Source organism: Miniopterus natalensis, chromosome 16, assembly GCF_054644295.1.
Source record: "Miniopterus natalensis isolate mMinNat1 chromosome 16, mMinNat1.hap1, whole genome shotgun sequence".
NCBI lineage: Eukaryota > Metazoa > Chordata > Mammalia > Chiroptera > Miniopteridae > Miniopterus > Miniopterus natalensis.
The window spans coordinates 13613690-13757868 of NC_142096.1; the positions used below are offsets into that span (position 1 = coordinate 13613690).

General features: G+C 39.7%; 2 protein-coding genes and 2 pseudogenes across 3 annotated transcripts; 2 read left to right on the forward strand and 2 right to left on the reverse strand.

The window, feature by feature from the left end:
• Positions 1-14688: 14688 nt before the first annotated feature.
• On the reverse strand, positions 14689-82877 carry EIF3H (eukaryotic translation initiation factor 3 subunit H). The gene is made up of 8 exons (XM_016207782.2): positions 82721-82877; positions 70897-71053; positions 29356-29523; positions 27777-27876; positions 26423-26572; positions 20774-20894; positions 18689-18821; positions 14689-17314 (listed from the first exon to the last, which is right to left on the reverse strand). The coding sequence occupies exons 1-8, from the start codon at positions 82850-82852 to the stop codon at positions 17217-17219; spliced, it is 1059 nt and encodes a 352-aa protein (XP_016063268.2). The 5' UTR covers positions 82853-82877; the 3' UTR covers positions 14689-17216.
• On the forward strand, positions 77949-78113 carry LOC107533110 (thymosin beta-4-like; annotated as a pseudogene).
• Positions 82878-89351: 6474 nt separating the features above from the next.
• On the reverse strand, positions 89352-93641 carry LOC107533190 (E3 ubiquitin-protein ligase RLIM pseudogene; annotated as a pseudogene).
• A 13200-nt stretch (positions 93642-106841) lies between these two features.
• Positions 106842-113719, forward strand: UTP23 (UTP23 small subunit processome component). 2 transcript variants are annotated; one of them, XM_016207779.2, is made up of 3 exons: positions 106842-107029; positions 110211-110385; positions 111990-113719. In XM_016207779.2, exons 1-3 carry the CDS (start codon positions 106842-106844, stop codon positions 112371-112373), a joined length of 747 nt encoding a protein of 248 aa, XP_016063265.1. In that variant the 3' UTR covers positions 112374-113719. The 2 variants fall into 2 exon arrangements, with proteins under 2 accessions (XP_016063265.1, XP_016063266.2); XM_016207780.2 differs by lacking the exon at positions 106842-107029 and adding an exon at positions 107169-107540.
• The last annotated feature ends 30460 nt before the right edge of the window (positions 113720-144179 follow it).

The window sequence follows — 144179 nt, forward strand, 5'->3', positions numbered from 1 at the left end:
ACTCTACGGGTGTTTAGAGCTGACAGAATAAACCACAGAGAGGCTTGATGTATGCTTTCCAAACCCTAAGAATAAGTAACAGTGAGAGAAAGAAGGTGGGAGGGAGGAAGGAAAGGAGAACAGGAGGAGGGGAAATGAGAAAAAGGAGAAGAGGAAGAGCAAGCAGAGGTAGGTAGGATGGGGGGAAATAGGGAGGGGGAGGGGGAGGGGAAGGGGAGTGGGAGGGAAGGAGGATGGGAAGAGAGGGAGGGGGAGGGGAGGGGAGGGGGGAGGGGAGGGGAGGGGAGGGGAGGGGAGGGGAGGGGAGGGGAGGGGAGGGGAGGGGAGGGGAGGGGAGGGGAGGGGAAAGCAGTTATTGCAGGTTTATTCACTGTGCGCCAGGCACTGCTGAGAACTTGGAGATGACCTAAGATGATAACTACTAGAGTGGGCCAAGCGACCAGTCATGTGAGTTGGGTTTGAATCCTGCCTTTACCACTTACGGCCTTGCCATGTGTCATCTTGGGAAGCTGCTTAACCCTTCTGAGTCTTCATCTCATCAATAAAAATGAGCACAGCAGCGCCTACACGTACACATTGAGATAGCAAAGGCAGAGCCCCCATTCTGTTTCTAGAACTCCATAAACATCCATCCAAGCTCCCCCCATCTCTATGCGCAACCCCAGCACACAAACACGTGTACACACACCTCTCACCTCTCCTCCCTTTCCCCACTCCCGGTGGGCCCGGTCTCCGTCTTGTCCTGACCACCAGCGTTGACTCTGTCCCCTGCCCTTCCCTGCACATCCGCACTTTCCCGTTGTCCTCTCTCACCAGCACCAGCTGTCCCCTGTGCGCACACCCAGACGTTCATCTTCCTTCCGACACCTTCCCTTCCTCCCTCCTCCAGCAACGGCTGTCTTCCCTGAGAGCTTCAACCTCCTTGCCTGCATCTGTAATCATCAGTGAAATGCTGAGCGCAGCTGGATTTTCAAAGCCAGTGGTTAATTGCAGGGAGCTGAGGGTGACCCAATGGCAGTTTCAAGTATTTGGAGTGTGAAATAATGAAGATGCTGGTGAGCAGACAGCCTAAAAATCAGTGTACAGCCCCCCTGAACAGCTTCCAAGGGCTCTGATGAAAGCGCCTCTCCCCAGCTGGTGAGGCTTGTGTTTGAGCTGGGAGGCAGACAAGAGCCAGAGACCACCCCAGGGAGATGCGGGTGGGGAGAGTACATCCTCAGACCTGCAGAAGGATTTTGATAACTTTCCAGTTACCATGGCAGCTGGGCTCAGAGAGGATTACACAGGAACTAAGCAGCAAAATCTTTAATGAGGTGGTGACCTTGAGGGCGTAGGTCTCCGCTCACCAGCAACAGTGGTACCTGAGTCCCATCACCGTTAATGAGTGACCCCACTAACAACCCCTCTCCCAACAAAGAAAAGGCCTTACTGCCCCATGGATGAGAAGGGAACCTGATCAAATATGTCAGAACCTCGGCTCAGTGCTCTGAAAACCATGAGGACAGTCAGTCGATGCCCCTGTACCTTTCTATGCCCAATCCACAATCCAGGCAATAGTGGCTACATAAATACCCAAGGAGACCACTCTACAGGCCTTCATGTGGCCCCATGGGTTGGAAGTTTCTCAAAGAGTCTTCAACTTCTAAATTGAAGCATTTTTTTAATGTGCTTATTTTGTGCCAGCCCTGGGGAGAAAGCAATGAAAAACCTAGGCCCTGCTCTCAAGGAGTTTATAGTCCAAGGGGGAGAAACACACAAAAAACAAGCACTTTTAACAGCAAGTAAACCTAGCATGTGGGGGTAGAGGTAAAAAGTGTTTATCATATGACAAGTGCTTCATAAAATATTTACTGTAAATAACTTTGTTAATGGTGGAAATAATAAATGGAATCGACACACCAGGCACCTTTCTACTACCGTCCACTTGTACCTGCTGTTCCTCTGTCTGGAACACTCTTCCAGTTACATGTGTATGAGTTTCTTGTTGCTTCTGTAACAAATTACCATTGAGCAGCATAAAAAAACAAAAAATATATTCTCTTACCATTCTGGAGGTGAGAGATCTAAACTCAAGGAATCCACAGAGCTGTGTTCCTCCTGGAAGCTTCAGAGGAGAATCTGCCTCCTTCCCTTTACCAGCTCCTAGAGGCCACCTGTCTTCCTTGATGCCTGGCTCTTCCTCATATCACTGTGACTTTGGTCACCATTTCTCCTCCTACTGACTCTGACCTTCTGACCTTATAAGGTTCCTTGTGATGAGACTGGATCCACTAGGAAAATCCAAGATGACTGCCCCATCTCAAACCTTTAATCACATCTGCAAAGTCCCTTTACCATGTGGAATGATACAGTCCCAGGTTCCGGGAATGAGTATGCAAACATATTTGGGGGGCCCCCCTAGCATCTCACAGCCCTTAAATTCAGTTTCCTGTCCTTAAATTACTGGCTCAGACACTAAAGTTGGCCCTTGAACAACATGGGTTTGAAACACGGATTTATTTTTCAATAAACACTGTAAATGTATTTTCTCTTCCTTATGATTTTCTTAATATTTTTTTCTCTAGCTTACTGTATTGTAAGAATACAGTATTTAATAAATAGAACATACAAAATATATGTTAGTGGACTGTTTATGTTATCAGTAAGGCATCTGGTCAACAGGCGGCTATTAATAGCTAAGTTTGGGGGAGTGAAAAGTTACACACAAAGACTTTCAACTGTGTGTGTGTGGGGGGGGGGGGTTGGTATCCCTAACCCCACATTGTTCAAGGGTCCACTGTACTTATTTCTGAGGTCTTCTTGGCCAATCTAGCATAACATAGACACACTGCCTGTACCTCTGACACTCCTTGCCTTCCTTACCCTGATTTATTTTTCTCCACTTTTTATACCACCATCTGAAACACTATTATTTGCTCATTTATTTATTTATTCTCCCACCCCCACCCACAACTAGAATGAAGCTCCATGAAGACAGGTATTTGGTTGACTCTTATATCACCAGAGCCTAAAACAGTGCATGGCACTTAACATGAAAGAATCCAACCTATAGATGAGATGGAACTGATGATGAGAACTCAGCCAAGTAAGGGGGTAGTAAAGGGTTGGGGGGGGGGGGGGCTTCAGACAAAGAGAAAACATGAACAAGGCAAGAGACATGGTTAGTTCTAGAGCAGAGGCTCAGTATCACTCTGAGGCATACACTTTGGCTGCCCACCAGCACCCATTCCCCTGCAACAGAACCCCAATTTTGAGCATATACCCACCACTCACAGACACACACACCCAACATAACTCAGCACACAGTGACACTCAAGCTTGGTTCTTTATCACACAGGCCCTGAGCCCTGTAAGCTCTTTCCTAGGTTCCCATGTTGGCCATTGGTTTGACCCACAAGGGGCCCTGGTAGGAGACAGGAAGTTCTATGAACTGAGATGTGTCCCCTTAAAATTCATATTTGGAGATAAGGCCTTTAAGAAAGTAATGAAGGTTAAATGAGGTCAAAAGGGTAGGTCCCTACCTCTGATAGGACTGGTGTCCTTATAAGAGGAAGAGATACCAGATGTCTCTCTCTCTCCAGACATGCAAACACACACAGAGGAAAGACCATGTGAAAAAGACACAGCAAGAAGGCGGCCGTCTGAAAGCCAGGAAGAGAGGCCTCACCAGGAACCAACCCTGACTGCACCTTGATCTTGGACTTTCAGCCTCCAGAACTGTGAGAAATAAGGGTCTGTTGTTTAAGCCCTCCAGTCTGTGGTATCTGTTATGACAGTCGGAGCAGAGTAAGACAGGAAGGAAGGGGAAACGCAGAATACCCTTCTCCCTCCTTCCCCAACTCAGAAAGCTCATCAGTGGCTCTGGCTGGACAGGCCCATATGGTCCCTGCTTCTGCCAGGTAACAGAGGCCCCACCTGTGACCTTTGTCCCTACACCTATGCCTTCCTGCTTGCTAACCTCTGGGTGGCCGAGCATCCCGTTGGCTTTTCAGCTCTTCTTTAACCTGTCTGACCAAGTCCCTGCATATAATCCCCTGTGTTATAAGAACTTACATGGGTTCTTGTTTTCCTGGTTGGACCCTGCCTGCTACCTCCTATGGCACATAAGGTGCGTGTGAGGGAAGCATCACTGAAAGGACATTAAAGGTACGGCAGGAGTCAGGCCACCAAACTCCTTGCCCATCAAATTGCAGGGGGCAGTGGGGGAGCCACCCAGAAGAATTTTCAGCAGGGGGGTGCATTTTCAAGCTCCATTTTAGGAAGATCGAGTCACAAAAGGCACTTGCCTGCAGCACCTGGAAAATATTCTGTGGAGCTCACTATTCCCACACAGTTTCTCTACTGCTGTGGAGGCAACGCCTAAGACCTCTCTTCCCAAAGGAAGGAGAAGAGACACCCAAGTGAATAGAAGGTGAGAGCTGGCCCACCCAGCCTGTCTGGGTCTAGGCATTCTGGCTCCTAAGTTGTGTCTGAACCACAATTTACACCGTGGGGTGTGCTACGGAAACTATGGTGTCCCCTAATCCATCCACACTTTTCCCTTTGTAACACCCTGGATTCTCATTGCTTAAAAGGCAAAAACGCAAGGGCTGAAAAATGGGAACCAGAAACACCCAGTCAGCACTTTGAATACAGGATTTATCAGTTCCAAATAAGGGAGTCCTATGGGTGATACAGCGAATGCCAGCTGGTAGCTGTGACTTGAAGGGCCAGCACCTTGGTCTCTAGTCACAACAAAGGCAGAGGTCTACTTGCTCTGTCATTCTTCAGCAAAATTTCTGGGATTTTTTAAATTGGTTTGCTTTTCCCCCTGTCTTTACTCTTCCCTTTCTTTCTCTTTTTTAAAAAAAAAAATGTTCTTGGAAACACTTGCCTGCCAATCACTGTCAGCGGCTACTCAGGCCTGGGTAGAGCAGCAGCAGATGCACAGTAAGATGTGGAGACTTGGAAATGAGCTGCGGAGGGCACGTGGGAGGGAGGCTTCTCCCTCCAGAAAGAGCAGATAAAACACACTCGCTGCTAATACAGCTGAAGACAAATTCTAATCTAATAAGAATCATTCCTCAGGCGCACAGACGGGCAGAAAACGGAATCGAACGCTTCATCACGCAGAACTGATTTCTTTCAGTAATATTAGAAATGCTACTCTCCTCCAAGAGACGGCCGCTGAGATTTATACATATTGCAAATATATTTAAGGCAGGAGAGGAAAGGGCAACAGTGTCCATCCAATAGGGACACAGGAACTAAATAGAAACAGACAATGTCAGAGTTAAAGGTGGGGCCTCCTGTCCCGCGAGGCCAGGAATCATTTGAAGCCTCTCTTATGACAGGTGTCCTTGCTTTTCCAGGTTAGAGGGGCCGGCTGGGGTGATGAGGTGAGAGGAAACAGGTTTTAAGGGCACTGGCCTATTTTGGAAATCAGTGAAGTCGTCTAGTATTTTTTAAAAGCCACAGATTCCAGAAAAGGGCTCATAGGAAATCCAGAAGATCTGTACTTCTCCTGGGCCCTCCCACTCAACACTGGCCTGCAGGAATCTATTGGTGCACAGGAGCCACCCTCTGCCATCCCCACAGTGACTGGCACAGAGCGGCACTCACGCCAAGGACTCAGCAGGGCCCCTGGCTGGGAGACAGCGGAGGTTGGGTGGGCGGGACACCATCAGCCTCATGCTTAGATTCTTACTGTCAGTCTCCAAACATTAAAGTGACATATGGTGTCCTTGAGGTACACTCACAGGACTAATTTTATAACCTGTTTCGGCATTTCATCATTTTTTAATACAGTGGAGATGGCTGGGACCTCTCCTCGACACTGAGAGGCCCTGGGTACCAAAGACTGATAAAGTCTTCATCAATAAGGCCGGCATGTCCCAATGTCCCTCAAGGAGCAGATAAATCCTGACTTCCTTGATATTTTATGTACGAGGGCTCAACTGGATCTTCTTAGAGTGTACACTTGAGGGGGTTAGGGGAGGGGTGCTTGTTCCTGGAAAAAAAATGCAACCATGGAATCTCCAAGGAAAGAACATCAGGAAAGAACACTGCCATAGACTGGGGAGAAGGGAGAAGACACTTAGCTCCAACTCCGCAGGTGCTCAATAAAACTGACATTGAGAAATGAGATCACAGCCATCTAGACAGAAATCCATTTTGGTTCTAAGATATTTCTGCAGAGAGACCACCTCAATACGGGCCACTCAAGGGGCAGAAGAAACCCGCTCATGAAAGGAAGAAGAGAGACCCTGTTTCCACACTGTCCGCTCCTCTCTGACACACGCAGCCTCCAGCTTGCAGCAGATGCTGCCAAAGTTCTTGCCCTGACCCAGCATCTGGTTTCCTGCTTCAAGCCTCTCCTTTGTCAAACGGGTTCTCCCCCAGCAGGCTCTCAAGTCCCTCTAATGCTTCTTAAGCCTAATTGGAGTCGGGGTTCTGAGAAGTCTCAGGCACTCTGGAGAGTCAGAGAGTCCCAGGGAGGGAGACCTTGGTCCCATTCCTAGGACCTGCCAGTTGTGCTGGCCGGAGTCCTACATCCAGCGAGCCATGATCTGAGCCAATCCCATAACCAATTTCAGTACCTCAGTTTCCCCACCCATAAAACTTCCCTCTGGGACTGGGGAGTCTTAGTGAGCACTGGCCTTTCCTGGATAAATTAACCAGGTGCCGGAAACATCTGTGGCTGGAAGCAGAGTCGGCTGTATAAACAGAATTTATTATTCGTGCAAGACTGTAGCAAAAGCTCAAGCACCAACCGCGCCTGATTTCGTCAGCCCTGTTCAGTAAGTGTCTAGGGAAAAGCCCTCTCTTCTCCTCTGGACGGGGCTATAGTTGAAGAACCACTTTCTCATTTACCTTGCTCTATTCTACTCAGGCCAAAGGGTTTTCTGTAAAAATTGAAGGGGTCAATCACCTTAGAACACCACTTTCCATTTAAATCATATAACAATGCGCCCTAGCCGGCTTGGCTCAGTGGTTAGAGCATGAGTTCAGGCCAAGAGCACGTACCTCGGTTAAGGCCCAATCTCCAGCCCCCAGTCCGGGTGGGTGCAGGGGGCAACCAGCTGATGTCTCTCTCACACCAATGTTTCTCTCCCTCTCCCTCTCCCTCTCCCTCTCTCTCTCCCCTCCACTCTCTCTGAAAAGCAATGGAAAAAAATCCTCAGGTGAGGATAAATAATAATAATAATAATAAATCATATAACAGTACTCCCAAAATAAATACCCCTAAGAGAATGTATGTGCCATATGGACAAGGGCAATATGTGTCTTACTCCCACATCCCCAAAGCACTGATTCATAGGGACGCTAAGAATTTGTTGAACAGATGAAGAAATGCACAGAGACCAGCCCTAGGAAAAGACGACTCCACGCTCGCACAGGCTTTAGACTGCCCTACAGCCTCCTCTCCCATGCTGTCTTCACGCTACAAGTTTACTAGGGCAGAAAATGCCAAGGTGCTTGAAAAGCCAGAGAAGGCTCAAAGTCAACTTAGCAAAGACCTGGAAAGAAAACCTAGGTCTCCAAACACCCAGTTCAGTCTTCTCACCTTTACAACCCACTCCTTTCTTTGGCTAAAGTTAAGGGTCAGAAAACTATAGCCAGAGGGCCAAATCCAGACCTCCGCCTGCTTTTTGTAAATAAAGTTTTATTGGAACACAGCCGTACCCATTCCTTTACATACTGTCTACAGCTGCTTTCCTACTACAGGGGCAGTGCTGAGTAGCTGCCATAGAGGCCATATGGCACACAAGGCCTAAAATAGTTGCTATCTAGCTCTTTCGTGAGGAGAATCTTGTTGACCCCTGCTCTCCAGCAAAACCCCCCTGGAATCCATCAGTCCTAGATTGACTGCTTGTGGTCACATTGTTTTGGTCACACAGCCTACACAACCAGCCCACCACGTCATGAATGCTTGCTCTTGTGAGTGCAAAGATTTCTACCCGCATCATTCTTAAGAGGCGCAAATTATTACACACACCCATAGTGTGCTGATAGAACTGGGCAGAACCATATGAAATTGCTATTTTTTTCTGTAGGTCAAATACTGGCAGCTCCACATAGGTCAAGCTAATCCTATTATCTCCTGTCTAAAAATGAGGCCACAGGAGCAACAGGCCCCTGGGCACTCGGTGAAGCAAAAGTGCTCATTTACTAACCAGCTCCTGGCAAGGGCAGCCACTAACTTGACTGCTTCTTAGCGCTTTACAAGTCACGACCCATATTCAAGGTTGTGAGACTCTTGAAGCAAAGACCCCAGCCTAATGCTGTTGCAGTAAGCCTTTCTCTTAGTTTGACCAGAAAAGTTCTGTGTTTTCCCCCCACGTAGCACCTATGAATCTCACACAAAACTAGTCTTACTTGGAAAACATTTGGGGAAACCCCTCCACCCTCTCCGTCCCCATCAAGAGCCTGCCCTCTCCACGTCTGGCTGCAGCCACCCGCTGCCTCCCCAGAACTCAACAGTAGTATCCAAAATCTGAGGCTGCCTTTCAGTCCAGGTCTACTGAGCGATGTGGTATATGCTTAGACGCCCCCACCCCACCCCTCTTGACTTTTTTAAAAAGAGAATAGTTCCTACTCTGTGTAAAGTTTACAGCCAGGGCCTCATTTGTTGCAAATTTTCTTCAGGAATAATCTAAGTCCATAACTTGTCCTAAGCGTCCTCCCCTGCCCCCTCCTAAAATATTAACTTGGTAGGGAGGTTAGAAATCTATCAAATCCAATGACAGACACCCGTGCACAGAAATAGCGAGCCTCAAATTTGATATTTTATTGCCATATTTTGAAACAACTGGTTAGGCAGCTGCCACTGCTATCTTCCAATTACTTCTCATTTTTCCAGTTTTCAATGCAAGCTGTAACAAATTAAATCTAAATTTCTATATGCCTTTTAAAAAAAAAAAAAAAGACAATTTCAGAAAACTGGGGCGGGGGGGGGAGTTGAAGTAGAAAGGAAGAAAGAGTATTGGCAGCAAGAGCGAGGAGCGCGCCGTTCGGCCTGCCTCCGGGCTCCCCGGCTCCCAGGACGCAGGCCGGCCTCCCCCAGCAGCCGGGCGGGCCGTTCTGAACAGGCTCTACCTGCGAAACTCTGCACTTTGCTGGAAATGCACGTCTCCTTGCCAATTTGATAAAGGTGCTCAAGAAGAAATCTGTTCACCAAATGCTGAATATCTTTCGTGCTCTGGTGTAGCACTCTATCAGTGGTGCTCAGACACACAAGAAATCTCTCAAAAGATGTCATGGGTCATCTTTTAGAGCTATCCTTTAGACAGAATTGCACAGAATTCTGATTGAATTCGAAGACAGAGAAGCACAGGGTGGCGATTTTTTTTCCAACATCAACATGTTTTCGTCCTAAATGATGGGGCTTGTGTTTAGCAATTACTTTTTTTGCTAGAAAAATAATACATATTTGAATCTTCTGTTTTCTCTTCTGCTTTTTAAAAATATGATCCCTTGACTTTAACTAGGGGGCGTAGAGAGTGAAGGTAGGAGGCAGATTGTCTTCATTTCACTCCCTCCCGCTGCCAGGATCCAACACAGATTTCAGCACAGCACAGGTCACTGAGGCTGGGCTCAGGGCACGGCTGTGAAGTGGCACAGGCTTGCTGTCCTTACCGCTGCAGTACCTGGTCCCTCTGCCTCCAGGTGGCCCCTGCAATCAGCAGCCAGGTAAACAAGGCCCCGCTGTTGTCTCGGGCCCCTGGTTTGAAACGCAGGGCTTTTTCCTGGCACCTGCATAAAAGGCTCTCTGGACCTGTAGGGCTTGTTGTCTGCTCCCTTCCTCTTCCTTTACTCCCCACACCCTCACCCCCACCCCAAACCCCTCTTCCTCCAGCCCTTTTTGCTCTGTCTGGAATCCTGTTCCTTCTCCATGACCTGACCTATTACCCTTAACCTCTAATAGAGGTGGCTGCTCTAAAATAACATTGCATTGTATCTCCCAAAATCACCTCTGGCAACCGATTAAAATAAATAAGTAAAAATTTTCAGGCTTTATTTCAGACCTGACTCTAAAAATCCCCAGGCAATAACGACTCGCAGCCAGACTCAGGAACCACTGTTCCAGAGCAAACTTGAGCAAACATGGAATCACAGGGAGCATACGTTAAAGCACAGGTGGTTAGGCCGTACCCTCAAGGCTCCTGATTCCCAAAGTCTAGGCTAAGGCCCAAAAATCTGCATTTCTGATATGCTCACAGGGATGCTCCTCCAGGGGTCACTTAGAGAACCACACCCTCAGGGAAGCCCCTGGAGGGTCAGGACTTACTGCCCTCTCATTCCCAGTGTTTGTCTGCTGAGTAACCACCAGGAGGTGCTCTAATGTTAACAGAGCACAGGAAAACCCACGAGGATCACCATTTTGAAAGGGTCTGTGATTCCACTTTAATTCCACCGTGATGTTCCATGTGCAGCTAAAGCCCACTCACCAAGTTCGACACAGAGAGATTCAGAAATGCTGAAAGGACAGAGTAAGCAACACTCAATTCTTTTTAAGGAGAAATGCCCCTCTTCTTGGATGGCTGGTTGACTTTTCTTCCTAGAGACAATCTAGTTAGTACATAAGAGCATCACAAGGTGCTTTAAATCGAGAGCCATGGTTTACTGCTAACATGTATCCAGAGTCCCTGGAGGATTTCCTAGCAGCCTGTAACCACCTTCCACAGAGCACTCAACAATTGCTGCAGTTCGATGATACAAGACGGGAGATTGTCATCTGAGATTCGTCAAAATGCAAAATCAACAACTTCCTGTTCTCCCTCTCCTACCCCAGATGATTTCTGCACTCCTGTGCATTTGTGAATTCACAGAGCATGAACAGAATGGCATAAACATCGCAAATGCAATGGCTTTGTTCCTAACAAATGGCTACAGCTCCCCGTCTTCTGTAAGCCGGCGAGAGGGAGGGGATGGACTCCACACACTGTCTCACTGCAAGTTCAGGAGGCAGAGGCAGATGAGTTTTCCAAAGTGTTTTGTCAGGAGGAGCTCTGACACACACACACCTCCTCAAGTATTCTTTTTCCAATGCTGATTTGTACTTTCATAAAACTGGCATCTGCATCTCTAAAGAAATAACGTCACTGTCAAAAGAATCGTTTAATTTTGTTTGCTTGAAATGTTTTCATCTCAGACCAAATTTAGAACAACCTGCCACCTGTTTGCACCACCAACCTCCAGCAGAGCAGCAAAGGCTCACCTCTTACATCCACTGCCCAGCTGGAGCAGTCGGGGTGACGGGGAGACGCGAGGGGTTTTTCATTGGCCTCTAGCTCCTTGTTCCTTGTTGAGAGTGTGAAACCTCTTGCTCCAAATGCCATAGGGAACACGCCTTCCCTCCACAGCGCATCCGTGAGCAGTGGGCACCTCACAAACAGAAAGGCTCAGCAGGTAAGGGGCAACCTTCCAACTCTTTAAGACTTAAACACTGACTATACACCTGAAACTAATGCAAAATAATATTGAATGTAAACTGTAATTGAAAAATAAAATTTAAAAATATAAAAGAAATTCTGAGACAAAGTAATACAAAAGAAGACAATCTAGGCTATTTTGGAAACAGTATTTGAAGCTCTCAGTGCCTGTTTCTATACCTGTGAATGGGCATACTGACGGTGGCCAGAGGATCAGGATAGGAGGCCCCCTTCTACTTGAAAATTCCATTAACACAATTGCAATGTAACTTTTATTCTCACATCGCCTCCTAAGGCTGCACCTTCTCAAATCTACTGAGGCCTCATAGCAAATAAACCTTAGCATATACGTCAGTTGGACTCTATTTTTTAGGGTGAAAGCAACACAAACCAACTCAAAGTTGTTTTTGTGAGACCCAAAGGCAGGAATACAAACATGCCTCAGAAAGGGACTGGAGACAGAATACACAAGTGTTAGGAACCCGGGAGCATTCTCTCACATTGTCTCTCTCTGCCCCTTCCTCTGTGTCCTTCTGGGCTTCTCAGCCCTGTGTTACAAAGGGGTTAACATGAGGGTAGATATTCTCAGGAGATGAGCCCATACGGACACTAGAATCCCTTAATCTCAATTCTTGTTCATCAGAAAAGGGCTGTTTGGGTGAGATGTCCACCATGGTCCAACGATAAACGTGGACATTGGGAACTCACCACTGGGATCCTATGCATTTAGGGGACAGGGTGAATTAGGGGTGAAACAGTTCCCAGAAATAGGTGAGGGGAGGGAAGAGAGTGGCTCATCACATATCACACAAATAGGAAGATATCTTGAAACAAACACATACTGTCCTAGACTTGTGTTGAGAAGGGAGGTTGTGCCACATCCTGGTCAGAGAACCCAAGACCTGAGCTCGTCCTGGTCCTGCCTCCTAGGAGTATTAGCTTTAGTCAATCACATTTTTGAAGTTTGATTTCACCACCCTGAGCATAAGTTCCCTTCCTTTAGCATTCTCAGCACCAAGCTCGTTGGCTTCACAACATGTGTGCCCCCTTCCCCATTCCAAATGAGAAAGCACACAAGCAAGTGCTTCATGAACTGTAAGATAACATATTAATGTGTTAAAAGCTGTTTCAAACACAATATAATTAGTCTATTCCCTTTCTACTCCAAGTATCAGGGTCTTTCACCTCCATAATAGGGGTCCCCCTCAGTAGATATAGAACATAAGAAACTACAAGCCAAAACAATAGCACCCATCCATTAAGACCAGACGGGATATTTTACGTAAGCAGCACATGCATTTTGTACTTCTTTGGTCCACTGTCTCCTGAGCGTGCGTTTCTGTTATAGTACAGTGGGCTTGAAGAGGAAATCACCAGCTGCAATTCCTCTCTGTATCTCATTAGAGGTCTAGTTTCCCCTTAATGCACATGAAGACCTTTCATTAGCAATAAAGGGAGCTGCACGCATCGAAGAGAAAAGGAGACCCTCACCATTGTGATCTGGGAGATGAGGTTATTGGGACACTTGCCTGCCTGATTGAAGAATTATGACATTCAGAGAGGCACGATTAGATCAGGGAAAAAAAAATTAAAATCTTTGCAACTACTTTAAAAAACGAAATGCAATTTTAAAACCTCAAAATGGAGAAAGCAAGAATCAAAGCTAAGGCATCACAGGCAGACTGATTCTAGGAACGAGTTAAGCACCGAAAAGCCAGATGACAAGATAAACAAAGGTGGAGAAAGATGACCCAGGGGCTTTAGCAAAATAAGAACCATTTCCAATACATACAAAGCAAAACGTTGGCAAGAGAGGCTACCGTCCAAGAAGAAAAGGCGAGGGCCATTTGCCGTCAGAAGCATTAGTAAACACGGCTGAAAGTTAAACAAGTCCTCTGCCTCCATGTCCACAAAGGGAGATGGGAGATGCCAGAAATGGCTGTGTCCTGGAGAGGGGTCAATGAAAGAAAATATTACTGAAGGAAGCTGAAGTGACGCCCGAGTTTGTCTTCAGGTCGACACAAATGCCAGAAGTGAAAAGATTTCCCTACTGCAATCAACTCAATTTTAAATAAGGACTCTTAGAAATGGGCTGCCCTGCTTTGTTTCGGGTCTCACGAAGAAATGGTAGTCCCTCACTTCTGTCCAAATGCAAAACCAGTAATTTCTGGATTAAGAGAGAAAGTCATCTGTACCTTTCTTTATAGCACAGGATCAGTGCATCAGAATTTCCTTATATCTTTCCTCCAGGGATTGAAGATGCACATGGAAGCTAAGTATGTATCTGCAACCTACTGACAAGGATCCCAGCAAGTCCCAGAGGAAGCATGGGTTCAGCACCCCAACTACTAACCCTGCAGCTCATGAATGTTCCAGGGAATACTTGTTAGTAAGACCTGAGGCTGCCTCCAATCTTTGGCAGACAGCTTGCCATTGATTCAATGAAAGGGTTGAAAATGGATGCCTAACTCACAGTTGTAAGAAAATTCCAACACTAATCCATGGAACCAAACTGTGACTCTGTTTGGTATAGGCTAAACCCCTACAAGGTAGTCCACTCTCTCCAATGTGTGTGTGTGTGGGGGGGGGGGGGGGGGCTGTAAACCATTTCTGCATCCATAGATGGCATCCCTAAAATCAGTACTGAGGCTTCAGCACAGCCATAATGGGTTCTGCCAGTAGCTGTGGAGCAGAGCAGGCTGAAGGTGCATTATAGGGAGTGTCATGTAAAAAGAGGCTTGAGGCAATGGGTATGAGGCCACAGACATTTGCCCCATAAACTGTAACTTCCCAGTAGCTCTGGATCTCCGTCTATCTACTCACGCCCAGTCTCGAGTAACTTGGAGTCAGATCAACTCTGTTCCAATCCATCCCGAGGCTCAGACTCAAGCAGGTTCTAATGACTCCTGTGCAGCCTTTGGCCATGGGATGCCAAAATCATCCATTGCTTTGCCTCATCTTCTCCAGGATTAACTTGGTAGGCACACACCTGCACCCTGCCCTCCCTTACTTATCCACTGACCACTGTCGCCCCTCCCATAAACACCAAATAAGGGAGGATGCTCTGTTGAGATGGACCAAAGCACTCTCCAAGACACTAAAGACTTGATCATGCCTTCCACAGGTGGACACCTTGAGTCGTTTGCTTAAAACAAGCCCTATAGCTATTTGGGTTGACCCCGGTTTAGTATTGTCCCTTTAAGCACCTTTGCTCCATTTGTACAACAGAACCATGATAGCAAAAGATGCCCAGCGAGGACAGAAAGGAAAAAAATTGATAAAAGGTATATATTTTATTTGAATGAGGACTGTTTACTATAAAAATGGAGTTTACAACACAAATAAAACATTATTTCATAACATCCTGATATCTACACCAGAGTTCAAAGCCAGCACGATTTAATAGTAAAGCCAATGTAGGCTTTCTAAAGAATGTTATAAAAGGAGTGTGATCAACGCAGTAACATTGTCGAAGACACTACATATGAAATATTTAGATGCTGTAAATGAAAAATCACAACCTCCATAAATCATGAGAACATTAGATAACTACATTTCAGTTTCCAAGCTTCCAAAAATGGGGAAAAAAGTTTTTACTTCACCTCAATATTAAAAGAATAAGGTATTTTGGGTGGTCTAAAGATTCATTCCCTCAGGTATTTTAATTAAGAGTAATGCTGTTTCTAGAACCTTATAAGGCATTATCAATAATTATGGGGTTAATGGCAAGTGTTTTCACTTTCTTGGTTCATAATTTTCATTTAGATTAACATACTAGACTTCTCTGTCTTTTCTGCTCTTGGGTAAGTGAATGATTTATTAGACGTGGTACTCAGTTTATGAGCTTTTCTCATTTCAACTTAAAGAAACTGCAAATATTTATAGAAGATGAACCACATGTATTTGTTCCTGAAAAATGTCAGAACATAGCACTCAAATCAAGTGCAGAACAGAAGCTATTCCCTGACACTACATACTGTGTAGATTTAATTCCCATTGACATATTTTCCTAAACAGTTCTACCCACCACAGTAAGTCCTAACTCAGAAACTACTGCAATCTTTCATTAAGCATGTACTCACATATTACTGAGCTATGGGTATCTAAAGTCATATGGAATTTACACCAAAAAAATAAAAAAAATTTTAAAAATCATACCTTTAAAAAATATAATTGAATTTTGTTAAATTCATCTTACACAATGATGAAAACAGTAATTAAGCTTATGTTTAAACTGATTTTTCTTCATTTTGCTCTGTTACTTCAAGGGTGCTTTGTTCAACTCTGCAATAATACTCCAATTCCAGGCCATTAGAATGCAGGGAAATGAATCAATAGAGTACACAGTCCTCAAGGGCAGGGACCATGGCCAATACCCCTCTGCCTAGCAGTAATACTCAAATGTGTGTTGATTCGGGTAAGAAATCACCATGGGTGAGAGTGCAGATCAGTATAACCTTTCTTGAAGATATTTGGCAGTACAGGTTAAAAGCCTTAGAATTTTAAATACCCTTTGACCAGTAAGTCCATCTCTAGGAATTTATCCTAGAAAATTACACACGTGAGCAATGTTTGAACTCTAGAGTGACCAAGGAGCTGAGCTTTTTAAAAGCAAAATCCTGCTAATAACCCAACAGCCTGAATAGATAGAGTGTCCACCTTATCACAATACTTACCGAGTGCCTGCTACTCACCCACCACTGTGCTGTGTGCTTTACCCCAATCCCCAATGACCTTCTTTAACACTCAGTCCACCATATAGGGTTAATATGCTCGTCTGCTTTTCTCTTCTCATCTGGACAAGGAAAGTGAGGTTAAGCAACTGGTCCAAGGACGCAGTAAAGGAGAAGAGCCAGGCATGGATCCGGCTGTCTGACCCAGAGCCACAATGGCGCTTCCAAAGGAATGTTGAAAAAGAGTTCTCAACCCTTCTCACCCTTTATTCATTCCTTCTGATTAGCCTCCTAGGTGTCTTCAGGGTGCAAGTCACCGGAGTATCACAGGCACACCTCAAGCAGCAGGTGAATCTGGATGTGGCACTACACCAATAGCGGGATCTTTGATGAGCCTCCAAATACAAATCACTGAAACAGTTTTTCTCCAAGGTACTACTGTCCTCCCAGATCTTCTTCCTGCACTCAAAAAAACCTGCTCTTAGCAGGGTTTTATATCATAGTACGGAAAAGGTAAACATGAAGTTCTAAATTTAAAAATATACACAGAATGAATTTCATTTCCATACAAAATATAATCCTTTGGTAAAGTGATTTTGTTTAATCCCTGTGCCAGTGGCCTACGGGCATGAGGACTGGTCAATAATCACCAAAAGAAATGAAAAGGTGGACCCCTGGGAAACATTCCAAGCAATTCCAGGCCTGCGGAGTGGGGGTGCTGGGGCAAGAGGATGAAGCCTGGGCTTCCGGAGCGCCTGAGCGATGAAGTAGTAGGATTCACAGTGGGAGTCAGGGCCTCTGGGTCAGGAGTCGGGACAAGCAGTACTAAGTGTGTGGATGAGATGTGGCAGCTCAGAGATAGCGAAGGTGATGGACCTTGGAAGATGGAGCCTGGTGAAGCTTCTGGTGAAGACTGTTTCATCTTTTGGAAATTAATAGGTAGAAAGAAAACAAAAACAAGCAGCTAGACATAAGTCTCAACCCAAATGAGCAAGCACTTGAGACTATTTTATTAATATTTTATTATTGGCTAGAAAGACTTTTCAATATGCAAATTATTTCTTCCAAGAGTTTCCCCAATGTGATCTCAAGAGTCCGCGTCAACTCCTTTTCCGGAAACTTCCTTTTCTTAGCTGTTGTGTTCTTGGAGAGCCTGGGCCATGAAGAGTTTGCCTAAGTTCTGGGCAGTGAATTCCTTGATGTTCTGGCAGTAAGTATTGATCTGGCCTATGCATTTGGGAAAGTGAGAGAGAGTCATAATGATCCTCAGATTATAAAATGACCTGGAACTCAAACAAGAAGATCAACACAACACAGAACCACCAGTATTTTGTCTTGTTCTGAGTAAGAGGCAGTAAGAATCAATTCTACTTTCCATTAAGGGATGATAGGGTTAGTTCTTGAGCTACCTTCCGATCTTGGTCACCCAGAGAAGTAAAACTACAACTTTCAAAAAGGTAACCAGCAGTTAAGGACCTATTAGCTGTCAACCAAAATGAACTAACTACACAGCTCAGACCAACCACTGCACAAGGCAGAAAACAGCACTGGTCTCCTTAGCAGGTAGAAGAACTGTAAACTCACCCGACCCACAGAAGAGCAAGCATAGTGGTTTTCAGTCTGTGCTCTCCTCCCACCCCCAAAGCCATGACAGAGCAGGAGCACAGAGCCCACTGAAGAAGGACTTCATCACTCCTCTTAAGTCTGATTATCTGATCTGCTACAGCAGTTACATATTTTTTGAAAGTATGAGAAATACAATTCTGCATGCACTGGACCTTAAGTAAGGAACATGTCTCAGTTTCCCAAATTTAATTTATGTGTGTACTAGAAAGTTTGTGGAATTTAGATTTTTTTCCCCCATCCTAAAAATAGATCAATAGGAATATATCAATAGAAATTATAGAAGATCAGCTTTCCTTTGAGTAGGATTTTCACTCTAATAAATGCATCACAGACAACTGGCTAATTGAATCAAACAGTATTTAACAACATTTATATAGAAATAAGGTATTTATAGCTAATAAGCTCATGAATGTAATATATTCAAAATCAAGTCCTAGTGTAGGAAATAAAATCTCTACCACTTAAAGGAGGTGTTAAATGTTAATTATCCCCAGAGAAAGTCCATCAAGAATTGCATTCATGTTGCTACAATTTAAGTCAAAGTAAGGGAAACACTGTTGAGTCAGAAAACTGAACTCAGTTTAAACACCCACACACAGACGTGGGCTCAGTGCAGTGCTAGAACGCAAGCAGCAAAGGGCCGGGCTCAGTGATCTTCTGCATCATGAGACTGTAAAAATATTTTCTTACTTTCCATGAAAGATAACACAAATAAAACCTTCCCATTTTAGAAAGTTTATAATACCATCTCAAAAATGTTCAGATAAACACACAGTGAAGCACTGAACGGACTGGAAAATAACAGACTAGCAAATTCTTAAATTTCAGAAATTATAGGTACTAGACTCATATTTGTCATTCAACCATTTTAAGCACACTAGCTTTTATGAAGTATACTTTGTTTTTTCAAATATCTCACTGCCACTTGCTTTCTAACGAACAGAGAAACCGGCCACGTGCACTGGCTAACAGTACCTGCAATGAGCAGCGAATCCATCCTGGCTGGGGGCTGCAGAGGCTTGAAGAGTTTGGACAGGTCCTCCTCGGGGAGGGGAGGTTCTCCACGACTCTGGCGCTGCATGTTCTCCTGCTGGCGTCGCTGCTGATACTACACGTCAAAGGCAAAGGATCTGGTAAAGACTCCCTCACTTATGCAATTCGCAAAACCCCACTGCTCTGAATTCTGATCTGTTTTATAAGGATAACCCTTGGTTCTAAGAGGCTAAATATTGCAACAGTAGAAGAAAATTCCTTTGCTGTAAACTTCAGTGTCACTCTGAGTTCTAAAAGTCTGTAACAATTTGGAAAAACAAGACTGGTTATGTGAGAAACAGGAGGCTTACAAGGCAAAGCAGCGCAGGATTAACTCCAAGGAGAAGGGAGGACCATGACCATTTATGACAATGGGATAAATGTAGCATTACAAGTGCAAGTCATCTTTCAGAACTAAGTAATGGAACTACCACATTGGGGAATTCTTTCAGCTTTATCCCTACTGACCAACATAAAAACAATACTGATGATGTTATTATTATGTTATTCTAACGCCATCATCACTATTATTATAATAGTAACTGCTATTACTATTAACAACAGATAAACCTGTGCTTTAGGTCTAGAGCTAAGAATGAATATTAGCTTAGATAATGCTTCCAAAACTTTCAAACTCTGGATTCCTATGATCCTCTGGAGAGAAGGTGGGGATCTATAAAGGTATAGATCACCTACAAACTTATGAGTCAAATTACAATCAAGAGCTAATAGTTGTGGACTGCTTACAAAAGCAGGGGAAAATAGCATCCCACACATAGCCTTAAAAGGTCAGGTAATGAGAAACCAAACAAGGCTAGCACAAATTTTAAGTTCTTGGAGTCCTGCAAACCAAGGGAAATGGCAGTTCTTCCTAAACTAGAAGAGTCACTTGCAAAGGTTCCTATACTTACTACGGGCTACGAATGGTAAGTAAGGATAAATATCGAATGCAAATTTAAGACATTAGAATTCTGAAAAGTATCTGTAAGACTGGTTTCCAGAATCAACTATCTCCTCAGCAACAGGTTTTCAACTGGATGTCCCAGGTTGAGTCCTTTAACGAAAGGAAGAACCAGCAGAACAAACAATAAAGTGGGGTTTTGTTTTGGGGTTTTTTCCCCCAGCTTATCAGATCTGCACCATCACCATCTTCACCACCATTTTTTCAGTTAAAATACTTTATAGATTTATATGTGTGTTTACAATTCTAAGTAAAGAATTTTAAATTTCACTAAATAAATGAACACTGATATAAAAAATTTTTTTACTACAACATTCTCAGAATCACTTGGTTGTGCTTAGAATTCTACTGTTAACATCTAGTTTGAAGTACATTTTAATGAACACAAAGTAGGCATACACAAACACTTTCCCATATAAACATTCTGGAATCCACTTATCTATGAATCAAATGTTAAGAACATTTCAGAGCAACATAGCCCAGAAACAATATTCCAGGAACTGAGAAAATCATGTGGCCTTCAGGCAACGCTAATAAAGAAAAAGTTAAATGGCCATAGCAGTATATGTGCATATGAGAATCTTCAGGTAATTCTAGGGTTTTTATCTGTATTATACCATCTATTTCACAGCAGTTGGTCTATTATTTCCTATCAAAATTGCTTGCTCTTAATCACAATTGCTCAGTTTTTTAAATGAACTGAAGATTGCTAACTATGCTGCAATGAGCCACTACCAAACCAATTATAGTTAGTAAAGAAATGAGCTGTGACACTCTAGAATCTCTCTGCCTCTGATTTTCTCAATAAATGTAACTCTTATTTGCATAACCTTGGCCTTACAACCTGAGCTTATATACTAGCTCTCTTTAGGGCAGGTTATTTTTAAGTATAACTTGTAAATAATGTTAGGAACATACTACATATGGAATACTTTTTTTAAACATGATACAGAGCTACTAGCTAACAGTCAGTGCTTTATCAGAGGTCATTTAGGTCACTTTGAAGATGACTCTTGAGCACCGTACATGGAAACGAATTGTCTGTTGAATTTTTCCAAGATACCAACCTGGTGTTTCTGCTGCTGCTGCTTACTTGTATTTCTCATGTACGTATTATATTTAACTATATCCTGGCTCATCTCATCCACTCTGTCCATCAGCAACTGGAGAGTCTTCCCCAAATGATTGCTGAAACGTAAAGTAAATATAATGACGTGTCGCGCTTTAAAGTTCTAGCTCTGACGCTGCTCTGAAGAGTTCCAAGATACTACACTGATCCACCATTTGCTAAAAGAATGAGAGCACAGTACACATGAAAGCAAGGGCAGAGGAAAGACTCAGTCAGCTTGTCATTCAGCCTTCCATGTCTGAAACAGCTCCATTCCTCACTGTCAGAGCACACACACATCAGGGTAGGAACTGGCAGGATATCTACAATGTATACTCTCTTCACAACCAAAGTTCAGTACTCCTAAGCTCTTTCCATTAGCATCCCCTCCCCCAAACTGTGCCCCAGAACATTTAAATCGGTGGCCATAGAAAGAAAGAATCATGCAAACAGACTAGGACTTCTGGCACATATCTAGCAGGTTCTAAAAGAGCAATAGCGGCATTTATTCTGTAAAGCAGAGTGAAGCAAGAAAGCGGGCTCCTTTCCTCTTGCCCTTCCTAGAATCTGTAGTACATTCAATCATACTTTTTTTTCCTCTCCAGAAATTTCCACTGCAGCTCATTTACCAAAATCTTCTTATAACATGATGCTAATGCATATCACTGATGCCCCAGCTAGGACAGCGGCCACCATACTGACTTCTGCCTGTGACTATCTCTTGCCAGGGTAAGGCCTGCTACTACATGTGTGTACTATGACATTAACTAGCCAAAAACAGTACTCATTCATTCATTAAAAGCCCTAGTACGTTCCAACTTCAGTGTTAGCAAACAGGGAGGCAACTGTGAATGAGGCATTCGTGGTCTCTATCTTCACAGAGCTTACAATTGATTGGGGGTGGGAAGAAAGAAAGGGCAACACTTTAAGCAGACACTTTAAGTAGTACAGCCGGAATATCTCTTTAGGAGAGGACAGGCCGAAAGCAAAAGATTAGAAGGAATCAGCCATGCAAGAAGCAACATAGGTGGAAGAAAGCACCATGCCGCAGGCCTGAGATAGGCGGGAACTAGACATAGAGAGGAGGTGGGCATGGCTGAAGCACAGCAACACGGTAGGGAGCTCAGGGAAGCACATAAGGGAAGTCAGCCGCTGTGCCACACAGCACCCAGCACAGTGTGGACGGTGCCTTGGAGTTCTACATGTCTGTGACACATGCTGCCTTAAATTCTAACATGACCACTCTGGCCCTGGCCACTGTGGCTGAGCTGGTTGGAGTGTCGTCCTATACAACAAAAGGTGGCAGGTTCAATTCCAGACTGGGCACATACCCAGGTTGTGGGAGGCAAGCAATCGATGTTTCTCACCTCTCCCTCTCTCCCTCCCTCTTTCCACCTCCCTCCCTCCCTCTCTTTCCCCCTCCCTCCCTCCCTGCCTCTCTCTAAAAATCAATTTTTAAAAAAAAGAAAAATGACCACTCTGGCTATGCAGAGAACAAACTGGAGAGCAGAAACCAGGAAATCAGTTAAGAGTCTACTGCGGACTGCTGGCAAGGATGTACAGAAACTGGAATCCTCACACACTGTGGTAGGAATAAAAAGAATGCTGCAGCTGCTGTGGAAAACAGTTTGATGGTTCCTCAAAAAGTTAAACATCGAGTTAATAGATGACCCAGCAGTTCTGCACCTCGGTATATACTCCATGAAAACATGATCACACCAAAGCTTATACATGTATGTTAATAGCTGCATTATCCATAACAGCCAAAAAGTGGAAAAACCCCAAATGTTTATCAAAGGGTGAAGGGATAAATTGTGCTTTATTTGTACAACAGAATACTACTGAGTCATAAGAATGCAGCACTGATATGAGAGTGAAACTTAGAAGAATACCCCAAGAGAAAGCAAACACATATAGAAGGCCACTTACTGTTTGATTCTGTTTATAATAAGCGCCCAGAACAGGAGTGCTGAGGCTAAGGGATGAACAGAAGAGGGCTCATTGTTGGGGGTGAGGAGTATCCCGGGAGAGCTGAGATTTCACACTCCAAAGAAAGTATTTCGGGAAGAAAGATTTTCAACACATTAAATGTTTAAGAACCTAAAAGACTCTGTATTACATCTGGTAATCTAATGAATGGGATAAAGGTGTCTTCTGTGACTTTAGTGAGAGCTCTAACAACACAGAATGGACAGAGCACTACACCTAGTGAGTGGAAAGTGAGGAAACATACAACATGTAGAAAATTCTATTAAAAATTTTTCCTATAAAAAAAAGAAATGAAGCAAAAGGTTAAAGAAAATGGATAATACTGGCATGGGGTCAAAAGATATTCTTTCTGTAACTTTGCTTTTTAAGATGAGACAGACTTAAACAAGTTTAAATGTCCTTATTCCTAAGAGATGCACATTCAAGTCTTTAGGGGTTAAGAGTCAATGCGTGCAATGTTCTTTCAAACGATTCAGGGGGAAAAGTACATGGTTTTTATGTATATAGATAGGGAGCCAGTGCAAATGTGGCAAGATACACAACTGGTGACTCTAGGTGAAGGGTTGCGGGTGTTCACTGTATCATTTATTCTTTCAATTTTTCTGTATAGCTGAACATTTTCAACATTTTCTACAATTGGGAAAAATAAGTCAATAAACAGTAGAAAAGAACCAGCACAGAGAGGAACTGAAGCTATCTGAGGAAGGAGGGCGGAGAAACAATTCAGATCATGAGAAGGCAGGAGGGGCAAGGATTGACTGGCCTAATGGAAGGCCCCGACCCTTTCATTTTCACCAAGGGAAGAAGTGAGGCCCCCAAAATGATATTAAATGCAAGAAATGCTGTAATTAACTATAGGATTAGAGTTGTTAAATAGTCATTTATGTCCTTAAGTGTAACAGGAATTCAGAAAAGAGAAAGATCACCATCAATCCTATGACCAGGCAACTGGGGAGGTGAGAAGAGGGGTGCCCAGTGACAGTGGAGAAAACCACAAAGGCAGATTACTGTCTCTGCAGAGAAAGATCTAGTATTTGTTCCCAGAGCTTAAATCTTGGAGGCTGACTATACTGATTGCAGCAATGAGAAAGGTATTACTAGAAGAGACCCTTCCTCTCCACCAAAAATGTCTTTAAAGTACTATTATTATGTATTATAGGTATACAGAATTATAGTGAAAGAACACAAATAAACAAAAGACTCAAAAATCTGCACAATATTCCTTGTAATGCAAAAGAAATTAAGTGTAATACATAACTACTTCACAGATATCAGGAAATCACAGGCCCATTACCAAGGGCAATTTTATGGGGATCTTTTCAGTACCAGTTCAACTAGAATACTGAAACAGGGAGTTATTGTTAGGAGTTTCAATAAAATGGCCTTTTCTTTTATTGCCAAGGAAACAAAGAACTGAACACAGATAACTTAAACAGATGTCAGCCAAGACATGCAGTGATAAGTGGGCTCTGGCTAGGGCACTAATTTATCCTTATTATCCTTAACGTATGATACCTACCCTTCGTTTACTTTTTAAAAAAGGAAATAAAATATTTTTTTTTCATGTGTGCAAAGCTAAAGGCTTATGTAACACATTTTTAAAAAATTAATAAAAGCTGTTATAAAATAGCCATTACTAGAACTTTCATCTAATAAAATTAAAAGTTAGAATTTTTTTAATGAAAGGGACTGTAGTATGTTTTATTCATAGCACAGACAAATTTGTCAGGTAAATCAAAGAACTGGCATCCACATGTGGGTTGTGAAAAGCAAGACCAAGTAAAATGTTTAAGGAGCTACTTAAGAATGATTTCTGACGCAGATTTTCTTAGAAAAAAGTTTATGGCAACTGGCCTAATGTTATAAATTAAAATTTGAGATGAACAAAGTTTTTAAAGTAGTATTATCAGTTTGGGTCAATGTAACAGTCCATTGGTGTAAGCTCTGCTTCAAGGTTGTTTCATGTTTTTCTCCCAACAGGAACACCAATTTTCCCCTAAAATAACACGGAGAGCAAAGGGCCTCTCTTCCTATTTCCCGTAAAATACAGAAGACAAATATTATAATAAAGTATCTGTCTAGATCTTAGCAGCTATGGCAAATTGGGAATGTTTTCTTGGCCATTATAACTGATGTTTTAGACAAACAGATATCACAGGCCAGCTCACTGGTAATGTTAAAGCACAGCAGGGCTATATGTGTTTTGTATGCTCAATAAAGGAAGCTTGGGAAAAGGTGAAGACATAAATTATATAAGCAAAAGCTTTCACGTAGTAAATTTAAAATTTTTATATAACTATATACTTAATTCATCAAATTGTAACCCTGCATTGCTGAAAAAGGTTCTTAGCCCCAAGCTTTAAATACAGGTGTGCCGAGTGGGTCTGTAAAAGCAGTAAAGAAAAATACAACCTTCTTAAAGAGACGAATTAAAGAACTACTATGAATATGTTTGCAGTTACACAGTACATTCTTTAGTGCCAAATTAGCCTTGCAACCTGGCTGCCTCACTTAGCACTCCGTTTACTATCCCATTTCCTTCTCCTTCCCCTGAAAAGACTTTCTTGGCCTCTGTGGTGCATTCATGCCATGAAAGGTGGCACTTCAACCACAGTTCTCCCCATCCAGAGCCTGGAGAAGACACTGGGCTCTCTGGTCTTCTGGGTTCATCCCGCTTGTCTTACGGTGAATCTGACATTGTTCTGTTGTACACAATTCTATCTGGGATAACTGGGAATCTGATCAATAATCAAGCTTCTGTTTCAAACTGGTTGCTTAAGAAAACACACTTTGTTTCTTTCAGCATTTCAACAAATGCATATTGACTGACAACCAACTCTGTCCATTTAATTTCATTCTATGGGTCTGCTGTTAGCCTTCACCCACCACAAAACCATCACTAACATCAAGCCTGAAGGGCTTTGACCAGAAGTTATATATAGGAATCTATTCATTCTTCTGTTAAGAGAATAAATGGGGGTGGGGGGGGAACGACACAGTAATTCCATAAAGGAAACAATCTGTTTTGGGACACTTCAGTCAGCATTTTACCAATATCATAAATAATCTTAGCAACCAGATAGCCAAAGCAGCCACAGGAAATTATGTCACCACTGCAGAAGATAGCAAGAGTGCCAGGTCCAGAAAATTCTAAGTTCAGTTGGAAATTCAAACGGGAAGTTTTCTGCTAATAAAGTCTGCATCTGAAGAGGGGAAAGTACCACCAGTAAAACAAAAAAGTACTTTTGTTTTTCTCCCGAGCATTATTAAATATCCAGACGTAATACCATAAGCCTCTGAGGGCAGTGTACAATAAATAATGCTGAGCCAAATACAAAATCCTCCCCTGTGGGCATTTATCTTATCAGAGCAAAAAGGATCCAGCAAAGGCAGCAGAGGGTTCCGAGAAGAGGAGCTATTAGTATTCAAATACTGTCTCACTTTATCAGTTCAGCGTTTTTTTTCCTGGGATCTTAGAAAGGCAGGACAAGTACTACATGTTGTTACTTGTCTTAGTAACCTCAAAATGTGCTTAAGTAATTTTTTTCTTGTTTTGTAGGTTAGAGTCTTTTTGCAGAAAGTGATAAAAAGGGACTTTTCATGAGGCAGGGCCTCTTACCTGCTAGCAAGACTGAGCAATTCATGTTTATCTGCTACAGCAGACTTCTTCTCAAGCTCCCACATTAGGACGTTGATCAGATGTGAATTTTTAATTACAATCGGCACCTCTTCAAACATGTGCTCGAAGGTGATACTTCCCTTTTTCAATCTGTGAAGCGTGTTAAAAATACTTTAGTCTGGCGGTCAGAAGTAAATGTTAAATTGACTATTTCATACATTTTCCCCTAATTACAAGCCCTCTCCAGGATCTTTGTTTCATTAGTACTCTCTAGAATGGAAGAAAATGTTTTACAGTCGAGCATAACTCGAGAGATTTGAATAACTGAAAATGATCTGAGTTTGAGCTACAAGCCCAGAAAATAAGATTCTTGGCAAAAGAAACAATTCTTTCTTTATAATCAGGTATCTTCAAAATGCCATTGATAATAAAATGTAAATGTCACAGGAAGTTATGCTATATAATCTCTAAAACATTTAAAATAAATAGCTAGAAAAAAGAAATACTCAAGTTCTTGGCAACTTGATTTTAAAAGTCTACTGAATTGAAGAGATTAACAACTAGCAGAATGCTACTCACAGAACACTGCACATTCAATGCTTCAGAACTCAGCAAGAATGCAACTTCTCATAGTTCAGTTACAGTTACCATATCTAGAGACTCTTCATGAGTTAGCTTTTCTTTTTAAATTCCTTTCCCTTAATTTCAAAAGGGAAACTAGCAATGAACCATCTGTCTGTCCTACATGAAGTTAAAGCCACTAACTTTAATAAGAAATAAGAATTCCTATAATAAACAGAAAATGAAAGAATTTGGAGTATTTCTCTAAAAATTTAACATAAATATTCCAATGCCATTGTGTAGGATCACAAAAGAGCTTTATTGATTAATTCTATGCATACTTGTCACCTATAACATTTCCAATAAGCCACATTCCTTACTGAATCCTTAAAATGTTATCTCCCCTGCCCCCCCACCATGAAATAGCTCAGAAAATAAGACATACAGCTCACAACCGGACTGACACAGAGTTTACAATCTGATAGCTGCTGATTGTTCAGTCCATCTCCCTTTATTTTAATCCCTTATTTCTTCAAACCCAGTAGCTAATTAATGCCCATTCCAACTGAATTCGCCCTTGGTGAGGAACAACATATGAGACATTCCATAAAGAACAGTTTAAACATGGAAAGGGAGAAATCAAGTAGCACTCGGCCATGCAGAAAACTTCTACCATCCACATAGCAAAAGTATTACCACACCACGGAGGATTCAATAAATGTCACAAACTAAAGTCTTAAAAGAAACACACCCAGTCCTCTACTGTATGCCTTATAGGCCCCCGAACACTTACGCTTCAGGAGAAAAGTCTTTCTCTTTACAAACTTCCATCAGTTTAGGAGTCAGTCTGTATGCCTTCAGTGAGAGAGACCCCTGGGCAGTTTTTATGGGATCTCAAATGAGAAAAAGAGAAAAAAATGTACTAAGGATTTTGTCACTACCAGCGATTGATTGACACGGGTTCTAGGTACATTCTGTTACTTAGCACATAATCTTTTCAAAACGAAGATCAAAATAAATAATCAGAGCACAATGTGAAACAGATTCAAACCAGCAGAGCAAACAGGAAGTGGAAACGGAGGGGCCTATCACCCCACTTGTAATAGGCAGAGTAACTTCCACAGCTGGAACCAGTCATCATGATGACAATTAATGTATGATATGTCCTATATATCTTATATCCATCTGTTGTAACTAGAAGGAAAATACTGATGAATATTAAATATTAAAATTCACTGCATGCATTTGTGTGGTTCCTCAGTCAACTAATTTAAATGAACAGCCCTACAAACAAAACTTACCCATGCTAATATCCACTATTAAAATTTCTTGGTTAAAGCAGATTTTTTTTTAAATCACTAAAGTCAAAGTGCTATGACAAAAGTGTCCTTTTAGTTTTAGAGAAACTCATTTTGTCAAAACTAAGTGCTTCAACAGTCCACGAGTAAGGGAGCTTAGCACTTGCTGCATGATAACGGCTCCGGCATGCCAATATTCGCCTAAAACCTGTGTTAACATTCATGTTGTCTGAAACTTAACACAGTGAAACTTTTAGCAATAGGTGATAAAATGAAAACCAAAATAGATTGAAACAAGTGGAAAATTCATCAAGGTCTGATGATGCAATGTTTCCAGCCAATATAAGTACACTTTAACAACTTGTTCTTTACTGTAATCCAATTGTTAACATACTGAAACAATTTTGGGGCAGCTCATAAGATTGATCGTATTCATTAGTATTTTTTCTGACAGATACTCAGGACGTTACATTTACTTCTCAGCTGGAAACTATATGCAAGTCTGCCAGATATGGCAAACTGTGAGTGTTTGGGGAGGGGGAAGGCTATAAAGCTGTTAAATTGCCTACAGTTCTGATACAGCACAGAACATCTGGTCTGGAGAGCTTGAGGAAACACCATTAAATAGGCCGAAAAGAAAAAAATCTTTGTGCTAAGAAACAGTCCAGGTTTTGTACGCTGCTGTCAGAGGTATAAAAAAAACTTGGCACGCTGTGTTATGATTGGTCAGTCACGTACAGAGCCAGACACTCCAGCAATCGGGGTTTGTTAGACATCTGGTCTAGTTCCACCAGCCCCTTCAAATGAGGGAGGGGAGATGGAGGAATAAAAATGAAGCAGCTACTCCAGCATTCCAAAATGTACACATCAGGGCTCTGATAGCAAGAAAAATAAACAGAAAGAAGGAAACCCTGTCTAGACTTAGCTGCTGCTGAGGCTGCTGCAGAAACAGGGTTGGTATTTACTTGAGAAGGCCTGCCAGGCTGCTCTTAGAGGCAAAAAGACAGAGAGCAAAAATAGTAGTAGTAATAATATTAAGGGAAGAAAAGAATAATAAAGGAAACTCCTACAAACCGTAAATGAGAACAACAGACTCTTCAATGGCATGCTGGTAGCTGAACTGAGAATCCAGGAGCGCCCGGGTGACGAATGAGCCATAGTATGTGGACTGGTACCAGCCCACGTGGAGATGGTCAATGTTGACATGGCGAAGGCTCCGCATCATTTCCATTTGATATTGGACTAGACAATGGGGAGGAGGGCGATAAAAGAGAAACTACTGAATGATGCCACCAGTATTAAACACAAGCTGTTTCGGAAATAATTTCTACACAACTATTTATTAGCTAAAGGGAACAGGTTTCCAGATTTAAAATTCATTCAGCTCACATACAAAGAAAATAAAATTAAGCTTTTAAATCATTTTTTTATTAGTGAAAAAACATTTTGTAGAAAAGGTATTAAAAACACAATAATAATGCCTGTGCTAAATAAGGAATTATTTATTAAATGTAGTTTCCACTCCCCTTTTTAAAATCCTAAAAATAGTATATGTTTAAGAAAAAAATTGTGTAATTACTAAACTGGCTGTAAGAAGTTTCATTTGAATTAGTAAGTGAGAATTGTTATCAATGTCTTCTTCAGCATAGCTTTTAGAACTGAAGTTAAAACCATTAAGAAAACTAATGAGGAAACAATTAACTACCACGTTATTTAAATATGAACAGGATACAAGCTGTAGCTGGTTTAAAATATAAGAATTCATTTTAGCCTTCATCTGGTGCCCCCTGCTGCATATGCTAGATTTAAAAAAGAATTCTTTCTTGTTTCTGTGTTGCTTTGTGTTAAGTAACAGATAATATTTTTTATTAATATAGAGTTTTAATCTCCACGTATGGAATAAAAAGGTTGGATGACTTTCGCTTTTGTCAAATTAATGACTACAATGTATATGATAAACTTCAAGCAGCATTACTAGAAAAATAGGTGCAAACTGACAATAAATTAAACATTAAAAGAGCAATATAGCCCAATAATGAATAGCAAATATGTGATACAGGAGAAAATTTTATAGTCAAAGTAATATCCAAGCTATTTCTATTACAATGAAAGCATAACTATGTTGAGTAAATATATTTGCTTAACTCAAAATCTAACCACTTCATTTTTAAAGCACAATCAGGTTTTAACAAAAGTAAGGTTACATGTCTGTCATTTCCTTGGTTATAGCACTCTAGTTGCACAAAGCAAACAAAATTCAGGATCATAAAGTATAAAAGAACCTTCTTTGGATGAATACGGTCTTATTTTTCAACACTTGTTACTAGGTAAAGAAATTATAAATCTGCTTATTCTATTTCTCATGATAAAACATGGCAGCCAATCCATCAACTACTCAAGAATTATGTGGGGGTTTTTAAAGTTTTTCCTTTTATACACAATATGATGGTCAATAATCTTACATCAATTATCTTTTATCTTAAATTTTTGTCTCTCTAGCATGAGACCCCTTTCCTAGCTAGTTTAACAGATTCGTATCAGCCACATAAATTTAAAATTCTATAACTCTTTGAAAGTAAAGTAAAAGCAGATTTGGCCAATAAAAAAATTTATTCAAATTTAACTTACAAGCGAAAAGTTTCAATATCACAAGTAAAGGGAGAACCAGACAAATTACCATTTATTTTAAAGGGATGGGGAAGGTGAAATGGGGAGAGATTATCAAGCAACTGACAATTACAAACATGATTTTATAGAACAATTTTTAAACAACCAATAATTCCAAAATACGTGTTAAAGTACCCTTTAGCTATAACACAAGCAGAGGTTAGAATCTACAAACTGGCAATAGTAGAAAAGAAGAAAGGCTTGGAATCTAGAGATCAAGGTTGTCATGCCAGCTCTGAATTTCCCCTGTGGGGAATCTTGCTGTCCAGTTAGTGATCATTCTCTGATGCTTAGTTTTCCCATTAACATTTAAAAAAAAACACACAAAACACAATGCATTTTTCTGAAAGATATTCTGTAATCTTATAAGTCTCCCCTCAAATAGCCTAAATACAATAGATTTTATAATAGCATTTTCAGGATGCAGGCGGTAAAAAAACTCTCTAACCAGTAGCAAACCTCCAAATTCCTTCTTCATCTAGGTCTTGCCTGCCTGACAGCCCCCTGGATAAGGGATAAAAAATGAAGTGTTTCTCTCAGCTAGGGAGGTGGCTAAGGATGAGCCTGCCATCCTGTGGAGTTACCTGCACTGTCCCACTGTCTATCTCGGGAATGGGGGTACAGAAGCAGAGAGTGAGCTTCTGTACTGTTGGGGGTGGGGCTGGGGCACTTCCATTTTCCTCTTCTACAGATTTTACAAGACCTGAATAAAAACTCATTTTTAAGGTGATAAGAGCTTTCATACGGCCTAAATATTGTAGATTAATATAAAAATATAAAGGTTGAGATCAATGAGAGGTGAGTTGACAAAACTGCTTTTGAAAATCTAAAATGCACTGGAATTTCACTATTACACACACAAAAACGTGTGCTGGGCCTATTCTATGTGAATTTTCCAGACATTCTCCAACTTGGTTTGAAATTACCACCCCAATTTAAAGAAAGAAAAAAAAAAGATAAAATAATGTCTCCTTGGACACATCACATAGGGAAACAGGACTGCAAGTGACCCATGAAAAGATAAGGGTGGGTGCTTGAGCTCCAAAGTCAAGCTGGGAGCACTGAGGGGGCCAGTCTTCTTCGTGACTCTTCACAGGGTGCTCCGATACCTGCATGCCTCGAAGAGTTTACTTTCATTCAATAAAATTCTTAAAAAGTGAATTTTTTTTTCTATTGTATACATGCCAGAGAACAAGAAACAACTCACAAACAGCCAAGTGCACTTGCTTTCTCTCTGCCAGCTTTGAGGTCTGTGTCCTTGCGACGAGTAGCCTTGTCTCCCTTCACCCACAGCTTTCTCTCCTCCTCCAGCCCAAGTTTTCAAAGAATGCAAAACCAAACCCTGCAAAAGCATCCCCGTAAACCTAAGCAGAGATAAGAAATGTTGAGCAGACTGCCCACTAAACTATTTCAAAACCATGCTTCCAGGCAGCCACCATCAATCAACAGATCTGACTGCCACACCTACTTACCCTCTGGCCTACAGAAAAGACAAGAAAAAATCATGAAATGGTGACATGTCAGTAAATTTTACACAGTAAGGATGGTCATTCCAGACTCCAATCTCCAGGGCAAATGCCACTGCTTGTGTGGCTATGCTGGTCTCTCTCAGGAGTTATATTAGGGGTGGGTAGCCGAAGCATGAACAAGAGACCCAATTTAGCTACAACACTAATGTAACGGGGGCGGGGGAGAGGCTCACGCTATCTGGAAGTGACTGTGACAATGCTGTGTCCCAGCCCACAGGCTCTGGCAAGTGGGAGCTAGAGCTATGTGCCTTCTCATGCCAGGCCAGTCTCACTTTCCTGGGCTGGAGTTAACAGGAGTGTGTAAAAGATGAGGCAAGACAGAGATAAGGTTCACTCCTATCCAGGAAGTGCCTCACACCTCAGAACAGAGAATGTCTTCAAAGAAACAAAAGGAAAAGAAAAAATGAGGCCCCTTGACATCAAGTGCCTGCACTCCACATGGCTGAGTTAATGCAGATCAATGAAGTAAGAGCCAAGCGCTTTTAGGCAACTTTGTAGAGCTGGTCCAGGTTAGACGTGCTTTCATTTTTGTTCTAAAGTTCTCTCATTTAACAGAAACGCAAGCAGCAATTTCCTAATGATATTCACTTCTGAGTTAATGGCTAAATAATCCTGGGGAATTTCCCAAAGATTAATAGCAAAGGGGAAAAAATTTTGGAGGGAGGAGTATTTTAAAGTTTATGATAATATTCAAACAGAAGGGCTCAGAACTGTGTGGTGAAAAGCTTAGGGGAGAACCTTTTAACATGTGCAGCTTAAAAAGGTAACTCCTTACCAAAGATGGGGAGAGACAGTGCATAGCAAATTAATTTCAAAGACAAATTGGTAGTTACTACTAAGCCAACTCAAATTTCTAATACAAGAGCTACACTTAGATGTAACTGAGGTGGGTGGTGCTACAAAGTTTGGAAGGATTATAGAAATGAGCTGAAATTTTGTAAATCTCTTTGACCTCTACAATCCTCTTAACTGGCTAAGCCTCTCCCAAGCAAAGAAGAGCCCGATTTACAACACTGAGTAACTATTCCAAGTCTGGCACGAGTATATTCATACTCACTTTTTCCAGATACGCTCTTTGCAAAACAGGCGATTTTAAATTGCAGAGGGTTAAAATGTCTTAACTGAGGCAGGCTACCCAATAACTATTCCTTTCAAAAATCCACCACATTCGTTGGGCTTTCTCTTGTTTTATCTTCAAATATGAAAACACTGAAAATAATATGTTGTCTTATATTTAAATGCTGTATGTGGAGTTACACTGTCAAACAACCACACAGAAGTTTGAGATCTGAGTGCTCCTGAGGAGGATAATGGATTAGAAGCTTTTCGGTACAAGTAGAATAATTAGCTAGCATTCTTTTCACCTTCAATTCCTCACCCTCATTTTAAAAACTATCTTTTTTATTTCAATATTTTAAGTGAGCTTTCAAGAAACAATTTCTCACTGAAAAACAGGAACAAAGAAACTGCCATAGTCGGCCAGGCTGGGGATGAGCAGAAAGGAGAAATTTCGAGCTGTAGCACATCTTCAAACTCCAGCTCTGTCAGATCAAGGGGAAGAAAGTGTTTTACAGATGTCTCATTAGGAAACTCTCAAAGGACCAGGTAATCTAATTTAAATTTTAAAATCTTAATGGATCTATTGTCTTAGTTAATGACTTAATATTGTATGAAATCCAAATTATTTTTAAATGTTATAAAATTATATTTCAAATATGTACAGATAGTATAGCCTAAAGGGAAAGAGTAGAGCTAAGCACTAAGAAAGAAACTAGCACTTAGTGAGCACTTACTAAGTCAGACTTCTGCTGCATGGTATACATATGTTATATGACTTTATTCCTCACAATAACTCTAATGAGCTAATCACGATTACTGAAATCCTTTTAGGAAAGCTGTTTCCCACAGCTTGCAAAGTGGCAGGACTCAATTTGACTGCCCAGGCAACCACCCACTTACAAAACTTCATCTCTTCTTATTGGTAAAGCGTAAATTATTTCTGGATCAATAAAGCATAACACAGATACAGCAGAAACCCCCAATTTCTAAAGGTTTTCAGAAACCATGCCACGTACCTGTTTGATCATTAAGTTAACCAATAATTTAACACTCCAGTAAGATTTTAAGTGAAAAACTACCTTCAAAGATTTTTAAATGTCAAAGTCGATAATTATCTCAAATATGTAATCAAACTCCTAAAATGTTTCATTCTATGTTACTATTTGAAACATATGCCAAGACTACTTTGTAATGAAGAACTGGCTCAGATCAAAAATAACCTGTACAAACACATCAAGTAAGGGAGCAGAGAGAGACCAGATCTAGGACATAATCTTTGTAGCAAAGAAACAAACTAAGCCCAATCAAGAGACGGCTTTAAAAGCAAACAAACAAACAAAACAAATCAATGATTTCAACAAACAAGACAAGGAAATGAAATACATCAAAATCTCCTATCTGTTCTAGCACGAGGGCTAACCTGTGCAGGACTGTTAAGAAAATGATCACAAGCCTCTTTCCCAGCAGCATCATGGGACACCAGTGAGCACAGGAAGGCTAGCAACTGTGAAAGCTGTGCTCCATTATTTAACAAGACAAACTACCCCGTGCTTTCGTCTTCATATCCGATTTTCTGCCAAGCTGCACATACGTTTCAGGCACTGTTCAAAGCTAGTAGCAGATGTAGATTTAGGCAAACAGAATGTGCATTTGGAAAAAGACTTAAGTCCTCTTTGGGCGGCGAGAACAATACAGTACCCTCATTTCTGAAAACTCCCATGTTATCCTACCCAGTCTGTATTGCATATTCTTTCTTTTTTTCAATTAGTACATCTGTTATGAAGGCTACCCGTGTGACTGCTTAAGAAGTGTGGTAACAGTTCGATTTTTCACAATAAAGTGTCCAATATCATTTCTACTCTACCTAGCAACTAACCTGTTTCATTTAAATAGGAGTAACAAAAATACTGCCTTTCTTAATAATCTTACAGAAAAATTTTTAAATAGTTCATTTGTCCTAGGTGGTTTAATTTCTTCTTTAAAGTGTTGATGAATTCTGAGAATGAATCTCTTCTGGATAGCAAATTAGGAATTAGGAAATTGGGGGGGGGGTGTCACTCCAACTTTCAAACCTTGTAAGTTTTGAAAATTATTGGAAATCAGGTTTTTTGAGGTTTTAATGTGTCTTAAGAAGTCTCCTACAAAATAAACTGGATTCTTCACAGAAAATAACAAAATAATATGTACAAACTGTAACAAATTCATATTGTTTTCTTATCTAAATCATGAAACACATCCAGGAGATCCCATTTCTTTGAGGTTATAAGAATTTAAAATATATATGCACGTATGTCCTTGGTCACGAAAACACATGCACATAAGTAGATGATAGAGAAGAGCTACTAAGTTAACTGTACTATGCCATTTGAGATCTTTTTATACAAAGTGAATTCACCTTCACAGTACCAAGAGTTTTAGACCCCTTTCAGCTCACCATGAAGAATTCTCACTTAAGGAAGAACTTACTGACTACTGCTACCTCTTGCAACAATTAAGAGCATGGCATATTAGACCAAGTGAGAATTTCTAGATTTAGAAAATATCTATTTTTCATGCAATAAACCAACGCTTTCAAGAGGACAGATAACAAGAATGTTTCAAAACCATGATTATTGTTAAGGCCCTAAAGAAAAGTCAAACTAGGACATTAGGTATCTCCCGTCTTACCTTACAATACTCAAAAAAGACATGAAGTAGCTTGCATGAAAACACAATCCGTAAAATCAGGACTAGAGAAAATGAAATATGGAAAGTGGAACTAAAGGTGAAGCAGAGACTTACACAAAGTGAAGAAAGCCACAGATATTTTGATTAAAATATACAAATCTAGCTCTGAGCACTCTGGCAATCAAAGCAAAAAGAGAAAGATGGTCGTTTACATTGTGAAAGGGGAGAAAAACCTCAGGTATCAAAGAAGCTAAGACTCTCTCTGGTTCTCAACCCTGAAGTAAAACTCTCATGTGAGGTCTCAAAAGAAAACTATTATGCATTGTATTGAGAAGCAGAAGACATCTCTAAAATAGAATAATCAATCACATTTACCTTTCCTATAAACCTAGGTTTTTTTAATGTAAAACAAGAGAATAGCCACATTAGAACTTTTCGTAACACAGAAAACAGTTTGTACAAGTTACCCCCACCCTCCAAAAAAATAAGGGGCTACCAAAACGAACTGATTTCATCCTGTAAGAAAGTGCCTATCAATCCAAACTCTAGTTGTTCAAAAAGCAGAATGGGATGTATCAGTAGTGAGCACTAAATATTCAAAATAGAGAATAAATAATGACCTTTGGAAGTACTGTTTGCAGTGAACAAACTGTCAGGGGAGGGGGATGGTCTGAAACCAGTTACTAAGTACCACCTGAACTGGGAATCAGTCACTATGATAAAATTGTAGTGACATCATCTTTTAAAAGGTGCTCCCTCTTCAATATGGCTGCCTAATGAGACGGTGGTAATTAATGCACTTATCTTTCTGAACCTTAATTTCCTCACCTAGAAATTTGTGGTTTCAACTTCCAGCCATATGATGATGACAATTTTTTAAAAGATTTTTTTTTTTTATTGATTTTGAAAGAGGAAGGGAGAGGGAGAGAGAGAAACATCGATGTGAGAGGGAAACATCAATCAGCTGCCTCCTACACACCCCCGACGGGGATGGAGCCCACAACCCAGGCAGGCACGTGCCCTGACCAGAGTCAAACCAGCAACCTTTCAGTGCAAAGGATGACACCCAACCCATTGAGCTACAACAACCAGGGCTGATGATGACAATTTTAAAAAAACCAACCTCCAGTCCAGATGGCTCTTTGCTTAATGAGCATTTTCAGGGGGAAGTCCCATAGGTACTACATTCTGTAAAAGTATACACTGAATTTATCAACCCCATCCTACATGCCTGCTACTTCTTATGTTTTTTCCCTCAGTGAGGGGCTCTCTGAGTCATCGATCTTGACAACTTCTCCCACACTAAGCTCACACAGTCATCTACCTTCTTGGAAGCTCTCAAATTTTTCTTCAAGGCAAAAATAATTTAGAATGGTTTTAAAAAAATTAACTGGTATGGAATGATGAGACGCTAAGAAAAAAAGCAGAATCTAAAACTATGAATCATATAAGGCCAATATGTAAACAGCCTGGGTTACTCCTTTCTCCAACAGAGGAAGACTGGAAAGAAATATGCTAAAATAGTGATGGCAATACTTCTCTAGGGAGTGAGGTCACAGATGATTTTTGTTTTCTTACTTAAATTCTTACTCTTATTTTGCATGTGTTCTCTTTTTCTTATTTTTTGGCAAAAGAATTTTGTAATACATATATTAAAGAAGTGCATACGCACACATTGATAGAATTTCCTACTGCTGGCCAGCTTGCCTACTGGGTAAGTACCAAGCACTCCTAAATCACAGATGTGTACCAGGGAAGAGGCTAGTGAACCAGACTACTTAGGATCTGAAGTGCCCAACATTGTCTGAACACCATCTATTATAGATCTAATTGTGACCCACCCCAAATTCCTACGTTAAAGGCCTAACCTCCAATATAATGGTATTTAGAAATGGGGCCTTTGGAAATAATTAGGTTTAGCTGAGGTCATGAGGATGGAGCCCTCACAATGGGATTAGTGCCCTTATAAGAAGAGATACCACAGAGCTTGCTTCCCCCCCCTCTTCTTTTTTTTTTTCCTCTCTCTCTCCCCCTCCCTCCATCCACAGGCAATACTGAGCACTGATGTGAAGATACACTGAGGAAGTGGCCGTCAGCAACCCAAGGAGACAACCCTCACCAGACACCAACCCTGCTGGCACCTTCATCTTGGATTTCCAGTCTCCAGAACTGTGAGAAATAAATTCCTGTTGTTTAAACCACACAGTCTATGGTATTTTGTTATGGCAGTCCAAGCTAACTCAGATACCATCTTTATCACATATTAGTTGTATAACCTAAACTACAAATTATCTCAACCTAGGTCTACTCTGTTGTAAAATGGGAGAGAAAACAGTACCTACTTCATAAAGCAGTTAAGAGGCTTAAATAAAATCATTCATAAGAGCTCAGTACACTGAATAAACTCAAGAAGAGCTCAACAGGTTTGCAATATCAGCTATTATTCAAAATATGCTATTTATAATCCAGATTATGGTAGTTATTAGGGACAAAGGAAAAGTGTTTGGAGAATTGGGTTTGACTACACTGGTCCTTAAGTGTTGTAAAAACATATCTCCTTTTCTATCTCCATACTGGGAGCAGGGGAAAATCATGAAAATAGGGGAGGAGATTAGAGGATGCAGATGTGACTTAAACAAAAAGGTCTATGAATCTGTAACATCCACTTTATGAAAGAGAATTCACATGTACAAACATAAGTGTGGTCAAAAAACAATCTACCATGAAAAGGAATTACAAAAGGAAAAAATACTTCTTAGGGGGAAAAAAACACTGTAAGCTAATTATATTCAGTATAATAAAGAAAAGATTCAATAAGAAAGAGACAAGGTAAAGAAATTAGATTTCAAGAAAAAGTAATTTTGGGCGTTCTATTATTACTGTGCTTATAACAATATAACTGTTTGTGCCATGTAAGTTTCTATCTCCTGATTCTATTTATAACTCTTCCAAATAAAGGAAACAAGCTCCCTGCCCTTCCCTAGCAGGTGACTTTAAAAACAACACTGAGAATGGGGGTGGAGATGGAAAGGAGGTCTGAGCAGCAGCACCAGGTTACCCAGGGGACTGGTTAAGGGTGAGTCAGAATCAATTCAGTTCAGTGGCAGCCCAACAGCAGCACAGAGAGCACTGAGATCACCAAAGATATACCATTGAGAAGAGCAAGAATGACAGCCCAAAGGTGCTCTGAAAGGCTCTCAGCAGGAGACCCAACAGAATGTCATCTTGCCCTTGTTTTGCCCAGACCAGGAAGTCAATCACGGGGAAGCTGGATGGAGGCTTCACCTAAATTACTCTGATCAAAACTAGTAATTCCCAAGGTGGACAAGAGAAAATACATGCCAGACTTTTAGGTGCTGTCCAGCACAGGGCGATGAATACAGAAAGGCTCCTGCAGCTGACATTCCTGAGTCTACTCAAATGCTTAATGTTCCCTAAAGAAATATCTGGATTATCTCATATAGTTCTCTGGGCCTTTACAATGAACAAACTATCTCTGTTAATAACTACCATGAAATCAAGCTTGGAAGTCAAAGGCCTGGCTTCTTACCTTGCAAAATAATAGTGCAAAAGAATAGCTGCAAGCTGAGAAAACAGGAGACCTGAACTATTAATTTTTTTATAATGCAAAAATCATTTAAAAAAGAAAAACTTAACATGGGTTAAAAGTTCAAATAGAGTACATTCTGTTCTCTGACTCGTAACAAAATTCACATGCTCACAAAAGTGATAGTTAAGTTTAAAGATATAGATAAGATAGGGAGAGAAAAAGCAAAAGAGAGATGCAAGAATTTGAGTTCAGTAACAGAAGCATTTCAAGAGGTAAACCAGATGTTCCTAAGGAACTGCACAGAGGGTCCAGGAGACAGAAATTCATGTCAAAGGCTATGTTCTGATCAAAGAGCATAAAAGTCAGGTCTATTTGCTGCAGAATTGTCCATTACACTGAAGGGATCAAGCCACACTAAGCTCTCAGCAAAACTCAAAATTAAAATCAGTTGAGGGCTATTAAGAAAGTACAGGAAAGATGAAAAGACTGCTTCCTCAAGCATTCCACTGTGAAAAGGAAGCTTGGCAATCAGGTCAAACACAGAGGTCAAAAGCCTAATTTAAGTGAACAGTGTCTCATTTGAGGCCATAAAAAGTTACTAAGACTAATTAGCAAATATGCATTTTATTTTATTTCACTGCCACCATGTCATTCTCTCCTAGAACCTCTCTCCTGTTTTACTTCTACACAGATTAGACAATGTTGTAGACGCTTTCTCCAAGGACTTCTCAAAACCAGAAAGTAAACTCTTTGAAAAGATATTCCTGTCTCCAGAGGCAGCATGGTTCAAATGCACTCAAAATACTTTATAGGTCACATTTCAAGACGGTAGGAGATGCATGCGCTGACTGATATATTCATAATATGTAAAAAAATTTCTAAGTGCTTGGTCTATACCTAATAAATTTACCTTCCCTACAAAATTAAAATGAAATTTTATTAAGGATATGCAGCACAGTATGAAGCCCCGTGTGCAGGAAATGTTTGATATGGGGGAGGGGGAGTCTTACCTTCCAATTGTCTGTTACGTCTCTTCAACAACCTCACCAAGAGGATATATAAAAATGAAATGTTGCGATATGTTGTTTGCTGTGGTTGTAATGCATGAACTTTTCCAAAGAGACCTCTGCCTAGATGATAATCATCTGACACTGAATTATGACTAGTACATTAAGTGCCTATCTAGAAAAAATCAACTAAACTTGCATAAACGTTTAAGGTCAAAATATCTCAAAGTACCTACCATCTATTAAACAATAACATTTTACAGATGGCGTCATAAAACAAAAATTTCAATAGACATCTGCTCTCTGATCAGGAATAAAAGCAGCCAGAGACATACCCCACACATTAAGCACAACACCTTTTCCTTATTGCAATGCCCTTACATAATGCATTTATCTCCCTAATATGTCCAATGTCGAGCTTCACTTGTTTATTAGTCAGCTTGGGCTGCTGTAACATAATACCATAGATTGGGTGGCTTAAATACCAGAAATTTATTTTCTCAGTTCTGGAAGCTGGGACACCCAAGATCAAAGTGCTGGATCATTTGGTTCCTGGTGAGAGTTCTCTTCCTGGCTTACCTGCCTTCTTCCTTGTGTCTTCACATGGAAAAAAGAGAAAATACAAGCTCTCTGGTATCACTTCTAATAAGGGCACAGATCCTATAGGACCAGGGCCTCACCCTCACGATTTCATCTAACTCTAGTTACCTCCCAAAGACCCCAAGTACCATCACACTGGGGTTAGGTCCTCAACATATGGACTTTGGAGGGACACAAACATTCAGTCCATACCAACTTCTACTAAACTTTCTCAATTTGGCAATGGTGTGCGTGCACAGGGATAGATGACATAAGCTAAAAAAATTTTATATAAATTACAAAAAATTTTTAATTAAAAAAATTGTTGATGTCAATATTTACAGAAAGGACTATAAGAAAATAATACCAAAGTTGGACAAATGCAAAAAAACGTAATCTCTGGTTATCGTGAAGATGCTCATTTTGTAACTGCTAAGGTCATATCAGCACTGAGTGATGTATATAACCCATGCAGGTTACATATGTTGAGTCCTTTTTCATTTGAGCCATCTTTATTTTTTCCTTTTTAGCCACAAGATGACTAATAATAGCCTACATTTATCATTAGCTTACACACTTTACATGTATTTACAATAATCCTCCCAACAGTTCTATGATGTGGGTATTGTTAGTATCTCCATTTAACAGACAAAGGAAGTGTAAGAATTGTCCACTACAGTAGTATAATTTTAAAATGCAGAGTTTAAAAAGAGACTATAAGACCTGTCTCTAACCATTCCCTATCTGGAAAAAGAACTAATCACAAATCTGTAGTACTTCCTTTGATTATTAATAAAAGAGACTGTCTCTGTTCTGTTTTAATCTCAAAGAGAAGCATTTATCCTATAACCACTAAAAGAGCCGCAATGAAACTGGAAGGAAAGGATCAAGTTCTCACCAGTGGAAGTCCTGCGACATAAGGGCTTTTTCCAAAATATCTGATTCAAAACAGGAAGAACAGAGAGTGTATCTTCCGAAACACACCCACTATAAAACTGTTCTTGCTTCACACCCTAAAGTGAAGATGTACAACAAACACAAATAAAGTTCCCAAAAGAAAAGACACTGTGATTCTTCCATTATTACACTTTTTTTAATTACCCAGCAGCTACTCTATTCCTATTATTCCAAAGAAATAAGATGATGCATTTCTCCTTAGATACTGCTGCTGTTTTTGCTAAGCAACCCTCCTTAACGTTACATAAAACTTCTGAACCATTATTGATGGGAAGGAAAAACACAGAAATTTGGAATATCGTGAAATCTCTTCCAGACTCAGAATTATGACTAGTGCTAAAAATCAAAGACTGAAGGAAATAGATAAGAAAATAATTCTTTTGAACTATAAGCATACACTACAGGAAGTATGCATAGCATGAAAACAACACAGCATTTTACAGTGTTTATAAATCAACATCCTGCAGATGTTATGATTAAGAATATCCACAATTTGTTCAATTATGAAATGTTTTAAATCGTCAAATTAGCAAGAAACTCATAGCTGCTTCAAATGCCTTTTTGGAAGGAGCATGTAAATCATAAATATTTGCTACACAATCAACAAAGAATACGACTAGTGTTTATTTCATAAAAGGTACTTCTTAAAATATATATTTCCTAAGCTTTTTCATACAGAATGTAGACACAATATTAACTAGGAAAAGATTTATAAAATGTAGCTGCGACAAACTCATTTACTATTATGCAAATCACCCAGTCTTTTAGGTTATAAAAGACTGTGCCGTTTCTCTCTTATTTATAAACAACCACAGTATGTCTAAAATAAACATCAAATTCTGATTTCTTATAGTGTTTGATACAAGAAACTAACCAGAAGTTTGCCCTAAGGAGAAATGGAACATCTGGTGAAATGTGTAACATGCTTCGGGATCACATCTGCTGCAGAGTTAGCATTCCAGTGTGATAGCTGTAATCTCCATGCTAAGTGGTAAAAGCATAGCAGAGAATAAAGAGGTACTAAGAACTTCAGCCACAGAGCGCTTTCTTTCTCTCGGCAATGTGCGAACAACAGCCTCACCGAGTACTTGGAGAAATGTTTCTGTAATACGGACACACTTCAGCTCAAAACACACACCTATTCAATAGACTGCTTCTACCATGTGATGGCTGATTACGTCCCTCCCCCAGGTATATTAATCAAGACAGGATGTATGCTATTTCTAGTCTGTGATTCATCAACCTCCTCTGCTTTTATTTTCAAGTCACCAATAAGACAATTTGGAGTAGAAGAGAAAAGGAAAACAGAGAAAGTGCAGATGACCAGAAGAGATGGCATTATTAACTCAAAATAGGCTACTTTCACCAGCACTCCATGCTCAGCAGCCTTTCTCCTCCATTTACTTTTAACTTTCAATTTTCTGCTATAAACAGCAACAACAAAATTCCATGCTCACTGCAGTATAAATTGCCTTACATTTGTGACACTTTTAAAAGCCCCTACTGTGCCATGAAAGGTTCCCAAACAAGGAAAGATCTGCACAGCAGGAGAGGAACCCACTTACATTTGCTAACAGCTGTGAAGGATCAGTTCCCTAGAGTAACAGAAATCAACTGCAAACTGAAAAGTGTTTAGAAATAAAATGTTTCCATCACCTCACACTATCAGCTACTTCCATTAGTACCCATGAAAGAGACACTGGATTTTACCCAGCATTTTAATACAATAAACTTTACTGACAGTAAAAAAGAGAATACAATTACAGACTAGTCCTACTATTAAACACAGGAAGTCATCAATGAAAAGAACGAATACTTGATTTCCCGTTTCTGCCTCTTCACCACTGGATGAAACAACTAATCACAAAAGCCTTAGGGAATAGTTTACAAAAGTTATTTATGAAGCTTATTTTGGGTCCCATATTCTGAATTAAAACCATATTACTTAAATATAAAACATTTATCATCACATCAGGAATTGATTTTATTCCAAGTTCAAAGTCAATGATAAGCTCTATGGAGCTAATTTTGTATGTTTGTGGTGGTTCTGTGGATATCTTGACTACCTACTAATCAGAAAGGATAACAGTCTACATATCCTGGAAATTAAAGATGAGTGACCAAATGGGATCAAATCATCCATATTACATGAAAAATAGAAGGATGTGGAAAGATATTCCAAGTCATTACAGAGTGAGCCGCAACTCCAATTCCAGATGGTCTCTGCCAGTATTTCCTGAGCACCTATCTCTACTTTTAGGCACTGAGGTGGGAGCTGACACCCATCCTTGATTTAAGACCAAGTCCTTGCCTTCAAGCAGTTCACAAGTAGGTAAGAAAGCCACATGGTAGGTAACAATACCATGGAATAAATTCAACAGAGTATAGGGTGCAGAATTAAGGGAAAGGGGACAATGGGAACTGGGCATTAGAAAAGGCTTAACAGAGGTTCGAAAAACCCGTGCTAGGTTTTGAAGGATGGGTAAGAATTTGCCAGACAGAAAAAGTGAGAGCAGTATTTTGGCAGGAGGAAAACACTGTGCAAAGGCATACAAATGTGAAAGAGAATTTTCAGGGAGCTCTATAAGAGATCTCTTACTATATAATGTGCATAGGAGAAAGAACAAGGAAAAGGGCAGAAACACAGGCCTGAGCCAAATCTCAAAGGGCTCCGGGCCAGGGAGACTTGAGGTGCTAGAAGGGGTTTTAGGTAGAGGAGTGACGCTCTCAGACCTCGGTTTTAAGGCATCTCTTTGGAGTGTAGGATGGACTAAAAAGGAAAGACTTGGGGAAGAAAACCCATTAAGAGACTATCACAGTAATTCTGGCAAGAGATGATAATGAAAACCTGAAGCTAGTTCATGTGAACAGACGGAGCAGTTAACATGAAACATGAAATACGCTCAACAACTTTACATGTTCCCTTTAAAGGGACCTATGCAAAGATTAAGCATCCAATCAAGAATGTATCAAGAGTCCAAAAGGCACTTTAGGTTGCAGACTGTATTAAGAAAGGAACACAGCATAGCAATTTCAGTAAAATTCAACAAGTTCACACATTCATGAAAAGGACCAGAAATCAACGACCTGCCTGACCCAAAAAAAGACACAAGTCACAAATATAGTAAAATTATACAGTAAAATTCACAAATCAATGGTGCAACCTGCAAGTTTTTAAGTAAACAACTGCTACAACTTATGATTACATTATTTTGTTACTATATCATCTAAAGACAAATAAATGTAGGAATTCAAGAGAAACTAATTCAGCCATTTGATAGAATTTATAAGTGTTTTCTACTTGGGTCTGATATTTTTTTTTTTTTAGAAGGGCCAGGAGACATTTGTTTAATTGAGGCATTTTTACAGGGTTTTAAAACTGCATTGTTTCCAAAGTACTTACCATGGTTGCCTTCATTTCTGAATAATTTTCAAATCTATTGAAAACCACCTAAATTTAAAACACTTCTAGCCATGAGGGTTGCTAAGTTATTTATGTACTTCATGATTCCTTCTGAAGATGCTTATAATAGAAACTCAGTAACAAAAGCAATCGTTCATTCAAATAAGAAACCTAAAATGCCCAAGACACTAATCTAGGATGAATCAGGTCTGACTAGTGCCTACTTACACTTATAATACAAGCTAAGGATAGTTAAAAATAAGTATTTCAGAAGGTCAGGAGACACATTCTGACCACAGCTTAAATGAAACATAACAAAATCTTTCTGGTCAATGCAAAGCAATAAAATATAAAGATAAATACCATATTAAGTTGGCTCAATTTAACACACAATTTCCCTCACTTTTATCTATATGATATTCACATTACTGGGAAAAACTAAAGAAACACTTGAATACCAAGGGAAAAGTTCCAAAAACTTTGCAACAAGCAACTACTGTCAAACTCACCACAAACATATTAGACAGTAGTGAAATGTCTTCTCTTCACAGAACAGCATCTAATCTCTGGTATTCAAACCTTAAATAAGGGTTGTAAATGGCCATTAGCATACAAAATGTTTCGACATGTGCAGTGCTCTTAAAAATCTAGAAATTTCACATCAAAATGAAATTCTATCCACTGAAGATAGAATGAACAAATACCATGAGATATTCACACAACAGAATGCAGCCAGGAAAAATGAATGAGCTGCAGAGGATGAGCTTCACAAACACAATGCTGCGCAAAAGAAGCAAGACTTGAAGCAAGCACATACTGCCCTTATATTCATAAAGCTCGGAAACAAACTAAATTCATAGTGCATACAAACAGAGCTATCAAAGATTAAGCCTCAGAAGTCAGAATACTAGTTAGTTACTTCCAGTGGGAACGCAGGGAGATGAGGTGAGATCAGGCAGAACACTCAGGGAGATCCTCTGGTGCTACCCACATTCTATTTCTTGACCAAAGTAGTGGTTATGTGGATGCTTGCTTTTTAATTATTCATCAAACTGCATTTGTTTAATGTACTTTTGTGGATATATTTTGCAACAAAAATGTTTTTAAATGGGATATGGGAAGTAATACTTTTTAAAATGAGGCAAAAAGCTCAGAATAAATGAGTATCTAAATTTTTTAAAAAATAAAGTGTAAGTAGTTCAGTCGCTTTGCAAAAGTCAGGCAGTTCCTCATATGATTAGACACAAAGTTCCCATCTGACCCAGCAATTCCCTCCTAAGTATATACCAAAGAGAAATGAAAACATAATGTCCACACAGATACTTGTATACAAAGGCTTATAGCAGCATTATTCATAATAGCCATTTATCATCAACTGATAAATGGAAAAACAAAATGTGGATTATTACTCAGCCATAACAAGGGATAACGTTCTAATAGATGAACCCTGAAAACATGCTAAAGTAACTAAGCTAGACACAAATGGTCAAATATTGCAAGGTTCTACTTATAGGAGGTACCCAGAAAAAAAATCCAATTCATAGAGACAGAAAACAGATTAAAGATTACCAGGGGCTGGGGGGTAGAAGGAATGAGAAGTTACTGCTCAATAGGCACAGAGTTTCTGTCTGGAGTGATGAGAAACTTCTGGAAATAGATAGTGGTAATGGGTGTAAAACATTATGGTTATAATTAATGCCACTTAATTATACACTTAAAATTGTTAAAATGACAAATTTCGTTTTTGTATTTTACCATATGTATACAAAAAAACATGAATAAAGTACTGATACACGCTACAATATAGATGGAATCTTGAAAACATTATGCTAAGTGAAAGAAATCAATCACAAAAGACCATATGATGATTCCATTCATATGTAATGTACAAAACAGAAAAATCTATGCAAACAGAAAGTAGATTAGTGGTGGCTTAAGGCTAGAGGTGGAGGCTGGGAGACAGGGAGGTGACAGCTAAAGGGCACAGGGTTTATGAGGTGATGAAAAAGTTCTCAAAGTGACTGTAGGGATGGCTGTACATATCTCTGAATTGTACACTCTAAATGGGTAAATTACATAGCAGAGAAACTATATTTCAATAAAGTTATTAAAAAATAGTAATGTGTAAAATTCATCAGTACAGGTGAGAACAATTTTTCTAGCCTCATCTGTTTAGGAGTAAAAATATAGATGGTGGAACAATCCAAATTATATTTGTAAATGAATATAAATTTCTGAATTAAATAAACATGCCCATCAGCAGAACACAGGAACAAGTTACAATCTTTCATACAACAGTTAAATAACAGTGAGTATTTTTTAGAACAAACAACTGGGGCCAAAGAAAATAAGCATAATATAAAAGAGCTGAGTACTGTAGATTGTATATGAGCTCCTCAATGACACACAGTACTAAAACCAATGTATTCCTATTACAGAAATCAAGAACTCTGGAAACTATGTATATATTTATTAAAAACTCAAATATAGTCAAAGGTCCTATCACACTAAAAAGTCAGATTTCCTCTATTTTAATTAAACTATTATGGGTAAAATGAAAGGCACCAATAGGAACGCATATATGAAATGAACATATCCCAGAAGATCCAAGGGGTCTGACATCTGGTGATAATGCCATATCCACTCCTCCCATACACGGTAATATATTCCTATTCATAATAATCACTATCACTTTAATATCTGTTTAAAATAATTTCCACTTTCACAATTATGCAAAGTCAGTTGTTCTTAGAAGATACCTGGTTCTTAGAAGATACCAAGCCCCAGATCCTTCTCCGCACTGGCCCGCCACTTATTCCTTTGCTTCCTAACACTTGGACTTAAGCAAAAGCAAAGAGCTGGGAGGGACCACTAACTACTAAAGTCACTTACTCTATTACTGAAAATACAGCAATCTAAAACAGCCAGATCGGGAACTAATACAATTAAAAAGCGAAACAGCTCCTCACAAGAAGTTTGAAAAGAAGTTCTAACTGAGCTGAGGCAACTTATTTAAAGATTGCTATAACATTACTTTGATCCTAACTACCATTTCTAAACTGACTTACATTGGGATCTAATTATAACCTACTTTTCTTATAATTCTCAATGTCTAATATAATTAGATACAGCAAATACTCAAGATTGGTTCTGCTCTCTGCATTCATTTTATTTTTTCTTATTATTTTTTACTGATTTTCGAGAGGGGAAGGGGAAACGGAGGGGGGGAAGAAGGGAAGAGGGAGAGAGCTACCCAGGGAGGGCCTGCATGCACTTTAAATAAAGAGAAAAGTAAAAACAAGCAAGTGAATAAGAAATCATTATTGTCAACACATTACAGGCTCTGATAAGCACATAAAGTGTGAAAACAATATGAACACATATCATGGCTTAGTAAATTTCACCAAAGTTAGTGATAGTGTTGTGTCTCTGAGAATACACTGGACCTCAATGCTTATTATTCAGGTGAACTTTGTCATTCAACTTTGTTATCCAGTATTCTTAGATCAAAGAACAATGTGGCCTGAGCACAAATACAGTTCGCCATGTTGCTAAGTTTGACAGCAACTCTTATCAGAGCAGGTCTTCATAGTTTTTACAATCCACCGTATCTTCTTAATATATCCCAAGTTCTTCTACCTGCTTAAAGGTAAGTTAATTTTATCTTTATGTCAACACCATTTTTGCTTACCTCTGTCTATGTGGGAATAGAGTGAAATTAATTCATACACCAAAGTAACTAAATTTGTACAAAAGATTTCTTGAGGCCCAAATCTCTAAAACCTCAAAGTTCATGCCCAGAAAAGCATACAATTAAACAAAAATGTTATGTCTCCTGAATATCAGGTAAGCTTTTGGACTTCAATAACAATGGTACAAGAACATATTAGGATGTCAAAATACTAAATATGGTCATGTTTAACTAAACAGTGCTAAAGTATATCCAAAAACATAATGTTTAATTTGTGGGAAACAACATTTTTAATCTTGTAACTACATTAGCATCATTTACATCAGTAACTGCTTGTTCATGACTATAAGTAAGAGCTTAATAGAACAGCCTCTCTAAGAGTAAGGGGTGGCTATTTTCAGAGCCACTTTTCCAGAAATAAACAAAGTTTCAATCACTCCTCAAATGGTATTACCCACAAGATAATAATAAATACAGAATCACATTGCTACACTGATAACTGACCTGTTCACTAAATGATTATACATTTCAAACTCAAGTTGGAATAAGGACATATCTGTGAATGTCAAGAGTCCACTGTAGTGCAGTTTAAATGATAAAAAAAAAATTTTTTTACGTAATTTCTTTTATTTATTGAACCCCTCCTCCCAAGTCAAAGGGTCAAAATAAAGAGGTTCAACCAACAACTGGAAAGTAATTTACACTGATGATAGACACTAAGCAGTAACTTACCAAGGAAACAGCCTGCAAGCATTAACATCTGAGTAGGTCAATGTAAAATCATTTGCCAACATATATAAATTTTATAACTTTTTCCCTAAGTAACACATACCTATGTTTCAAAAAATCAGTAAATGTAAAGTGAAAAGTAAGTCTCCCTCTCACTCCTATGCCCCTCATACAGATGTCACCACTCTTTCCAGTTTATGTGTGTAGCCTTTAAAAGGTGAACTATGCATATACAACAAGCCTATTACACGTAAAGATACATAAAGTCACATATTTTCAACACAAATGGTAGCATATTCAAAAAAACCCAAAATTATTTCCTTAAAAATATGTCTGGGAGATTTTCCAGGTCTGTTCACACGGAGTTTTTCATAGTTCTACACAGACTGATGGCATCCCGCTGAATAGATGTACAATATTTTAATCATTTTCCAGCCGGTAAGCATCAACTTTTTTTCAATCTTTTTGTAGTACCTATTCCTGTAATAAATACTCTTGTATGTACGAAGATGTATAAGTCAAATACCTTTAAGTGAAATTTCAAGGTAAAAAATTGTGAACAAACATTTCCATTTTTGATATTGCTAAGCTTCTCTTCATTCAGTCTGTACCAATTTAAACTGCCATCAGCAATGTGTGAGTGTGCCTGTTTCCTTACATAGTGTCTGTCAAATTCAGGGTGCTATAAAACTTTTTAATCTTTGCAAATCTGAAGTGTGAAAACTGGTATTTTGTTATAATTTTAAATTCCATTTCTTTCTTTATGAATAATGTTGAGCATCTTTTTGAACACTTAACCGCTATTTATATATTTTCCTGTGAACTATCTGACCACGTCTGGCCCAATGTTTGGCCCATGGACTATTTGTTTTCTTTTTTCCCCCCATTTGATTTGTAAAAATGATTTATACAATTTTTAAAAATATTTGCTGAATTGCAAATATTTTCCTTCACTCTGCCATAAAGACATTTTTATTTTTTGAATTATCAACTATTTATTTTATGTCTCTTGGTTCTGCGTCATACACACTAAGTCTTACCTAATCTGAGACTGCATATTAACTAATTCATCACTTATGTTTTATTTTAGCTCTTTCAAGATTTTTGTTGGTTTTGTTTTTATTACATTGAAATATTTGACCTATGTGTAAATTATTCTTGAGAAGTAGTTCTGTAACTTCTCCCTAAAAGAGTTTTCCTAAAATCAAATTATGTTCAGAAAAGATAGAGATACTATGTGACGCAGATAGTTAGCTTAATCCTTTAAAGAAGGAAGTGTGAGCTAAAACTCACTCATGGAGGTTACTAGCATACTAACAAGGAGTGAGAAAATAAACGTTTCTCTCCACGCTTCCTCTATTTATACCATGATCATATCCAGAATGCCTTTTAACAGCAGTAAGAAAGTTCTATCTAATGTAAAGGTCTTAAAAATGAGTCAATCTCCTTAAGGTTTGTGCATAGGCACTTTTTTTTTTTTTTCCTGAAGAAAAAGTCCACACCTTGGAGGGAAAGGGGTTTGTAATGGCCCAGGGCAGTGTCCAAGCCTAAACAGGATAAGAAAGGTGGTCAATGGAAGGTGGCTGGCAAGGGGAGTCAGAGGCTCAGTAAAGTGAAAAAGGTGGAGTGAGGAGCACAACATGGACAGTCAGCATCTGAGCTGGGTAAGGAAAGCAGGGCAATCCATGGGTGGGTGGTCTGGCCAACTGGGGTGAGGAAGGCGGCATGGGAGATGGGGATGGTATGTGGAGTCAGAGCCTGGGGAGGGGAGGAAGGCATCTGCACAGGATAAGGGGGAACGGCAGAGAAAGATTAGTCACATAAAGGAGAAATTAACCATATAAATTAATGTAGTATACTGTGGGCCATATTTTCAAAGAAGGGACTTACAAATATGGCAAGGGAGAAAACTAGAATAAACTCTGTTGCAGTGTGCTAGAGCTGAACATTTCAGTGTGAACTCAGGTAAATACAGAAGCACAGATGTAAACGTGTTTATCTGTATGTTACTGGTGTACTTGAATCCATACATTTCATAGCTCTGTCAGCATAAAGGTCCAGAAGCAGTGCTACTTCAACAGCCATGAGCACAGTCAGTGCCCAGTTCTTATCTTTTAAGTACCATTCTTCTCTGGGAGGACAGAGGGCTCCTTTGAAAAATTATTGTGACACGGAAAGTGTAACATGAGCCTGGAAGACAATGTTACACCACAGAGCTTACACCACAGAGCAAGGAAATGCTCGAAAAATTGATGGAGACATTGCAAAAGAACACAGCCATCCTCAATGTAATCCTCCTGATCAAACTAGGGATAAAATGAACATCAAAATAAATAATAATAACTATAATAACTCATGGAATAAAAGGAATTCATGAGGATATAAAGATCTAGATAGATGTAAATTAAATTGATAATTTTTAAAACAGGATGCTTATGAAGTTTCAAAATATCCCTCCACTAAATACTAGGAAATGGTTCTTGCCTGACATTCTTCAAAGCTTTCTAGCTCTAATATATTAATAAATAGGAACAAGATTAAGACTTGATAGAAGATAAGCATCAAGGATCAGACCCCGCAGCACAGTACAAATTATTTCTGCCTAAAATACAGAGTTCCATGACTAGGTTATCAGAATACTTACAATACAGTTGTTTTTTGTTAGCATGATATTGAATTTCTATTATATATTCATATATTTCATTACTATATCATGCTTACCCTTCTTGAGAGAAAAAAATCAAAATAATCCATGAGGGTAAAATTGATGAAGTGTAAATATGACTACGAAATATATGAGGCAGAACAGCCTTGTTCCAAAAACAGAATGAAAAGCACAGAAACCAAAAACGTTTTAAAGAAACAAACCAAATAAAACAAAAACAGTATTGCAGCCAAACACAAAAGGCTAACACACCAAGCCTCCCCGTCACATGTTCGACAGTAAGGGCACAGAAGTAGCAGTCTCACTGTGGCTTTTCCAAGGGCTTGCAGGTTTTCCTAAAGAAAATACTGGGCCTGGATAAAAAATTTTAAAAAGAAAACAACAAATAAAGAAGACATTTTTAGGTTTTTAGAAAAGTATATATTTTTTAAATTGCCTATTGGCACACATAAGGGATACTGAAGATCTATTGTTGCCTTTACTAATCCAAATGCTGGCAGTTGCTGGCTTTCCACCTCTGTTCTACCACCAATACATGAATACCTTCCTACAGACTGGAAACAAAGTGAAGCTCACTCCACCAGTGAGCTTACGAATTAAACTGAATTGTCAGTATGACTACAACCTTCTCCATCTGTACTCAAGCCACTGTCCCTATTTCTTAAAGTCACTACAAGGAGGTGAGGCTCCCCTTGCACTACATTATAAACTTTTTTTTTTTACCCCCTTTACCAGAAATCTCTAGTTGAGCCTGTCCTCCTCACACTGAATTAGTAATGGTTTGTTTCTTCCCTCAGGGCCTACCTAAACCTTTATTTGTTCCTATTAAATATCACGCTGTTTAAAAGTCTTCTAAATTTTGACTTGCCCTGATTACTTTGAATTATACAATGCAAATTAGTCCACTCAATAAGGCTTGATTTTGAAATCTGATAAGCATAATCTCACTTGATTAAGTTAAATTATGCTGTGATATAAGATAAGACCCTATACATTTCATTTGCCTCCAGGCATACAATAAACCTAAAATTGATCCGAAAATGTACCCCAAATTATGCTTTTGTAAAAATAACAATTTCTACTACTCATTAAGTGTTTACTATGAGTCAGGAACTGCCTTTATGTTTTACATACATTTTCACTTAATCCCCAGAACTACCTTACAGGGTAAATGTATTAGCACAGTGAATATCAGATCAGATTCAACTACAGCAAGTCTAATTCCAGAGCCGATGCCTCCACTACTACGCCTGAGGGCCACTATCATGGCTACTACATAGCTATGATTTGACATATAAAATAATTATAGTAGTAGTTATTTTTACCATAGCTTTAACAAGTTGATCAATCTGATATAAAATAAATTTTACACGGCTGAAGTAAACCATACACATTTTATTTAAAATGAGTTTAAGCCAAAATTTTCCAGATCATAACAAGCCAAGTCTCTAAGTCAGGTTAGCTGTCATTCACTGATGCAAATTACCCCTTTACTCAGAAGGCATCCAATTTCTCATATCTACCCCTTCTCTTCATTCCCGTCACCAATGCTGTCTTCCTACAGTGTAATATTTTTTCTTAAAATAGATCCGAACATTGTCATAATGCAAAAAGCCTGCATAGTTGCCCACTGTCAATGGTATAAAGGCCGAACTCTTGAACAAAATGGTCACAATTATCTCCATTTTACAAATGAGGAAACTGAAGCTAAAAGACTAACTTTTAACATACCCTGTATCTTTCAGCACCTTTGGTCATGCAGTAGCCCTTATTTCAAAACCTCTCCCTACCACCAATCTCTTTTCCCATTTTGAGAAATCCTAATCTCTCATGTCAGCTCCTACTTCTTTAATGCTGCCAATCCCTAAATTTCATTGTTTTAAGTTTTTTTATATTGAGATATTAAAAGACATTGTAAATAACAGTAGTTCATCTTAGGAAGGGACAGAAGTGAGTCACCGAACCATAACATTTTACGAATTACAAAAAAATATGGCTTTGATGATGTTCATTTCCATTTCCATCTATTTCATAGTTCAATTTCCCAACATTTCTTGTCATCAATCAAATGTTGAGTGTTTTACTGATTACTCTTAGCTCAAAAACCTTTTCCTTAAATATCACCAAAACAGCTCAATGAAAATACAAGTGCTCTGATTATACTCTTCTAAGGGCAGGGCCCTTAAGATCAATGGCAAATGACAATGTAGATTTTTTTTAAATGGAAATAATGAAATAAAAGACAGATTATTGTAACAGTCTTAAGAAGCCATTGATAATCTGGCTCTAGAGCAAGAACCTCTAAACTACCTGAGGAAAATAGCAGGTGATAAAATTCATCCTTCGGGTAATGGCAGCTGAAACAAGATTAAAACCCAATTAATTATCAATCTCCTAATGTCTTCAAGTTCTCTTAAAATTCCTTGTCACTTTTTAGCTACTACTTAGCAAAAAGTCAGTGGTCAAATGCAAGAATGGTTTACTACTGTTCTTGTTTCTAGTGGATCCACCAACAAGGGAGGAAGGGAGGAAGGAAGGGAAGAAGAGGAAGAGGAAGGGGAGGGGGGAGGGGGAGGGGGAGGGGGAGGGGGAGGGGAGGGCCTGACCAGGCGTGGCTTAGCGGCTGAGCGTCAACCTGGGATCCAAGCGACTGGGGTTCAATTCCCGGTCAGGGCACATGTCTGGGTTGCGGGCTCGATCAATGATTCTCTCATCATTGATGTTTCTCTCTCTCTCCCCCTCTCCTTTCCTCTCTCTGAAATCAATAAAGATATATTTAATAAATAAATAAAAAGGGAAGGGAAGGGAGGAGGGGAGCAAAAGAATAGAAAGAAGAGAAAGAAACAAAGAAGAGATTTATACAATTAGAAGGGAAGCCAGAAAGGCATCCATAAATAAAACGGACATCCAACATGGAAGTTAAATTTAGCACACAGGGTTCAGAGTTCCATTTTTAATGCAATAGCTAGGTTAAACATAACACTGGCACTTTTAAACACCTTTTTTGAGGAATGGGACGGGATTTTCTATCACTGCTAATTTTCTGAGAAATTATATGCTTTCCCAAGTCCACCCTTCTAAATATAAAGTACGGGCAAAACATTTAACCAGCTATCTTTAATCACAAAATAAGACTACTGGTCTAAATTTATTTTGTTACATTCCTTTCTTCTAATCAGTTCTACTTCAAAGCTAAAAGAAAACTTTTTTCTAAATATTGTGTTAAAATCAGGAAAGAATATATTCCCTAATCACAAACAAAATTAAAACAAAGGAAACTGCAACAGTGAAATTTTTTGTCATGTTAGTCAAACACTGTTAATACTGTTTCACTTCCTACAGGATCAAGTTTAACTACTTTAGCTTTGTATTCAATTCACAACTCTTTTTTTCAGTTCTAGCCATTCAACAAATATTTTATTGAACTTTTACCATATACCACTGTTCTATATACAGGGAAATAACAAATCAGTCTTAGCCCTGAACTCAGTAAGCATCCAGTCTAGTAAAAGTGAATAAAAATTGAAAAGATAATTAAAATATAGTCTGATGGTACTCAAAATATTTATTAATTACTGGGGTGTTTTTCACGTATCTCTAGAAATTCTTAGATACTCCTCCCAACGGAAGATGCAACTTAGCTCCCCTCCTCTTGAGTATGGTCTGGACTTAGGAACTCACTTCCAGGGAAAAACAGTAACTCTTCAATGGAGAAACCCAGGAGTTACTCCCTAAACCAGGTGAACAAGATTAATATCACCAGTACTAAGACATGTTGAGAGCACTTCACTTGTATCCTTCTCCCATATCCATAACCTCAATCTAGTCGTAAGAAAACATCAGACGAGCCCAAATTAACAATGGACAAAATAGCTAAGAGTACTTTTCAAAAGTGTCCAACTCAGGAAAAACAAAGAAACGACACAGATTGGAAGAGACCAAAGAGACCATGACAACTGAATGTAACATGGTGTCCTGAATTAGACCTTGGGACAGAAAGAAGAATATGAGCAAGCAAACTGGAGAAATCTAAATAAAACCTGTAGTTTAGTTATGGTGTTATACCAATTCTAAGTTTTGACAAATGTACCATGGGACAGAAAGAAGAACATGAGCAAGCAAACTGGAGAAATCTAAATAAAACCTTTAGTTTAGTTATGGTGTTATACCAATTCTAAGTTTTGACAAATGTACCATGGTCATGTAAGAGGTCAATATTAAAGGAGCTGGGTGAAGGGTATACAAGAACTCTTTGCAACTTCTGTATATCAAAATTTTTTTCAAATTAAGAGATTTAAATATATATAGTATAATAAGTACTATCAGGAATAAGCATATAGAGCAAGCAGCCAGGGCTGGTCTCAAGGATATTGGGGGTGGGGAGGTGGGGAAGCTGTCTGAGGATAACTTCTGAGTCCTGAAATACAAGGAGTTGATCAGCAGGGGTGAAGAGGAAGATAGAGCAGGATAATCAACCATCCAGGAACAAGACAGATTTTGATTTGGATGGGAAACAACTTGTGGTTTAGTGTAACTGCCACTTTTTTTTAGCAGTATCAAGAGAGAAGCTCAGAGAGAGAAGCAGGAACCACCTATCTTCAAGATGCAGCTCAAATCCCACTAGCTTAGCCCAGTGCTGAAGTGACTTCCCTTCTGAAATCATTTCCTATACCAGCCATTTGGCTATAATATGTACAGACTGAAACAAAAGTACTGTACTGTACTGTACTTCATGAAGTAGCCACAAGGATTAAATGAATGCATATGAAGTGCTCAGCACAATGACTGTCACATGACAAGTGCTCAATAAATGTTAGCAATTACAACGGTGGTTGTAATGTTACCATTAGCAGTGTAATAATAAGGATGACAATGATGCCAACAAAGAGTACTGCCTCCCAGTGGCTAACTCCCAGCGGCTTTTACTCCGTAAAGATCTTTCCCAGTTAAAAAGATAGAGGAAAAAGAAAGTTTGTTACTGCTATGCTCTTACTAATAACTAGTAAAAATATCTACTTTACTGATAGTAAACTCTTGATGTACAGTTGCTGTTTCATGCCATATACAGAAGAGTGAGTTTAGTCTACAAACATGAGATGATACTCAAATAAAAGTTTAAGAACTGCATGAAAAGGAAATCAAAGGAATGCCCCTAAAACTTACATACATTTTTTCCTAGTTTCTTAACTTTAATAATTTAAAAGATGAAATGCTTCAAACATCCAAAAGAGAACACAGAAGCTATTTCAGGCGATTTTAAAGTAAATTATTCCAAGCATTTTTTTCTTCATCTCTTAAATAAGTTCATAGATTTTGTGCCAATATGTAGCTCTCACCCTGGTAGCATACTCTATGGCAGTGGTCAAAGTTGTAGTTAACCCAAATGTAAAATTCCAGAGAGTTCCTCTATTCAAAAGGCACTTTGCGGTGGAAACAAACTATGCCAGTAACACTGCAGCGTCACACCTGGGAAAGTTAACTGCTGTACCCAATATTTCTGATACTGAAATGCTGATGAGCTACAATGAATGCTCTCCAACATCTGATTCGTATTCTGTAGATGGATCCTAATCCACCTGTACAATTTTAGATACCCAAAAGTATGTCCAAGATGGTACAGTATATAAGTAAAGCAAAATATTGCTCTAATCTGTGTGAAAAGTTCCATTAGTAAGGCACATAATATATAACGTACCAAAATTTTAAAATTTAATAAAAACAAAGATTCCAGAGAAATTTATTTGTGAAGCTTATCTAGCAGCATGGATAAACTTTCTTGGAAAAACATTATTACCAATGACCCTAATCACCAAGCTCAGTTTCCATAAATATTTCAAATACAACACCAAGAAGAACAGCCCTGGTTAAGTCACAGAATCATGACAGTCATCAATTCACCTACAATACTACATATGACTTAAAACCCTGGCTGCCTTAATGAATAAAACCCAAACTCCTACGGCCCCTTAATTTCTCATCTAGCAGCATTTACTCAGACAGGCTAGCTTTCTGAGAGCTGAGCAATGCCAAGCTCACTCCCATCTCAGGAGCAGCCTGTTCACTTGGTTTTCCTCTACTTCTAGGCTTCACACAGCCAGCTCCTTCTTATCCTTCACGTCAAATAAATTCACTTCATCCTTCAGTGGAATATATCAACTAGAGGCTCTGAAGGGACCTGTTTAAGGTGCGGTGCCACCCATTAAAGCACCTATTTATTTCTTCCATGGTACTTAGCACAAGTTGTAAATATTTTATTTAACTGTCTATTGTTGTTTCTGTCCATGTATTCAACATGTTATCCATTAATTTCTGGCAAAGTTCCTGAGATAGCTGGCACAGACCTGTTGAATGAATGAATCCAACAAGTTGCAAAAACTATCCTTAATACCAGGCGCAACAGCCTAAGGAACCCCATCCCGTGAGTGGATTGCTCTGCTGGAAGACCGAAGTGAAGTAGATTTAATTCACTCATTTCTATTTTTAGCTTAGTTCTGTCCATTGGAGCTTTATAATAAAGATTAACTCTCTCCCTCTTAAGACAGCCTTAAAAATATCAGTTCAAATCTACATCACATTGACTATTCCAAAAATGTATGTACTTTCAAAATGGCCCAAGCAGCTCCCTGATTTAAAATCTTAAATGTATAATATTTTAGTAAAGCTGTTATTATAAGTGCAGGAATTCCCCGGGCGGTTATCAACAGCTTACATTTTCTATACCCATCTGCTCTGCCACACATACTGTTATCACAGAACAGGTGCTTTTTACAAACTATTCAAGAGGGAAAGGGATGAAAACAGAAATTTAATTCTTCTAGAATATGTCAGATATTAAAATTATTTGCTAGATGAAGTCAAACCCTCAACACGTGTGTATACCCTTGAACTCAATCTTTTGCCATTTCTTCCATCTCTCTCTAGTATTCACCTTTTCAATTCTTACTGCTACTATCCAAATTTCATTCAAGCCCTCATTACGTGTGTGTTTTTCCTGCCGCTAGCCATAAAATATTGATTTTATGCTATCACAATTACTTCAAGTTTAAGCTTCTTTTCCAAGCATCAAAGGCTTCCATAATCTGACCCTATTATTATTATTTCAGACGATTCCCCTGAACTAAAGTCTTTGCTCTAACTGACGAGCTTCTCATTTCTCTATGCTTGTACCACATGCTCGTTCCTAAACCTACGCCTCTGCCTTTTACATGAGTTCGTCGGTCCTAAATCAAAGAGTGTTCACATACCTCTAAAACTTAAAGTGCTACTACCCCATTTTCAAAAAATAAGGATGTTATAAACTCTTGGTATGCAATCTTTCCAATGTTCAAGTCTTTTCCTATTTTTAATGTTTCTTCTTTGTCTTATTGGGGAAAACAAAAAGGCTCTTGTCACTTCCATATACTCCTTTCACTGCTAAGGGCAAATCATTATTAAAAGAAGACTATCTTAAGTTAGCCCTTACCCAAGTTTAAAAATTACACTGGGACATGGAAACTTCAAGCCAAATTACAACAGTTGTAAGGGTACTCAAAAATCAAAACTGAAAATTAATGAGCACATAAATAAATCTACAAAGCATTTCACATGTAAATATTCCAAATGACATTTAACTGATTATTACTATTATGCTAATAGTAATTTAACATCTTAAATTATTAAATTTTCCCTGTCATCCCTTTACTAGTCAAAATGAAAATCTATTTTCCCAAGCCAAAACATTTGCTTAAATATATAGCAGAGATAGCATTAAATACCTGTAAAACACTACTTTTATAATAAAGAAAATTAGTGGAAGGCAAGTCTGTTGATTATGATGACTAAAAATTTCATTCATCTATTTTAGACTAGCTAAAGTTTAAAATTTCAAGTTCAAAGACAAAGCAGGACAATTTATCAAAGAAATTAAATTCTGTGATTAGTATAATTCATTCATTATGGGTGAAGTAGTTAAAAATCTTTCCATAAATTCTCAAAGATGTTCATCAAAACCACTTAATACCAACTAAAAGGAAACCGATAGCAGTACTACATTCTCAAAACATGAAACATATATTTTAAATGCACGTATTTATATCAAACAATAATTAATTATACCAACATCCTTATAGTACTCCACTACCACATGATAAACGAAAGTGTGATTATGATCCAAGCAAAAACTAAACAGAAACAAGGTCAGAGGACCCTGACATTCAACTGCTATACTTTCAAAGTTTTTAATTTTATATTTAACAGATTTCTCACTGCTTAACTGTTAATTTGTACTTCTGTAGAATTTTTATCGTGGCCAGAGCCTTTCTTTTCTTTTTTTTTTTTAATCTCTTTGCAGTGAAAGAAATTATGATCTAAATCACAAAGATGACAAGGAAACTTAGCAATTTAAATAGACAAGCCTTGAAATAATATTGTGATCAAAGTATCAAGCAGCCTAATAAAACCCAGGTGGCTCAGGCTTATCATATATGGTACTCATTACCACAATTGCACTACTTAATCTACTTCCTGGTGTCAACAAAAACTCTCTGCTATTAATTCCCCCCAGTTATGGATCTGCTTAAGTTATTTACTGAAGTTTGCTGATAAGACAACTCTTTGTCCAAAAATATTTTTAAAGAGAGAAGCAGGTCTCATTTTAAATGTCTTAGAACTGGAGCCATGGTTGGTAAAACCACAGAAACCACAGTGGCTTTGTATTATTAGTCATCTATATAAGGTTATGTTCATTCCTAAGGAGGTACCAGATGACTCATGGTTAACACAGTTTTATAAGGGCTCACACGTTTACCTCAAAAAGGTAACCATATACAAACAAAAAGAACTATTTTATAAGTTATAAACCTCAGGCTGAAATGTCACTTATCCAGTGACAAAGGTATACAGGTTAGATTCTGCCAGTCAGTTCCTCTTACTCATATACAGCTTCTCGATCACGTGTGCTTCTTTGTTGGTTACAACTTGTAAGATTTCAAAGCAATTCTCCCATCTATAAATCTTACTGACTTTTTAAAAAGTACTTAAGTGTTTCTCAGAAAACTTGTTTTACATCATAATTTGTTTCCAAAAAGATTCCATTTAGGCAAAGTAAAAATACTGTGATTATTAACTCTACCTCAACAATGGTGCCAAACACTGAAGCAGCAAAAAGAGCGTATCAAAGAATAGAGAAAAATAAGATAAAGGAAGCATGATCATGGTCACTGTCCCTGGATTTCCCAGCTGGTCTCAACCATAAGTATCATGATATCCAAAAAGGTAAACTGTGTATGTCTTGCACACCTCCAGGTTACAGACAGCTAGTTGTACTGGTTACAAAGTAAAATCACTAACTGCTCGGTGTTTCATGAGTGGCACCCAATGTTCACAGATTCCTTACAACTAACTAACCAATCCATTCCCTTTCCATGCTCTCTTCTCGTTCACTCTGCTTGTGCAGATGGCAGTCACAGCAGATTGGAAGCACTGCACAACATACCACTTAGCCATACTGTGTAAAGAAGGAAATTCACATGAGAGGTTTTATCAGTATTGTCTAAGTCATCTGCAAAGCAATGGATTCTGCAAAGTCCTCCTGTGTCATCAATCAGATACAGATTTCTTAAGTCAAATTAAACCATCTAGTCAAACTGTAATTGCATTCAGTGGCATTTAATAAGAATATATTTTCCCTCCTAAACCTACTCAGGTCAATCTATATTTTCAATTAGTTTCTTTACTCCATGTAACAGAATACTGGAAGCTGTGTTAACTTCCATTGTATAATTCGGTTTAGTGTAGCTGAGCTGACTATGCTCAACCACCACTAATTTTCTGTTGACCTGAAGACTAGAATTGCCCTTTATTTTTATTTAACAACTGGTGTATACACATATAAACTTAGGAAACTTTCTAAAGTCCAGTGTTAAATTCAACAATCAGTTCATTCCAGCTGTGCTGATAACACCAAAAAGTAGCCTTTTAAGTAAATACATCATGCCTACAAGTCACAACTGCAGGCATCTGTATCACTCACTCAGTGATTTTGACAAAATACTGGATTACTGACAACCCTTCTAAATTGTGGGGTTTCTAGTTCAGGATTTGCGACTAATTTTAGACTCCAGCCTCTCTGGGCCTCAGTTTACCCCTGCTAAAAGAATTATAATAGTTCTACCCTGGCTGGGTGGCTCAGTTGGAACATATACCACAAGGCTGCAGGTTCGATCCTGGTTGAGACACGTACAGGAGACAGCCAACTGTTTCTCACATCGATGTTTCTCTCTCTTTATCTCTCTTTCTAAAATCAATAAACATATCCTCAGGTGAGGAGAAAATAAAATAAAAAAGAATTACAGAAGTTTCTATTGTGGTCTACTATCCAAAAGTGAAAACTGAGGCTGGAGAGACCCACTGTTACAATCAGTGGTAACTTGAACAGAACTTTAGCCTGAACTCGGTCTAAATTTCCTTCCTATTATACCTTTCTGAAAGTTTGCAAGATATGTATATATGTGTGTGAATATAAATATATATGAATGATTTTAGGAATTTTCTCAACTGAGAGCTACAATTTAGAGAGAAATACAAATCTGGGTTGTGACAAAACATCAGAGTCTCACTTTTAGTCTTGTCAAATATCTCCTAACAAGGAGGCAAGTAACCCAGATAAGGCTTACAGTCATTTTTGTAGTTCAGGTTATGTCTATACCATGCCATTCCTCATTTTTTCACCAGAGAAAATGGCTAATACTCATTAGGTATTATATCACCACGCTTCACACAACCTTCCACTCTCTTCTAGTAACAATCAAGCAGGGAAGAAAGGGTTTCTGTGTGTACATTAAAGAATCAGTAGGTTAAATGTTAGAGAAAACAAAGGGTGAATGGGGGTGACAGTAAGAGGGAGATGCAGGGTTGCATTATAAACCTACACCATTACATGGTTAAGTCAAAATAAATATTGCCTTTGTTTTCAAATATATCAGAAAGCATCTAAAATGTACTCAGAAAAATTACTGATTAAAAAAAAGCAGCAAAAACTCCTCACAGTGAAAAAGAGATAAAGGTATGAAAACACCACTCTTAAACTAATAAGGTAAACCATGAAGAGTAATCTCAAACAGATAAAAGTTTCAAGAATATGAAAATTTCATCTAGAGAAATATAAAACAAAGAGAATACTTCATTAGCATGACTTCATTAGCACTCTTTTAATATAAAAGGCAGTTTGGAAAACTCAGTACTGACACCCAAACATCGTATCTAATTATAATTAATCTATCAATCTACAAAATTTGCAGATCAGGTGATGTATTTAATTAGGGAATAAAGCTAAGTAGTACTTCTGGGTAATATAGAAAGCAAGCTTAAATTGTGGCTGGTTAGGACAATTGGGGGGGAAACAAACAAACAAACAAATAGCAAAGATCTCTGGTCACACACTGCAACTACGGCTTTCTGACATTTTAATTAGTGCCAAAACAGTTCCTTTTTAATGGTTATTACCTTAAAGTTTAGAAGTAAATTCAAATACCTATACCTAACATGGTAATTGTTCAAAAGTAGGACAATTTTTATTTAATTAAAATTTAAACCACTGGGAATTGTAATTTAAGGATTACATTTTTAGACTTGGGAAACAGGAATTTTAAATACTATTTAAGTACTGTATCCACCTGTAATTTTCAAATCTTAAAGTATTACTTTAAGTCTGCACAAAATTTGAACAGGTTTTACTTGGCTTCTTTCCAAACCATAGCACTTACGCTTTAGGGACCAAGGGAGGGTATAGCGTAAAGCGCTTTAATTTCTTTAAGCAGAAAAATCTTTTACCTTGACCACATTTTCAGTAGTATATCCTTCCATGCACAAGAGTTTCTCAACTCATTTAAAAGAAAAAGAAACCAAAAAATATCCTAAGTTTTAAAACATAAAGTAAATGCAAAAATACTTTTTAAACTTTCAAAATGAAGCTAGACTTTGCTCCTACTCTATATTTAAAATCTTGAGACACCCAAAATGAAAGAACAAAAAAGTCATAAAAATACTGGGGTTGATGCTTCATATCTGGATTTTACTTCTTGTAGTCTAATCACTTTAGTAAACCAAAAACTGATCATACAAAGTAAGTTTAAGGTTTTAAGTTAGTTTCAAATCAAAACCCATAGGCTTTCTGAGCAATCAAAATAATTTAAGTAGGCAACAGTCTAAAGTTCACTGCCCTGAAAGTCAATGATAAATTATTCAATGTGAATAATTTAACATTTTCAAAATACTACATGAATAACAACAAATGATCAGTTCCCAGAATTATAGACTAATTCAGTGTACAGATTCTCTCTAGTTACCAGCCTATGCAGTCTCACCTAAAATGAAACATATATATTTTATTAAATATTTAAAATTTATTAAGTATATTTTAAAATTTACTAAATATTTAAATAGAGCTAAGTGCAGCATGGGTCCCAACTTGGTACAAACATATCACTAAAGTACTGCCAGGAGTCCTTTCATATATCAAAAGAGCCCAGACCTCAAAAATAACTTCTCTACTGGATACAAAATCAGTAATAAAATTTGAGAAATACTGTCAAGAAACATAATTATCTCTTAACAATAAGAATCACAAGTTGAATCTATATTATAGAGTTTGTTCTTTATTTCTAGAGATGCTTGTGTTATTTATGAGGGTCTAGAAATGTGAATAATTAGACATAACTCACAAGACATAACTTCCTTAAGAATTACTTAAAACTGCAACTGACATCCACCTACAAAATCACACTTCACACCACCCCCCTCGTGAAGGCACCTCCCAAGAATAATTAGTAGCTCATAGCTGGGTGTTGACATCATTTTTGTTTCCTTCCTCACTCTAGACCTGTATCAAAATTCTGTTTCACAATTCTTTATTTACACACTTGTCTCTCCCACTTAAAATCTTTCAAACCAGTAACCAAGATTTCATATCTTTATATCTTTTTCACCACCCACACAAATGTAATTTGCTGGATAAAAGCTAAAATGAATTACTAAGATTTTTTTCTGAGATATTTGAAACATTCTATCATACCTCCACTTAATGATTTGAGGTCACAAAGTAAACATGCTCCTACTTATCCAATAAGTTTCAAAACACACTTCAAAACTGTCCAACTTTCTAATATTTCTGCCAACAAAACCTTTTTTAAAAAAATGCAATAAAAGAAAAAGGATTTTTAAATTTTATTTGTTAATTTTAGAGAGAGAGGGAGAGAAACACATCAACTTGTTGTTCCACTTATTTATGCATTCATTGGTTGATTCTTGCATGTGCCCTGACACAGGGATCAAACCTGCAACCTTGGTGTATTGGGCCAATGCTCTAACCAACTGAGCTACCCAACCAGGGCCAGAAACAGGTATTTTTTAAAACATGAATCTATCAAACAGAGCACAGTGCTCACTGACTATTCACAAATATAGAAGATAATACAAAATAATAAATAAACATCATGTCTTGTCACAAAATGTCCCCATTTTTCTAAAAAAATATGAAAAGCTTTCTCTATCCTGACTCAACACTTCCCTGAACTCAAAAGCAATACAAAGCCAAAATAGTAAAGCACTGGCTAGGTTTCAAGCAGTTTTGCCCTGGGTGTGGGCTGCAGGCAAACTAAGAAGAAAGAAGGTGAGTCTTCAGGAAGCAAGTAATTAAGCAGAGATTTTTTTTCAAACTTAAAATATAACTTACTTATATAGAAAGTATTGCAAATAACTACACAACCCTACTCTCTCCAAACCCAGTGATACAAAATATCACCCCTATGCTGTAAAAAATTACGCTGAATACATTTTAATTACATTTTTGCCAATTCACATTTTAGCCTTTGAAAAGTCTATTTAAGACTCTTCACCACTGCTTTTCTTTGGGATGCGTAATGATAACAAAATAGTTGTGTATAGCAGTCAACAGTAGTATTTCTTGCTCTAACACCAAACTTGAGTAATAAAAAAGAAAATAACTTTCAAGTACCAAAAATGAACAAAAAGGTAAAAGCTGTGTGTGTATATTTATTACTTCAATGTATGGAATTATTTCAGTAATTACAAATGCTGCACACATTAATAGTATCTGAGTAAGGCATCAATTCATTCCCCTAGCTGCATGTTTTAGTAGTACAATACGGTCTCCACACTTCATTTTGGGAAGAAACTTATTTGAAAGCCAACGATCATCCTTTGGACTGACTTAAAGAGAGCAAAGTAAAAAATCTGTCTGTTCCAAATATGAAGATTATGGATTTGGCTCTGATGCAGAATAAAGTAGGCTTCTTATATCACCTGCAATATTAAATTGATTTAGTCTGCTGAAAAACAAGACAGTGAGTTATTGGATCTGTGTTTAATTCAGTGCACTTTATAACATATTTAAGGAATTCAGTTGTATAAAACAGTATCTGAATCTTATCAGATGAAAATATTTTTCCCCTTTAGCAAGCCTCGGGTTGCATGTCTTAGAAAACAAATTAGTCTCTACTTCTCCTACGCTTGATAATAGTGCCCCCTAATGGGAATTTAAATATGAGTTTTTCTACTCATTTTATAAGCCTATATTCTCTAATGTGAGCAAGTTATCTCACTTTCAACTAGAAAGTGAATTCTGTAGTATAAAAATGTATCAAGATTTAAAGCACTCAAAGGAGAGTTATCACATATTCAACAACAAAATGTGAATTCATGACAGAAACAAACAAGAAAAAAACCCAAGTTTTCTTGGTTTTGATCACCCTATTTAATACAATCCAAGGTAGCACTCTCCAAAATGTTAATCTTATAAGGAAATTATCCTTCAGTTATGTTTCCAGTACTCAATAAGAGCAATTAATTATGTACTAAATAAGTGAAAGATATTACAAAGTCAGAAAAATATCTGGTTCAGAAGTGAAATTATCCAGTGTCATACAGATCCTAGTAAGCAGAGCTGGAATTCCCACCAAGTTTACTGGCCTCACACCATTACCTTTACACAATATCTGATCACAAGTGTGCATCCATGAATTAAATGCCTTTCTTGCCTATTATCTATAGACAGTTCCCCTAAACAGCAGCAATTCAGTATGTGGGGAGTTCTTAAAGGAAAAATATATTTAAGTAGCAAATACTACCTATTCTTATACTTTCCAGATGTTCCAGTGAAACAAACGCCCAGTAAAACCAGCATTTTCATTGCACTGCCCACAATACATTCTGAACTCAGAGTCAATGTTAAGGGAAGCATGGAGAAGAAATAAACAAAAAGTCGTAAACTTTTGATGAAGAGGGAGAACTGCTGCCTTATTCTTCAATCTAATGAGAGGGAAAATAGTAAGAAAAAAATTATATATGAAAAAGGGCTGGTCAAAATTTCTTAAAGGGTCAGACATTTAAAAATTCAGGCTTGGTGCCATATGGTCTCTGTCACAAGTACTCAACTTCGCCACTGTAGCAGGAACGCAGCCACAGAAAATACAGAAATGAATGGGCATGACAATGTTCCAGTAAAACTTTACATGCAAAAGCAGGTCCATGGATTGTAATTTGCCAACCCCTAATATAAAACATCTCACTTTTGGACCACAGATTAAAAATTTTCCACTTTACCTGAGGCACACAAAAAAATTTTAATTTAAAAAAAAACAAAAAAAAAAACCTAAGCAACTCAAAACATGGAATCACTAAAATTATGAAGTAGTTGGTGAGTATTTTACTTCCATAAGGGAGAAGGCAGAAGAAACGATCCTTCCCTGAAGTCAGGGAGACATGCTGGGCTAGTTGGTGCCTGCAAAGCCTTGAGAAGGTTGTCCTCTCTTTGGGCCTATTTCCTCACCTATAAAATGGAGCCAACACATGTCCTTCCCACACAGGGAGGTAGAAATCAATGAGAAAAGAAACACTGCCCCGGCCATTGTGGCTCAGTTGGTTGAGTATTGTCCTATACACCAAAAAGGTCATGGGTTTGATTCCCAGTCAGGGTACATGCCCAGGTTGCAGGTTCGATCCCCAGTCAGGGCACATATGGAAGGCAACCAATTAATGTTTCTCTCTCACTTCAATGTTTTTCTCTCTCTCCCCACCCCACTTCTCTTCCTGACTACATACTAATAATGCCCATTCAAATAAATCTAAATAAAGAAGGCATATAAATCAGTAATATAAGCAAAAACTCCCTAACTGATCCACTGACAACCAAATTTGATTCTGGTTGTTTTAAATAGACTTTTCTTTGATTACTAGTAAGGCTGAATATTTTTACCCTTTCTCTTACTCATATTTTAAATCGAGAATTTTATTAAACAAACTACCTGAGAAAACTGTGACAATATAAACTGTTCATGAATGAATTCTACTCCCAACTGTGCCACTAATCCAGTAACTGAGTAAGTCACTTCAAGCATACCTCTCTCAGGTTCCTCACTTGAAAACTAATACAATTGCGTTAACAATCCCTTGTCCATTCTCTTCTTGTCTTCCAACTCAAAAACAGTTACTACTGGAATATGATTAAACACCACCAGATATGCTGAGGAATAGAGAAACAGAGACATCCTAACACTGCCAGAGTGGACTGCAGAGAAGTCCCAACCTTAATCCTATAGTATCACCATAGTACAGATCAAATAGGGAGACTTTGACCAGTTAAAAAAAGAAAGATTCATACTGCACAAAATACTCAAATGCCCAGAATAAAAATAGCCTTGGTTGGCTGCTAGAGATATTCCTTTAATGAAAAAATGATTTTTGTAGACCAAATTGCATTACCAAGTTACTAACCTTAGCAAGAATACACTGTGTCTACATGTTCAATGTACTATGAGGATAAAATAAGTAACATTTTATCCAAGTTAAAAGTGATCAGTTAAAAGTTATATAAAAAGTGAATGACTAAGTGGAATTTTTTAAAATCTCATTTACAATAGCATCAAAATGAATAAAAATTTAAAGATAAATTTAACCATAAAGGCAAAAACCCTTGTATCCTGAAAACTATAAAACATTGCTGAAAGAAAATAAAGATGACACAAATGGAAAGGCATGCTGTGTTCATGAACTGGGAGATTTAATATTGTTTAAATGTCCATACTACCCAAAGTGAACTACAGACTCAATGAAATCCCTATCAAAATGCCAAAAGTTTTTTGTGGCAATAGAAAAAAAAAATCTTAAAATTCATATGGAATCTCAAATTACCCTACATGGCCAAAATAATCTTGAAGGGGAAAAAAGATGGAAGTCTCACACTTCTTGATTTCAAAACATATTACAAAGCAACAGTAACCAAAACAGTATAGTATGAGCATAAGAGTTCTAGAAGAAAACAGAGGAAAGAAGCTTCATAACACTGGCCTTGTAATGATTTCTTAGATATTACACCAAAAGCAAAAATAGACAAGCTGAATTATATCAAACTAAGAAGCTTCTATGCAGCAAAGGAAACAACAGAGTGAAAAAGCAATCTATGAAGTGGGAGAAAATATTTGCAAACCATATATATATCAGAAGACATTAATATTCACAATAAACTCATTCAACTCAACAACAAAAAACCCTACAAAATGAACAAAGAACTTGAACAGACATTTCTCAAAGAAGTCATACAAATAGCCAAGAAACATGAAAATATGCTCAACATACATTACTATCAGGGAAATTATTTTCAACTAGATTTTTTTAAAAAACCTTTTAGATTAGTAGCACTAAAATGAAATGCTTAAAAAGAATCTTCTTTCTGAAGTAGGCAGCTCAACTCATCTCTTCATAAACATTGTCAAAATACCACAGAAGAAAATAGATGTTAGACACATGATGATCCTTGTCCTTCACAACAATGTAAGTTATTTGGCAAGCTGATTTCATAATGGGAAGGTTAACATCAGTACAGCTCCTATCCAAATTACTAAAATAAGAATCACATTCCAAATAAGGCCAAACTAATGAAGCTTTTTATATACATCCTCATTTCAGAGAATTTGTATAATTTTTTCAAAAACTCAAAAATCAAGTGAACTAGGCTACCCTAATAGATTAAATGTATTAATAATGCAATGTTAATAGTGTAAACTGTATTAATAACCATTTGTGTGCACTTCAAAGACACGTTTGAGATGAGTATCCTTACCTTCATCAAAGTCAGCATCATCTTCTGTGTGTTGGGGGAAAGGAAAGCAGTTGGTAATTTCAAGCCGATCTTCTACCACCAGGCCCAAAAGCACTCCTTGAACCACCTCAGTCCCTTGTCCTTCTTCTTGATAATGTTTGATTATCTTTAATACCACCTAAAAGAAAATACAAAATCAAGCTTAAACACCATTCTCATACTTTACATTTCCTTTATTTCAAAGAAAAAATAAATAAATCATACTAGTGGGTTTCAAAAACCACAAAATTATATAACAGGACTAACCAAATTTCTTACAAATCATTTCCTTTACCCTTACACAATAAACTGCACACAGTCTAAATGTACATCTGAAACTCCTCGAGTCTGAAGACGTATCAAAATCATCCACATTCAGCACTCACGCCTTTTAGGTCAAGGGTCCCGAAGGTCTTGCTGGCATCCAGGAGTTCTTTGAGTCTAATAAAACAATAGCACCTCAACCTGAGGTTATTATGCAGGAAGCAGTCCTATTAACCTTTGTTTACAGGAAGATAATTTCCTGACAAAGAAGATAGAACCATCAATAAAACAGAAATAAAGACTTCTTTATCTGAATGCCTAAAAGCAGAACTGTTCCTCTTACAAGTTCTCAACATCTCAAGATGGTTCCTGAACAGAGCATCTCACTAGTCAGAGGAAGCAACAATAGAAACACGTATCCCAGAAGGATCTGACTGGCAATAGAGAACCAAGACTCCAGCACTACCTAATTTTCCTCAACCAGAAGGATACACCAAGTAACCTCTAATGGAATAACAAACATTCACCATGGCTTTTAATCAGCAATAATACCTCTAATATCAGTGTCAATATTTACCTGGAAAACCTTATAAGCTGCCACCCAAAATTCTTCTAATAAAAGTAGCAACTATTAAAAAGCTCAGAGTTAAAAGGTCAACTATTTAAGGAATACACCTGAAACTTTTAGGCTTTGAAATATGCCAATTTGAAGTACTTTAACTCCATCTACTCCTGCGTACCTGTAGAAATGTTGAATAAACTGCATTTCTAAAATCTTTAAACTAGCAAACCAAGCTAGAAGAGGAAACTCACAACCCAAGCATTAACCTTGTGAGATAATGCAGCAATGCACAAGGGAACATCTGGCCTAGATATAATCCCCAAGAGCTAGGAGCTGGGTTGCAAGCCAATCTCTGGGTAGGGGGATGGTGTCTTGAACTTGTCTGAGTACAGAAAGTGAAAACTGAGACCTTTCCAAAAAGTTAAGAGCTCCATGAAAATTACTGGTGGAAAGGGAGAAAACAATCACTTCAGTATCTTATACACTTACTGCATGACCCAAATTCCTATTCCTAAGAATTTACTCAAGAGGAATAACATATCTACATACAGAGATATTCACAAATGTTCATAGAAGCATTATTCATAATAGCCAAAAATGGAAAGCAATCCAAGAGTCTACACCAAATGTAAATGGATAAACAAACTGCAGCATACCTCTGCCATGGAATACTGCCCAATAATAAAAAAAAACAAAATGCCAGTACAACGGCAGGATTAAATCTCAACATTATACTAAGTGAAAGAAGTCAAACAAAATGCTACCTACTATGATTTCATTTATATGGAATTCTAGAAAAGGCAAAACTGCTAAGTGGTGGCCTGGGACCAAGGTAAGAGGGAGGATACTAACCAAAAGGCACACTCTTTAGGGTAAGGCAACTCTTTTATTTTACATACTGATATGGTAACAATTATACAATTGTTTATAACTACTAAAGTGCATCATGCTGTGTATTTAAAATGAGTGTGTTTTATTGTGTATAAATACTTTAACTCTAAAAAACTGCCCATACTTTCAAGTTTGGCTGATGAAGAAATAATTTATATGTGCCCCCAATCCCAATTTCATTCTCAATTTCAGAGCTCAAAGATCCCTCAAAATGCTGTAAGAAAATAAATTAAGTTCCTACACTATATCCCTACATTATATATAATATGTACTTTATATATCTGTATATAAACACAAGTTTATAATAATTCAAGCTTATAATAGGCCTAGGTAATCAACAATAAATTAAATTGTACCATGTTTTAGAAGTCAAAGAAGTATATAGCATTTAGACTTTTTCTATTATTTTTATGTATTTTAGAATTTAATGTGATTAACTACATTAATACAATTTCAGTTACCTAAGAAAATCTGCTATATAAAATTAATTCATTAGAAAATAAGTGTTTAAATGTTTAATCCTCCCCCACCAAAAAAAGATACAGTTAAAAGAAAAAACCGACATTACCCAAAGTTCTACATTAACAAGTACACCCAAAGTGTGTAAGTACTAAAAGCAAACATTCAGACCTGAAGGCCACAGATGAGCTTGAAGAGTTCTAATCACCTCTTAAAATCATATGCAATATTATGTGTCTATGTATTTAAGAGCATCTTACAGGGGCAGGGGGGGTGTCACATTTGTCAGATTCCCAAAGAGGCCCATGATAAGGGGTTAGAAAGAGCTTTAAAAATTAATAGTAATGAAAACCTATTATGTACAAGCAGTTACGCTTTTATGTCTGTATGTACAAGAATGGTGTGGAAGGACATACTTTTTCTTTTATGAACCTTTGTACTATTTAGTTATAGTAAGCATGTATTTAATTCAAAAACATCAGATAAAGAAAATTAAAGGGAAAGATTTTTAAATACGGTAATCACTGCAACTTACTACATGGAATTCCACAAAGAACAGCAAATTAATATAATTTCCTTTTTTGACATTCCTACTGAGTGTCTTGACAGAATGATGTGGATATTATCTTGATTTTAACATGTTCTTTTGGGTATGTTTAAAAAATATGAGCTGAATAATTGGCTTTGAAAGGAGGAGAAAAAGAAAATCTACACACTTGTAAGCCTGAGCATCTGCTGGTAAAGTCTAATCTCTTGTTGATGTGGTTACTCTTCAACTATTCACATTTGCTACTGCACACACATATACAAATTACCATAAAATATGCATATGTACACACTATCAGGAGAAAAGGGATAACTTCTGGATATACAGACTGGTTTTCAACAAGCAGAGAGATCTGTTTAAGAGAAACCTAATCCTAAACCAATTGTAAATCAGCGACCTATCAATTAGAACTTTGTGTAAACTGATGATGGTACTAAATCTTCACCTGGAGAAGCAGGTTTCCACCGTCCTTGCAATACACATAAAAAGGATCTGTTGAAAGCCAGTTAAAATGATTAGGGGCAAAGTAGTTTTATATTGTAGAACTATACCATCTATCATTTTTTACCTTTTTTAATGCTGAGTTCACTTGAGCATGCTCAGAGACTGCAACCTGTGTTGTGCACCTGGAGTAAGCAAATGCTGAATCTACTTGTTCATCTTTTTAAGCAGCTCACAGATGGAGAAATGCTGAAACTACTAAAAATTTTACCACAAAAACTAATAAAAAGGCGAATTGTGTATTTTGTGATCGCAAGTCTTTTAGATATGGTCCTATTAAATAGGTATGAAAATTTTAACAGTGCTTCTCAAACTATCAGTGAAGAATTCATCTTCCTCCAGCTCGTCACAGGCCAAGTTGAGTAAAAGAACAAAAATTACTTACTAGAAAAGTGAAAAATTTTTAAAAGACAGAAAATTCAAGCCCAGAGACCACAGGCTTTGGTTATTGCAGGAATATCAAACTGCTATAAAAGTTTCTAAATACTTCACCTCAATCCTATGCTTCTCATGCAGACCAGTAAACAGTTCACGAACCACCCCCCACACTGGTTCATAGAACCTGTACCATTAAACAGGTAGGCAGTTTTCTCCCAACTCCAGAAGTTGATCATTCAGATTTTAAAATCAAACACTTCTTAATTTATGTCACTGATAGAAAGTCTCTCATAATACAACATTATCTCAATAGATATAAGCACCAAACTGTGTGGCAATCAAGCCCAGGCATACTCTTACCTGGGGTCAGACCATTATTTGGATTTCATTCTGAACAATGTAACTTTTAGAGGGATAAAAAACAAACTTACTTCAGCAGCAGGACCCCACTTAAATCAGAAGCTCTCCAAGACAAAGGTAAAATAGTGAGTTATTGATCCAATGAGTGAGCCCAGCTGAAGCCCCAACATTCAAACCTTGATTTGATTTGCTATTTTCCATCTTTATTTCTTTGTGAAAAATGTTCAAGAGAGGAAACTTTAGTAAAAGCTTGAAAATTAATTCTAATGAGTACATACACAAATGTGAAACTCTGGTGTGTATATACAGAAAAATACTATTCCAGCGTAGTTGTTGAGAGGTTGGCTGGTCACTAGAATGCAAAAGGACAGTATGAGTGCCAGCTCTATGGCCTTAGGCCATATCTTTACCTTATCTATCCCAGCCTCACCTATCTCCTGTAGAGATAAGTCAATCAGTACCTATCTGTAGCATTATTGTAAGGATTAAAAAGTAATACATCCAAAGTACTGAGCACACAGTGCATATTAAATCCTCAGTAAATACTTATAACTACTATTACAATAAATATTTCACCTAATCTCCTTCACTCATCCAGACATCTGTCCAACAAATATTTAGTGAGCAACCAGAATATGCAAGGTACCCTTATGGTACTAAGACTTTGTCTCCCTATAATGTTTATAGTCTATTCCTCAAAGGATGTAACTTATTAAATGCTTATTTAAAATCAACCACCTGACACCAAACTTACATTTTTGTTAAAATTTATCAGTCAGAGCGAACTAGAGCTCTCTTGTAACAACCAATAACACAGGCTTTCAGGACAAGATTTTTAAAATCTGTATTCAAAAGTCAAAAGTGAGATTAAGCTGATTTACTCAAAATATTTATATATACGCTTGTATGTATGCGTATGTGTATATATATGTGTGTATAGATATGTTCATATACATACGTATATAAATGTTTCCTTAAAAACATTATCCTTGCTAAAAATAAAGACTAGATCCACTCCCAGAGTCTAAAAGTCTAAAATACAACTAAGCCCAAACTGCATCAGATGATGGCCAGTTAGAGAAGAGGTCAGGCAGGATGCATGATTCCTAGCAAGCTTTACTCCAGTTTGATAGATTCTGGGAGGTTAAAGTCCACAGCCTGAATTTCTCACATCAATCACCATCAAAGAACAGCTATTACTGTAGAAGAATTTTAGTCTCAAAGAACTGTAATGCCACAGAATCTCCCCTTAGCATATTCTGCAAAATCAATATCTAGACTTTCATTTAATTCTGGCACCTTTCAATGACTGATCTGTGAACTTGGCAGTTTTCTTATTTGGTTAAGCCTAGGCCATTTCTTCTAACACTGAACAAAGAAGGTAGTTATTGCCAAAATGTAAATTCAAAAAGCAGAAAGCAGCATTAGCCTTAAATTTAACACATTTTATGGCTCGAGTGGAAAAGGGGTTCCATTTCATAACTGGCTAAGTCAAATAATAAACAGGATTTAAATCATTGCTGTTAAGTTTTGACGTGAAAGAATTTTAAGTAACTTCAATAGGGGGGGAAAAAGATATTTTGCTCCTGACACATATGGGATTAGTTACAACACTCCAATACACTTAATCAATATCACCTCTATATTTCAGCTGAAAGAGCCTATTTCATTATTATTCTCTTGGATCTAATGCTCACTGATGGTCCACTGTTTTAAAGTTAAATTAACTAATAATTGCTGGGGAAAGAGGGAGAAAGGCAATATAGCCTCAAGAAATTCCACAAGCCCAGCCAGTGTGGTTCAGTGGTTGAGCATTGACCCATGAACCTGGAGGTCCTGGTTAGAATCCAGATGAGGGCACATGCCCGAGTTATGGGTTCGATCCCCAGTAGGGGGCGTGCATGAGGCAGCCCATCAATGACTCTCCTCATTGATGTTTCTCTCTCCCCCTTCTCCTTTCCTCTCCCTGAAATCAATAAGGACATACTAAAAAAAAAAAAAGAAAAGAAATGGTGACTGCCTCTGGGAAGATGATGGTTGAAGACAGGGATGAAAGTGAGTTTTTAACTACATACTTTTTTGCCTTTTGATTTGTGTATCATGTATATCCAGTGTTTAATTATGTAGGTTTAATAAACTAAAAGGGCTTCAGTTTTTCAGTTTAAAAAGTATACCACAGTAATTGCAGGAAGTGGTTACTCACCTTCTTTCTCCTGAAGAGGTTATTGGGGCCTGAGACAGGCCACCCCGAAATGTCCCACAATGGCATATTGATTACTTTGAATTAAAGTTACTTGACAACCAGCCGGTGAGAGAAGAACACCTCAACCCTCTGGTCTCCTTGAGTGCAGGAAATAAATCTCCCCTTTGAAAGGTGCCCTCCCTGCTCCAGGAGGGCTGACAGATACCCTTATCACTAGAGTTAACAGATCCAGAGCCAAAGAGCTTCTATAAACACTTTATTAATTTATTACCCAAGCCCAAACTTTGTTTAGACTCTCCACTAATACCCAAAACTTGCTTAGATTCCTTTCTCATGAGCACTAAAACTTTCGTGTCCTGTGAATTCTCCATAAATTTATTAATAGTCTAAAAAATATTAAAAGATGCCTGGTTCAATCACTTCTTTGAGCCTTTTATGATCCAACCATCATATTGTGATTCTCCCCTGCACACGCATTACATCAGTTTTTCTCCTATTTATCTTGTCTTGTGTCAATGTTATTATTCTATTATCACTCCAGCTCCAAGAACTAAAACAGAGTAGAGAGGGGAATTCTCCACTTCCCCAACAAGGTCCTTTGAAGCAAAACTGAAGATTAGGCATTTCTGTACAAAATATGAAACAGGAATTTTCTTCTATCCAAAGGGGAAAAAAATTGGTTTTAATTGTTTTAAAGACTACTCTTAAACCAGCACCGTGTGTGATGATCAAGTACAAAATGGAATCTGTAAGGCCAGTCAGTCACGAGGCCTTTCCAATAGTTCAGAAGGAAAGCAAGACTCAGCAGCAGCCACTGAGCAGACTGGACACCACTTGTTCATAAGCTTCGCTCCAATTCCCCTGCAACCATGTCTGACAAACCTGATATGGCTGAGATTGAGAAATTTGTTAAGCTGAAGTTGAAGAAAACAGAAATGCAAGAGAAAAATCTACTGCCTCCATAAGAAAAGACTGAACAGAAGCAAGCAGGAAAATCATACACGTACCACCTACATGCACTGTACATTCCATAGCATTGTCGTATTTTACTTCTTTTAACTGTTTAACTTTGTAAGATGCAAAGAGGCTGGATCAAGTTTAAATGACTAAGCTGCCCCATTTCACATCAGGGAACTACTGATCACGAAACTCACACCTGCCTCTCCCATCTGCCTGGCTGGTTGGCAGGGCAGGAACAGCACTCACATGTTCGCATGTTGGTGAAGGAAGAAGCTGGGTGGGGCAACAGTGAAATCTAGAGTAAAAACCAAGCTGGTCCAAGATGTCCTGCAGGCTGTAGAATGCAGTTTAATCAGAGTGCCATTTTCTTTTGCTTAAAATCCTTTTAATTATTGAAATGCACAATTTTTTAATATGCACATAAAAAAGTTTTGAAACCAGAAAGGAGGGCAAGAAATAAAAAGTACAGACAATACGGTTATAAGATCAGAAACTAAGTGATCTTAAGAGAATCCAAGGGAAACTCTAAGGAACAATTGAAGATAATACCAGAAGCCTGGGTAACTTGGGTAGATGGTATTATCACTAACAGGCAAGAAATATTTACTGAATTGAATCACTGTAACAAGCAACTAACACACACGCCTAAATTTTAAAGTAAAGACTAAGATTTTTGAAAATCCCAAGTTCCAGTTGGCAATGGTGCGAAGAAACAGCACAGCACTCCAATACTCTGTAGGAGGGAAGTAAACTCAACTCTATATACAACTATTCTAGAGAGCAATTTGGCAACACGCTTAAGAACATGCATAACCTTTAATCCATTAACTTCAACTCCAGGTATTTACTAAAGCATAGAAAAACACTAGAAAAGTAAAGCCCCAAATCTTAATGGTGCTAACCAACCTCATGCTATGAGCTTATAAACTGGCTAATTATCTTTGCAGTTTTTTTGTGATGTCTCCAAACTTTTCTTACAAATAATGTATATTGTTTTTATTTTATACCTGTGACATTTAGGTATTATTTGAGGGGGAAATAAAATCTTAAAATTTTATGCCAAAGTATAGCTGATATTCAGACTCAAAAAGTAAAAAAGTTTTGTACTTTGACTAAGTTAATACTGAGTTACCATTATTTTACTGAATCAATTTTATTTTCTTGTATGCTTGGGCTTGGTACCAACATCAACAAAAATACACAACACTACTGTGGCATACAGCAGTATCCATTTCAGTCCTTTCAGGTTTAATGAAACAATGCAGTTTGCCATCAAATAGATGGATATGTAAATTACACTGTACTGTGCTATTAAACCTAATCTTTACAGGATAGAATCATTTTATAGAATGATCTACAAATAAGAGCTTACAAGAAAAACTAAAGCTTTTAGTATATTTTGCCTTTAAGTATATTTTCTCATATATTGCCAAATGAAGTAATATCCAAGTACCATAATTTAAATATTTTACAAAAACAAGTTTATAAATTAATATATCCAAGTTTTCATCCAAGTGCTGAAATCAGAAGCTCTCATCAGAGAAACCAAGGTAGAGTTGGTAAAGTAAAAGTGAGACAATCTGACCACAAAAATAAGAACTGGCAAAGACCCTCTTCAAAGCCTACTGTTCTGTAGAGGCTTTTCTCCCCAATATTGGGGCTAGGACTGAGCTAAAAATCCAGAAAAATGCTCCCAATATTTAAGATACCTGGAATTGCCCTGGCCAGTGTAGCTCAATTGGTTGAGCATCATCCTGGGCACCAAAAGGTCGCTGGTTCGATCCCTGGTCCCCATCAGGGCACATGCCCAGGTTTTGGGCTCGATCCCCGGTGCAGGGTGTGAAGGAGACAGCCAATCAATATTTCTCTCTCTCCCTTTCCCTTCCTCTCTCTGAAATCAATAAAAACATATTTGAGCCCAGCCAGTATGGCTAAGTGGTTGAGCACAGACCTATGAACAAGGAGGTCTCATCTCAGTTCAATTCTCGATCAGGGCACATGTGGGCTTGATACCCAGTAGGGGTAGGCAGGAGGCAGCCGATTGATGCTTCTCTCTCATCGATATTTCTCTCTCTCCCTCTCCCTTCCTCTCTCTCTAAAAAGCAATAGAAATATTTTTTTTTAAAAGGTAATATATTTTAATTGTGATGGGTTTTAAGCACTGGAACTATGTAACACCCAAATGTTTTATACTTTAGCCTTCAGATTATCATCTCAGTGAGAAAGGAAAAATACATAAACAGTAAGTCATTTTTTTTAATTAACAGTGTATGATCACATGCCAAGATGAACAATACAAGTCGTCATGATAAAAAGTTCAGAAAAAGGAAGAGATCAATATGGACCAGAGCAGTACTTCTCAAACATTAATATGCTATAAATCATCTGATACACTAGATTGGGAGAGGGGCCTGAGATTCTGAGATACTGTATTTCTACATTTCTAACAACCTACTGAGGCCAATTCTGCTTGTCTTGCTGGTCCACGGGCCATACTTGTAATGCTCTATTTCTCAAGTTGAAAGGCAGGTAACTGGATATATTTTGTAATTATTTAAATTATGTATTATAGACACTATTTACATGTATGACATTTTGATTTTTTTTATACTTCTTTGCTAAAGTTATCAATGATCTTTTTAAAGACTTAGGAACTTGGCGGTGACAAATTCTAACAGCAATGAGTAAAAGAAACAGTGGAAGACTGCTAATATAGAAAAATTTTAACCTTTAACTTCAAGAGGAAAAAAGTGGGATTAAGAGTGGAACACAGAGTGTTAAGTAGACAGACAGAGCTGAATATTTTAATATGGGAATTTCTTGAAGATATTAAGGGAAAGACACTATTAAAGAAACAGGAATTGATAAGTAGGACCAAAGGTAGAAAAGGAAAGGTTCAAGAATAGAAGAAAAATTGGTCTTGGCCACTATCAAGGTGCCAGGAACAAATGCAACTAAAAATTAGGCTTACCAAATAGTTCTGTGTGGCTAGAATATACAGTTCCTAGAAAGCTTGAAAATACTAAGAATTAAACACAAAAGCAAGGACAACATCTTGGTGGGCCTCAAACTCATTGCAAAGTCACTGTAAACATTTCAGGAAGGCAGTTAACAAGATCTGAACTTTCACAGTAAGTGAATGTTTTAATAAAAGTATGAAAAGCAGACTTAAAAGGGCTAAGATAACAATTCAAGATAGCATTAAAATAATCTACAAAAGATTATCAGGACATGAACAAGGAGTAGTACAAAAATAAAATGAAATCTTTTATTCATTCACTTATTCTACCAATGTCAGTTAACAGGTTCTGTATTGAGGATAACGAGTGAAAGAGCATAATCCCGGCTTGCCCTTAGCGTGCATTCTGGTGGAGGAGACAAGAAAACAAACGAGCCAGTCACGGGCAGTGGAAAATGCTATGAAGGAAATATAGGATGGTGTGATGGAAAGTGACGAGGAAGAGGCTACTTCCGACAGGGTTATTACGCAAGGATTCTCTTGAGATGGTGAATTTGATATATTTTGGAGGTGGAACCAACAGGATTTGCTGTGGGACTGGATGTTGAGGACAAATGAAAAAAGAGAACAAATGTAGGTTAATGCCTACGTTTTCTGACTTATTCAATTGGGTAGGTGGTAATTCCATTTACTAAGATGGGAAAGACTGAGGTAATAGCAATGAGGGGGAAGAGATGTGAGAGGGGGAGAACTCACTGATTTTATTTCGTACGTGTTAAAGTTGAGGTGCCTATCCAAATAGTGATGTCAGGCAGGCAGTCAGGTATTTAAGAGTGGCATTCAAAAATCAAGTCTGGCAAGAAATAGAAACCTAGGAGTTATCGGAATATAAATAATAAAGCCACAAGAAGGGACGTTAAAGAGAGTTTACTAATATAACTATTACAAATAATAGCAGCAGCAGCTAAGAGAAAATGGAAACTTACTATGTCCCAGACATTGTGCTAGTTATTGATACACATTCAGCCAATATTAATCATCAAAACAACTCAGATGAGGAAAATAAGGCATAAAGAGATCAGGTAACTTGCCCAAGCAGTTTGAATCCAGAGGTGTGCTTTTAACTACTTTGTTACGCTATGTCAAGCAGAAACCAGGTATCAGGAAGCCTAAACCCAAATCCTGAGGCAGTCTAACATTCACAGATGCGGGAAAGAGAAGCGAACACAAAAGATGTTTATTCCAATTATGCGGACAAAGTGCTGAACCACGGGCTCAAAAGTGGGTGCGAGGTAAATCTCCACTTGGGAAGTTAGAGATGTCATATCCCAGCAGGGAAGCAATAAAGTTTACCCTACGCTCCCTTCCAATAGCCCTAGAGTCCTAGATCCTTCTCGACACCGAGGGTTCACCTGCTAGTCTCCCAAGAAAGTTTTTCTCCAAGTCCTATCTCCCAAGCATCTCAAAACAAGACCCCAAGAACCTGCCACACACACACCCCCAGCCTCGGTCCCCTTTCTCAGCCCTCAATGCCCCCGTCAGATGTCAGAGAAGGCCGCTGCGTCTCCCGAACAAAAAGTGGAGATGAAAGAGGGTTTAAAGGGAAAACCTCGGCCCAGGCTCACCTAGCCCAGAGGGGAGGCTGCCGGGAAGCGCTTCTGGTGGGACCCGGCTGGGAACTACGCTCCCCACGTGGGCCCGCGGAGATGGCACCCCACTCACCAAGCCATCTATCTGCACTTGCTTCACGGCCGAGTCCCCGGGCCCGCCTTTGACTTTGCTTTTCCCTGCCGCACCGGCGGCGGAGCTAGAAGAGGTGGGGGCCGAGCCGGTGCCTTCCTTGCGGGACGCCATCTTTCCAGCGGGACCGGAAGAGAGAGAAACGTGAGTACTCGGAAGCGGAAGTACAAGCTTCACGTGACGTCATGCGCAGGGCGCCGTTCGAGGGGCGGGGCGAGAGGCACGGCTGGAGCAGGGCCCCGCCTCCCGTCTCTTGCTCAGCATCAACGCTTCCTCAACGGAATCCTTTGCGCGTGCGCACGGTGGGTTTGCGGCTTCCCCGTAAGATACTTTTAGGCAAAAGTAGACTTTTTAAGAAGACTGTGTGGCAAACACGGCAGAGACTGGGGTGATGTGTCTAGAAGTCAGGGAACCCCAAAGATTGCCGGGAAGCTGGAAGCAGAGAGGCGGGCGCGGAGCAGCTTCTCCCCGGCGCCTGGAGCGCAGGGCCCGCGGACGCGCCGGTGGGGACGCGCGGCCTTCGGGCCGCGAGCGCGCAGGGCTGTGCTTCCGGCCGCGCGCTTGGGGTGGTTGCGGCCCTGAGAGGGCAGCCGACCTGCTGCCGCGCCGCGGGCCCGGTTCACCGCGCACGTGACAAAACACAGACACAGGTACTGGAAAGCGTGGGGATGTGTCTGGTTAACCGACAGTGCGCGGAGAGTTTGAGAGCAACGGTACTGAATATTTGATGTTTTTAAACTTTTCATTTTGGAAAAAAATAAAGCGTTTTCCACGTCCTGCGCAGCCAGTCTCCGCTGGGCCGTTGAGAACGGCGTGGTCACTCACGTTTATGTAGCGCCTCATGGGTCAAGCTTCCGCCACGTCTGACGGGTAACCCCGCTTCCCAGCCTTGTCCGCCGCGAGGCGTCTCGCTGGCTCCCGTCGCCGTTAGGAAACCGACGCGTGGATCCGGCCGCATTCCGTTCGCTCGTGGTGGGCGATGTTGCATTTTTTGGTGCTACATAATTTTAAATGGCTGTCTCTGACCACTTACATGATGCAGAAAATCATTTTTTTCAGAATTACCAGAATTCATAGCCCTTTGCTGCTGTTCGTGTCATGTAAGAGTTACATAAGGGCCACGAAGTTATTTTACGCAGATACGGACAAAAAAAAAAAAAGAGGAAGAAGCGGCAGCAGCAGTGTCCTCTGCGCTGTCGGTGGAGATCGAGCGGAGGACGTGACCTCCAGCCTCCCCGGAGAACAGGGGGGCAGCCGCTCCCCCCGCAGCGGCGAGACCCCCCAGGAGCCGAGGGCACAGCGGGAAGGCCCCTGCCCGGCGCTCCCGGAGCTGGAACTTGCCTCCCCACCGGGGACGAAGGCCTGCTCCCCCTCCTGGGGGCCCCGGTGAAGCTGGCCTGCTCCCCCTCCTGGGGGCCCCGGTGAAGCTGGCCTGCTCCCCCTCCTGGGGGGCCCCGTGAAGCTGGCCTGCTCCCCCTCCTGGGGGGCCCCGTGAAGCTGGCCTGCTCCCCCTCCTGGGGGCCCCGTGAAGCTGGCCTGCTCCCCCTCCTGGGGGGCCCCGTGAAGCTGGCCTGCTCCCCCTCCTGGGGGGCCCCGTGAAGCTGGCCTGCTCCCCCTCCTGGGGGCCCCATGAAGCTGGCCTGCTCCCTCTCCTGGGGGGCCCCGTGAAGCTGGCCTGCTCCCTCTCCTGGGGGGCCCCGTGAAGCTGGCCTGCTCCCCCCCCGGGCCCCCAGTGAAGCTGGCCTGCTCCCCCCCCCCGGGGGGCCCCGTGAAGCTGACTGTGCGGCTTCTGCCGGTAGCATCACTGTCGTGGGGCAGTAAGAGGAAGGGCTCCCTCCTTCCATTGCCAGAGCTGTGCCAGGGGGAGCCGACTGAAGCAGTTCCATCACAAAATATGCAAAAGTCTGTGCTTCAGTTGAAAAAATCATCTCTTCAAGAACCAGAAAGATTTCAAACGGAATGAAAAAAGGCGATCGATAGATGTCAACACTGACACGTCAGAGATGTTAGAATTATCTGAAAAGATTTTGAAGCAGCCCTCATACCATGCTTCAGCTACCAATCACAAACACACTTGAAATAAAATGTTTCAGCAGGGGAATTGAAAGTCTCAGCTAAGATATAGAAGATATAAATAGGAACCAAATGGAAATTTAGAACTTAAAGAATACAATAACCAAAAATTTTTTAAAAATTTTAAAAACCTTGCCCGGCGGGCATGGATCAGCGGTTGAGCATTGACCCAGGAACCAAGAGGTCACTGGTTTGATTCCCGGTCAGGGCACATGCCTGAGTTTCGGGCTTGATTCCCCCTGGGGGGCATGAAGGAGGCAGATAATCAGTGATGTTTCTCTCTCACTGATGTTTCTATCTCTCTATCCCTCTCCCTTCCTCTCTTTAAAAAAATCAATACAAACATATTTTAAAAACAAAACCACAAAACAGCCCAATGGATGAGCTTAACAGCAGAATGGAAAGGACAGAGAAAAAAAAAATCAGTGGACTGGAGATGGAACATTGAAATTACCCAATCTGTACACAGATGAACAGAATATAAAATGGTACAGCCACTGTGAGAGTGTGGCAGTTCTTCAAAAAATTAAACATAGAATTACCAAATGATCCAGCAATTCCACATCTAGGTATATACCCCAAAGTATCAAAAGCAGGGACATAAACAGATATTTGTACACCAACATTCATAGCAGCATTACTCAAAATAGCCAAAAGTTGGAAATTACTCAAATGTCCAACAGATGAATTGATAAACAAAATGCGGTATATACATAAAATGGAATATTATTCAGCCTTAAAAAGAAAGTCGGATATATGCTACAACATGGATGAATTTTAAAAACATTATGCTAAATGAAATAAGTCGGGCACAAAAGGACAAATATTGTTGGCCTCCATTTATATTAAGTACCTAGAATTGTCAAGTTTATAGAGAAAGTAGCATAATGGTTCCTGTGACCTGGGAAGAGGAGAGAATGGGGAGTTACTGTTGACGGGGGGGAGAGTTTTAATTTTGGATGATGGAAAAGTGGTAATAGTTAACGCACTCAATGACACTGAATTGCACTGAATTGATAAAGGGGGTTTAAATGCTAAAGTTTTTTATTTTGTTTTTTAATATATCTGTATTGATTTCAGAGAGAGGAAGGGAGAGAGAGAGAGAGAGAGAAACATCAGTAATGAGAAACTTGTTGATCGGCTGCCTCCTGCATGCCCCCTGCTAGAGATCGAGCCCGTAACCTGGGCATGTGCCCTGACCCGGAATCGAACCCTCACCCTCCTGGATCATAGGTTTATGCGCAACCCCTGAGCCACGCCCAGCTGGGCTAAATGTTAAAGTTTACATTATTTTCCCACAATAAAAAAAAAAAGAAAAAAAGTGGGCTAGAACACAAAAATGAAATGAACAGAGCCTTGGGGAACTGTGGAACTATAAGAAAAAAAATATAACAATCCTGCCCTGGCCTAGTGGCTCAGTTGGTTGGAGCATCGTCCGGACACCAAAGGATTGCAGATTTGATTCCGGGTCAGGTCGTCATACCTAGGTTGCCAGTTTGATCCCTGGTCAGGGCGCATACAGGAGGCAACGACTGATGTTTCTCTCACATCGGTGTTTCTCTCTCTCAAATCAGTAAAAACATATCCTCGGGTGAGGATAAATAAATAAATAAATAAATAAATAAATAAATAAATAAATAAATAAAAATATAGCAATCCTGTCATAGAAGTCTTAGAAAAGAAAGGGAGCAGGAGTCAAAAGGTATCCGAAGAAATAACGACTGAAAACTTCTTTAATACTAGGGGGAAAGTCATAACCTACTGATTCAAGAAGCCTGAGCAAACTCCAAATAGGATACATCCAAAGAAGTGCACACCAAGACATATCAAACTTCTAAAAGCCAAAGAAAACATCTTGAAAGTAACAAGAAAGAGACAATGCCTCACTGATAAGAGAAAAACAATTGGAATTAAGTTGGATTTCTCATCAGAAACCAGAGACCAGAAGGAAGTTGCATAATATGTTTCAGCTACTAAAATAAAAGAACTCTCAACCCAGAAACCTATGTTCAGCCAAAATATTGTTAAGGAATAAAAAGGAAATCAAAACATTTTTCGGTAAAGAAAAACTAAGAGAATTGTTACTAGCAGTCCTACCCCAAAAGAATGACTAAAAGGAAAGGGAACGATAAAAGAAAGGACCTTGGGGTATGATTAAGGAAGGAGGAACGCAGTAAACAAAAATATGGGTGATTACAGGAGACTTTCCTCCTTCTCTTGAGTTTCCTAAATTATTTTTGAGGGTTAAAGCAAAAATTAGGACAGAAAGAAAGCCAACTGCTTTATAATTACTCAACTTACTTTAAATGAAATAGGTCTGGTATTAGAAATACTCAATAAAAACCAGAATATTCACACACCTTTCATAATTTAATGTGAAACTTTAGAGGCTTGATCTAAGTCTACATTTCTGGTCATGCAAGTATCTTCTGTGTGAAACATATGCTAACGCAAAGATATATTGAAAGACTTCACCACCACTCCCCATTTATATTGTATAGTTCTGTGCAATTACTGTGGCTATCAGCAATTCATGGAGGACATAAAGGTCAGTAATTATTCTGACTTTAAATTTTTAGAGCAGGTTAATACTTAACACTGTCCACATTTATGTAGGTTTCATATTGCACAAAATTTATGACTATTGTATTACTTTAGGTCTTAATATGTATTATCACCTAAACCAGGATTGAAAATTTTAAGTAAAATATACTGGACTGGCCAATATATGCCCCACCACCACCACCACCAAAAAAAAAGAGTTGAGTTTTCAGACTGCATTAGGAGAAAAATCCATAACTGTTTGGATTGGAAAGGAAACCTAATCTAAAATTTGATTTTAAATAGGCATGATTTGGGGTGATTTTTTTATTTTTACTGGGGACAATTAGAACCGAATTAGTAGACCTGTTAACTTGGGTTTTACTTTTAAGGCTTTTAGATTGCAACTCGGGAGGCTCCAAATAGCAACTAGATGCTTTGGATCATTCGCACAAAGATTAAGAGTCATGTCTAAACCATGGAACCCTTTATAAAAAATAATCTATTTAAAAATAATTATATGAACTAAACTTATATATAAAACAGATATTGAAGCTTAAATATACTCATGAAGCAAAAATTAAATACCTATCCTGCCCTTTTTCTTTAGTTGTTTACAATCACAGCCAACCAAAGTGCAAACATGTCTAAGAGAATTAAATTCTAAGGGTCTGTCATCTCATCACTTCTAAAGATGAAATGTACCTGTTGTGTCATACAAGCTAGGAGTACTTAAGAGGGTTGTGGAAGAGCTGAGGCAAAGAGCAGGGAATGGAGGACAAGAGGAAGAGGCGAGAAAGCAGAGGCAGCCCGGGTTTGAAGAGAGCCGGAGTGCTGGCTGTGACAGGTGGTCTCTGATTTGCTCTTCAGGTACACTCACCATCCTTCTCTGCCCTGGTCTGTGGTTGCAGGAGGCTGACCTTGAATGGCGTTATCGACCAGGCTCTCGCGCTCTGTCTTCAGGTTGGGTTTGGCTAACGTGAACTACCAACAGGAGTTTAGAGGTCAGGAGGAAAGCAAGGTAAGAGCATTTACTGCCGTGACCCCCCTCAAACTTTAGGTTGGCAGTGGCTGCCATTTGCCTATTTAAGGTCGCAGCTCTTGTCTGGTGGCCTTCTGTTACAATTACAGGACATTCTGGGTTGCGGTCTCTATGCCCGTTCAGTCCTAGTGGTGATAATACTGGCTCCTCACAGTTGCTAGCCTCAGGGTGCCTCATCATCTGCTTTCCCTCCATTCCTTATACGCTTTAGTAAGTAGTCTCTCCATTAAATGCTGTTCCATCATTTAAAAGTGTGCCATTAATTTTCAGCTAGGCCTCTGACTGATACATTGGTAGTAGGGAATGGGAGAAATTTCAAGACAGTATTAGGGTGTGATAAAGACTGCTAGAGAGAGAGGAAGGTTTTCAAAGCTTTTTACACCATTCTATGAATGTAACATGACTTCTTTCTGTGAGTGACTCTAATAAATTCTTAAATTGCTTAATTATTATGGCCGGGCTCCTGTTTCTTTGCATGTACATACAAGATAGGACATGGTTGTCTACAATTTACATGACTAGGTGAGACTGCGAGGATCTGTGTGGGTTGATTATATCATATTAAGACATTTCTCTTATGGTATAAGGGTCAAGCCAACCCAGTGTACCTGCTAAGTTTTTCTTGAAATTCAGTGACTTGCTATAGTGTGAAATTTGAAATTTTTTTTTTAACTGTCAGGTAGGTCAATATTGTTTGACTTTTTATTATTTCCTTTTATTCTCAGTGTGCTCTCCCTCTCAGGAGCTCACACCTGCACCTTTCCCTCCCCCTTCCTCCTCCTCCCAGGCGCATACCTTTGCCTTTCTCTCTCCTAATCTCCGAGGGCTCTTTTGCTTCTGTAACTTGTTTCCTGAGCCTATGTAGCCCAGCTGGCTCATTCCTACTACCTCTGTAACTTTCTAAATAAACTTTCTCTTATAATTTGAAAAATATACATATTTCCTTTTATTCTCAAACAAAAATTGGGGAAAGTACAGTAATTCCTTCAAGAACCAATGGTTCGGTGCATATTGTTACATTTAGATTCATAATTAGATTCAGATTGGTATATTTAAGCATCATTCCAAAAGTGGATGTAAGCCAAGTGACTGTTGTTTGTCCATCACTATAACAGTTTATATAGCTGAGAATTCACATCTCAATTAGAATTTTCTCTCTCACCAGAATCTATTACTTTGCTGCGACAAATGGGACAGGTAGAGTTGTCAGCCAGCCAGCGATCAATGCAGTGGACATGATATTCATGACAGCAAGGTAGGATGCGAAGCTTGTTGCCTTCTGTGTACTCTGTAATACAAATGATACAGACTTTTAATGTATCACTTTCAGCAAAACATCTTATAGCCAAGTTGTCAATCTCTGCTTTGCTGAGTCCTGTAGGATGGTTATGATTATCATTCAAGAGAAAAAACTGATCAAGGGAGGCCCAAGATTCACTTTCATCAGATGTTATTGGGGTCATAGATCTACTGTCACTCCTGGTTTCTGATGATGAGTGTGGTGATAATCTTCCTTCATCACTGCCTTCAGAGAACATTATGCTAATTTCTGAATTTTCATCACTGAAGGAGCTGGAACTGGACATCAAACTGGAGCTGGAACTGGACATCAGACTGGAACTGGAACAGGACATCAGACTGGAACTGGAACTGGACATCAGACTAAAACTGGAACTGGACGTGTAACTGGAGTATGAACTGGAAGTCAATGTGGAATGTGAACTGGAATCAGAGCTAGAATTTGAATTGGAACCAGAACTCCTTCTACTATGAGAACTATCTCTTCCATTGGGTGACTCTTCCCTTTCCATGTTTCGACTTAGGGCTGAGAGACTAGGCTCTAAATCACTGTCACTGTCCATAAGATTACTCAAGTCACTAAAATCTGTCATTGTCTCCCTTAATGTGCTTTGAATTGCACCAGATGTTGTATCATTTAAAATTCTACAAAAGGGAATTCCAATGGTGCTAATATAAGCTCTCACATCTGCCTGTTCATAATGTGAAAACATATGCCTAAGTTCTCCTTGTTCACTTTCTAAAGTGACAGTGTTATCTGGTGTCTCAGGTGTTATTTGATGTCTGCTAGTTATGTTGTCTCTCTCAGAATATACTACAGGAAGAACTCGTCCTACTTCAGAATAGAAGCATGTAGTTGGACTTCTCTGTCTCAGTCCACAAGATTCACCATCAGTGGTTGTGTCTGGAGAAGATTCTCCTTGCACTCCATTCCTTATTCCAGAAGTTGCAAAAGGACCCCCATTTTGCCAGTTAAGTCCAGTTATTTGCTGTCTAGATGTTTCTTGGTGCTGAGTTCTAAAAAACTTCTCAGTCTCATTAACCAAAGGCTGCTCAAAAGTTGGAGATGACATACTATGATGGAGTCTTTGTAAAAGTTCACCCAATGAACCTGGAAGAGACCTACTTTCAGTTCTTGCTCTTGTTCTACTGTGGTCTGGGCTTCTGCTTCTTGCTCTCTTCTGACCTCTGGTAGGAGGGACTTCCATTAATGCTCTAGGTGTACTTTGTTCTGATCTAGGTGGTCTCATAGATCTTGATTGAGATTGTGGGTTTTCCACATGACTGTGGTTGTCTTCCATAGTTCCTCTTCTGGGAAGTCTTGCACATGGTGCATATTTATTCTCTGCAGTGGGACTGCCAGAACTGAATCTGAAATCACTGTGTGGATTAGCCTGGCTCACTTCTCTCCAAGGATGGTGTTCTCTTTGCCCACTTGTCACATGTGTAGTTTGTTCAAAAGGGTTAAGCTGGTCTCTCATAGAGCCACTCTTCAGGGATGATTGACTATGATGGAGTCTTTGTAAAAGCTGACCCAGTGAACGTGGAAGCAACATACTTTCAGTTCTTGCTCTTGTTCTACTATGGTCTGGGCTTCTGCTGCTTGCTCTCTTCTGACCTCTGGTAGGAGGGACTTCCATTAATGCTCTAGGTGTACTTTGTTCTGATCCAGATGGTCTCAGAGATCTTGACTGAGATTGTGGGTTTTCCACATGACTGTGGCTGTCTTCCATAGTCCCTCTTCTGGGAAGTCTTGCACATGGTGCATATTTATTCCCTGCAGTGGGACTGCCAGAACTGAATCTGAAATCACTGTGTGGATTAGCCTGGCTCACTTCTCTCCAAGGTTGGTGTTCTCTTTGCCCACTTGTCACATGTGTAGTTTGTTTGAAAGAGTTAAGCTGGTCTCTCATAGAGCCATTCTTCACAGATGATTGACTATGATGGAGTCTTTGTGAAAGTTGACCCAGTGAACGTGGAAGCGACATACTTTCAGTTCTTGCTCTTGTTCTACTGTGGTCTGGGCTTCTGCTTCTTGCTCTCTTCTGACCTCTGGTAGGAGGGACTTTTGTTGATGCTCTAGGTGTACTTTGTTCTGATCTAGATGGTCGCACAGATCTTGATTGAGATTGTGGGTTTTCCACATGACTGTGGTTGTCTTCCATAGTTTCTCTTCTGGGAAGTCTTGTAGATGGTGCATATTTATTTTCTCCACTTGGACTGCCAGAACTGAATCTGAACTCACTGTGTGGATTAGCCTGGCTCACGTCTCTCCAAGGATGGTGTTCTCTTTGCCCACCTGTCACATTTTCAGTTGGTTCAAAAGAGGTAAGCCAGTCTATTAAAGAGTCACTGCTAGATATATCATCTGAAGAGTCTCCTTCACCTGTTAACAAAAAAAGAGGGAACTGAGAAAGGAAATACCAAGATCAGAGCCATCATAATATAGCACTCTGAAACTTTGTTTCAAAAACAAAGAAAAGATGATAACAAATGCTCAGCTCTTTTCACATTTATAGAATTAATATTTTGTAAACTATGCTGTAAATTGACAAGGCAGGAAAGTTTCAATTCCATCTGAAAAGACAGAGATAACCCTAGATAAATTAAAAGGATTTTTTTTAAAAGAAATCTGGAAGATGTCTATTTTCAATATTTCATTATATACACAGCTTTGTGTACCACTATGGGAGGAATGTTAAGAAAGAATGGTTTTTTCACTCCACTGTCAAAATTTACTGAAAATTAAGCAAGACAAATACCAGTTAAGGTACAGTGCTTGTTATTTTACTTCAGTTTCCATTATTGTGTAATTCTTATTAGTCTACAACATTACTTCTAGGCTTTTGACTTAAGTGCTTTGGATAATATATAAAGTTGTTTTAAAATATAAGGCTATTGTAGCCATTACCCAAATATGAAGAAGGTTTATAGGTTTAAAACTATTTGAATACTTATTAATGTTACCAAGATTTTAAATTGACATGACATTGAAGGTTAAATCAAATGAATAGCCTGAACCTAGCATAGTACGTATAAGACCACATTCAAGAACCAAACTCAGTATCCTCTTCATTACACAGTAAAAGTCTCTACTTCACACTGGGAGAGAAGCACCAGACCTGAGGCTAGAGCAGGGTTTATCAACCTTAACACTATTGACATTCTGGCACTGTACAGTTCTTTGTTTTGGGAAGCCCTCCTGTGCTTTGTAGAATGTTTGGTAGCATTCCTAGCCTCTGCCCCCTGGATGCCAGTAGCACCCATCCCCTACCTGGGTCAACTTTCACAAAGACTTCATCATAGTCAATCATGACAACCAAAAATATATTTAGACATTGTCCAATACCCCCAGTTGAGAACTACTTGATCAGAATATGAAATACTTATTTTTGCTGCTAAGGATGTCACATGTCAATATAGAAAAAAATAATTCAGGAAGTAGGAGGAACTTTCAATTGCAGTGGAAAACCAAGGAAATATCAATCATTTATTTCACAGTTTCCCAATTAAAACAACCCACATGTGAATCAGGAAAAAAAATGTACCTTGACATTCTCACCAAAAAACAAATATATGCCAGGTTTGGTTTTATGAGAAGTTACTTAGCACCAAATTAATTTGTGCCACTCTGTATAATCTCTGGCTGACATTCACTGTTAGGAAGTTCCTTATGCATCCCATCCTATTCTCTCACAAGCAAAATATACCTGTATTTTCACCCGAGTTTTCCAGTAGGTTTTCTTTAATTAGGTGAAGTCTTCTCTGCAGCTCTTCTTCTGTACTTTCACCTGGGTTGCCTAGCAAATTGTTACCCTTCATAAGCTTATAATCATCTTCACTCAGGTTGTTTACAAATCGATAGAAATCTCGAGCCAATTGGCCTGTCTGCCTTCTGCCCTGGGCCACAGATTCATCTCCTTCATCGCCAGAGTCTGAGTTTTCCATCTTGGTGAACAAGTGGAAAATTCTCTGACTTTTAGAAAAAGGTGATGATATACAAATACTTTCTGCTTCAGTGTCAGGACAGACTTGGTTGGTCCACCGATCCACCTCCGCTTAATGTTTCCTTCGCCTCTCCCACTGCCACAGTTGTGCAACTGCTGGTGAGTCAACTGTTGAGACCCACCTTTATACCAAGTGTTCTAGTCACTTCACTGTTACCTAGGCAACCGTGACCTTCCCCATTGTTAGCAAATTGGGACCTCATTCAGGTTAGGTTTCATTTCTGTTCAAACCAGCAAATATTGACAAGGGCTTATTGTGTACCGAGCACAGTCCTTCACCTCCTTTAACCCACATGAGCCTATTCTCAGGTTTTTGGGAGGCTTTTCAGGCTCTGATAAGCTCTAATTATTTGTATGGTAAATTACAGAACCCAAATGCAGCTAGTTACAGTATATATGACTGCCTCCTTCAAAATGCCATGCCAGCCCTAGCCGGCTTGATTCAGTGGTTAGTGTGTCACCCCGAGGAATGAAGGGTCCCAGGTTAAGTGCCAGCCATGGGCACCTACCTCGGGTTGCAGGCTCGATCTATGGCCCTGGTTGGGGCGAGTGTGGGAGGCAACTTACTGATGTGATACATCCATGTTTCTCTCTCCCCACCCCACTCTCTCTAAAAAGCAGTGGAAAAAAATCCTCAGGTGAGGATTAAATAAATAAGTAAATAAACAAACAAACAAACAAAATGCCAGGCCAAAGTCATCCTAGTTAAATGCAACAATTCTCATTTTTAGATGCCCAGGGACCTCTTCTCTCCTCATAATTCCTTAAATCATAGACACTCACTAAGAAAGCCCACAATTTTTTATAATTCACCCGGGCCAGAGCTGAACCTGCTTAATTGGGTCCTCTCCCTTTTATAATGGCTTTGTCTTTCATTATACAACCCTTCTGTTGCTGGTGGCTGTGGGGTTCTTGCGGTGTCACGAGCAAATGCATTTCCAGGGACCCACAAGAGAGGATGAGGTCTGGTGGCAAAATTTATTCAGGAAGCAAAACTAAAGGAGTTCCCCAATGTCCCATCTCTGTCTGTCTCACCAGGAGAATCAGGGCCAAAAATAGAGTCTATGTCCAGAGATTCTGTGCCATATTAAAGCTTAATTCAGTCCAGCATTCCCCTAACTTAGCTTGTGTTCCCGGCTGCAATCCATTGCTGTGCTGTGGTGTCCAGGCTCCCACCTGGAGCCTGTGTTTGCAGTCGGAGCAGCCATCAGCCATAAGGCTTCTAGGGCCACATGGCTATGGAGAGAGAACAGGCAAGTGCACGGAGAAAGCATGGGTCACGAGCAACAGAGAGACCTTTGCTCACCTGGAATTATGTATTCTCAGGCTTGGGAGGAACCAGAGCTTTTTCAAAATAACCAGTCAGCTTCCCAAACTTTCCGGGGCTTGCATTGGCTCCATGATCTTTTTCCCAGGTTCGACTGACAGGCCTCTATGGTCCAGCACCTCCCCTGCACCATCTTTACTTTCACTGTGCATCTCCTTACCTCCCCATGCTCCCGCTACAACCCAGTTCTGGAGGAGGGAAGGGAGGGGTGTTAGTCCCTTGAAGGAACAATGCTGCAATTTCTTGGGGTTTGAAGCTGTACTTCCCAGTGAAGCAAACAGGCCTCAGCTTCCCAGCTGAACATGAGCAACAATGTCTCCTCCTTGCTTCCTTTCCCACCAGTAATCAGCTAACTATGGTAACACTTGAAGCTTCTGTTTAAAAAAATTAAATAAATACATTACTTACAAATTTAGCTGGTTCTCTCTCACCTAAAGAATCCCTTAAGGAATTCTCCACAAATGCATCCAGTCTCATTTTTGTTTTTCTTTCTCGTAAGTATTATAAGTATTACTTAAACAAAACTGGCCAAACATCACATACTTTTTAGACAGATCCCTAATAGTTGTTTTGCCTATGGTAAGGAGTGCTGACTTTGCTGATTTTGTTCCACATATGTTACTGCGGCCAGGATGGCTTGGAAAAATGATGCTTGTTTGCAATCCTACCTGAAGGAGAACTCTTAAGAGTTTCTGGACTCATTAATATTACCAGTCCCACCTAATGCTTGCTTGGAAACCCTTCATTCAAGTTGTTCACGTAAAGACAAGATTTGGCAGCTAAATTTGAGACATTACTCCATCTGACTTATTTAATAATTCATCGAATGTGAGCTGAGTCAGTTACTGCCCGAGCCACTAGACATATGTTAACTGTGCAGCAGCCTCTATTCCCAAGTAATCCACAGTGCAGGTAAGGGGAACATCACATAGAAACCATCAAAATACAATATATTATATGCTGCAATAGATTTATATATGCAGTATTATGTAAGTGTGAGAACTGTGTGATGATTATTTAATGGGAGTGGGGACATGTTTCACAGAGATATTACATTTAAATCCAAATCTTCAAATGTTATTATGAGTTTCTACCAATAGAGAGAGGCAGTTGGGGATGCATTAGTGAAGAGAGACTGTCAGAAAGAAGGAATAGACTTAAGAGACTGTGGCTTGTTTGGGCAACTGTGGCCACAATTTTGGGGTTGGAATGGAAATTTTGTGAAATTAATCTCAGAAGGAATAACTGACACAGAGTATAAATGGAGTTTTGATTTTTTTTTCCTGTAATAAATAGGACACTGGTTAAGATGTTTTGTTATATTTTGAGAAAAATCAGTGGATTTTGTTTTTGCCTGCTTATCATCCACCTAACATACTTATGATAATAGCACCCTGATTTTCCTGGGGGAAAACCCATTCTCCAATTTTAGTCCAGTTGGTTTAGGTTTAACTGAATTCACTGTCACGGCTAAAGGAAGGACACATGATACAGCCACGTACAATTAACTTATCGCAAATTTCTGGCTATGGTAATTGTTTAAGCATGGGCATGTGACCAAAAGTACATTTAAGAGTTAAATTGAGGTGTTAACTGAAACTACTGAAAATGAGAAATTATTTTCCACTGTGGTTGCTAAGCTGGTAGGATATAAACCAAAAGATTACCCTGTGTACATGAGAATGAAGAAAATCAACATAAAGAGACAGAGGAAAACAAAGACAGAGGAACAGCCAGATACATAAGAAAAAAATTGGAATATATGTGAAGCTGGTTGTGCCATAGGATTTTTAGATCTTGTAAACCATTGCATTTCATTTTTTTAAGTGTAAGCTTGTGAAGGATTTTTGTCACTTATTATTGGAAGGATCCTAATAATTGCAAAAGGATCCTAATAATTGCAATAATATGATCAGTGATCTAGTTAGTTATCAAAAAGTAATTTTTAATAAATTTTCCATGTAAGACTCATTGGCTGTTGTCTAGTCTATTAAATTAACATGTTTATATATATAAGAAAGCAAAAATTATAACAGTATTAAGCGTGGTTCTAAATGTATGTAGAGTATTTTGAAGAGTTGGTTAAGGGGCATATAGGAAGGTAAGGTTTCTATACTTCACTCAAACTGGCAAAATGACTTAACAGTAAACTAATAAGTTATTCTAATCTAATGTAATAACTAGAAAACCACTTAAAAGCTTTACAAAGGAGTACACTAAAAACACTCTAGATAAATCAATATGAAATTTTAAAGAATGTTCAATAACCACAAAATGTAATAAAAGGAAACAAATAAAATGAGAGATAATAAATAGAAAACAACAAATAAAATATCAGTCTTAAGCCTAAATATATCAATAATTTGTTAATATGAATGTTCTAAATATACCAATTAAAAAACAACTATTGTTTGAATGGATAAAAATGACCTAACCATAGGCTATTTAAAAGAAACTCACTTCAAATATAATGAAAGAGGCATAATGAAAGTAAAATGATGGAAAAAATATATCATGCCAACATTATCAAAAGAAAGCAGGAATTGACATATTAATATCTGATAAAGGAGAATTCAGAGCAAAGAAAATCGCCAGAGACAGAGGGAGACATTTTATAATGATAAAATGGTCAATCACCAAAAACACCTAGCAATTCTAAATGTGTATGCCCCAGCAACAAAGTTGAGTTTATGTGAAGAAAAATTCATAAAACTCAAAAGACAAATCCACAATCATAGTTGGAGACATCAATTTCCCTCTCTCAACAGCTGACAGAACAACTTGAAAGAAAATCAACAAGGATATAAAGAACTAAGCAACAACGTCAATCTGTAGGATCTAATCAACATTTATAAAACATTTCACCCACCAACAGAATACACATTCTTTTTAAATGCCCATGGAATATATAGATCATATCCTGAGTCATCAACAAACTTCAACAAATTTAAAAGCATTGAAATCATTCAGAATATGTTCTCCAACCACAATGGGTTCAAAACAGAAGTCAAAATGCAAAGATAACAAGAAAATTTGCAAATACTTGGAAACTAAACAATATACTTCTAACAACCCATTGGTCAATGAGGAAATCTCAAGGGAAATTTACACACACACACACACACACACACACACACACACACACACACACTGAACTAAATGAATGTGAAAATATAAAATGTCCAAATGTATGGGACACAGCTACATCAGTGATGAGAGGGAAGTTTACAGTTAAATGCAAACATAAAAGAGGAAATGTCTCAAATCAATAACCTAAACTCCCTCTTCAAGATCCTAGAAAAATAAGAGCAAAATAAGCCTAAAGCATGCAGAATAGATTAAATAATCTAATGAACTAAAAGACCAGATTAAAGCAGAGTGCTGAATATATTCAATCACCCAAAGAAAGTTGGTCACACCCATAGGTTGTACTTCTGCTGCCCCATCCCCACAAAAGGCAGTTTGATATTGTGGGTATTAATTTCATCATGGATATTCAGTTAGTGGATAAAATAAATTTACCCTGTTTCCCAACAATATGTTCTATATCTCTCCGTCACAGGATCTAAAGTTTTTAACATCCTTCTATATTTGCTGGAAATATTTCAAATTTAGTCAGGGGCAAAAAGAGAAAGGATGGTGAGAGCAAAGCAAGCTGTGGGCCCTGCCCATGGGTGAGGAACGCATGGGGACAGGAAGGAAGGGTAGCCTGCCGTACGTGAGGGGGGAGAGTGAAATAAACAGCCTGCCTAGTTCTGCTTTTGTGGCATAGTAACTACCCACTAGGAAAACAGCCCAGTGAATGTCGCACTGGACCATTCCACGCCTTAGAGCCAACCAGGACTGGAGCTGCTTCTCCTTGCTTGGCTAAGACTTACCAAAATCTCCTTTAATGCAATAAAATGAAAGAGTCAGGACACCAAAGATGAGACAGGATTTCTTAAAATGTCTCTTTATTCCTATTCAGTATTCAGATGAGCCAAAGGATTTTTTTAAATGTCAATTTATTCCTGTTCAGTTGTTGCCTGCTTCCAAACCTTTGTGGAAGGCAAGGTTCCCCTGCACACCTGACATTGGACCGGAGCCGAGCCCCGCTCTCGGGTGGGGTGTGGACAGACAGACAGCGCTGTCGCTCAGCTCCCAGCCAGCCTCCAGAGGACCAGCTTAGCACCTGTCCCAGCCTTGGTGTGAAGGAAAAGGGTGGGAAGTAATCCGACCTTTCTACCCACTGTCCCCTTGGGAAGTAACTGCACCCGTGGTATACGACCAACCACCAAGGGGTGGTTCTTCTCTAGTGCCCGTTAGAAACAAAGGAAGCATGGAAGTGCCATTTTCAATAGAAGTTTTAAGTAAGAGATTCTGTCTTTAGCTCTTGTGTTGGTTATTTTCTAGGAAAGGAGCAAAAGAGATATTGTAATGTGATGGTTACCGGATCTTCTAAAACATCAGATTCGCGGTCCCTCCTGCTTCAGGGAGTCACAAGTTAACCAGGTCGCTCCGCACTCATACGAGGAGCTCAGAAACGCCTGCTCTATGCAAGTGGGGGAAGTGGCAGTAACTTTCCCATCTCCCCCCCAAGCAATATACGGTGCCATCGTAACTAATGAGCCAAGTCTAAGACACAAAAACTAGACATAAGCAAAGCCAGAAGAAATACATATAAATAGGGCACAACTAAAGTTCTGGACTCAATTACTATACTTTTTAGAAGTCTATAAATATTCATTTGACCAAAGAAAATCATTTGGCTTAGAACACTAAACACTTTGCTTTATATTTATTTGCTTAATATTTAACTAGAGTGGAAAAGATGCCTTTGGGAGATAGTTGAAAGCAGCTAAATGCAACAGTTATTTCTGCATTCCAGCCTCTTCACAATGTTGTCTGGGATAAAACAGGAGCATACGCAGAACACCTTAAATGTTTTTAAAACAAAGTATTATGCAAGTAATACTATCATTTTTTAAATGCACTTTGTTTGCCTAGATTTAACAAATATTCCATTAGTTTATATGCTTCGGGCTACAAGTAACAAAAAAAAAGTGAAAAATATGTCTATAAATTATTTTAAACAAGAACGGAATGTACTCTGTCACATAACTAAATGTCTAAAGGGGCGCATACTCCAAACAAAGCAGCATAGAGTCCAGTGCCATGTCTTTATGATTCTCTTGACTCTGTCTTCTGCAATGTTTTGGTTCTGACCACAGACTGACTACCCCATAATCTCAACATACCTGCCAGTGACAATGGACATGATGCATCTTTTTTTTTTTTTTTTCTGTTTGTTGCAAGAAAAAGAAAACCTCTCCCCCAACCATGGGGGGAAAAAATATGCCCTGGCCGGTGTGACTCAATGGTTGGAACATCAGCCTCCGCACCCAAGGGTCGCGGGTTTGTTTCATAGTCAAGGGGTACATACCTGGGTTGCAGGTTTGATCCACAGATCCCAAGGCACGTGCGGGAGGCAACCAGTCCATTTGTTCTCTAGCATCGATGTCTCTCTCTCTCTTCCCCTTTCTCTCTCTCTCTCCTCCTCCCTCCCTTCCACTCTCTCTAAAATTCAATGGAAAAAATATCCTTGGGTAAGGATTAACAACAAAGAAAAGTATTTCTCTTCAGTCTAAATGGGGTCAGTTCAAGTCAAATGCCTCCTTTAGTGTACCTATGTGGAATGAGACCGTGTGAAGTCACACTTTGATTTACACAGATCACAAGGGCTAAGTAATTTGTTCAGTGTTATGAAAGGAGCAATAGGGAAGGTGAAACGGGAGCCGATAAAAAGAAAAAGTATCCATACATACGACTCAGCATGTGTATATTATCTATATGTTTGCTAAAATAATAATTTTAAAAACAACATTTGACCTCATCCCATATTTTGATTTATGACTTGCAACTAATATTAAAACAAAGAGATCTTGCATTGAAAACATTTGCTCAGATTCTAAGAGTGACTTTTATTTTGTATAACATCATGAAATTAATACCTCGTATTGGTGAAATTCAATTATAAATATGAAACTTTGAAATAATATTCCACTGGATTGTTGAAAGCCTGTTTAATTTCTTGCCACCAGGAGTTCAGTTTCTGCCCTGAAGTCCTCCTGCTGCTTAAAAATATATATGAAACCATGAGTGAAAGCGTTGTCTTCAACATTTTCTTCAATATAGTGTTTTTAGAAAATCCTTTTAATGCCATAATCTGACATAATTTTCAATTTTTAGACTCCTTTAAGTAATAGTAATAATATTTGCTTACCTAGAGTAATTTTATAAGAATTCATTAATCTTCTAAAATGCTTTGATAGGTTAAAATAAAAAGCCCCCATACAGTATGACCGTCTCCACCAGTTACAGTTATTATTTAATTAAATTTCAATTGGCAGTTTATTATGCATCAAAGTAAAAATTTTGCATATAGCTGCTACTTCTAAAGTTTTTGCTCCTCTCTACCAGTTTTTGTTAGCTCTTTAATTATTACCATTAAATATGTTGTAGTAAAATCCCAATGGAGAGCGCTATTCAGATCTGTGATCATCAACTACTGAATTCCTTTCAACTTACTTCACTAGGTCTCTGTGTGATTTCGTTCAAATAAACTATTATAGCAAGAAAAGTTGCCAGTCTGATTTTACAGCCATCTGACAACTGTTATCTGATAACCAATGATGGGCACTTCCCGATTACTGTCTGGTTTAGAAATATTTTTAACAAACAGTCTTCCCTTGAAACTTTTTTCTAAGAGACAGTTTCTCCTTTGTCATTTACCCTGCAGTAAGAGCTGCAGTACCAGCTGGACCTACAGACAGAAAATCTTGCTTGCTTTCTTTAATTGACACTGGATTGTCACTAATTACACTATTATTTCCTTGATGTTTCTTTTGCCCAAGCAGCTGGGGTTCTTCATATTTAACTAACTCTCAATGGGAGATACATCTCACTGACCTACCCAGTCAAAACAAATTGTTTATACTTTCAAAAGAAACAAATGTCAAGATAGCTTCTAGAGTATATAAAAAGGGTTTAGTTTATTTTACTTTGAGAATGTATTCTACCTTTTACAGAAAACTTATAAACTAGGGTTTTGAACCTGTTCAAAAGAAAGGCAATTGTATTGGCAAACACGGACCAACTTCAAAGTTTCATCAAAAACATGTGTCAGTATAAAATTCTCTAATTCTGGCAAGCAGTTTTAACTTTATCAATTAGGATTGGGTTTGGCTGCATATAAAAGAAATTTAATGTGTCAATGTAGGTTTATCCTTGTTTTAAAAAAAAAGAAAGAAAAGAAAAGAAAAATACCACTCTGGTGAGTGATGTTGACAATGGGGGAGGCTATGCAAGCATGGAGGCAGTGGGTATATGGGGAATCTTTGTACCTTGCTCTCAATTTTGTTGTAAACCTAATACAGCTCAAAAAAAAGGTCTCAAAAAATAAAAAGAAACTTAATACTTTTTAAATCGAAATAGAAGTTTATTTTTGTTCTCATGTAGAACAAGTCCAGAGGTAGAAAGTCTAGATTTGGAATGCTAGTTTCACGGTCACAAATGACCCAGACTTCTCTTATCTACTTTCCCAGCTTAGCACATGGTCTCCATCCTCAAGACTACCTCATGGTCTAAAACGGGCTGCTAGTGTTCCATTCATCACATCCAAATTCCAGGGAGTAGTAAGGAAGGAGACAGAGGGAAAAAGTGCTCAGCACCAAGCTAAGTTGGCGTCCTTTAAGCAGCCTTCCCAGAAGTCCCTTATAACACTTATACCACCATAGCCTTGGCTAGAACTTCATCATATGGCTGGCTATACTTACCTGCACAGAAGGCTGGGAAATGGATTCTCTTTTTCTGGGCACATTACTGCTCAGAATAAAATAGGGATTCTGTTACTAAAAAGAAGAGACAAGATATTGGGTGATAATTCACAGTCTGTACCGTATCTATTGTGTGGTGTTTTTGTAGGAAATTTCATGTAGCCATTAAAAATAATGAATGAGAGCTATGCTACTTGACTTGGGAAGGGGGGGGTGGGAGGATTTCCCCAAGGATTGTTGGGCAAAAAAAGAAAAATGCATAGACGTGATAAAATATGGCTTGATTTTTTAATAATATAGAATGACAAAAATCTCTACCTATGTATGCATATATAAATGCAAATGATGAACAGTTGACTCTTGAATAACACAGGTTTGAACTGTGTGGGTACAGTTATATATGGATTTTTTCAATAAATACACAGCCAGCCTTCTGTATCCCCAGATTTCTAATTTCTAGACTCAACCAACCATGGATCAAAACTAGTATTTTCCATCTGCATTTGGGAATGTGCAGACGTGGAGGGCCAACTGTATGCACTGTTCTACATCATTTTATATAAGGGACTTGAGCATCTTCGGATTTTGGTATCTGGGAGCGGGGTATCTCCTACAGATACCAAGGGCTGACCATAGTTAAGATTTTGGGGAGTCAAAAGTTATACAAAGATTTTTCACTGTATGGGAGTTGGCACCCCTAACCCTCAGTTGTTCAAGGGTCAACTTATAAGTAAATAAATATGGAAAAATTGCAGGATACACAGAAAGTTGTCAACATGTGTTATCTGGGCAAGAGGAGAAGGGATGAATATCTTTGTGTTGTTCCATTGTTTCACTTGTTATAATAGGCATGTGTTATTTTTGTAATTTGAGAAAGGAAAAGTTTTGGTTTTTTTTAATGTAGCAGTTTCCAGATCCAACCTTCATAACACCTTACATTATATATGAAAATTAACAGTGAGCAAGTCCAGGATGGAGTTTACCCTAGGGGATCTTGGTGAAGAACCTAATAAGCCCTCAATACAAACCAGTTTAGCTAAGTTGTTTTAAAAGATTTATTTATGGAAATTTTTATTTAGAGAGTATGTTAGCTATATGACATTAGGAAGAACAATGTATTCTTTTTTGAGCTAATGGATGTTAACAAATGTTTATAAATATTTAAATATAATGAAAGACAGACTAATATCACAATATATATCTTTGCTGAATTATCTGGTGTTCTAGCATTTATGAAATTAAACAAATAACCTTCATGACTTGAAGTTAATTTTTACCTGTTAATGATATTTAGGCCATGAATCTTTCATGAAAACGTCTCATTTGGGAATTAGTCACACCTTGCAGGAATAAATCATTCTCATGTCAACTTGGCTTCATCAAAATTTCATGAAAAAAAACCTTCTAAGTCATGGGTAACAACATCACATTATAAATTATATTTGATCCAGACATAATAAAGAATATGAAGAGTATAAAAAAATGAAGAAAAATAAATTAATCCTTGACCTACCTAGCCAACTATCTTTTTGGCATGGAAAATGTCCAGTGTAGTGACCCGAGAAAAAAACTAGCAGCTATTAAGGCTGAGACATTATTGATCCTGTACCACAAGATTAGAAAAAATGTTTAATGACTATTCAAATTTTTAATAATATTATAATAACTTCAAAGTAAAATCTCAGATTTACACTTATATCCAAATACATCACCCAATAATGGCAATATTTGTTTTCTGCCTTGGCTGTGGTCATACTAGGTTATTTTTCATCAGGCCAAAAAGTGTTCAGTACTTAATAAAAACGTTGCATTGGATAGACAGTGATGCTTTACTGCAAATGGTCATTCAGAAATACTAATATACATAATAATGACTTGGGAAGATTGTGATGAATGTCATTTCCTCTCTAAATGGTATCCCTCTCCCTCAATACTCATTCTGAATTAGAAATGGGCATTTTTCTGCCTGTCCTAAGATCATGTTTTGAGAAACACTGCTGTTAATAGAAAACTCTCTTTTAAAACTTGATCTTCACCATTATGAACTGTCTTCATGTTTGCAAAATAAGGGTCAGGTGTGCAAATGGCACTGTCATAAACATAGAGCTTGAAAAAATTATACTGTAGTTTAGTAAATTAAAAACTAAAACATGGCCCGGCCGGGCGTGGCTCAGCGGTTGAGCATCCACCTAGGATCCAGGCGATCAGGGTTTGATTCCCAGTCAGGGCACATGCCCCAGCTGTGGGCTAGACCAATGACTCTCTTATCATTGATGTTTCTATCTCTCTCTCTCCCTCTCCTCTCTCTGAAATCAATAAAGATATATTTTAAAAAATAAATAAATAAATAAATAAATAAATAAATAAATAAATAAATAAATAAATAAAAACTAGAATATGACTTAAATTCTTAGTCCTGGGCTACATTTTTCTTAGTAGTGAAATGTAGCCAGCGTGACGGAGCTGGTAGATAAATTTGTGAGCCTATTTTTATAAATGTTTTAACTGTTTTGCAGGGGTGGAGTGGTATAATTTCACTTTCTGTGGTGGATGTATAGTTAGAATGGGGTGGGGGGTTGGCACACAGGGATAGAGTATTCAAATTGGGAAATAGTGAATAATTATACTCAAGAGACAGGAGTTCAATCCTACAATAACTCTTCATGGCTTCCAATTCCTAAATTTATTTTCTGTTAAATGAAAGCAGTCATCTAAGCGATGTTGTGCTGGGAATCAGAACATTATAGAATATCTTAGTTCCAATTCCATAAATCTATATCTTCAAATAAAACCCCCAAGTGCAAATAATACATTTCAATCACTTTGTAAATCATTCTTCTGTGTTGGTTTTTTTTCTCTTAATCTTTAGCCAAAACTAGAGCTGGGACAGGTTCCAGGTCAGGACAAAACTGCAGAATTCTACACTCCCCATCCTTTGGTTATTTTGCCTTGAACTGAAGTGGCTGTTTGGCAATTAGCCACTGGGGGACTCAAAACTGTCTGATTCACTCTCTTCATTAATCAAGCTGACCAAGTAATTTCCAAACTTTTCGGTCAGCGTTGTACCTCCCTATTACCAGCGCAGTGTGGAGTCTTCCTGCCTGAGAAACTATAGACATAAAAAGGTTCTTAAAAGCAGCCTGGTCCTGCCAAGCGGTCAGTTTGGGAGCTGAACCTGGCTCTCCTGGGTGCTCGTTCACAGTCAGAGGGGCTTGGGTCGGAACGAGGACTCGAGTCTAAGGATCCGACTCAGGAATCAAAGCTCCAGGACAGCCCCGGAGCGATTCGGGTGGTCCCTGCGGAGGAGACGCGGAGCGCGGGCGGCCGGACCTCCGGCTCCGGGCTGAGGGGGGCGCCTGGGGGGAGGGGGGCCAACAAGAGCATCTGAATTGGAGGCAGGTGACCCGGGTTCCAGTGACGGCTCTGACACTAAAGCACCACGTGCCCTTTGCAAAGGTTCTTAATATTCCACTTCATAGCAAGGTAACCAGTACAAACCTGCGCCCAGGCGTCCGATTTACTTCGGCCCCTTTCTTGCCTTCGCTCGGGAATCAAAAACACTAACGGGACTAACACCGGGTAAATTCCTTAGATTAGTGCCCGTAACGTCTTAAGGCTCAATGTTATCGCCAGTATTACCCGCCCAGTCTCTGAAAGGCTGGCTGCTCGCCCAGCAGCGCGCGGGGCGCAGGGTAAATTTCCTTTAATCGAGCCCGTAACTACGCAGGCGCGTCCCGCACCCAGCGGCTTCCGGCCCCGGCGTAAGCTCCGCCCCCAGGGCCCGCCCCTTAAAGCGCGGGCACAGCGGCGGAGGCGCGCGCCCGTCTCGGGCTGAAGCCAACCAGAGGGCAGGCGGGGGGGGGGGACGGGGGGGCGCGTTTGCTTCCGGGGCCAAAGGAGCTTCATTTCCGGGGGAAGCCGGCAGCGCCGGGAGCGGGCGCGGAGGGGGGTGCTGGCGGCCGCTTAGTGGTCCCGTGGCCTGGGTCCGGGGGAGCCCGGCATGAAGATCACGAGGCAGAAACATGCGAAGAAGCATCTCGGCTTCTTCCGCAACAATTTCGGAGTCCGCGAGCCGTACCAGATCCTGCTGGATGGCACCTTCTGTCAGGCGGCGCTTCGGGGCCGCATCCAGCTGCGGGAGCAGCTGCCCCGCTACCTCATGGGGGAGACGCAGCTGTGCACCACCAGGTGGGCCCGCGGGCCGGGCTGGCCGGGCGGGGCGGGGGCGCGGGGACCGGCTGGTGTGGCGGAGGCCGGGCCTCCACGGAGAGCCCGCGAGGGGCACGGCGCCCCGCCACGGGGAGTTGACAGTTGCGCGGTGGCTCTGAGGAGGCCAGGGGCATCTCTCTACAATGCAGGCGGAAAGTACAGCGCCCTGAAATAGTCGCGAGCCGTTACCCCACGTGCTCTGTAGTCCGACATGACTTTGAGTCTTGGTCGCAGTCCTACCAGCTCCGTCATTTGGGGCAAGTTTTTAAACCTCTCTGAGCCTTGGATTTCTCATCTGTAAAAACAGAGACCTTCACTGCTTATAATGCCGCTGAGGTATCAAATGAGGAGGTGCAGGGTACGCAGAGCATTTATTGATATCTGAAACCTACCCCCTTTAAATGGGTGCTGTGGCTTGCATGGCTTCTCCTGGTTTAAGCAAAAACAGTCGAAAGCTCTGTGAGGTAGCATCTTCGATTCCCAAAGAGAGGTAAGTCAGGACTTGAGATGAGGAACTTTGCCCGAGGTCATTTGTTTATCCGTCTGTCTTTTTTAAGTTGCCAGCCCGGTGCCAAGCACTGCTGTCGGCACTGAGGATAACTCGGGGAACAGAACAAACTCCCCGCCCTGGTGGCCAAGAAAGCGCCGATGGCACCCGCCAGGAGGTGTGCTGGACTGCAGGCCTCGCTTCCACATTGCATCGGGGTGCAGACGCTCAGGGTGGGACCCGGTGGGGATGGGAGGGGGTTGGGAATCGTGAAGGTTCCGTAGAGGAGACAACATTTGAGCCCAGGCACCGTTCGGGTCTGAGGGGAGGGACTGTTTTGAGTGGCAGAAAGGAGACAGTGTCATTCCTTGTTGTGAGGTTCTTTTGAACAAAGGAATGGAGTTACGAAGTGCCTGGGAAAGAGATGAGGGCACAGAGCATAGTTGGAAATGAAGCTGGGAAAAAGGTAAATTGAGGCTAGACCATGAAGAACTATTATTAAGAAACTTAGCAAGTATTTTTTTTTTATTGTAGAATACTACTTTTAAAAATATTTACTTGAAAGAAGAAAGTTAAAATGGCCCGTAATACCACATCAGAGAGCAACCACTGTTGACATGTGCTGTGCCATACATTCAGTTCCTTATAGATACATACAAAGCACAAGAATGTGCTCTTACTGTGCACCTGGTGTTAATGGCCTGCTTTTCTCACATAACTATTCCATACACAGCTTTCCATATTCAGAATTTCTCAAGCAGTGCCTCAAACAGGTTATAGATACCCCGAAATGTTTGATCCCCTTAGCCTTCAGGGCTGCCAGACAAGTCCTTGGTTGCTTCTGCCTACAAGCAACTTGCCCATTTATCACCATGTGCCATAGAAATGTGAACATTTTTAATACAATGCTATGATCTAAAAAAAAGGTTGAGAAGTACTGCAGGAAATATTCTACAGCATTTTTTCCTAAAGAATTTAACTTCTGGAATATTTCATACATACGCAAAAGTAGAATAGTATAATGAAATGTGTGCCACCCATCTTTTGCAATTATGGACATGGACAACCTTCTGTCATTTATCCTTCCCTCCCTCCTTATTGATACTTTATTTTAAAGCATATTATTCAGTCACTTCTTGGGTATTTATCATGAAGGGATAAAAAAATCTTTTTAAAGTCACAAGTCAAATGAGGTATATAAGTTGCATTTGTTTTCTATGTCTCAAGCCTTTTAAAAACTAATAGTTCTCTCCCCCCATTTGAAATTTGCTGTTTATGTTTTTAAGAAATCAGATCACTTGTTTTTCTTTGGAATGTATTTGCTGCCACTAGTAGTTAGATCTAGAAGGTTTACTCATATTCAGGGTTGAAGAAATTAGGAGTTTTCGGAATTTGAGGAAGTAGAGCAGAGGAATGCTATCAGACATGACAACTGTCCTTCAGAAAAAATAAGTGCAACAGTGTGAGGGGTATGTTGGAGAAGCAAGACAGTGAAGACAGGCAAACCTGTTTTGTGGTTGTCCAATCAAGAAATAATCTGATTCTCAGCCTGGAAGAGGAAAAGCAGAGAAACCTAAGGAGTTCTGCAAGGAGACATTACTGAGATAGACACCAACAGCTGACATAGGCTGGGGTCAGAGTGTCCAGGAAGATAATAAACTCAGAGATAGCAAGCCCTGGAGGAAAGTAGTTTGATTTTAGACATGGTGAATGAAAAGCTGATGGCAGGCCATCTATAGGATTTATTCAATAAATAGTTGGCAATTTGGGCCTGGAACTCAAAATTGAGGTCACAACTGATGACCGTAGAAAGCAAACTCTCTTTTCTTAAAAAAACAAACAACAACCAAAAAAACGCCAAAAAACTAACGGGGTGACAAAGGGAGTCTAGCAAGGACTGGCTAGGTTTGAAGAAATCATTGACTCAGTAGTCCCCCCCCTTTTTTAGTGTGATGGATGAAGTTCCTGCGGAGTTTATTAAAATACTAATATTTGACTCCTGCAGGAGGTGCAGATTTGGGGATGAGAAAGGAACTAGAAATTAATACAATGTAATATCAGATATGAATCGTTTATAGATGACACTTGGAAAAACATTGGCATATTTTAATAAGAAAATGCATACTGAAAGGAAGTAGTAATTGTTTTGCAACAACCTGATGACTGGAGTATTTTTATTTTTCTGAACTGAAAATATTGTGAAAGTGTAGCAATTGCTATTTGAAATAGAAGAACATAGAAGAACAGCTGTGGTTGGTGCAAGGCATCTATTATCAAACTACTGGGATTTACGTTTCAGCTTTACCACTTACTAATTTGAATTTGGGCATATTACTTGAAATCTGTCAGAATAAGATGCTCTGAAATCAGGATAATTTTAAAGTAAGCTGCCAAACTTCACAGGACTGTTTTGAGATTAAGCAAGAATTTATGTTAAGATCAATTAGCATGCTGCCTGGCCCATAATAAGCACTCAGTAAATTTTAACTATTATTATTATTCTTTCTACTTGGTGTATGGATTTTCCAGGTCTTTTAAGAGTGAAATGGCTACTGTATGATTTGTGGCTACCATATTACAAATTCAGATTGTATTGTTATAGTTTTAGTTTTTAAAAATATGAGTATTATTTTTCATACTTTATGTGAACAGTCGATATGTTTTCTTTTTCAGGTGTGTGTTAAAAGAGTTAGAAACATTGGGAAAGGACTTATATGGGGCAAAACTGATTGCACAAAAATGCCAGGTTCGAAACTGTTCCCATTTCAAGAATGCAGTGAGTGGATCAGAATGTCTGCTTTCCATGGTTGAAGAGGGAAATCCCCATCATTATTTTGTGGCATCACAGGTGATACTACTTTTAAAACCAGAGTCAATTTTAATCATTCCTATGTAATCTTCATATGGAGCTATTTATAATCAGAAAAAATTAGTGGAAGTGGTTTGTTCAAATGTTTCAACTTTTCAAAAATACTAGCTTTTAAGTTAATTTGTAGTCAATAAAAGCAACTGTCATTAGAGAATTTGAGAACCTTAAGCATATTGATTTTCTTAATTCCTGAAGTTTCCTCTTTTAAAATAAAAAGTTATTGATATGAAGATGTGATATGTTTTTGAGTTCTTGAAGGGAAGATAAGTAGAGGAAAGATTTTGTGTTCTATGTTCATGAATGTTTTTTTCCTGTTTATTTCATACTATTTTTCAAAAAGTCATGTTTCATGTTATTTGAGACTGTACCACCAATATGAAACTGCTTCAGGCTTTTAAAAAGAGTAGGAGGCAGAAGAGAGACTCTCAGGGCTGATATTAATGAAGTTCACTTTCATACAGACTTGCTTAAGTATGTTAGCAGAACTATAAAATTACATAATTAGGCAAAGCTGAATCTAGAATCTGAGTCAACTAATTCCTACTTTATTCTATTCAGCCTCTGTGAGCATTCTTGACCCTTTCTGGAGCATGGTCACAGAGCAAAGACAAGGAACACCACCTGACATCTTTACCTTTGCATTAGTTTGTGATCCATGGTCCTAGAACAGCAATTTTCACCAGTGTGCTGCAATAATTTTTCAAACATGCAATACCTAACTAATCAGGGGCACTGACCACTTTTCCCTTAGATTGTCAAAAATGACAGTAGCCAACACGATAGCCATCCGGTATGAGTGCTCTGTCCTGAACCTTAAATGTGTAGGTCATTAATAGAGTTGCATCTTATTGGTCACATTGCATAATAAGGTTGTGTCTGATTGGTTAATTCTTGGTACCAGAAATCCTTATATATGAAGTATAGGCACATGATTTTTTTTTTTTTTAAGTCAACTTTGGAGCAAAAAGGGTAGGTAATTACTATTATTATTTTTTGTAAATAAAAATTATACCTATTTTTTTGTTAGATAGGCAAAAATATATTTTGTGGTTTGCTACAGAATTTTAGTAATTAGTTTACGTGTGCCATGAGATGAAAAAGGTTGAAAATCGCTGTCCTAGGATATTGATAAATCCAGTTCGCGACATTTGCTATTTAACTATTTGTGTTCAATTTTTGTTTCTCTTCCTTTATCATAAAATGTACTGTACTACCACTAGTGAAACATGCTAATTTGAAAAATAATACTGTAATCTCTTTTATTTTTTTAATATGTCCTTATTGACTTCAGAAAGAACAAGGGAGAGAGAGAGAGAGAAAAACATCAGTGATGAGAGAGTCATTGATCTGCTGCCTCCTGCACGCCCCCGACCGGGGATCGAGCCTGCAACCCTGGCATGTGCCCTGACTGGGAATCGAACCTCAATCTCCTGGATCCTAGGTCGATGCTCAGCCACTGAGCCATGTCAGCAGGGCTGTGACCTCTTATTTTTAATATAATCCTCTTAAAGTTATTAGAAACCTATATAAGGCATCTCATTTAACTGGCACACTTGAACTAATTCTGTTTTTCTCTTTAATAGGATCAGAATTTGTCTCTGAAAGTAAGGAAAAGGCCTGGAATTCCTCTCATGTTTATTATTCAGAACACTATTGTCTTGGACAAACCTTCTCCCAAAACAATTGCCTTTGTTAAAGCAATAGAGTCAGGCCAACTTGTTTCAGTTCATGAGAAGCAAAGTATCAAGCAACTCAAAGAAGAACAGGGTTTAGTTAAAAGCCCTGGACAGAGAAGAAGAAAAAAGCACAAGAAAATAAGTGGCCCCAATCCTCTTAGCTGTTTGAAGAAAAAGAAAAAGGCACAGGACACAAAACCAGCGGGCTCTGAAAACAAAAGAAAAAGAAAAAGAATCCGGAACAGAGCAACCTCGAAAGTCCTTTCCGAAAAGGAGAGTGCAGAAGGCTAAGGAATCCTGTGGATACTTTGAAAGACATTCAAGTGTGAAAAATAAACTTCTTTCTAAAACTGTGAAAGTACTTAGGATTTTAAAAAACCACACACAACAATTAAACTTATTTTTGTAAATGAGCATTGATCCATAAGCCTTTACCTACAATAATTTATAAATAAAAAACAAAACAGTGAATGGGTTTAGGTGTGACAGTGTTCACTCTTCTTATTCTGATTTTGGAAGTTATTCATTGATATAAAACTATTGTCTCTTTCTGTCTCAACCATCACCCCTCACCCCACAATGTTATATGCAAATAATTAAAACAATCAAATAGTGTCAAAGGCTTGCAACCAAAAAAGTAGTCCCTCTTTCACATTCACAGAGGGAACGTCTTATTTCAACTCATGTAGAGGTTATAGAATATCCTTTATATCTCCAAATAGTATGAATATGCTGCTCCCTTCTGATCCATCCATTACTGACTTTACTAGAAAAGGGAATGTTTTGTTTACTTATATTATTACCCCGTTTTTCCAAATAGTAATACAGTGTGTTCCAAAGACATGTATATACCTCTAACAGCTGAAAGCTCAATTGATGTTTCTTTCCAGCCAGACTAAACTTTGAACAAAGGAAATGCACCCTAAAATGCTACTGGAAATTTGAAAATGCAGTTGAAGGACAAACACTGCTTTCATAATTATTCAAAATGTGTATAGGGCCGTAGCCGGCTTGGCTAAGTGGTTAGGGCGTCGGCCTGCAGACTGAAGGGTCCGGGCTTGGATTCCAGCCAAGTGCATGTACTTCATTTTTAGGCCCCAGCCCCAGTCGGGGTGCGTGCGGGAGGCGAACAATTGACCTGTCTCATATTCATGTTTCTCCCACTCTCTCTGAAAAGCAATGGGGAAAATGTCCTCAGGTGAAGATTAAAAAACAATAATAAAAGAAATGTGTACACATTTTTTTGGAACATGGGGGTATCCCCCCAAAAATGTATACACACCTTAACAGCTGATAACTCAATTTTCACTCCTTTTCAGGTTTAATTGACTTGAAATAGTGGGCGAAGCCAGACTAAGCTTTGAACAAAGACAATTTATCCACTAGACTTTTTTTTATGGGGATTCATAAAAGATAAAATTTACGGTACAAAACTGGCAACAGTCAATGAACTGATGCGTACAAACACCGAATGAAAAGATTCCTGATGTTCGTGACTCCACTGCTTCACATTATCAGCAGTGCCTGGACCAGAAGGCCATCAGTTTGAAAACACATTGACAAAAATACTCATTTCTGTAGATTCTTTTAAATTTTGAAAATGAACTGTACATTAATAAACGCTGACTTTATAATCATTCAAAGTGTGCATACATTTTTTGGGACACCCTGTATTTCAGTCTTTATACATCCTAAATTCAGTATTTTTATTAGGACTATAAGCCGCTGAACTAAGTATGCTATGATTGACTTTCTTATACTACTTTTTTGTTATTCTGAAAGTTCATAATGGCCTTATTTTAGCATCTTACTCCATCTTGCCACATTCCAATAACTGTAAACAACTTCATAGTATAATTTTCCATATGATAATAGTAGATCATTTCTTACCTGTGGAGATAATCCTGGAGTCTTCTATCCAATGTCGAAAGATTTTCTGCTGAGCATGTTGCTCAGCTATCACCCAGGCTCTTCTTGCCTTTATCCAGAGATCTGCTTTTTCACTTCTGTTCCCTAGATTCATTGTACTGGTTTTCTCTCTTGCTGTGGTGGAGCAAAGAGTGTAGGAAGTGCTCTTTTTTTTTAGGCTCAACCAGTGAGTCTACCCTTATATTAGGTCCAAATAATCAGCTGGGGCTTCTCTCAGCCTCAGTTTTCTCAGGGGCAAAATAGGGTTTATTGTAAATAAGATAGTGTCTGGCATTTAGTACATGTTCAATAAATTATCTACAGATTATAATGGAATAGTATCAGCCATTAATACTCGTATTTCAGAAGGCTGCTTAATGATCTAAGTAAGTGGATGCTTCCTTACCTCCATTTGCCCTACCCCAACCCCCTCCACCCCCGCTCCATTGCCAATTTCTGCAGGCACATACCTGGGCCCTATCTATCTTCCTTCTAAGGACATTATGATTCAGAGCAGCCTTCGTTAATCTTTGACTACAAATTTGTCTCCATTGAGATCTTTCAGAAAACCCAGTGAAAATCTAAGGGAGGTGCCTGGGCTTCTGAATATTTTTAAAAAGCTCCCTAAGTGATTCTAATACGAAGTCAGAGTCCCGAAGCACTTAAAACAGTGGGTCTCAAATTTTGGCATGCATAAAAATCATTTGGAGATTTTATTACAGTTCAAGATTTCTGGGTCTTGCCTTCAGAGTCTGAGTCAGTAGGTCCAGGTGAGGGGCCAGAACTTGTATTTTAAACGAACTTCAGCTCCCAGGGCCAGCAGCACCACATCAGCTGGGAGCTTTAGAAATGGAAATTGTGAGCCCGGGCTAATCAGAATCTCTCTTGGTTGGAGCTGAGGAACCTTTGTTTTGACAAGCTCTCCAGGTGGTTCTTGTAAGTGCTAAAATTTAGGAACCTCACATCTTGCTAAAGCAAGACAGGGCAGCACCAGAAATCTGGGGACGCCACCACCAGGATTTCAAATGCCTGGCCCAGGAACCAGAGTCTGAAGCCAGCATCAGAAAAACCATAGGAGTAAATACAAGAGAAATGTGGGTCCCCCACGGAGGCTCAGGTGCCTTTGCCCAAAAGGGGGGAATGAATGTTAGGAAAAAGCACGGCTACCCCCTACAAGTAGGGAGGGGATAGGGCGTTCCCAATGCTTGGAGCCCTAGTCGGTCTGGCTCAGTAGTTAGAGCATTGGCGGGTGGACTGAAGGGTCCCGGGTTCGACTCCGAAGGGCACATACCTCGGTTGCAGGTGCAATCCCCAGCCTCGGTTGCAGACTCACTCCCTGGCCCCACTAGGCTCAGTCCCCACCCCCGTGGGCCCTGGAGCGGGAGGCAACCAATCGGTGTGTCTCTCACATCCATGGTTCCCACTCTCTCTGAAAAGCATTGGGAAAAGTATCCTCAGGTGAGGGTTAAAAGTAAATAAAAAATAAAACAATGCATGTAAAAGTGGTTTTAAGTGTCTGGCACAAAATAACTATTTAGTGACTTGTATGAATTATTTTTTTCTATTAAAGCAGCACATTGTGGCACTCAGTATAATTAGGTGAGGTGATATAACCTGTGTGCTTCTGGTTGTTTAAAATGACAAAAGGAAACAATTTAGGTGATGCAAACAAACTTGAATGCTCCATGAAGCAGAAGCCCCCCATTCAGAGAACTGCAAAATGGGGTGAAGACAGGACACTTTCATGGGACAAAGAATAAAGGACCAGGGAGAGAAACAGAAAATGCGATTAGCCGAGCCACCTAGTCAGCCTTAACTGAAATGAGAAGCCAGAGCTGGCTTGGCGCAGGGGGACTGGCTGCCTGGATAGCTGTGTTTCTGCGGAGGTGGAGAATTCTGGGCAATGGTTCCATCCAGCACAAGTTAGGAATTTATTTCTCTCATATAAAAGTCCAGAGGTAGGAGGTCCAGGGCTGGTGTGGTCCACAAAATTCTCAGGAACTCAGCAGCTTCTATCTTACTGCTTCTCGGTGCATGACCTTGCTGTTCAAGTTCACTGATGAGCTAAGGTGCTGACTTTAGCTCTGGCCATGAGGTAGGAGGAAGGGGCGAAGTAGAAAGGAAACAAAGCGCACATGCCGACTGTCATTTAAAATAGGTTCCTAGAAGTTGCCACATGACACTTCTACAACATGTGGCCACAGCTGGTTGCAAGGAGACTGAAAATATAATCTTTATGCCAGTTAGCCATGTACTTTGGTAGATCAGCAGGTCTGTCACTAACAAAGAGAAAAGTGGATATTGGGAACAAGACCAGTAGTGATTTGTATATATAGCCCTTGTAGAGAGTATGGGTTCAATAAATATTGCTTTAATTTTTACATGCTATAAAACAGTGGCTGTTATTTTTATGGGAGAAGAGAGTAGTCATTCTTAATAATAAAAAAATAAGAAAAGATATGCTTTTTAAAATTTAGTGATTCAAATTTGTTTAGCACTTTAAGTACTTCTTTCAGGTACCCACAATTACAACTGAGAAACATTTTTTTGGTATAAATAGCAGTATTCTCTACATCTCTAGCCTTGACTCATTGGCTTTAATAGTACAGGGTGAGGGCAAAATTAGGTTTACAGTTGTTTGTACGGGAAATACTGTAATGCAATAAATAATAATACAAGAATAACCTGTGTTTCATGTACTCACAACTGTAAACCTACTTTTGCCCCACCCTGTATTTGACTTGAGATTGAAAGTAATAAAATTCAAAACCACAATGAGGTACCACTTGATACATCTTTTAAAATGGTTAAATTAAAATAATAAATGTGGCAAGGACATGGAACATTTGGAACTCTCAGATGTTGCTGGTAGAAATGCAATATGGAAAGCAAGCTATCTTGGAAAACAGTTTTGCAGTTGCTTCTAAAATTAAACATTCTTTTACAATAAGACCTAGTAATCTCACTCTTAAGTATTTCCCGAAGAGAAATACTGACACATATCCCCACAAAAACCTGTCTGCAAATGTTTATAGCATCTTTATTCACAGTCACAGTCACTAAAAACAGAAAACAATCTAAGTGTCCATCTATAGGAGAATGGATGAGCAAATTCTGTTACTCCATACAGTGGACTATTACTCAGCAACAAAAAGAAATGAATTACTGATACATGCAGCAACATGAATAAATCCCAGAATAATTGTGCTAAGTGGAAGAAGCCAGAATCTAAAGGTAGTAGACTATGTGATTTCATCTATATGACATTCTTGAAAAGGTGAGACTATAGGGACAGAAACAGATTAATGGTTGATAGGGGTTGGGAGTAAGGGAAGGAGATTGATGATAAAATGGCAAAAGGGGCCTGGCCGGTGTGGCTCAGCAGATGAGCATCGATCCATGATCCAGGAGATTGCAGTTGGATTCTTGGTCAGGGCACATGCCCGGATTGAGGGCTCAACCCCCAATAGGGAGCGTGCAGGAAGCAGCCGATCAATGATGACTCTCTCATCATTGATGTTTCTATCTCCCTCTCACCCTCTCCCTTCCTCTCTCTGAAATCAATAAAGATATATATTTTTTAAATGGCACAAGGGAACATTTTGGGGAGATAGAAATATTCTTCATCTTGATTGTGGTAGTAACTATACACCTAAATGTAGAGAATTTTATACTACATAAATTATATCTCAGTAAACTGATTCAAAAAATTTCTGTTTCTTTTAGCAAAAAGGCAACATGAACAAGTGATTCTGATTTAAATTGGTGTTTGGATTTTTTTTTTTTTTAGATTAAGGAAATAGCAAAGCCAGTTATTTCTTTCTTTTTATTTTATTTTATTGATTTCAGAGAGAGGAAGGGAGAAGGAGAGAGAGACAGAAACATCAATGATGAGAGAGTCATTAGTCAGCTGCACACCCTCTGCTGGGGATGGAGCCTGCAACCCTGGCATGTGTCCTGACCGGGAATCGAACCCCGATCTCCTGGATCATAGGCCAATGCTCAATGGCTGAGCCACGCCGGCCCGGTGCAAAGCCAGTTATTTCTGAAATCAAAGATTAAAAAAAAAAAAAAAAAAAAAAAGATTCATTTACAGAATGGAATTAAATCTAGCTTCCAAGAACAAATTACCTTTACATTTTTCATTTTAGTTCAATATCTGCAATTGCTCAATGTGAAACACATAAATTTAGGAAAATGCCTCTCTCTCAGCATTGTTTGCTGAGAGTGCTCAGGTTACAGTCTACTGGGCACTGAAGGGCTAAAAGGAATTGCTTTTGTAATGCAAAACGACATATCCTGCAGCCATGAAGACGATATGAGAAAATTCTGTAATTGCTCTGTCCTGAAAAAAGATTAATCACAGCCCTTTGCTTTCGTTACCACCTAGGCTTACTGTTCTACAACCAGAGGCATTCCTGAGGAGGGTTGAAGAGCCCGTGGAGTGAGGAAAGAGATGCAGCTGAGCGGGGACAGGGGGGCTGAGGGGATGGAGAGGGCGCAGGAAGAAAGTTAGGCTCACGGAGGGGCTTATCCTCAGGTTAGGCCTAGTAGTGGGGAAGGCACCGCTGACCAATAGGCAATAAAGTGTGACAAGTGTACACCGATGCTGAAGTGCCCCTCGGGGTGCCTTGGAAGTCACATGGCTGTGAGGAGGTAACTCTAAACCTGAGACAGGAAAGAGAGGAGAGAGAGTTCCCTGCGGCGGGAGGAGCTGAGCAAAGCACTGGGGTCTGGAAAGTTCAGAGCGGACAGGTGTGCGGGGCTGGGGTCCGAAGGACACACGGGTGTGACTACAGACGAGGCTGGAACACTCGAGGATGCGGGCAGGAGCCAGCTCTGTGAGTCCCCCAGGATCTGCACCTCCTCTATCCCGCAGGCAGTGGGGAGCCACCGTGGAGAGGAACAGGGTGAGATTTGCATTTTGGATGCATCACATTGGTGCCCCTGAGGCCTGAGAGCGTGTGCAGAGGAAGGGAGAGGGGCGAACAGTGAGGTTCAAAGCCCACTTAGGGACTGTTACAGGAGCCCAGGTGAGAGAGGACCACGCCAGGCAGCAGCCCTGGGGAGGGAGAGGGCCGGTTTAGAGAGAGGTGTGGCGCCTTCCTCAGGATAAGGTTCCCAGGAAGATGGGGAACCTTGAGTAAGTTCCGTCTTTAAAAACATGACTTCGAAGCTGTGTTACCAGCTGTGTTATCCAGCTTACTCCTGTAACTTCATCCATCACCAGCTCTCCTTGTTCCACCCCCTTGCATCCTGCCTCAGGCCTTTCTATTGGCTTCGTTCTCAGGGTTTCTAGACAAGGCCTGGAAAATGGCCCAACATTTTATTTTATTTTATTTTTTAGGCTTATAGGGGAAAGACCTAGAGTTGGGGCTGCTGCCGGGTCCTTTGTCAGCTGCCACTTCTGGGGCTGGGGTCGTGGTGAGAGTGTGTGAATGTATTTCTCAGAGAGAAGAGAGGTGTTATTATCAGGAAAAGGGGCAGAGACTGTGCAGGAAAACACATATTAGAAAAAGGCATCCACTACACGTTCCAAATTTGCACAACAGGCGGGGCTTTGAATGGACATAAAAAGCTATAAAACATAGCATCCTGTTACTACAAAGTTAAAGAGGTGACTGGCTTGGCTGGTTTGGAATCTCAGGGTCCAGCGACGTGTGCTGCCCACTGATGGCGTGTGTCTGTTCTGTGTTAGTATCTCTCGGGGTGATTATTTAATTTTTCATCTAAACGGGCACCGTTTGGTCACCACTTAACCCCTTTTATGCTGAGTATTAGTTACAGTGATAGTAACTATAATTAAGTGTAGTGTTCTCTTTCTCTGACCTTTATACTGTAGTCAAGCGGCTAACACACATCCTGTTACAGGAGGAGTTGTCTAGTTCGAGCGCGTAATTTTCCCCTGCCAGTGTACTGTCGGCTTTTGTATGAATTCGATCAGCGTCCTTCATGCTAGCTCGACGCGCTCCTCTCAGCATTTCTTGCAAGGCAGATCTAGTGGCGATGAACCCCCTCGGCATTTGCTTCCCTAGGGAAGTCTCTGTTTCTTCTTCATAGCTGAAGGAAAGCTTTGCCAGGGAGAGTATCCTTGGCAGACACGTTTTTTCCACTCAACCCTTTAGATATGTCATTCTACTCTCTCTCGGACGTCTGATTCTCTCCCCTGGTTTGGGAGGTTCTCAGCCATTATTTCTTCAGATCAGCTCTCTGTTCCCTTCTCCTGGTTTTCCCCTTCTGGACCCTGACTATTCTAGTATTTGTTCTTTAATGGTGTCCCATAGATTACAGAGGTTTCTTTGCTCTTTTTAAATTTTTTTTTCTTTGTTCTGCTTTAACTGGGCTATTTTTAAATCCCTATTTTCTACCTAACTTATTCTGCGTTCCCTTTGCCCTACTCGACTACAGACGCTTTCTAGTATAGTTTTCGTTTCATTTCCTGAGTTTTGCAGCTCCAGAATTTCTGCTTGGTTCTTTTTTATGATTTCTATCTCTTCAGGGAATATCTTTTTCACACTGTATATATATATATATATATATATATATATATATATATATATATATATGTTATGATTTTGTTGCATTGTCTTTCTGCATTTTCTCCTGTTGAGTTTCTTTAGAAAAGCTATTTTAGATTCTTTATCAGCTAGAATGCAAAATTCCATGCCTTTGAGTTTGGTTATTGAAGAATTATCATCTTTTGGTGATGACACATTTCCTTTATTCTTCATGTCCCTTGGGGTTTTGTGTTGCTACTTTCATACTGGAAATAGCAGACACCTCTTTAAATCTTTGCTAGTTGCCTTCAGGTAATAATTCGGTTCACTGGTGCTGTCGTTGTCTCGGGCTTTCCCTGCCTTTGTGCGGGTACACCTGGTCCATTCTTCTTGCTCCCTCTTGTGGCAGAATTCTTAAGATGTTATGTCTTCTCTTAGAACTCACCAGGTTGGGTAATGGAAATCTCTGGGCTGTGTCCTAGAAGCGGTGCTATAGTTCAGGTTTTAATTTGTCTTTCCCTCAGACTCTGGCCTGTTTTCAGGTGTGGCAGACTCACTATCTTCTGCCACACCTGAGCACAGGGGGCCAGCCACAGCATGGGGGATGTGTGGGCTTAGCACCTGGGGTGCGGGAAGTGTCTGTGGACCTGGTAGGAAGATCCAATTCTGGCAGGTAGAATTACTATTCCCATTGGCTCTTGGGCAGACTTCCTGCTGAGCTAGTCCGCAGGAAATGAGCCCCTTTGATATTCTTATCTGTCTCTTTCCCAGTCTTCTCCCTCTTCCCAGTCATGGAGGTCCCATCTCAGTCCTCTGGGTGCTGCTGGAGAGAAACGGGTTTCTTCAGCTGTGCCCTGCACCACTGGGTAGCCGGGACCTCACTCATCACTCTTCTATTCCCCTGGGGGACAGTCGCTGCCTCCTGACTGCTCCACCGCATGCGGTGTTGCCTTGAGCTGAGGAGTGTGCGCCTGTGGCGGTGATACTGCTAACATTCTTATCATCTCTGCTACATCCAAATCGTTTTTATTCTCTAGTGCTGGAGCCTCTGCTCTGGTAGACTGGACTTGTGTGGAATTTCTTTCTGGACTATGGGTATCTGCCTAGATCAGCGCTCTCCAGATGTCTTCGACCAACCACAGTGAGAACAGCTGGGGCAGGTAGAATTGCTCTGCTGCGTCCACCCTGAACCAGGGTCTGTGTGCCTATTACTGGCTGCACAGGTAGATAGAATTCCTCCCAGGTCCCTCAGCATATGTTGCTGTATCCCACAGCTCCTGCTAAGGTGCTTTTGTTCATGTATGGATGTCTAATTCTTTGTTGAAAAGGGGGCAAACAGGAGGAATGTTTTATGGTGCCATGATACTGATGTCACTTTTTTTTAACCCTCACCTGAGGATATTTTTTCGATTGCTTTTCAGAGAGAGTGGAAGGGGGAGAGAGAGAGAGAAACACCGATGAGAGAGAGACACATCGATTGGTTACCTCCTGCTGCACCCTGACTGGGGCTGGGGATGAGCCTGCAACCGAGGTACATGCCTTTGGCTGGAATCAAACTGGGGACCCTTCAGTCTGCGGGCCTGTGCTCTAACCAATGAACCAAACTGGCTAGGGCCTGATGTCACTCTTTTATATGATGTTTTTAAATCATATACCTTGTGAAATTAATTAAGTTAATTAACATATCCATCATCTCACACAGTTAACATTTTTTGTGACAATTAAGTTTGTACTTATATGCACCCCTATGTTCATAGCAGCACCATTTACAATAGCTAAGATCTGGAAACAGCCCAAGTGCCCATCAGTAGATGATAGATAAAAAAGCCGTGGGACATTTACACCATGGAATACTACGCAGCTGTAAAGAAGAAAGATCTCTTATTCTTTGGCACAGCATGGATGGAATTGGGAGAGTATTATGCTAAGTGAAATAAGCCAGTCAGAGAAAGACAAGTACCAAATGATCTCACTCATAGGTGGAATCTATTGAACAAAATAAACTGATGAACAAAATAGATCCAGAGACATAGAAGCATGGAAGAGACTGATAAAATATCAGAGGAAAGGTAGGGGTTGGTGGGTGGATGGTAGGTGGGGGTGGGGAGAGATTAACCAAATAACTTGTATGCATATATGCATAACCCATGGACACAGACAATAGTGTGGTGAAGGCCTGGGGAGGGGCAAGGGTGGGGTAGAGGGTGTCAATGGGGGAAAAAAGGGGGACATTTGTAGTACTTTCACCAATAAAAAATTTTTAAAAAAAGATTGTACTCTCTTTGTAAATTTCTGGTATACAATACAATATTATTAACTATAGTCACTATGCTGTACATTAGATCTCCAGAACTTATTAATTTTGTATATCTAAAACTTTTTACCCTTTCACAGGCATTTCCCCCATTACTCCCACCCCTCTACACACCCTTCCCCTGGCAACCACCATTCTATTGCTTCTAAGAGTTTGACTATTTTAGATTCCACATATAAGTGATACCATATAATTTTTGTCTTTATATGTCTGGCTTATCTCACTTAGCATAATATCCTCCAGTTCCATTCATGTTGTCACAAATGACAAGATTTCCTTGGTTTTCGTTTAAGGCTGAATGATAGTTCACTGTGTATGTGTATACACGTGTGTACAACATTTTATCATCATTCTTCTGTCAATAGACACTTAGAATTGTTCATATATCTTGGCTGTTGTGACTAATGATGCAAGGGACATGACAGGGTAGGTACCTCTTTGAAGTACTGGTTTCATTTCCTTCGGATATATACCCAAAAGAGGCATTGCTGGATCATATGGTAGCTCTATTTTTAATTTTTTGAGGAACCTCCATGTTATTTTTTCATAATGGCTGTACCAGTTTACATTCCCACCAACAGTGTACAAGGGTTCCCTTCCCTACACATCCCCACATCTCAACTTAAATATCCAAATACCCTGGACCTTACACGGTCCTGGTAAATAATAGATATTTAATGTTTGCTGAGTGACTGTGCAATGAGAGGAGCATTGTAAAATCTGTCACTCTGTGAAGTTGTTCTGGTGATGTTGCTATATTTTATAACATAAAATTTTTTTCTTAAGAAATTTGCCTTCAGACTGTGCTGCGTTTTTGAGGATACTTTTTTTGGCCCCTAGAGGGAGCTCCAGCCCCCTCTAGAGACCTCGTGAACATTTTGCCAGGGTTTCCTATTCCATGCCTGAGAGAAGAATAGAGAAGAATCGGTTAAGAGCAAAAACATACTGGACGTATTTCTGGGAGGGTGGATCTCTCTTGATCACAGAGACATAGAAAGACTAGTTCAAGGCTATGCATCTTTGGAGCTGCCTCTGTTAGGAAGGCGCTGAGCTCTTGGTCATCCATTGAACATGTATTATCTGAATGAATGCTTGTGAGGAGCCGGGGGCAGTTCTAGGGGCTTGGAGAACAGCAGTAAACAAGTGATAGAAGATCACTGTTTACTGAAGAGCACACCCTGGTGTATTTTACCTTTTCTGCCTTAGTCCTTACAAAGAAACCAAATACAGGTCCAACCTCAGCAAGCTTGCCAATTCCATAGCCTCCTAGTAATCTCAGGGAATCTGGGCCTTTACCACTCTGTTAAGGGTGGTTTATTAGATATAAATTGCTCTTGAGTTAATATGAGACCAATGCCTCCTTGACCCACCACCAGTTTCCCATGAACAAAGCTGAATGGTCAGGTGTGGGAATCTGATTGGACAAGTCTATCAGTAGGTAGGAGGATAGGGGAGACTTATCTGAGAATTTTGCCCAACAGGGGCCAATCATTAACTGGGACCCATCGGATTCTCTTTCCTTGGCCTTTGACTATGAGAGGCAAAGATAATTGGTATGTTGGTGGTTGGGGGGATATTACTCCAAGGGAAGTCAATGCCACATGGGAGCAAGAGCTCTGAGTACGCGGGAATGTAGAGAGGATGATCATTGCCCCAATCATACAGGGGTTAAAGGATTGAGATAATACATATAAAATATTTAGCACAGCGTTAAAACACATGGCTCTCATTTTCCCTGCTCCACAGATGAGGAAACTGAGTGTATTAGTCAGAGTTCTAGAAACAGAACCTATGATATATAAAAAGAGATTTATTGAAAGTAATTGGCTCACTTGATAATGGTGGTGGCTAAAAAGCTTGCTAATCTGCCATCCGCAAACTGGAAACCCAGGAGATCCCGGGGGCAGCTCCAGTCTGAGTCTCTGAGTCCTAGGGTCTCAGAATGAGAAGAGTCCACACTGTAAGTTTCAGTCCGAGTACAAGAGAAGACCTGTGTCTCACCTAGAGACCAGGTAGAGAGAGCGAGTAGGTGAATTCTGTTATTCCACATTAGGGAGGACAATCTGCTTTATTTAATCTATCAATTCAAATGTTAATCTCATCCAGAAGCACCCCATAGACACGCCCAGATTAACGGTTAACCTAATATGTGGGTGCCACATGGCCCGGTGAATTTAACACATAAAATTAACCATCACAGTGAAACTGGGAAAACTCAAGTAACGTGCCTGTGTATGAACAGGTAACAAGTGGCAGACCTGGGATTTGAACTAAAGTTTCTAACTTGAAGTCGCTCTCTGGGCATGGGTAGGGTGAGGGACGGGGTAGAGGCTGTCAGTAGGAAGATTTACACCTTCAGTTGTGGGGACTCCTAATTCTTCGAAGAGGAATTTGATGTCTGGAAACGGCCTAGAATAATTTCTAATCAATTTTGAGGGGAAAGATGTTTTTTTGGGGGGGGGGATCAAAAGGCAAATTAAAATAATAGTTCTTGTTCTTTGTGTGCCTTTGAAACTTGTTCTGAGGATAGCTTCAAATTTGGGAGGGATTCTATGCAGTGTCAGTATTATTAGAAACGTGTACTGTTTGCTAAGGTACCACTTTGAAGGACACCATTCACTTGGCGGTCCTCATAGAAGTGTGTCTGGATTTATTTTCTGAACATCTAATGTTGGGATTCAATGGTGAATCAGAGAGGCTCCCCTCATGAAGCTGGTGGTCTGTCTAGGGAACAGATACGTAAACAGTGAATTTTATTACATTGAGATAGTGTTATAAAGAAGCTCCTGCCAGTCATAAAATTCTTTGGTTTTATAATACAGGACATCAATCTGAATTTCTTTTTGGCAGAAGGCAAGGCATAACTATAAAAGAGTAAATACATTATTTATACATAGTTTTAAAATATTCATTGTGCCTGGGGGCTTTCAGAAAAGTTGGACAGGGGAAGTGACATTTGAAGTAAGACTCAAATTAGCCTAATGAAGGTGTGTGCCAGAGACAAGGAGATTTTCAGTGAACGCTTCTTAAATGAACCAGTGACATAAAGAAGCGCTGGTCTTCCCCGATGCCCATATGTATAGTGTTGTGCCTTTATAAAAGCTGACCATCCTATTTAAATCATATCCACTCTGGTAGAAAAAAACCCTTTTGGCCTGGCCAGCGGTTGAGCTCATGGTTCGATTCCTGGCCAGGGCACATGTCTGGGTTGCAGGCTTTTTTTTTTAATACATCTTTATTGATTTCAGAGAGGAAAGGAGATGGAGAGAGAGAGATAGAAACATCAATGATGAGAGAGTCATTAGTCAGCTGCACACCCTCTGCTGGGGATGGAGCCTGCAACCCTGGCATGTGCCCTGACCGGGAATCGAACCCTGATCACCTGGATCCTAGGTCGACACTCAACCGCTGAGCCACACCCGGTTGGGCTGGGTTGCAGGCTTGATCCCTAGTAGGGGCCATGCAGGAGGCAGCCGATCAATGACTCTCTCACCATTGATGTTTCTGTCTCTCTCTCTCCCTCTCCCTTCCTCTCTCTGAAATCAATAAAGACACATTTTTTAAAAAAAGAAAGAAAAAGCAAAAGCCCTTTTGAAGCTTTGTTATAAAGTAGGCACAGTCGGCTACTTTAATGAATAAATGAATGAAGCATAAACTACCAAACAAGCCAAATAAATGTATGTTGCTTGCACTAAAGCTTTGCGAGGCATGATCAGGACCCAGCGGCCTTGGTTTCGCTCTTCCAGCCATTTCATTAAGTCATCTCCAAGGATTAGGCCACAGACGTAAGGGAATTAACACGCTCCTAGGTTAAGCACTCAGTATTTGCTCAAGATTAACTGCCTTTTAGTGTCACTTTTCTGAGTATTTTCAGGCCCTTCTTGGAGTCACAAGGACAGGACTAAAGCGAGAGCTGGGCCACTCTTTTCCTTGTTCTCACCTCGTTCAGTTCGGGCATCACCACGGCAGCAGAGTAGCTCTGCCTCAGCTGCAGGAGGCCCAACGAGGCTTCCTCCATGTGGTCCACGGACCTGCTGGACATGCAGATCCCTGGCCCCACTCAAGCCAACTAGATAAACATCTTGTTAGGTCTTTTAGGATCTTCTCAAGAGGTTCTGGTATTGTAGCTTGTTGGGTGGCTAGATATTGTCCTATTCCTACAAATATTCTTGAGAAGTTTTTAGTTCATTTAAGTTACTTGGAAACAATTTAATCATCTTAGGTATGCTTTTAAACTAGCCTCACTTTCTAAATGAGGGAACAAAAGTTCAGACAGGCACAATAACACGCCCAATATCTCTCAGTCATCAAAAGTTATAGTTGGGATTTAAACCCAGATCAATATGATCCCCAAACCAAAATGCTTATATACTATGGGATGCTGAAGGAACTCCAGCCAGCCACCAGAATCTCTTGAGAAGACCCTAAAAGACCAAGAAATCAAGCAACACCTGCGAAGTGCAATAAAGTGAAGCGCCATAAACTGAGGTCTGTCTGTACATGCTTCTTAGCAGGAAGGAATCCCAGCGATCCCAGATGCAAGTCCTCACAGATGATCTGTGCAGGACGGAAAAAAGCCTCACAGAGAAGCAGCAAAATGACACTGTACCTACTAGTTTTGCCCTTGTCTGTCCACTGTGTTACTGTAACAACAAACATCTGGAAGGACAAATTAGCTGATTCTCTGGGGTAAGCCAGGCAGGGACAGAGTTCAAACCAGAGCGATCCCAGATTTACTCACCAAGGCCGTATTTTCCTGGGGTGTTTTAGGCAACTTGTGGATGACACAGCTGCATGTCTCGGCTATTTTAGTTTAGCTACCTATGGTGCAAGGACCTGTCGTGCAGAGATAAAGGTCAGTGGCGTGAGTGTGGAGCTGCCGGTGGAGCTGCCGGTCTTCACTCTGTCTTTCTGGACCATTCTCACCCATTCCCCTTGACCGCTGACCAGTCAACAGAGGCTTTGTCAACACCCACAAAAATGGAAAGGGAGAAATAAGGCAGTTATTAAACTAGTCCTTCTCAGACATCCATGGCATGCAGACTGCCTGGGATATTGTTACAATACAGATTATGATTCATTATGTCCTGCGTGGGGCCTGAGCCTGCAGTTCTAACAAGCTCCCAAGTGTTGCTGATGCTGTTGGTCTGTGGACCTGCAACTGAATTCCCTGAGATTAAATTCTGGCTCTGATGAAACTGGGCTTTGCTTTCTGTTGGGGGCTTGTATTGACCAGGTTAAATAAAGAGCTTGTTGTGGCCAGCCAGCCCCTGTCCAGTGGATGAAATCACGACATGTGAGAGCGTGGAAAGGACAGGAAGATCCCCACTATTGGAATTCCTGGTGTCACTGGCTTCTGACGCCCTGCTAGTTCCCACGGAGCCTGGCTGTTCAAAACTTCACCAGATTACCGGAGCCCATAACTTCTTCTCTTTGTCAACTAGAGTGGATTTATATTACTAACAACCAAGATTCCTAATAATTAAAAATTATAATGTAATGGCTAAAAACATTATGATATGTCCCTATGGAAGAATTAGGCAGCTGTCAAAAAGCACTGTATTGGGGTGGACAAGTAATATAAGGTTAAATGAAAAAATACCAATGTATATATACAGAATAATCTGAATTATACAAACTTTTGAAGAATATTAAAAGTTGACTCAAAAACATAAATAATAGTTATGGTATGCTGAATAATGAGACTCTAAATATGTCCATACACTAATTCCCAGAATCTGTGGAAGTTACCACATGTGGCAAAAGGGACTTTGCCAATGGGATCAAATTAATGTGTTTTGAGTTGATTTCATGTATCGTGTAAGATTGTGGTGCAGTTTCATTCTTTCGCATGTGGCTATAAACACCATTTATTGAAGAGACTATCTTCTCCCCATTGTGTACTCTTGATTCTTTGGTTGTAAATTAATTGACCATATAGGTGTGCATTTATTTCTGGCAACCTATTGTATTTTTCTATGTATCTGTTTTTATGGCAGTGCTGTAGTATTTTGATTACTATAGCTTTCTAATACAGTTTGAAACCAGGAAGTTTTGATTTTCTTTCTCAAGATTGCTCTGGCTTTTCAGGGTCTTTTGTGGTTCCATACAAATCATAGGGTTGTTTGTTCTATTTCTGTGGAAAATAGCATTGAAATTTTGGTAGGGAGTGCATTGAATCTATTTTAGGTAGTAGGGACATTTCAGTAATATTCTTCCCAGTAACCAGGCAGCCTGGGCAGTGGGTTCAACTTGATCGGAGGAAATTGTTTTCAAACCTGTTCTACCATAACACCATCTGTGTGGCACCTCCTCATTCAAAGATGCTCCCCTGGACCCTCCGAAATAATGCCTCCCCGTAAGTAGAAAGCTCCTTGGCTTTGAGCAGAGGTGGGGTGGTCTGTAGAGGCCTTTCCCTCCTACTTTGTGGTTTTGGGTACTTTCGCTTGACCATTTTTCATTAGGCAGAAAGATTTTCAGGGCAAGATTGGGCTCTGCTTAGTTAAAAAAAAAAAAAATTCAAAATCAAAATCTTCCTTGGCTGGTTTGGCTCAGAGGTTAGCACACTGGCCTATGGACCGAATGGTCTTGGGTTCAATTTTGATTCCGGCCAAGGGCGAGTACCTCGGTTGCAGGCTCGATCCCTGGCACCAGTTGTGTGTCTCTCACATCGATGTTTCTCTCTCTCTCCCCCTTCCACTCTCTCTAAAAAAGCAATGGAAAGAATATTCTCGGGTGGAAATTAAAAAAACAAAGTGTGGGTCTTGAAGACAACAGGAGCCTCAAGAAGAAAAACACATCAAGTCATTAAACGATCACTTTAGTGATATTTCCAAATTGTCAGAACCACTCTGAAGTCTGCCTTGCTAAGGAGAGGCATCCTCGGGGCTTCACAGACACTGAGTTGGGGCGGAGGTTCTCTGTGCGATGGCCGAGGCTGCGGCCAGGAAAATGATCCAGGGGAGCAGTATTGCCCTTGGAGCCGAAGGGTACCAGCCCTGTTTGTGCAGGTGCAGCCCTCGTGGAAATCTGTCCACTCGGCCACCAAGGCTGCTGATGCATCCAGGTGCGCCCTGGGCTGCGGGCCTAGCCTCGGGGAGACTGCCCGCTGGAGGTGGGGGAGCCCGGGAGGGAGCCTGTGGCTCCTCCTGCAGAAATGATGTGCCTGGAATAACAAAGGAAAGAAATCAAAACAAAACCAACCCACAGCCTAGGAGTTCCAACCATGCTTAGAAGTAATGAAAGTGGAAAGAAAATATAGCTGGAGTTCAAACTGTGGCTAGGGTTATGACAGTTCATAAATCAGTGAGTCTGGAAAATGTTAAGTCTCAACAATAAAATTACGAAGCAATGCTGTTGTTCAGCTGGCGTTATTTAAAAAAATAGTAATTATGAACATGCGTGTCTCCTCTCTGCAGATATATTTTATTTATTCATCAGTAAAGCTTTCTTTCCCCAGGAGACAGTGGGGCATGTTCGTAAACCGGGTTCTGCCACCGCTAGCTCTGTGGCCTTGGGTGGATTATTTAAGATCTTGGAGCCTCAGTTTTTTCATCTGTAAATTGGATTTCATAAATTCTCTTTGGGTGGCGGTTTTCAAATATTTGGCAGTAGCCTGGAGTAAGGAATATAACCTTCTATCACAATGCAATACGCTACATATATGCATATGCCACACATGTATAACCAAACCAAAGCTTCCGCGAATATATCCTGTTACTGCGGTTCATGCATATTTTTATTCTTTTTTCATTGTGTTTTAAGAAATACTGGTTGTGACCCACTAAGCTGATTTCATTACTTGATGTTTCATAAACTTCATGTTTCAAAAATACCATGGTAGGTTCATCTGCCCATTCAAATCTATAATATGCATAAAAAGCCTGGCTCACAGAAGGCAGTCAGTAGATCTGAGCTCCCTTCTCCCTCCTTGGGCAGCCAGACCTAACGTTAGCTGCAGCTGGTGCTCTGTGTTTCTCTGACATCTGTATGTGTAATGCTTATGTAGTTCTCATAATTCAGTAAACTACTCATTACTGTGGGTTCTCAATATCAGTGCCGACTTGTTGCGGGCCGATGACAAGCAATCACCTTTGAGTCTACACCAAGGAATTCACACGGTCCTGGGTTGTATCCCATCTGCAGTAAACCAACAATCCAAGAGGTGAACATTTTTAAAGGATTGCTACCCATTGATTGTTAATGTGGGAATATGGCCTTAATTTCCATAAACATGATACTTTTGCTGTATTTTTAAGTATATTATTTCACTGGTCCCTCACAGTAACTCAGATGCTGCTAAAACAAGCAGCTATGATTCTCATTTTGAATGTGATGAACCTGGGAGCAGGGAATTACATGTGTGTTCTTGACCCTGGCCGCAGACTGGAATACCTCAGGAAACTTTATAGCTAATGCCTGTGCTCCAGAGATTCTTTATTATTATTGTTGTTGTTCTTGTTGTTGTTATTGATTTGAGAGACAGAGGGAGAGGAACACTGACTTGTTGTTCCACTAATTTATGCATTTATTGGTTGCTTGTCTGTGCCCTGACCAGGCATCGAACCCACAACCTTGGCATATCAGGTCAACACTCTAACCAACTGAGCTACCCAGCCAGGGCCCAGAAATTCTGATTCAAATAGTTTGGACTGAGCCTGAGAGTCAGTATTCTTCAGCAGTATAAATTTCTTTCTCTGTCCTTATTTAGCTAAATTACACAAAATTTAATAATTCGTGTTTTCATTTTTACTAGTTCAAAATTTCTAATTTCTCCTTTGATCCATGGATTATTAAAAATCCATTATTTAGATTTTGGGGGGTTTTCAGCACATTTTTCTGTTAATTTCTAATTTAATTCCATCGTGATCTCAGAATATACTTTTCTTTTAATCTTTTTAATTCTTTGTTTTGTGACCCAGAATGTGGTCAGACTTGACAAACGTTTCACGTACATTTGGAAAGTATATGTATTCTATTGTTGGTATGGGAGGTCTATAAATATTATTTAGGTCAAGTTGATTGACAGTCTTGTTCGAGTCTTTCATATTTTTACTAATTTCCTTTCTACTTTGTCTCACAATTTTTATGAAATGGATTATGAAAGCTACAACTATAACTTGCCTATTTCCCTTTGAGCTCTATCAGACTTAATTCTTATATTCTGAAGATTTGTTATTAGGTGCATAGATATTTAAGATCCTATATCCTTTTGACGAATTGACCCCTTTATCATTACGAAATGACTCTTGTAATAGTCTTTGCTCCAAAATTTAATTTTCTGCTATTTATATAGTTACTCCGGTTTTCTTTTGATTAGTGTTTGCATATCATTTCTCTTCCCATTCATTTACTTTTAATCTATGTATGTCTTTATAGTGAAAGTGAATTTCTTGTAGGCAGCAAAAAATTCAGCTTGCTATGCTTCTGGTGAAAATTTTGCTGTTATTTTTACCTTCATTCTTTTCTATATAGTATATCTTTATTTGGCTATTTAATAGATTCCTCTCTTTATCAGTGGTTTTAAACAGTTAACTGTTATCTACGTTGGTGTAGAAATTTCTTGTATTTGGGGCTTCTTGAACTTCCTTATGATCTTCATCAAATTTGGAACAATTTTGGCCATTAACTTCTTAAACATTTTTCCTACCCTCTCTTCTTTTTCAGTGACTTCATTGATACCTGAATTTTCCCCAGAGCTCACTGATGCTTTGTTCAATTTTTTTTTCAGTCATTTTTTTCTCTGTTTTATTTTGTTTAGTTTCTATTACTATGTCTTCGTATTCACCAATCTTTTCTTCTACAACATCTAATAGCCTGTTACTCCCATCTAGTAAATTTTTTATTACAATAATTGTATTTTACACTTCTAGAAGTTCCATTTTGATTTTTAAAAATTTTTACATGTCTTTACTTAACATATTTAATCTACTTTTTCAATATATGGAATATAGTCATAATAACTGTTTTAATGATTTTGCTAATTCTTTAATCTTTGTCATTTATGGCTCATTGTATATTGCATTTTCTTCTTTCAGCCTGGAATTTTTGGATTGGTTTCTAGCCTCTATGAATTTTATGTTGTTGGACATTTTTGTATTCCAATATTCTTGAGCTTTTTAAAAATGGGATGCAGTAATGTTCCTTGGGAACAGTTTGCTCCTTTTGAGTCTTGCCTTTAAACTTTATTGGGCATGTACAGAGCAATCTTTAGCCTCGGGCTAACTTTTTCCCATTGCTGAGGCAATAATTTTCTGAGGACTCTTCTCAATCACCCCTTATATGAGGTTTATCAGTACAGATGATGAAACACAAATTCCCCCTCCCTACCCGATCCCTAGGCATTAACACCCTGCTCTCTTTGTGTGGTTTTTTTCCATGGTCTCAGGCAAATTGCTCACAGGTATTCACTGATTAGCATTCAGCTGAAGACTGAGGAGGCCCTCTCCAGAATGCTTCAGTTCCTTTGTTGTGCAGTTCTTTTCCCACAGGTGGCCCTGTGAATTCCAGTCACCTTGACCTCATCAGGTTACCAACGCGATTTTTCAACTCAGGGAGACAGTCAGGTTCCACTTGGGTTTCCCCTCCCTTCACGACAGCACTAAAGGCCTCTCCAAGCAGTAAGCCTGGGCAATCAGAGGCTCCTCTCATTTATTTCCCTTCTCTCGGGGCCCACTCTCCTTGCTGCCTGACGTCCAATGTCTGAAAACTGTTGCATCATAAATTTTGTCTTTTATTTTCAATTTCAGGTTATAGGACAAATCCAATACATATGTTTCATATTGGCCAGGAGGAGACATCGCTCAGTGACATTTTCTTTCTTTCCCCCTCTTATTATGTGTAAAATTGGGAACTTGTATAATACTTAAGGGTTATTTGATTTTTTTCTTTCCCGTATATTTCTGTCCTTTGCTTTTCCCTCCATTGAGTTGCTGGGTGTTTTTCCTTCTGCATTTCTAGGAGTCCTTTAAATATGGAGATTAGCTCTTTTTTTTTTTCTTTTTTTTGTAAACCTATTCCAGGGTCTTGTGTTATCACTTTGCTTATGGTGTTTTTATTCCATGCATATGGTTTTCATTTTTATGTAGTAACATTTATCAATATCTCCTTTTATTACATTTGGATTTTGAGTCATATTTAGGAAGCCTTCCTGTGGCTTTTTTTTTTTAATATCCTCAGAGCTGCAATTCTTTGCCTGCTGAGAATGGATTTTATTTTTGCCAATCGCCTAAAAGTATTTGGAATAAAATCTGGAGAATGAGAGGGGAACAACAAATTGAGTAATGATTATTTTTATTAAATCATAAAGTTTCTGTGTAGTTAAGAGATTGGTTTTCATGTCAAATGCATACATTTTTCCTGAAGCTGATTCCAAAGTGGAATTTTAGAAACATGTGGCTGGGTAATATTTTTAGATATTAACTTTCCTTCTTACTGCAGTTTCTTCTTCCCTCTCCCCCACATTTGGGCAGGTAGTCTATTCTATACTTTATGGCCTTGGAGGAAATATATGACAGAACAATCACGGGGAGGTAGAAGGCTCTAGACAGCAATAGCCATGTGGCACCTTTAGGAAGAAAGGACTTAGTCAGACATAAAGGAAAATTTCTGTCTCAAGCAACAGAGAACCACTGAACCCAAAGAAGCCATCAGAGAAGGACAATGGACGTCGTATGGGTAACCTGTGTGGACAGGTGATCAGCTGGAGGACGCCTCCTGGGTGGTGTGAGACTGCGTAAAACCCGGGAATTACTGCAAATTCCCAAAGCTGGTTGGGTAGAAACACCACGAATGACTGACATGAGTTTTTTTACCACTTGGTTGTATGGAGTCTTGAATTTGAAGCTCAGCTTATAAAAAATGAATACATTTTATATATTTAGAAGAAATCTCTTTACAAATATTCTGAGCAATGGTTAATATAAGTGAGGGATTTGGAGGTTTGCATTCATTTGTCTGTCTGCTAAGCGGGGGTGGGGTGGGGATCAACTGAATTCGTTTCTGTCACCTTATCACAGGAGTTATAAGGAGAAGTCCTTGGATCCCAAGGGTCCTCTGAATTTGGGCAGTGAAAAGATTACTACTTTACTAAATTCTAATTGAAATATAGAATTTCCTTCTATTATAAATGAAAGCACTAAACCATGGGAGGGTCAGCAGTGCCTATGATTTCATCAAGAATAGAAAATATACACATTTTCACATCACAACACAGTTGCTTCAGCTATTTCAACATATTGTTGACCCTCCTTACTGCTCATCGCTTGTAGTATTAAGGAAGCTTAATTCACCACTCCAGTTATGGAAGTTTTTAGACCCATTGCTAGATCTACTTAATTTAGTAACGAGGAAGCACTTTCATTACTATACAAAACGTTTTTTAATAATTCATAATACAACATAATCTGCTTTCCTTGTATTCATATTTTATTTTGAACACATAATTATTTTTCTGACAAGCAGTCTGTAGACCTCAGCAGGTAGTCTAAAGTGTCCATGGCGTACAATAGGCGAGGAGCCCCTGTTTTAGTTAAACTTTGTGTAATTCCTGGCTGGAGTCAGCTCTAGAAGAGACGAGATAGCAGCAAGGCAGCTCCTCACATTTCATTTCCAGCTCCCCTCAGCTGGAAGATTTGAGGGTGTAACTTAACTCTGGGGCGATCTGACTTTCTAAACTCGTTTCAGGCTCAATAAACTGCAGGAGCCCAGCACTTCACCCGTCGGACTTGACTTCCTAGGCTTGGGGGCCTGCAACTTCCCCGTAAGGCTTAGCTGATGACAGGTTTGCCTCTCCTCTTTCCTTACGTGCTGGAGCCAAGATGACTTTCCACATCAGTGAAATAGCTTTAAATCTGACATCCTGGGCTTGGGGCGGCCTCTCATTTCATCAGCACCGATTCCGAGCTCTGTCTTTGTATCCACTGTGCTCAGGGCATAGGGCCTGTGCCCCCGCCCGCCTCTAACTCTGCCTCTGCCCTCCCAACACTCCTCCTCCTCTGTCCACATTCCCTCCAGCTGTGGCAGGTGATGATGCCAGGAGATGGGAGGGATTCAGCATCCAAGCCTTGCAGGCCCCTGTGGAGAGAAGCTATCAGCTTTCACCATTTGACAAAAAGAGAATCGAAGCAAAATCAGGTCAGAAGCAAAGTCCATGCTGAGTTAAAGTCTCTGATCTTGTCGTTCTTTTCAACACAAAAGTCTCCGACCCAGAACTCTTTTTCTCAGACCAAACTGAAGACAAAACTTTCAGCGTCTGCTACCCAGTAACATTTTACCGCACGCAACTCAGTTTTCTGTTTTAACTGCAGCGACGAGAGCTCACATTTTACAGTTTATGAAGCGCTTGCTTAGTTATGATTTCATTTACCCTCAAAGCAATTGTGTACATCAAGTTTTCTTGCTCCCATTTGTCAAGTGAGCTAATTTGAGCCCTGAAAGTTCCGAGACTCATTCTAGAAAGTGCTAGAGCTGGGAGCTAAGCTAGGATTTGTGCCTCCAGAGGCGATGCCTGACCCCCTGCCAGGCACTTCCTGCTACAGGGAGACGTAAGTGTGCAAACCCGAATCAGGCATCTCCAACTTGACGCTTGTTGGCTCTTTGTATTCTGCATGTAGGTTTTGTCTCTTTCAGTGTTTTAAAAGAATTCACATGAGTTCCTAACATTTTGAAATTTGTAAATTTCACATCAAAATTCAGATTCCTGACTTTTTCCCACTTTGGATGAGTTAAAAGGCCTCATTAGAACATACGCTACTGTAAGGCAACAATTAGCTGGAGCTAATAGTGGTGCTTCTTGTAGATGGAGTGTGAATTATTCAGGTGGCTGCAGTCCCCACCACTCCCTATTGCTCCCCAGCATTAAGGCTAATGTCAGTTATTATTTATTATTCTTTTTGTTCTGTTTTTCTTATAGTGGAGTCAAAGAGAAAAGGGAAACAATTCTTGAACTCACTTCTACCTCGAAAGTGGGAAAGTAAAATATGGACCTAGATTTAGCCTGATTTACCTAGGTCTGGTAGGGATTTGAGTTTGTGATTCCCTATGGAGACAATAGTTGCCAAATCTGGATGCCAAATGGTAAACATTTGGGAAGCTTTGAAAAAGTACATGACTCTGGCTATCCCACAGATCCACTGAGTCAGAATCTTAGGGAGTTGCCTCCAGGAATGTGTAATTTTTAAATTCCTAAGATTATTCTGATCAGGAATTCATGGATTTAAATCTCATAGTCCTTCTTTGTGATGTCCTTTTATGGAAAGCAGACTTCACTTTCCCCTAAAGCTCCCTGAACAACAGGTGCTAGGTAAGCCAAAAATGCCTGTCAGCCCAAGGCAGGCAGGTGGAAAAAGTCCCTTTGGAGTTTGTAACAAGTGGATTATCAGTTGATTCATGGATTTGGCCCTATTGAGTCACCAATAAGAAAGGCACCAGGAGACTATATCAGTGTCACTTCCCACCACCGTGTGGCTAATTCACAGAACCACATCCTGATTCACGTGGACAGGGACCTAGGAATTATTCAGCATTTTTGAGAAGCCACTTTCTCTCTCTACTTCCAGTTTCTTTATCTGAAAAACCAAAATGTACAAGGAGACATTTAGAGACAAAAATCAGGGCTTGAACATTTGCTTTCCTGTCTGGGACATTGTTCTTCCACTATTGACTTTATTTCATAGAATTAGATTTTTTGTTTTCCAGGGCTCCCTCCCATTTCTTCCTTGGGCCCCAAGTTGGTCCTCATGCCAACACTGATTCCCGTGCTATTTCTATTCCTAATATTAATATTTCTGTTTTATTGAATAAATATCTTGTCCAGGTCTTGGCTAGAACCAGTGTGTAGGGTGGGTTAATGGGGGAGAGAAATACTATGCTGGGAAGAGCCACAATGAGGCTGGGGGCTGGGGCAGGTATGATGGACACATCTCCATGATGTCAGGGTGTACCTCCTGTGACAGATTAGGTGGAACCATTATGCCATAAATCTAGAAGGTAACTAGTCATGAAATACTTGCACATAACTTGGAAACAACTTATACTGACTGAACAAATAAAGGTAGGAAATAATTTATAATGAATAATTATGACTCATTTCATTTGAGTTATTTTCCAAAGCTATTTTGCATATATCATTTTATTTCATGCTCAAATGAATTCAGTAGTATAAGCAGAGATTCTGTACTTACAGCGGGTCCAGGGCTGTCAAGAACTGCTGTAAATAATGCTTCTCTTAGCCTCTTAAGAGCCCTTCCTCTACAATTAAAACTCTGTAAACAAATTACATAGATAATAGTATATATACTGAAACTAATTTTGGCAGAGTAGTTACATTATGTGTGTATCATGGTAGAAATGGCTCTACGTAGGAACAAGGCTTTTGGGTTTGAAAGTAAAAATTTGGCCTGCACATGGTTGGTTGATGAGTATGAGGGCACAGAGATCATGGAAAACAATGTCAAATGGAAGAGTTGAAGAGGAAAAATTGTAGGGTGGTATTTGAAAACAAGATAGGCAACTTGAAAAGGGATTTAATTATGTGTCAAGGGGAACAGAAAGTTGGAACATAATAGTCCTAGATTGTCCTTTACAATATGATCCTTTGGGAAAGCTGCATATAATATAGCTTCTGTGTGAGGATAAGCCTGTATCATCTTAATGGATTTTTGACAGAATACCAAAATTTAAAAGTAACAGGGCTATTCTTCTATCAAGAAGTGATTCTCTTCACAATCCATTTTTCATTTTAATGTGCTGGATGGTTGCTTGCTCATTGCTCTTGCCTTTCTTTTTCCTTTCTCATGATGATCCTAAGTATATTTTCCCCAAAGACAACCACTGACAACCTCAAAGCCATTGTTCTGAGTTCTTGCCCTGTGAGTGTCTCAGGTAATACTGCTCTTAGCATTCTGTGTCATCTTTTTTTATCCTTTCATTTACTTTCTTGGCTGCCAGAAGTCTCCCATTTATCTGTCTCCTTTTTCTTTTGTCAGGCCGTTGTGAGTGGTAATTTTTCATCCTGTCTGTTTTCTGATCCCAGTGGTCCATTCATTCTCTTCAGGCTCTTCTCCCTTCCTCCTCCATGCTCCCTTCATGACAGCACTTTCTCTAGTGAACTTGTGAAGCATTTCAAGAGATGACAGCTGAAGATGGTTATTGGGCTAGAGAGAAGATGACTTTATTTAATAGCTGTTACAGGGCTTCAAACCAGTCAGAGTTTTTGGCTGCAAATGATGGAAACTCAATTCAAATTAGCTTAAGTAAAAGGGAATTTATTGGGTCACTTATCAGAAAAAGATTTTGGGGTAAAGCAGAATGGAATGAATTACTGCAGGAAACAGGACCTCACAAACTAGAGCCAGAATTAACTGCCAATGGGTCAATACCTTACTTTTCTCTTTTTTCTGATTAGATTAATTCTGCAGACAGGCTTTCCCTTGTGTGCTGGGAAATATGGCCAATGACATTCAGCTCTACGTTCATACCCTCCAGCAGACAAAGGGCTTCCTGTCACTGCCTCCCTCCCACCCCCAAACCCAGGTCCATATATTACTCTCAGAGAAGGCATCTGATTGGTCATGTGTCCTCTTCTGGACCGGCCTCAGTCTTAGCCAGACCTGAGTCCTGAGTGTGGGGTGGAAGGAACTAGGATACGGCACAATAACTAACCACCTCACCAGAACCATCAAATGAGAGAAAAGTGGTTCTCTAAAGGAGAGGATGCTGGGAGACAAAAACAATGTATAAGCACTGCACACTAAACCAATAATTTAAATAACTTGTTTAGGAGTCTGAGATTACAGACAAGTCCTCCAAAAGTTCCTAGTCAAGTAGTCAAAAGAAGCACAAATAAGCAGGTAAATTACAGTATATTGTGATAAGTTCCATAAGAAGTAAAATAAAACACTGTGGAAACAGAAAAGATAGGCAGAATAATTTGTCTGGGGGAGGGTGATTTCTTTGGAGAAGCTGTCCCAATTCCCTTGAACTTATGAAAAATGTAGCTCTAGGGCAGGAACCTTGTCTGCTTTGTTCACTCGGTACACCTGGCAGCTAGGATCATGCCTTGCTTGGAGTAAAGCACTCAACCTGAAGCATAAAACTCAAGGAAGAATCCTCCCTGTGGGCCCAAAGAGTCAAATGAAGGCCTTGGGAAAAATAAAGATGATGTTCTTTAAAGAAGCAGCAGCCAGGCTGTGGGGTCTGAAGCAGTGACTGAGAAAAAGTCCAGGAAGTCTTGCTTTAGTGACACAAAATTGCTTTCCCTATGGTCTTCATGCTTGGCTCAGCAGAAGCCACAAACCTGAGATGACGAGCTGAATCCGTCTGCAGAAGTCTGCCCTGCGTGATGTTGAAAATGTGTATCACATTTAAAAATCAGGAGTGTTCACATTAAGAATCTGGATTCCTGGTCTGTCTTGATAAACCTCAAAATGTGACAGAGCTGGGTCCTCTTCAGTGCCAGCAGTTGCTGAGATTTTAGCAGTCTCTCCACCCCACCCCCCTCATTTATCTAGGCTCCCACGGCCTTCCCTGCCCTCAAATGCTGCATGCCTGGCCACGTCACACCTTTCTGTGACCTGCCTCAGCATCTGCGCTCATGACAGAAGCAGGAATGATACAGACGGGGAGCAGATGCTCCTAGAAGCAGGTTCTTAGAACCTTCGTCTTCCCACCATTTTAAAAGCGCATACATTGACTTGCTAGTTGACAATGATGTAAGAATGGTTAGAGGAAACAGCACGAAAGCCACACCATAGGGCAGGAAAAGATGGCAGTTCACATAACTGACTTCTATTTTCAAAACTGCCCAGTCACCCACTGATGTCCCAGGGTCCTCAGCTCCCCCTGGGAGGCCATGTCCAGGGCCCGCTTCCGATTCTTAGTGAACATGGATGTGTGTATGTCCCTTGGTTTCCAGCTTTTACAAGGGATGAATTTTTAAAATAAATTATTTTTATAGGAAGGGCTTAGAGACTTATAGAAACTAATCACTTGTTTGCTTTCAATCCTCACCTGAGGATATTTTTTCCATTGCTTTTTCAGAGAGAGTAGTGAGGGAGAGGGAGGGACGGAGAGAGGGAGAGAGAGAGAAACACTGATGTGAGAGACACACACTGATTGGTTGCCTCTCGCACATGCCCCAACAGGGGTCAGGGATCGAGCCTTCAACCGACGTACATGCACTTGGCCAGTGAACCTGGGAACCTCAGTCCGCAGGCTGACACTTTAACCACAGAGCCAAACAGCCTAGGGCGAAACTAATTACTTGTTGTGGGTCAAGCTTATCGATGAGGTTCAGCTACATGGACCACTCTGTCAAGACAGGGAGAGGGTGGCTGTTTTATCTAACGCACAGAAACCAACACAAAAAGTCAAACAGGGAAATAAGTTACAAACCAAAGAACAAATAAACATTCAGAAACAGATCTTAATGAAAGAGACGTGATTTACCTAATAGAGTTCAAAATAATATACTCACTGAGGTCAGAAAAACAATGCATGAACAAAATGACAATTTCAATAAAGAGGGAAAAAAGAATGAAAAAAGAGTAAAGATGGTTTAAAGGGCTATGGGACACCATCAAGGAGACCAATATACTCATTATAGGGGTTCCAGAAAAAGGAAAAAAAGAGAGGCGGCAGAAAGTTTATTCAAAGAAATGACTGAAAACTTGCTTAGCCTGGTCCCTCAGGACTGTATATGCTTGCATACTTTCAACCCTGCTTCGGGAGGGTGGCTTCCAATCAGCCTGAATCCAAATGCTGAGTGAGATCCTCCCCTTTGGGACACAGATGTTGGCACATCCTCGGCTATTGGGGACCATTAAACATGGGCTGCTTGGACAATCACAGAGGTTTGAAAGACAACAAAAAACAAGGGCAGGGTTCCATGATAAGTTTCATCTCCTATATGAGGCCACTAATTCAAGACAGGGAGAGGTGGTTCTTTTATCTAATGCATAGAAACCACCAGAGGGAGTAAAGGGAAATAAAGAAACAAAAGAATATGTACTAAACAAAAGAACAAGTTCAACCTCAGGAAAAAATTACTAATGAAATGAATATAAGTGATTTACCTGAGAAAGTTCAAAATAATGGGAGAAAGTATTTGTCAATCACATATCTGATAAGGGCTTAATATCCAAAATATATAAAGAACTCCTACATCTCAAGAGCATGCAAACAATCAATCTGATTTTAAAAACGGATAGAGTAAATAGACTTTTTTGTCCCAAAGAAAACACACAAATGGTCCAGGTAGAGGGAAGATCATGTACTGAGAAGGAGGGACTGTTCAGAGGGAGACCATCTGGCATTTCTCTGAGATTCGTGCTCACGACTTTTAGTCTCTAAGCTATTTTGCACCTCATTCTGTCAAATTCATATTCTGAAAACTCCATCTTCTAATACGAATCCCTTGCTTTAAACATTTTACAATAGCCACCATTCGTCAAGTGCCCATTGTTTTAGGCACTCTTTATTTCATGTAATCTTTACAAGACTGCAAATTCTGCACCAATAGCTCAGATTTACGGTTGAGTAAAGGGACTTGCAAGGCAACCCTAGTCCATTTAACTGCAAATATATTTACTTCTCACCTGACCTGCTTTTCTCAAATCAGGTCCTGGTGGTAGTACGTCCAGGATGACTCCGAACCACACAGTAAATAAGATACCACAGTGGTGGGAGACCCATTACTTCATAAATTCCTTCCACCTTTGCATTCATTCTCTTATTTTATGTTCTGGAACATAAAATAAGAGAATGAATGCAACATCCCACTGGAAGCTGAACCCAGACTATTTCTTAAAGCTTCCTGGGTGATTTCAAAGGGCAGCAAGGTTGGGAACCTGTACTGTACCATGACCTAGCCTGTTATCTCCCACTTTGTTCTATTAAGTGGCTTTGCCTTACCTTGAACATGTCAGGCATACACGTGTCCCTGTTTTTGCCCTACCCATTTCTTCTTTCTGGAACACTCGTCTTTTATAATCCTTATCTAACATTCGAGTCTGCACAGAACTTCGCCTTCTAAATGAGGCTTACTCTGACCACCCTATTACTACTGCGGCTGTCATTCCTAACATTAGATTCCTGACTTACGCTTACTGTTCATTATTTGTATCCATGCTAGAATGTAAGCTCTATGAAGGCAGAGGACTTTGTTTGCATGCACTTTCAGACTAAGCACCTAGCACAGATTTAGGAGTGCAGTGGTACCTCAGTTTGCAAACGTAATCCGTTCCAGGAGACTGTTCGAGTTCTGAAATGTTTGAAAACCGAGGGATCAACAGCCAACAGCTGGGCCTCAGGATCCTGCCCTCAGCAGAAGCCGTGTGGCATGTTTGACTTCTGAGGCGTGTTGGAAAACCAAAGCATTTACTTCCAGGTTTACGGTGTTCGTAAACTGAAATGTTCGCCAACAGAGATGTTCGAAAACCGAGGTACCACTGTATTATCTTAAGATTCTGTGACCTTTTAGTGCAGGGGTGGGGAATGTCCACAGCCCTGCCAAGGCAAACTACTGCAGGTGGGACTTGAAATTCAATAAATTTAGCTTTTTTCATAGCTAATTTTTAAGTTGATTATTTTGTATGACCCATGAATGGTGTTATAAATATCCAAATGGCCCCTGGCAGAAAAAAGTTTCCCCACCTGTTTTAGTGTAATATGGTAGCCACTAGTCACATATGTCTAGTCTAAATTGAAGTTGTAAAATACTGGAGATGTGGAAAGTGAAGGAGCCACTCACCAACATGAGGCTTTGAGGGGTCTGAAGAAACAAGTAGAATTAGCTGCCATGTGGTCCCTCTAAGTAGAGATGTGCCCCAGGATCAGAAAGGTTCAGAACCTCACCTGAAAAGTCATGTTATCCCTGTCATACAAAGGTTAGCTGCTTTTAAAATCGCTTTTAATTAGCTCATAGGATTTTCACAGCCCCTGGAAACAGGTGTGGCCCAGATGGAGAATCAAGTTTGAGCTTTAGGCTTCAAAATCAAATTAAGAGGAGAAGCTGTTTCCAGACCTCTGGCCCATTGCTCTTTCTACTGCACCCCTTTGGTAGCTCTGTTTGAGGAAGCTGAGACAGGATTCTACTCTCCAAGTCTCTGCCTAAGCTTTTAATCTCTAAGTCAAACACTCATGGTTCTGCTGTATCTAAAATGAAACCAGTTCACTTTAGTTTCTATGCTGAGCCATCTTTCAAATCTTAGCAAAAGCTTTTTGTCACCATAGAGTCCCTTCTGGGGTACTCTCAGGAACTTTGGCATGCTATGTTCTAGGCTCCCAACATTATCATATTAGATTATAATTACTAACTAGCCTTTGCCAGAGGTGGTGAGCCCTGAAATAGAGCATCTGTGGATTTGAAGATGATTGGTA

Excerpts from the sequence above, each read along its gene's own strand:
- EIF3H (XM_016207782.2), bottom strand. The coding sequence starts at position 82,852 with ATGGCGTCCCGCAAGGAAGGCACCGGCTCGGCCCCCACCTCTTCTAGC. Across the intron at positions 71,054-82,720 it reads AAGTGCAGATAGATGGCTTG|GTGGTATTAAAGATAATCAA; the intron begins GTGAGTGGGGTG and ends ATTTTCTTTTAG. Across the intron at positions 26,573-27,776 it reads AAAGACTTTTCTCCTGAAGC|ATTGAAAAAGGGAAGTATCA; the intron begins GTAAGTGTTCGG and ends CACGCTTCACAG.
- UTP23 (XM_016207779.2), top strand. The coding sequence starts at position 106,842 with ATGAAGATCACGAGGCAGAAACATGCGAAGAAGCATCTCGGCTTCTTC. Across the intron at positions 107,030-110,210 it reads ACGCAGCTGTGCACCACCAG|GTGTGTGTTAAAAGAGTTAG; the intron begins GTGGGCCCGCGG and ends TTTCTTTTTCAG. Across the intron at positions 110,386-111,989 it reads ATTATTTTGTGGCATCACAG|GATCAGAATTTGTCTCTGAA; the intron begins GTGATACTACTT and ends TCTCTTTAATAG.